At 41.9% G+C, this 142,460-nt stretch overlaps 9 protein-coding genes across 9 annotated transcripts; 5 read left to right on the forward strand and 4 right to left on the reverse strand.

Annotated features, from left to right (window-relative positions):
* Positions 1-647: 647 nt before the first annotated feature.
* LOC306969366 (uncharacterized protein) lies at positions 648-6,026 on the reverse strand. The gene is made up of 6 exons (XM_079564981.1): positions 5,875-6,026; positions 5,001-5,202; positions 3,119-3,178; positions 2,965-3,027; positions 1,954-2,187; positions 648-1,065 (listed from the first exon to the last, which is right to left on the reverse strand). The coding sequence occupies exons 1-6, from the start codon at positions 5,952-5,954 to the stop codon at positions 832-834; spliced, it is 873 nt and encodes a 290-aa protein (XP_079421107.1). The 5' UTR covers positions 5,955-6,026; the 3' UTR covers positions 648-831.
* Positions 6,027-6,058: 32 nt separating this feature from the next.
* Positions 6,059-19,893, forward strand: eef2kmt (eukaryotic elongation factor 2 lysine methyltransferase). Its single transcript, XM_079564982.1, has 9 exons — positions 6,059-6,216; positions 6,621-6,683; positions 6,770-6,850; positions 7,842-7,943; positions 8,221-8,354; positions 9,797-9,947; positions 10,032-10,116; positions 17,755-17,892; positions 19,761-19,893. The coding sequence occupies exons 1-9, from the start codon at positions 6,118-6,120 to the stop codon at positions 19,865-19,867; spliced, it is 960 nt and encodes a 319-aa protein (XP_079421108.1). The 5' UTR covers positions 6,059-6,117; the 3' UTR covers positions 19,868-19,893.
* A 120-nt stretch (positions 19,894-20,013) lies between these two features.
* On the reverse strand, positions 20,014-28,959 carry alg1 (ALG1 chitobiosyldiphosphodolichol beta-mannosyltransferase). Its single transcript, XM_079564489.1, has 13 exons — positions 28,610-28,959; positions 27,433-27,510; positions 25,718-25,821; positions 25,495-25,643; positions 25,339-25,428; positions 23,816-23,929; positions 23,625-23,746; positions 22,884-22,922; positions 22,748-22,807; positions 22,570-22,680; positions 22,390-22,504; positions 20,309-20,384; positions 20,014-20,213 (listed from the first exon to the last, which is right to left on the reverse strand). Exons 1-13 carry the CDS (start codon positions 28,890-28,892, stop codon positions 20,085-20,087), a joined length of 1,470 nt encoding a protein of 489 aa, XP_079420615.1. The 5' UTR covers positions 28,893-28,959; the 3' UTR covers positions 20,014-20,084.
* Positions 28,960-30,569: 1,610 nt separating this feature from the next.
* Positions 30,570-44,819, forward strand: cUnh16orf89 (chromosome Un C16orf89 homolog). The gene is made up of 8 exons (XM_079564559.1): positions 30,570-30,797; positions 34,152-34,304; positions 36,421-36,571; positions 40,134-40,251; positions 40,320-40,482; positions 41,887-41,991; positions 42,068-42,157; positions 44,658-44,819. Exons 1-8 carry the CDS (start codon positions 30,635-30,637, stop codon positions 44,759-44,761), a joined length of 1,047 nt encoding a protein of 348 aa, XP_079420685.1. The 5' UTR covers positions 30,570-30,634; the 3' UTR covers positions 44,762-44,819.
* A 1,757-nt stretch (positions 44,820-46,576) lies between these two features.
* ift70 (intraflagellar transport 70) lies at positions 46,577-66,143 on the reverse strand. The gene is made up of 19 exons (XM_079564436.1): positions 65,963-66,143; positions 65,579-65,644; positions 64,991-65,200; positions 63,257-63,313; positions 61,377-61,512; positions 61,119-61,223; positions 59,864-59,992; positions 59,723-59,772; positions 58,941-59,093; positions 55,955-56,020; positions 55,817-55,870; positions 55,585-55,650; positions 54,830-54,906; positions 54,545-54,752; positions 51,037-51,108; positions 50,857-50,960; positions 49,186-49,264; positions 46,987-47,116; positions 46,577-46,774 (listed from the first exon to the last, which is right to left on the reverse strand). Exons 1-19 carry the CDS (start codon positions 66,008-66,010, stop codon positions 46,638-46,640), a joined length of 1,947 nt encoding a protein of 648 aa, XP_079420562.1. The 5' UTR covers positions 66,011-66,143; the 3' UTR covers positions 46,577-46,637.
* Positions 66,144-77,302: 11,159 nt separating this feature from the next.
* LOC306969012 (uncharacterized protein) lies at positions 77,303-80,631 on the forward strand. The gene is made up of 3 exons (XM_079564621.1): positions 77,303-77,469; positions 78,085-78,214; positions 80,348-80,631. Exons 1-3 carry the CDS (start codon positions 77,325-77,327, stop codon positions 80,601-80,603), a joined length of 531 nt encoding a protein of 176 aa, XP_079420747.1. The 5' UTR covers positions 77,303-77,324; the 3' UTR covers positions 80,604-80,631.
* An 8,548-nt stretch (positions 80,632-89,179) lies between these two features.
* Positions 89,180-90,151, forward strand: LOC306968744 (mRNA turnover protein 4 homolog). The gene is given in 2 exon segments (XM_079564227.1): positions 89,180-89,510; positions 89,514-90,151. Coding segments are annotated over 2 exon segments (714 nt in total). The 5' UTR covers positions 89,180-89,222; the 3' UTR covers positions 89,940-90,151.
* Positions 90,152-100,220: 10,069 nt separating this feature from the next.
* gsg1l (gsg1-like) lies at positions 100,221-119,233 on the forward strand. Its single transcript, XM_079564574.1, has 5 exons — positions 100,221-100,703; positions 103,567-103,614; positions 108,129-108,281; positions 118,033-118,144; positions 118,702-119,233. The coding sequence occupies exons 1-5, from the start codon at positions 100,415-100,417 to the stop codon at positions 119,024-119,026; spliced, it is 927 nt and encodes a 308-aa protein (XP_079420700.1). The 5' UTR covers positions 100,221-100,414; the 3' UTR covers positions 119,027-119,233.
* An 8,496-nt stretch (positions 119,234-127,729) lies between these two features.
* elac2 (elaC ribonuclease Z 2) lies at positions 127,730-141,596 on the reverse strand. Its single transcript, XM_079565410.1, has 24 exons — positions 141,099-141,596; positions 139,945-139,995; positions 139,796-139,866; positions 139,628-139,692; positions 139,503-139,560; positions 137,888-137,956; positions 137,783-137,815; positions 137,652-137,710; positions 137,511-137,569; positions 137,375-137,447; positions 135,948-136,060; positions 135,575-135,670; positions 135,345-135,483; positions 134,726-134,811; positions 134,036-134,157; positions 133,821-133,917; positions 133,560-133,698; positions 132,023-132,061; positions 131,830-131,939; positions 130,475-130,574; positions 129,906-130,026; positions 129,758-129,836; positions 128,367-128,511; positions 127,730-128,063 (listed from the first exon to the last, which is right to left on the reverse strand). Exons 1-24 carry the CDS (start codon positions 141,464-141,466, stop codon positions 127,854-127,856), a joined length of 2,502 nt encoding a protein of 833 aa, XP_079421536.1. The 5' UTR covers positions 141,467-141,596; the 3' UTR covers positions 127,730-127,853.
* Between the last annotated feature and the right edge of the window lie 864 nt (positions 141,597-142,460).

A 142,460-nucleotide genomic window follows, 5' to 3' on the forward strand; every position in this document is an offset into this window, starting at 1 on the left:
AACTTCAAAATCTTGTTGAGCCCCAAGACAGGAAAGTTTGGAATCTGTATGAGCTACTAGAGTGGGATAGATACAGACGGCATCTCTGGAATCGCCCATATATGGTCATGTTTGAAAACAGTTAAGGGGGGAAAACTTCAAAATCTACCATAACAAAAGCTGAATTATAAATATAGTTTTCTGCTAAATAAAGATACAAAGACATGAAGAGGAACAAAGTGGTTCAACAGCCCATAAATACATAAAAAACAGAGCATCGTGCTAATGCTAACTGCCATTTTTTCGCTTCTACTGAACAATCTACTGTGAATAAACATCCATATGGACCCGGTTTAGATTTGACTTAATTTGCATGTGATAAATAAGTTTATATTTCCCCCCAAAATGGCTAAAAACAGTGAAATATTGTGTTTCCCAAAAGATTCTCTTTTCCCTCCTTGGCGAGGCCGTCTGTATCTATGTAAACCTCGGCTACAGTCTCCCACAAAGGAAATGACCATATTTGCATTACAGCGACATCTCGGTCAAAGTCTTTCATGCTGCACGTGGACACCAAACAGTATTTGTGAATGAATAAGTGCGGGAAAGTTGGACAAAACGTCATACAAAAGCATCGTAAAGGGCGCCCTGTCTTTCCCTTATTAAATGAATGACATGTTTTGGCCAGCTCGATCCAGGACATGACGACGGCAGGACTTCTAAACCCTGACTTTCGGATCCGTGCATGAATGATCTAACCACTGAGCCACTGTCTAACGTCTGAAAACAATGGATAAAGCTGAATGAACCCTTCATCCATCCAAAGGCGTGCTGGTCTTCCTCCTCGGCGCTTCAGTCCTTGCTGCTGCACTTGTCGCAGAGCACCCACAGTTCGCTGCCCTCCATGAGTTGCCCCATCAGGGCGTTTTGTTTCTCGATGCCCACCGTCAGAGTCCGCAGCTCCGCGTTCTTGCGCCGCAGTCGGTCCTTGTAGTTTCTCAGCTCTTTCTGGAGCTCCTCGATGCGGGCGTGGGCCTCGTCCAGCTTCTGCTTCACGTTGCACGGGTCGATGGCGTAGTGATGGTCCTGGGAATGAAAACAACAATATATATATTATTATTTGTAAAGTTCCTCCTTCCCGGGTCCTCTGCAACTTATCAGTCCAGTGTCCTCCTGCGTCGACCAATGAGACGAGCTTTTCCTGTGAACCAGCCTGTCAGGTCCAATCAGGAGGAGGGGGAGGAGCTTGATTGTTTACTTTTTCCTTTTCTACTCATTTTTCAAACTAAGAAGAGCTTTCTGGTTAAAGAGGGGAAGGAATTTAATTGTTTACTTAAATTTTAATTAAATTTCACTCTGTCTCTCCTCACTTTGCAAACTTACAGACTATCACTTTAAGTAAAAGTAATGTAAAATGTACTTTATAAGTAAAAAGTAAAAGTATTTAAGAGTTTATGTGTTTAATGTGCAGGATCATTTGAATCAAACCAGGTCTAAATGAGTAAACCTCTAACTCAGGTCAAAAACAGGAACTAAACCAGGTCTTAAACCGGTCTAATCTAGGTCTAAACTAGGTCTAAACCAGGTCTGAGCCAGGTCTAATGGAGTAAACCACTAAACCCAGTCTAAACTAGGACATAACCAGTTCAATGTAGAGAGGTCACTTTGAAAATAAAATACTTTTTACACAGTTTAAAAAGTACAGCTACAGGCTCTAAAATGTAGTGAAGTAAAAGTAAAAAGTATTCATCATAAAATGTACTTAAGTAAAGTAAAAGTACCTATAATTTGTACTTTTTACTTTGCTACTTTCCACCACTGCCTATAGCCGTTAGCATTTAGCCATAAAACTGGCCAAGATATTTCTGTTATTAGTCGTTATTACATTATCAGTTCCTACAGGGGGTATAGTATGGATCTCACTTTACTTTGTGCAGCCCCTTTAAGCTAAGATAATATTTCAGAGTCACTTACGTCCGCACAGAGGATGGGAGGAGCAGCAGCAGCAGCAGCAGCAGCAGGAGCAGCAGGAGCAGCAGGAGCAGCAGGAGCAGCAGCAGCAGCAGCAGCAGCACAGGGAGCAGCAGCAGGAGCAGCAGGAGCAGCAGGAGGCGCTGGTTCTGTGGCCGTCAACACGGACTCGTTAAGCTCCTCTTTCACCGAGCGCCGTTTTGAGGCATTGATCGACTTCCTGGCTTTTTGGACTCCCTGAAATATAGGAAATATAAAGTTCAAACGTATAGATGAGAACTCTTAGTAGTGGAGGTGTGCAATATGTTCTACTTTTTGGAGGATAATATGGATAACATCGAGCCAATGTTAAGAAGTGTGGAAAACTTGTAAAAGAAAAAGAAAAAAAGAAAGAAATGGGGGGGGGGATAAAGGTTAAAATTTTGAGAGAAAAACTAGGGAACTAATAAAAAAAATTTAAAAAAATGAGTGAAAAAAAAGGTAAAAAATTGGGGGGGAAAATTGGAATCAAGTGCAAATAATTATGAAATTGGGAGGAAACTATTTTTAAAAATTGTGGGAAAATGTGGAGCAAATACGGGAAGTGTTTTTTCTGTCCTTTTCAAGAAAAAAATGATCTTTTTGAGCGATAAGCCGATGTAAGTGAAGGTGTTTGCCAGCTTATCTTGGCATATTTCTGATGGTTTGCAAAAATATCGCTCTATCGTTAGCGAGAAAATCCTCAAAAATATCAAGATATTAATTTTTGTCAATATCGCTCACCCCTAATTAGTACATTTTCAAGCAACATGTTGAGGCTGTATTTGATATGATTCCTGATTGTGTCCATCAAAATGTCAGTCAATGGTCAATGTTTGCTTGTTGATTTAAAATGGCCGATTTCTATCATTTCTGTAAATTTATAACATTCAATCCTGAACTTCCAAAACCCAACAATGCACTGACTGAACAGCACAATCACTGTAAACAACAGTCCAAAAGGGACACAATTTATAGTTTGATTTAGCGACTCACCGTTTTTGGGGCGGCTGGTTCATCGGGCAAAAAGATTTTCCGAACAAACTTTTTCTTTTTGACCTAAAAGAAGAGAAATGTGTTACACTTGTAGTATCTGGCGTCAGCACTATCTCAGTCTGACTTTTCCGAATAAAAGTTGAAAGTTACTTACTGCTGATTTGTAGACCTCGCCTTTTTTAGTCTTTTTTTTGCTCCTCCTCGACCTCCTGGGCTGAGAACAGAGAATATGTTCAAAGGATAACCATGTGTAGTTTAGATGCTGAATAGTGTGAGCTTACTGTAAATGTAACATACACTGAAAAAATATAAAAACCTATTAAATTATACATTAGACAAAACTATAAGAGAGTAAATAGCTTTGTCTCATACCAAATTAAAAACAATAAACCTAAATCTAAATTTTGATTTGATAAACTTGGCTCCAGAGTGAGACCAAACATGACAAAGATGGTCGTGAATACTTTATTTTAACAATAGTAACACAGTAACAGATTTAACTGTTGTTGGACTAACAGATTTAATGCACGCCTGTTAGCCAATCAGAATTGAGACCATGGTATAAATCAGGGGGAGGCAAGTTTGCTTCGAGGAGGGCCGATTTTCATCATTGCCAAAACACCAAGGGCCAAACCTCACCATTACAGCTCAAAGTAAAGAACCACTTCCTGCAAATGCCAAGGTTTTACATTATATAGCACATATTGGGATGATCGGCCAGGAAACAGCTATTTGATCTCTTACTTCAAATCAAAATCACTTTATTGTTATTCATTAGGAACTTCATTTGCAGAGGAAGTGCCAGTACGGGCCCGTTAAAAAAACAGTATATCCACAGTCATACAACACAATCAACATGTGCAATAATAAATACATTAAAAACAATATAGTGGGTCTGTGATAGACCAAGGTCCACACAGGAAGATGGAGGTCGGGAGGAAAGTGGAGGTCGCCCTCTTTGCCCCCTGAGGGAAGGACCTGAACCTGCGCCCTGACGGCAACAATGAGAGTGCAGAGTGTGTGAGGGGTCTGTGGAGATCTGGGTTCCTTTCCTCAGAACTCTGGAGTCATAGATGCTACAAAGTGAGTCCTGCTCCTGACCAATGATTATATTGCAGATTTTGATAATTTTATTGAGCATACTTATATAATAATATTTCTCAAAATCACCTTGTGGGCCAGAGGTTCTGTGCTAGAGGGCCGGATTTGGCCCCCGGGCCTGACGTTGCCTACCCCGGTACAAAATTAAAATAAATAAATGAAATAATTATTTGATCGTATAATTCTTATGGTTGAAAGTCCTATCTACTGGCCAACATGTTTTTGAATATTGCCTCCACTTTTGGTGGCCTTTAAAGGGACTAGATGCAAGTTAGCCATTGTATACTCACTACTGCCACCTCAGGTCATACGTGTAACTGCAGCTTCTATATTAAGCTCGTGCATGACGGCGCTTCAGACCCGAATTACCACCTTTTTAAGTGACAGCGAAGGATTTTAGAGGCAGTTGTGGTGAACAGGTCTGGGCTCATTCTACACATTAGGACATGGATGAAACATGCAGGGGGAGGAAAATACATAATATTGACATTGTTAAACTCCGTAGAGTCCCTTTAAGAGGAAATAATTAGTCCATAGTTCATATCTACAGATGACTTTGAACTTTGTGACAACTTTTGTTTTCTGTGAATTGGCCCAGGAATTGCTGAGAAATTATCAATAAACTAAGACTAGAAATCTGTTAGTATGACATAGTATGACATTTTCAGCTGCACCGCCTCAATTTTAAACTTTGGCTCTTTATAAAGTTGTGACGTCATGATTCATCACCAATTGTTTGCATTGATATTATGGGGGGTTTGTGAGTAAAAAAGTTTGGAAACCCATGATCTTTTGGACTGTGTGAATCACTTCATTAACGGTGTTTCACACATCGTTTTTATTATTTCAAATGTCAATTGTCCAAATAAAGTTTTCTCCTATATGTTTTCTCACATTTATTATAGCACTATGATTAGACATCTCTTGTATTTCACCTGGTCTGGGTCGTCTTGATCTTGGTCGGGGAAGTTGAATATCGATGGGGTCACTCCGTCCCTCAGTCGGTTGGTTTGCCCGGTCCGGTCCAGGTCCTTCTCCTCAAAGTGATCGCTGCAGATGACCGTGTGTTTGCTGATGACAAAGTCCCTCCTCAGCGCTCTCTTCCAGGCCTCCCTCCGCTCCGGGTCTGACGGGACCCTTCAAAGGAGCATCCAAGTCACGCAAACCTACAATCGACTCACAATAACAACCTAGAGACTATTTTGGAGCACTTTTCTTATCAGTTTTAAGCAATATCCTATATCAGTACTGGTAAGTATTTACAATTGGTGGTGGTAAGCTACTTGTGGAGCCAAAGCTGCCCTGGGGTAGACTGGAAGTGTGGCTGTCAATCTGTGCATCTGTCTTTCCCACCTCCACAATCACTCACTCAGCACATTCACACACATAGGTTCAAGTGTCTTGCCCAAGAACACAACAACACCGGTCAGAGCTTTAATTTACAAGCTGCCATTAAATATTTATCTTGATTTCTTTCTTAGCTTAGTTAAGACCTTTAAATATAACTATAAGATGATGATGATAATGATGGAGAGAGCAATGTTTAGTGGTTCTGTCACAACTTGGCACTTCAACTATTGTGGCACCATATTCGTTTACTTTGTCATTCTGGCGCTATAACGTTGTGGCCTATAATATAAAACACTTGTATAAAACTTTATGCACGTGTAATAATGAATTTAAATGAGACATTTCGCATCCCTGGTGTTGTATTTGGCTGCCGACCGAGGCAATATGGCGCACTCAACGGCGACGCCAGGAAAGTCTCTACGTACGGACATGTACAAAAAACCACTTTTAGGAGCTTACTTGTGAAACGATATCCCACGCTTCTTGGCCTCGGGGTCGAAGCGATTTGAGCAGCCGATAGCGGAACATTGAGTCGGCATTTTGTTAAAACACTGCCTGTTGATAAAACTAAAATGCCGCTTTTAGTTCTGTAACGACGAACCGCTCCAAGATGGCGGCGGCGCATGCGCAGTGGGTTGTAAGTACGAAACGTGTGGACTTGCTGTCAGCTGAGCGTGTTTGAGGAGATTCCCCGCGGTGAAAATGTCAACAGAGGGACAAAATCAGGAAACGGAGGACATTTTTATGAACTTTAGAGACTATTTTTTCTCGATGACTCGTCTAACGTCATACCCCTGGGCCGTGAGTGTCTTTTAATCGGTTTGAACGACAGCCAAAACGGAACCCCCTTTGAAATCATGTATAATTTACGGATATCATTGATTAGTGAAGAATCTGCGGTATGGATTCAATGATCGTAGTGTATTTGGGGGATTTAACAATGATTTTGAGTAATTCGGTTGTAGGAAAAGAAGAGTTAATTTAGTCATTGGTGTGATTTTGTAGCAAATGTCACTCCAAACCCAACTACACATTCAAAGCTCAGCAACAGTGATGTTTTGATGATCAGGGAAACGGGCCGTGGAGATGAATAAAGTTCTAATTGTTTAGTTCTATGTTTGTTTTTGTAAAGTAAAATCAAAAGTGTAATTATATATGAAAGAGTTCCTTGCAGTCATGAAACAAAATGTCTTTTTTTGTTACAGTTTGTGGAGAAGGAACTTGAAAGCAGCAAATCCACACATGTGATTTCACAAATCTTGAATCAGGTAAGAATACAAACCAGCAGTGTTCTATTTGAAGTATTAAAATTATGTTTATGTGTGAATTTCGTTTTTTTTTTTTTTTTTTTCAGACGTGCTGCCATCATCTGTGCACAAAGTTTCCTCCGTCTGTCCGGTACAGACGACTGTTCATCTCGGAGCTCATCAAGCGGGTGAAGATTTAAGTTTTACCACATTTGTTAATTAATAGCACACACTGACATTTTAACCCTTGAACACTATCGCTCAAATTCAAACACCATCACTAACGCCCGGTGATTTTTACCTGAGATAATCCACCTGATAAAAAGTACTTCATCAAAATCTATCAAAACATGACAATGCATGACACATGTGAGTCATGTTCTTTTATATTAAACTGTGTCATGACTAGTAAAATAAAATAAAAGCATCATGAGAGGACCAGATGCTCCAAAATGGAAAAACAAAAAAATCCTAAAAAATAAAATAATGAAGATGGAAACTGTGAGACTTCCCTGGTGAAGCTCAGTGTCATCGGCACAAACAGCCACAGGGGAGAGAAACTAAATATGTCATGTTTTGAATGGGTATAAATGAGCAGCTAACCAAAACAACTCTGTGTTACTCACTTACTGTGAGGCCAGAGACCCCGAACTCTGTGACAGGAGCAAAGCTGGAGTTGAAGTTGCAAAATAAATGTGGCAGCCCTGAATGTCAACCTTGAAAGGGGCAAGAGCCTGATGAAATACACTAACCTTGCCCTCGCTTCTGTCACTATAACTGGGTGAAAATCACCCGGACATGTGCCGGTAGGAAAAAGTGTGTTTTGGAGGAAAACACCCAGGCCACCAAAGATGTCAAAGACAAATCTGAAGCTACACAGAGACCCAGGACACTCCCGGCAATAGTGTTCTTGGGTTAATCTAGTTTTATTTGACACAAAGTCATTGCAAAAAAATGGTGAAGTCTATTTAGTATAGTTATTGTTCTGTAATATACTACCAGGCCCTGAAAAAGTGAACCCCTGGATTTAACAAAGTAAATGAGCAAGAACCACTTATTGGATTGTATTCAGCAACATTGTGTGTGACTTATTGTTTTGGTAATGGGGGTGACCAGACGGTGGATGTACTTTTCTTCAGAAATGAAACCTTCCTGTGTTTGTGGGGGATTTGTCTGCAGGTCGAGGCCACAGACTGTGACCCTTTGGACGAACTGTACGACGCTTTGGGGGACGTCATCGGAGCCGAGGAGACGGCGGAGTGTTACAAGTCCTACTTCCTGGTACCAATCAAACTATTTACAGCTTTTTCTCCAAAAGGTTTAACACCCGCCTTCGATCTTCCTATCAGCTTAACCCAAATCTAAGGGTTTACTGCCTTAATGCCTCATTTGAAAGCTAAGACCTACAAAAGTCATCTAAATGGATCTCTTTCCTCGCGTTGTTGCCGAGTTGTCTCTATTTAACGAAATGTTTCTCATGGCGAAAGCACCAAACTGTGTAGAACCTTGTGTGTCTGAGAAAAAGCCTCTTGGTTTGATGTGTTATTGCTGCTTGCAGCCAGGCGGTGGCGCTGTGACGGTGCAGGAGAAAGTGGCGCTGATTTCTGAAGGCACCACGGGGCTGGTCACGTGGGAGGCAGCGCTGCACCTCGCGGAGTGGGCTCTGGACAACCAGCAGTATTTCAGAAACAGGTACAGACTGAGACATGTTCATGTAAAGTAACTTTAAAACTCACACAAAGTTTAGGATTTTATCTGTCAGCTCTTGCGAACCTCTGAGTAATTTATCTTTTTTTAAATACCTTTCAAAAAGTGTTATTGTCGTATATACTGTATAATTGTTATTATTTATTATTATAGCTTTGTTAGTTGATGAGCAAGAATGATTGGATTTATTTAAATATTTGTTTTGTCCTATAGAATATTTTTTCTAAAATAAAATATATTGCTTCACATCACCGGATTGTGGAATGCGGTAGTGATGGGCTAAATGAGCCATGTCTTTTCTTAGTCTGTGCTTTTATTCTCGGTAAAGCACCTTGTGCACCTTTTTGGATGGTGTAAAGGCGCTACATAAATAAATATTGATTGATTGATCGATGGTACTAACACATGTATCGAGCACAGAAAGCTTTTCTTCTCTTTCACGTCCAAGTGCGGCTCAGCAACAACATGGATATTAGAGGCTCTATTGTTTCCATCCACTCGTGTAGCTCTGTCAGGAGAGCGCCCGGTTTGTAACCAGCAGGTGGTGAGTTGGAGTCAGATGATGATTGATGAGGGTCTAGTTTTTTGACTTGACATCCACTGGTAAAAAGACATAAATGTGCTCTGCGTATTATACTGTAGAAGTGTTCTTTATTAAATCTTGGTCAGTGACTCATTTTAAAATGGTTGAATCACTGAAACTTCTCATTCATTTGTTTCTACTCTCTTTTTCCGGAGCAGTTTTCCTCTGACTGAATTATCACTCTCAGCTGTTAAACCGCTCACTCCTGACGATTTGGTTCTCATTTCTGATCAAAATCAGCTCAGTCAGTGTTGAGTTCGCGTTTTTCAGGCTCACTGCTGTAATGCTTTTTCACCACCAGAGGGCGGCAATGATACATAGCCCATCAACACTGTGTGATACAGTGATACAATAATGAAAGTGTTTGACACACTTAAAAGTATCATCTGTCCATCACTAGAATGTGGTAATGTCCCTCTGTCAGACACGAGACACTTTTCCCGTATCCATTGTATCAAATTTTATAGTATTTCCACATGAGACATTCAAGCAAAAAGTGAAGTTTTCCCTGATCCCTAATATTTCAGTGACGAGCTCCATTAAGATAAGATAAGATGGTACTTTATTGATCTCACAGATGGAGAAATTGCATTCGATGAGAGAGCATCCGGCAGCAGCACCCATTCAGTGCGCACCACTCTTTTTTTTCTTTGGTGAAAGATCGTTGTGTCATCATTATCTCCATTATCTAATATATTTACCCCAAAACACCACATAATCTGCAGACTAGCAGCAGACCTTTTATTCCTCATGCCAGTGTACCAGGACAGTAGGAGGATGTGCTGCACTTCTATTACGTAAACGCAGCTTCATGAAGTCACTCCCGTCCTCTCTCTCCGCTCAGATCGGTCCTGGAGCTGGGCAGTGGAGTGGGTCTCACCGGGATCACCGTCAGTGCTTCGTGTGGTCCGTCCCAGTTCACCTTCAGTGACTGTCACCCCTCGGTGCTCCTCAAACTGCGGGAGAACATCGGGCTGAACGGGCTCGACCAGAAGGTACAGCATCAGCTCCCCTTTACATCAGACTCATGGTCCATGACAGAACCTGCTGTCTCTGACTCGGTGACTCCTCTGCTCCAGGCGGTGCGTGTGGAGGAGCTGGACTGGGCGTCAGTGACGGAGGATCAGCTCCGAGCGACGGGAGCGGACACGGTCATCGCAGCAGGTTTGTTACTTACATCAACAAGCAACATTTATAACTTTAACCGGCCTCATACGTAAGTCAAATGTACCCAAATACTATCATTTTAATGCCACAAACGAAAATCAAGTCCCACCACTAGTTTTGTGATTAATTTGACTCATGTGACAAGAGTTATAAACCAAAAGATCTGATTTTCATTGAAGTGCTAAGCTGAAAGTTGAAAAGTGCATTAACGCGACAAAATGTTATTGTTGATCTCTTACCACCCGCGGCCCGCCTAGACCAAGCACATTTTCTCCAGTTAGGCTTTATCCAAATCTAAAAGCTTCTTGACTGGAGCCGTACTAAGCAGTACTAAGCAACTTGTTTACCTTAAAAAATCCTTTCCGTAGTCCCTCTGGGGGTAATACAAGTGTTTATGGGATGATTGGAGGGTCTTTCATCTCCCCCCTGGTGTCTCTGGCCAGAAAACCACAATTGCAACTTTGCTGCCACCGGGTTGAAGCCACCAATACACACTAATGGAATCACGAAGAAGCTAGCAGACTAGCGGGCAAAGCTAACTGCAGGCTAGCACCACTTAAACAGTATTTACAGCCAAGTTTGAGTGAAAAAACTGATCTCCATTGTGTAACTGGATGAACAATATCCCTCTGTCCCTTTGTCTTTTCTGTCAGCGTAGGATTTACTCTCACGGACAATTAATGAGAAAAAAACTGCAACATGCTACGACACCTGCAGTGGCGCTCATGGCCTGTAGGGGCACGGGGTACTTAGTACTGCTTTAAGACCTGCAAAACTGATCGTAACTTTGGGGGATTTTTGTGACTTTTTAAAAAATCTTTTTTTGTTTTGCGTTTTTGTCACTTTTTGTTACGTTTTTTGTCGCTCTTTTGTGGCTTTTCTGTCACTTTTTTGTTGCGTTCCAAGCTGGAGGAAATGTGCTTGGTTTAGGCGGGGGTTAAGGGGTTAAATTCTAAATAAAAGTAAATCTGTCTACAGCTTTTGAAACTTCCGTTGTGCGTGGTGCATTAATTAGTGATTTCCAGTCTTTTATAATTGTGTTTTTGGTAAAAGTATGAACAGACAGATTGTTGCAGAAGCGTGGGTTATAATCTGAAAAACCCCCAAAACGTTTTATTGATAAAAAATCAGTTTATTTTGTAGCTTGTTTTGACCTCAATTTAACCTTTAACCCCCGCCTTAACCTGAGCACATTGTGTCCAGTTTGACTTTACCCAAATCTAAAAGTTTCTTGAAAAACTGTCAAAATAGCACCAAAAAGGAGACCTAAACGAGGCTGAAAACGTGACAAAAAAAACAGACAAAACAGGCGAGAAAAAAGAAACAAAAACACAACAAAAAAGCAACTTAAACGTGACAAAAAAGTTGTGAAAATGCCGTAAAAAGAACAATGAACAAAAAGCAACAAAACGGTCATAGAATCAAGGTTATAGGTCAAGAAGCTTTTAGATTTGGGTAAAACTGAACTGGTGAAAGTGTGCTCGGTTAAGAGGTTAACCAGGAAAGTCCCACTGAAATTAAGAATCTCATTTTCAGGGGAGTCCCGGTCCCAGAGGGGAACCTATTGAACATGTTTTAGAAGTAGGGGAAACCGGAGTACCCGGAGGAAACCTACACAGTTAAAGTGGCGGTTCCAGGAGGGGAACACAGTGATGACAACAACAATACAAAGAACAATGTAATAATAGTGACAACAACAAGAAATTCTGGTGAAATCCTGTAGAGAAACTTGAAGCTGTCGGTCTTGATGATGATGAAGATGCTTCGTCTCACACTAGAGGCTCTCCCACAGTGGTTCAGTGAAGCCTCTGAGACCCCAAGATCACAACTAACTCCACACATGTTGATCTGACGTGGATATACTTTAGGTATATACGAGAGATCTGTGTGAAGTTTGGATACAAGAAGGAATCCAGGAAATGGAGTCACTTTGCCGAGGATCTTACAGCCTCTGTGTGAGACGATAAAGCTGGAAGAAAAATACAAAGGAGAGTTAAAATACAATGACATAATGCACACACAGATATACAATGAAATATAAATAAATGTAAAATGAAAATATACATCAGATATGGATTGAGAAGACATGAGATTACTTTTCTGTATAAATGTACTGTAGCGGCCAGCGGCCCTATACCACTGTCTGCTAGGCTGGCAAAGTAAAAGGGTGTTTAGCACGCGTGAAAGAGCCCAGTACTCATGTGTTAAGTGAAGAATCCTACTTTATTTACATATTTCAACAGCTTAACATCACGGTCAAAAACTGTTTGCCTTCACTCTGCAGCACTGAGGCCACTCCCTTCAGCCCTTAAATAGGCTCACCTGGACACGAACAGGAAGTGCAGTGCCACCTAGTGGCTGGTGGAACAAATACATACAAAAGGCCTCTAAAATGGCTCCTACATGTACCATAAAATGATGATGAATATGATAACACAACAAAAAATACAATGTAACAATAATAACAGCAACTAGAAATGGTGCACTGGCATCAAAGCCATTGGAAATAAACACATGAAACACAAAAACATGCATAGAAACAGAATAATACACAAAAGATAAAGCATAAACCTGCAATAAGAAAATGTGCTCCTGGTGAAATCCTGTAGATAAACTCGAAGCTGTCGGTCTTGATGATGAAGATGCTTCGTCTCACACTAGAGGCTCTCCCACAGTGGTTCAGTGAAGCCTCTGAGACCCCAAGATCACAACTAACTCCACACATGTTGATCTGACGTGGATATACTTTAGGTATATACGAGAGATCTGTGTGAAGTTTGGATACAAGAAGGAATCCAGGAAACGGAGTCACTTTACCGAGGATCTTACAGCCTCTGTGTGAGACGAGAAAGCTGGAAGAAAAATACAAAGGAGAGTTAAAATACAACGACATAATGGCAAATGGTCTCAACTTATATAGCGCTTTTCCACCTACATTAGGCACTCAAAGCGCTTTACAGCAAGGATCCACTCACCCATTCATACTCTCATTCATACACCAATGTACGCAGACACTGGGGGCAATGTGGGTGAAGTGTCTTGCCCAAGGACACAACGACAGTATGCACTTTCAGGAGGTGGAATTCGAACCCCCGACCTTCCGATCACGAGACAACCCACTCTACCATCTGCGCCGCTGTCGCCCCATAATCCACAAAAAGATATAATATGTAATAACAATACATTAAAAATTTAAATAAGCATCAGATATGGATTGAGAAGACATGAGATTACATTTGTATGAACATAACATGATGACGATGATGATGACGATACAAAAATAAAAAGGAAAAAGTGCCATAAGAAATGAATGATACAAACCTGTAATAAGGATATGTGCTCCTGGTGAAATCCTGTAGATAAACTTGAAGCTGTCGGTCTTGATGATGATGAAGATGCTTCGTCTCACACTAGACGCTCTCCCACAGTGGTTCAGTGAAGCCTCTGAGACCCCAAGATCACAGCTAACTCCACACATGTTGATCTAACGTGGATATACTTTAGGTATATACGAGAGATCTGTGTGAAGTTTGGATACAAGAAGGAATCCAGGAAACAGCGTCGCTTTGCCGAGGATCTTACAGCCTCTGTGTGAGACGAGAAAGCTGGAAGAAAAATACAAAGGAGAGTTCAAATACAACGACATACAATGAAATATAAATAAATGTAAAATGAAAATATACATCAGATATGGATTGAGAAGACATGAGATTACTTTTCTGTATAAATGTACCATAAAATGATGATGAATATGATAACACAACAAAAAACACAATGTAACAATAATAACAGCAACTAGAAATGGTGCACTGGCATCAAAGCCATTGAAAATAAACACATGAAACACAAAAACATGCATAGAAACAGAATAATACACAAAAGATAAAGCGTAAACCTGCAATAAGAAAATGTGCTCCTGGTGAAATCCTGTAGATAAACTTGAAGCTGTCGGTCTTGATGATGATGAAGATGCTTCGTCTCACACTAGAGGCTCTCCCACAGTGGTTCAGTGAAGCCTCTGAGACCCCAAGATCACAACTAACTCCACACATGTGGATCTGACGTGGATATACTTTAGGTATATACGAGAGATCTGTGTGAAGTTTGGATACAAGAAGGAATCCAGAAAATGGTGTCACTTTGCCGAGGATCTTACAGCCTCTGTGTGAGACGAGAAAGCTGGAAGAAAAATACAAAGGAGAGTTAAAATACAACGACATATTGGCAAATGGTCTCAACTTATATAGCGCTTTTCCACCTACATTAGGCACTCAAAGCGCTTTACAGCAAGGATCCACTCACCCATTCATACTCTCATTCACACTCTCATTCACACACCAATGTACGCAGACACTGGGGGCAATGTGGGTGAAGTGTCTTGCCCAAGGACACAACGACAGTGTGCACTTTCAGGAGGTGGGATTCGAACCCCCGACCTTCCGATCACGAGACGACCCAATGTACCATCTGTGCCACTGTCACCCCATAATGCACAAAAAGATATAATATGTAATAACAATACATTTAAAATTTAAATAAGCATCAGATATGGATTGATGGTCACAGTTGAGAAGACATGAGATTATTTTTGCATGAACATAACATGATGATGACGATGATGACGATACAAAAATAAAAAGGAAAAAGTGCCATAAGAAATGAATGATACAAACCTGCAATAAGAAAATGTGCTCCTGGTGAAATCCTGTAGATAAACTTGAAGCTGTCGGTCTTGATGATGAAGATGCTTCGTCTCACACTAGAGGCTCTCCCACAGTGGTTCAGTGAAGCCTCTGAGACCCCAAGATCACAACTAACTCCACACATGTTGATCTGACGTGGATATACTTTAGGTATATACGAGAGATCTGTGTGAAGTTTGGATACAAGAAGGAATCCAGGAAACAGCGTCACTTTGCCGAGGATCTTACAGCCACTGTGTGAGACGATAAAGCTGGAAGAAAAATACAAAGGAGAATTCAAATACAACGACATAATGCACCTTCAGATATACAATGCGAAAAATAAATCAATGAAAAATGAAAATATACATCAGATATGGATTGAGAAGACATGAGATTACTTTTCTGTATAAATGTACCATAAAATGATGATGAATATGATAACACAACAAAAAACACAATGTAACAATAATAACAGCAACTAGAAATGGTGCACTGGCATCAAAGCCATTGGAAATAAACACATGAAACACAGAAACATGCATAGAAACACAATAATACACAAAAGATAAAGCGTAAACCTGCAATAAGAAAATGTGCTCCTGGTGAAATCCTGTAGATAAACTTGAAGCTGTCGGTCTTGATGATGATGAAGATGCTTCGTCTCACACTAGAGGCTCTCCCACAGTGGTTCAGTGAAGCCTCTGAGACCCCAAGATCACAACAAACTCCACACATGTGGATCTGACGTGGATATACTTTAGGTATATACGAGAGATCTGTGTGAAGTTTGGATACAAGAAGGAATCCAGAAAATGGAGTCACTTTGCCGAGGATCTTACAGCCTCTGTGTGAGACGATAAAGCTGGAAGAAAAATACAAATGGTGAATACTTACAATAATTAAATGGTAAAAGTTATAACATAAAGAAACAAAGACAGAAAGAGCGGTGGCCACGTCTGACTGAAGAGGCTCTCCCACAGGGGTTCAGTGAAACCTTCTGACCCAAAGATGATCTGATCCTGACTCCTCTCTCAGCTCTGAGACACATTTCTTTCTTCACATTAGGACTTGCTTTGATGAGGACCAGGATGAAGATGGAGGATGGATTCTGGTCCTCAGTTCACGAAGACCATCGACCCTTCACTCAGACCTCTGCGCACTGGGCTGAAGTGAGAGACCTCGGGGAGAGACGCTGGGACTCCCAGGACTCTACAAACAAGCCTCGCCCCAAACAGTCTCTACACTGAGGAGCACGACCCAGGCCTCCTCTAAGATCTCCATCTGCCTCCTCCCACATGTCACAGCCCGGGCTGGGGGGGCTGCAGTGCAGAGCTGTGACGACCGCCCTGGCTCCCCGTTGTAATGAAGGCTGTACGACAATCCTCCAGATCCTCAAAGGGCTCAGAGCGCTGAGTGGACCTACATCCCTCCACCACGACCTGAGAAAGACTCACAATCAAGAGGCTTTGAAGAGACATCGATGGGAAGTCGTGGAGCTGCTTGTGTGAGCTCCAGGCTCTGCCACAGCGAGACCAGACTCCATATATACTATACCGGTCGTGTGGTTGTGGCTGGTCCTGGGTGTGGTGGGGGGTGGTGTGTGTTTGCTGGTGTGTCGTCGCTCGTGTTCGTCGCTCGTGTTCGTCGCTCGTGTTCGTCGCTCGTGTTCGTCGCTCGTGTTCGTCGCTCGTGTTCGTCGCTCGTGTTCGTCGCTCGTGTTCGTCGCTCGTGTTCGTCGCTCGTGTTCGTTGCTCGTGTGTCACACAAGCAGCTCCACGACTTCCCATCGATGTCTCTTCAAAGCCTCTTGATTGTGAGTCTTTCTCAGGCCGTGGTGGAGGGATGTAGGTCCACTCAGCGCTCTGAGCCCTTTGAGGATCTGGAGGATTGTCGTACAGCCTTCACTACAACGGGGAGCCAGGGCGGTCGCCACAGCTCTGCACTGCAGCCCCCCCAGCCCGGGCTGTGACATGTGGGAGGAGGCAGATGGAGATCTTAGACGAGGCCTGGGTCGTGCTCCTCAGTGTAGAGACTGTTTGGGGCGAGGTTTGTTTGCAGAGTCCTGGGAGTCCCAGCGTCTCTCCCCGAGGTCTCTCACTTCAGCCCAGTGCACAGAGGTCTGAGTGAAGGGTCGATGGTCTTTGTGAACTGAAGACCAGAATCCATCCTCCATCTTCATCCTGGTCCTCATCAAAGCAAGTCCTAATGTGAAGAAAGAAATGTGTCCCAGATCTGAGCGAGGAGTCGGTCACAAACCCTCTCAGGATTCAGAAAACGGCGTCACTTTGCCAGGGGAACTTTCCAGCCTTCAACATCAGACATGGCTTGAAGTAAAAGAGTAGAAACACGCTGTAGTTCATCGCAGTCGGTATCTGTGAAAGGTTATCAAGGAAAAACCGGAATAAAAACGTATTAAGCAAGAAATGTACGAGAGAAAATGTGGTCTGTGGCTCAAAGCGAAACCTCTGACCCAAATGAGCTGTGGGTCTCACAGACTTCCAAAGGTGAACCAGGGAATATATGATGTCATTCTAAATACCACGGCAACAGAACTGATGATGTCACTGCAACCGGCCAATCAGAGGTCACGCAGTACATGCATTTTGTTGGGATGGAATGTTCTGAAGTGAACGTTACCATAGAAACCCGCCATGTTAGGGTGAAATAGAAACCTTTATTTCCCCCACATTAGACAGTAAGTGGACCATTCAGCATTAGCAAATCAATGGGGAAATCCACAGGGACAACATGGGACAGAGGGTTCAAAACTGGGACTGTCTTGGGTAAACTGGGACGTCCGGTCAGCCTGAGTGATGGATAAAAGAGTTATTTTCTCTCTGACAGCTTCGAGTGTGACCTTTAGAGTGTTCAGATGTGAAGCAAACTTGTTCCCATTATAATTACTATTCACTTCATTTCACCATTTTTGTGTCTGTACGTCTGTGTCCAGATGTGGTGTATGACCCGGTCGTCGTGGAAACGCTGGTGTCTCTTTTGTCCCGAATCGTCACGGGTTCCAGTCCGGACGTGTTCATCTGCTCCACCGTCAGGAACGCAGACACCTACAGAGGCTTCACGCAGCGGCTCGGTGAGCAGGGAATCATGGGAAACGTAGTCAGAAGCAGAAGAGACTTGAAAGAGATTGTGATGGAGAAATTAAAAATTGTTTAATTATAGACACCGGAAACACTGTCTCAGAGTTTCCAGGGAGAACATTAACTTGTGACAAAATGAAGGCCTTAAATGTAATGGGGTCAGAGGTCAGAGGTGTACGTTCTGTGTCTTGGCTTTATGATCATCACGCACTGTGTATCTGCCATCAAATATTCCCACACTGAGGTCACTGTGAGAGTATAAGCGCTGCTGTTAAAGCAGTTGACAAAAAACAGCCGTATTTAATCAGAACGATGAGGAAGAGGAGTTAGTTTTCCCTCTCTAGTAATACGTTATCCCGTTACCCCTAGTTACCGTTCCATCTCCAGGAGGGAAAGGGAAGGAAAGTTTTTTATATTAGCCTATGGATATATTTTCTTTTTTTTCTTTTTTTACTTTTTGTTTATTGACAAGTTACAACAAAGGTCTTTAATTTTTTTTTTTTCCCTCCTCCCCATCAAAAAAACAACATTAACCCCCCGAAAAAAAGAAAGAAAAAAAGACAAATTAAAAGACATTAAAAAAATAAATAATAATACAAATAAAAATAAAAATAAAATAAAATGCGGTCCTATAAACAACATTATGAGAAGTTATCTCCACTATTTAACAATAGCCCTCCATCTGAAATGGGACCCAAAATCAGTCTGGTGTACAATGGCACTAGGGCTGCATAATATATCGCTTTTTTCTACTAAATAAAGATACAAAGACATGAAGAGGAGCGAAGTGGTTCAACAGCCCATAAATACATCAATAATGGAGAATACTAACCATAATCTAACGTTAGCTTCATGCTACATGCTAACGCTAGCTCAAGTGCCATTTTTTCCACTTCTACTGGACAATCTGCTGTGTCAAAACATCCACATGGACCTGATTTTGACTTGAGTTGATTTGTGTGTGATAAATGTTTATAGTCGTCCAGAAATCGGCTAAAAATAGTGAAAAATTTAAATTCCCATAAGAAGCTTCCGTTTTCGCCGTCTGTATCAATGGTATCAACTGTAAAGTCCAAACGTTTTCTCAAAGACATTTTCATTGATTCAACTGCAGAATGTGAGATTATTTTAAGTTAAGTTATTTCTTTGAAACGTCTCGTTGTTTAGCATCCTCTTCACTCATTCCCAGGGTTCAGTGGTTTGCATTCACTCCATCACTGTTCAATAAATACTGTATTGCTGGGTTGCAGGTTCTAGAATATGATGTCATCGGACCCAACGGGGGGAGGAGCCAGTTTTTCCTATTAACAGCACTACACTTTCACAAGTCGTAGCTAAAAAGAAAATATATGAATTAATTTTTGATACAAGACCAAATACTTCCTCAAAAACAAAATAATTTTTTCTCTATATAATAGTATAGGCCTTTAGAGCGCTGTGATGTCACCTGCAACCCAGCAATTGGTGGTGTTTAATAAATACAGAAACACTGTTTTAAATCAGGAAACAAATGTTATATTTGATATAAATAGAAGTGAATAATGGAATGGACAGATTTTCCTATGGCCATTTGATCACGGACAGAGGAAAATCCATGATCAAATGTAGCCTCCAAGAAAATCTGCAAAAAACATATTTTCTTGCCAGATATGACATAAGGTCAGTCACAATTATCAAATAAATAACTAAAAACAGATGAAAACAGTATCAAGGAAGTAAGTGTTTTCCATTTGTTTACATTGCACTGAGTCTAAAGGGCCAGTCACAAGATGGCCGTCAGAATTGTCATTCGTTCCAACGTATTACTATGACCATGTCCTATGAGTTTTATTAAAGTTGTTTTTTCCCTTTTTCCCCACAGAAAACGCTGGACTCGTTCACAAAGTCCTGTCTGGACCGGTCAGAAGAGTGTTTCCCTACAACAGAGGCTCCAATATCGAAATAATAAAACTGTACAAGAAACGGTAACAAATAAAGATTTTATATTTACACAAGTGCAGCTGTATCAAAGTCATTTCTACATAAAAATACCCTCAGTTTGGTCACAGTTATAGCTCTTTACAAAGTAACATGAAAATAGAACTTCAAAACCGACTCTAGTGTTGCATTTTCAGCCTTTTCTCCAAATTCTCCCGACGGTTTCAAGCATTTTTCAGGACGTTCAGCTCAGATTTCTCAGAGTTGATCAGAGTTGGATCAGCGGCAGCACGTTTTGGTCCCAGTTGTCGTCCCAGCTCAGGCCGCGGCTCCGTCTGAGGTTGGTCCTGAAAGAGGCCAGTTTCCCTTCGTCTGCGGGGAAGTTCGACAGCAAACTCTGAGGCAGGAAGGAGAAACATTTAGGCTCATTTTTACAGAAACACGGCTGCACCTTTTAGTGATTATGCAGCCGTGGAGAGAAGTGTTATTTACCTGCAGCTGTTCAGCGAGTTCGTGAGAGTCTTTGAATATCAGACCGTTTTCATCGTGTTTCACCAGTTCATGCAGACTGTGGAGAGAGAGGAAGAACACTAGACATCACATGACTTTAAGAACAAAAGGGGACACTTTATTCTAACTGCATTTGTATTTAAAATGAAGTAGATGGAGATATTAAAACCCACTTGACATCTTTTTAATACATTTTCAATCAATTTGCTTAAAGAAATATGTAATCAGGCTACCATTTTTGTTTTAAAACATCAGTAACCAGGGAAGGAGGAGAGCTTTGAATTCCACTCATGACCCATTCGTACAATAAGAGTGAGGCTATAGAAATTCTCTGTACGTCACAGCCTGTGTCCATGTCCAGTAAGAGGGAAATAATAAACATTTCTTCCTCTTTTCTGGACATTTCTGTTGACCGTTTTAAAGTGGATGCATCAGGAATAACTCTGGCTTCAGATCAAGCACCATGTCATGTCTGAGGAGCACCTGCCCCATTAAGTCAATATCTCATATCAACATCGATGATTTATTTTAAGAAGAGACTGGCTTAAATCACCCTGGAGTGTCCAGTACAGGCAACAGTGGGAATGACAAGTGATAAATCAGTAAATAAGCTTTTGTTTTTGTGCTGAAAGCAAATGAATGATGCTGTAATGTGAACTCAGAGTGCAGACCTGCTCAGATGATGCATTTATCAGGCCCAAAGCGCTTTACAGTAAGGAACCGATCACCCATTCACGCTCACATTCAAACACCAATGTACGCAGACACTGGAGCCAACTAGGGTGAAGTGTCTTGCCCAAGGACACAACAACAGTGTGCATTGGCGGGAGCTGGGATTTGAACCTACAACCTTCCAGTCACGAGACGACCAGCTCTACCAACTGCACCACCCTCGCCCCATTATGGATTATGGACTTTAAAAACCCTCGAGGACAGTTCGGATTCGATCTGCTACACCAGCCATTCTCAAAGACTTGTTGATCCGAAATTCTATCGGGGACCCCCAATAATAATGATTTACATTATTTAAAGGAATTGTCCTGTTATTTTACAACTAAATGAAATAAACAGCAACACCTAGCGACGACTGTAGGCTAAGACTGGTGCAAAGTAATCAATTTTAGCAAATAAATGTATGTATGTAGGTTATCCTTTTAAAGGGGGGGGGTATTATGCAAAATCGACTTTTTCAAGCTTTGTATCATGTTATTATGTCATTCCCTCATTAAAAACATGCCTGAAGTGTTGCCTTGGCACATTCACGTATTTTTGAGTAATCTGTAAAAACGCCATTTTAGGGATAGCTTTGCCTGAGTCCTCCTAGGAACGCCCCCACCTCCTGGAGACGCCTCCGAGCTTTCGTCACCAGCCGAGTAACCAACCACTGCTCCTCAGCAGAACCCCCTCCCCACTGATGCCACAGACAGCGTGTGGAGGGGGCGTGTTGGAAAGGGTCAGAGGTTCTTAAAGAGACAGAGGCCTATTTCAAGACATTCACTACAGCCATTTTGAGAGAGACATTTTATACAAGGCAGTTATTCTAATTTACTGCATTTACAGACCAGCAGAAGGTTTGGTCATCATTGTAGTGTGATATAGACTGGTGCTATGTGACTGAAAATAGCATAATACCCCCTCTTTAAAAAAAAATCGTATTATTTTGTATGCAAGCTTTGAGGGCCCCCTGTCGTGCCTCTTTCCGTTACTCAAACTTAAAGGGACTATACAGAGGTTAAAAATGTTAAAATTATGTACTTTCCTCCCCCTACATGTTCCTCCATGTCCTAATGTGTAGAATGAGCTCAGACCTGTTCACCACAACAGCCTCTAAAATCCTGCACTGTCACTCAAAAAGCCGTTAATTCGGGTCTGAAATGCCGTCATGCACGAGTTTAATATAGAAGGTGCAGTTACACATATGACCTAAGGGGGCAGTAGTGAGTATAAAATGGCTAACTTGCATCTAGCCCCTTTAAGATTAAGTGAAATACATCTCCAGGTTTGTTTTGACGATGGAACAAGGTCTTAGTTTTTAGAAAGTCGTTCATTATTGACGCACTGACCAGTTGAAGCGGATGGCGCAGACGGGGAGGCAGCAGCCGAACATGTCCACCACCTTCATGGGCAGATCGAGGCCGCTGGACGAGAGGTGCAGACACACGCCCAGGTCCGCGCAGCCTGGACGAGAAACGCACCAGCATTACCCTCTGCATTATGACACCACAGAGGACGTTACTTTGTACCCAATAGAACGGGGTAGTCCTCAGCCTCGAGCCACGGAGTGCAGATCTGAACGTGCTCCAAACGCAGCGAGTCGATCAGCGTCCGGTAAAACTCCTTCTGAGGACCTTTACCTGAGGGAGAGGCGGGACAATTCAGACTAACGTGATGCTAAAGTTACTCTGGTGCAGAGGATTTTACCTGTGATCACACAAACTAACGGCGGTAAAGACTCTCCTCCTTTCACCAGAGCTTCATATTCTGTGCAAACACGACAGCGTTACATTCAGTTCAAAGTGTTTTTAGATATTAGTTAATCTTATAATTAGCCAAATACCTTCAAGAGCCTTCAACAAAATGGAGAAGTCCTCGTCCTCTGTGGAGAAAATGGGGTTTTAGATGAACAGTAGTTGAGTAAATGAAATTAAAACAAATCATGAAGGTAACTGCAAGCCAAATTGAATGCGGTTGAATGCCATTTTAATTCTCAAATACTAAGTTTTTAATGGCAATGCAAAAAGTTACTCTGGATTTGCAAACGTTCCATCAAACAGAGGACTGAGAGGATATGTCAGTACTCAAAAGAAAACCGAGACAACAGGAAACTTTTGAGCAAAAAAATGTGTTCAGTGTCAAAAACTGCTGCTGTTGAGTTTTGGTTCATAATTTCAATTTTCTTGACAAACTTTTGCAGCAAACATAGACTAGCAATGTCCTCATCATCCAAGAAATGTAAGATTTGAAGCCAGTCGTAGTCTTAATACATGCATTTAAGGCCTTCATTTTGGTAAAAACAATTTAAACGAGACACTGCAGGTGATATTTTGCTGTGGATCAGGGGTTCGAAAACTTTCCCAAAAATCACACAAGGTTTATATGAGTGGTTTTATTTTGTTGCTATATCAGTTACAAGGATTTATTTCACATTTTGCCTTGTTTTATCTGCGGTGCGAGGCTCAATAAATCAAAAAGGAATTAGATTAGAAATGACTCAATGACCACTTCTTTCTGCAAATAAGTTCTGTGTAGCATTTTCAGGAACCAATTAAATATCTGTGACATCGTGGCGACCTCTGACCTGTCCAGCTGGTGCTGCTGATTAGGAGCGCCGGGCGTTTGGGCTTCAGCTCCACAGTGTCTTTATTCACATCCCGCACAGTAAACGCCGTCTGCTCCAGCTCTGGGCTCTCGTCTCCACACCTGAACACAGACAAGAGAAATGTTTAAAAGATCTTAGAGTCTTAAGGTTTACCAGAGTTTTTCTCTTACCCCGAGAGTTTGAAAGCCGGGTACGTCTCGCTCAGTTTGAGGAAGAGCTGGTGCTGTTGTTTCGCTGGAGTTTCCCTGAAGGCGGAGGCCGGACGGTCGTACAGCGTTGTGGATCTGGAAACACAGGCTCAGTTCCTTCACTTAAACATTAACTTTGTCTAGCCAGAACATCAGTGGTGATCAGCACTTGATTTCATTACTATAGTATAGATACTAGTCAAATATTACTCCAATAAAATCAAAACTTGCTCCGTTAAATTATGTAAAAGTACTGAAGTATTTACTGTGTTCAAAGTAGAAAGTAAGAAAGCAAAAAAAAAAAAAAAACAACTTTGCAGCTTCCAAAACATGACAATTGTGCCCTATTGCCCTGACAGTGACTTGAGATCACTTTTTGCAAGTTTTATGACAAATAAATGAAAAAATATATACATTTTCATAATGTAAGCAACTAAGTTACTGCCTGGCCCTCCATCTCCATGAACTTTTTTTATTTATGTTTCTGATGTGAAGTTAAAGGGGCTAGATGCAAGCTAGCCATTTTATACTCACTACTGCCACCTCAGGTCATACGTGTAACTGCACCTTCTATACTAAACTCATGCACGACGGCACTTCAGACCCGAAGTAACAACTTTTTGAGTGACAGCTGTGGTGAACAGGTCTGAGCTCATTATACACATAAGGACAGGGCTGGAACATGTAGGGGGAAGAAAATACATAACTTTTTACATTTTTAAACTCTGTATAGTCCCTTTAACGTAATCATATTTAAGATTTTGCTAAAATTTTACCCAGTTTTCTTTAGTTTGACCATTTTTATATTGTGTATAGTTTCACTTCCTTATTAGACACTGACAGGAAGTGACATAGATAAAGGCAAAGGATTTTATTTCAACTGTTGCCGTGCCGACCATGTTGTGTCAATGGGAAATGAGTCAAACTGCTCTGAACTTTACCTTTATCTATGTCACATCCGGTCAGCAGCTTAAAAATTTCATTTCATTTCATTTCATTTTATTTATTTATTTCATTCAAAAGTGATGTTCACAATCACAATAAAACCGCCAAGCCAACACAGTATGAATGAAACGGAGCAGAGGAGAAGAACAAGTCTTATAATATCTGCCCCTTTTGTTACTTCACACTTTACACTTCACATTGTTGTGGTATGTCTACATACATATATTTACAGTCTTATGTATATACATATGTATATTCACAGTATTAACAGATGTTTTATATTCTATATTCAGTTTTTCAATATATAAAATACAGAACCTTCGTATTCTTGAATGTTTACAAATGGTCAAAAAGAAACAAACCGTCATAACCGTCAAAAATTCAAATAGAAATAACTTTTCTGCCCAACCTTTCTTCACTAAAATGGCTGCTGAGTCATATTTTCAATAGCATTAAAACCTATGCATTTTAAGCAAGTCATAACTTACAAGATTAAAGTAGAAACACCCTAATCGCTTCCTAAACTGAATTTAAAGAAGTTAATTCAGACAGAGTTCTACCTGATTCCCCAGTTCTTGCGCAGATCTTCCTTCATGGCGTTGGTCACACAGAGATTATGAGACGCCAGAGGTCCAAACACGTGCTCATACCTAAAAGAAAAGCTCGAGTTCACTGCAGAAGGTGGTAAATGTGACTTAATTTGAGTGAGCGCTGACCACTTGGCGAGGCGAACGACCGGGCTCTTCTCCCCGTGGCTCAGGGCCATGATGCTGTAGCCGTAGTTGTGCCAGTCGATGATGAACCGAGTGCCGCGGATCCAGCACACGAGCCAGGCCACGGCGATCCCCGGCAAACCTGGGGGATTCTGGGTAAACGCGCAAAACACGGGAGTCACGATTTCACAGCTCGTAATCAGCCATGAAAAGCTCTGTTCTGTACCTGCATCAGGATAAAGGCCTGGAGGTCCAGAGAGAGCAGCACGAGCAGCAGCTGGAGGCACTGAGCCAGCACTTTGGTCACGTACGTCAGCAGTCTGGGTCCAGCTGGAAAACACAATCACGTTTAGGTCAATACATTGGGAATAAGTCAGGAGTCGTGGTGGTTTTGAGACAGAGAATAAGGTGGTGTCTTCTCTTTCTAATGGAGCAGGAGACAGTATTACACAAATGTTTCCCCTAATCATTTTTTAAACATCTGACCCATCTGAAACAAGACAGGAGAGTAGGATGTTAGAATGTTAAAGCTACAAAAAGCCATTCTTGATGTTTTTCATGTGTAGGTGTCAGTCTTGAACCCCCTCCACACCTGTAAGTCTTTAAATGAAACAAACGGATATTTCATGAGGATTTCAGCTGCATAAGAGCAGGTCGGTCAGATGTTTATCAGTTTACAATCTGTAAACAATCTGTAACAACTTTTGGACTTATTTCTATCAAAGGTTATTTATATAACATTTTACAACAACACCAGGAAGATCAAAGTGCTTCACAGAAAGATATAACAATTTAAAAAGACAAAATGACTGCATCTGAAACATAATTGACTAATATTGACATAATTGTGCATAACTTCAAACCATAACACGCCGCCCAAGAAGGGACTTCCTGTTTTGATCCAGCACGCCAAAATAAAAGCACACCTACTCAGTTCAGTAGATAGTTGCAACATTACAAGAATATAATTAAATACACACATTTTAAGTGTTTGGTCTGCTAATAGGCCGAAAGAAAGTTGAACTAATGAATAAGACGGTGCTTTTATTTTGGTTTGCTTCGAAACAGGAAGTCACTTCTTGGGCGGCGTCGTTATGATTTGAAGTTATGCACAGAGTCAATTCAGCGCCTTCTTTGTAGCCAATTTGAAGACTTGGGTCTTTCATCTAGACTGGTGACGCCTGCACGTGTCTGTGTTCATGTGTTTCAGGGGCAGGTGAGGGGAGTGAGGGAAGTATGGTATGGTATGTTTTTTATTTAGACAGGGACAGGGCACAATTTAACATTGACCAAAAGGAAAGAAAAAGACAAAAAAAATGCTAATTTCCACCTGTAGTCCCTGGGCAGGTTGATGTTGCAGTACAAAAACTGATTTTAAATGTAGATGAATACTTGACCATGGATTTATACATTTTGACGTCATTAATAACATACATTTAATATAAATACGTTGGGAACATTAGAACATTTTCTAACAGTCCTTTTTCTAGGTGAACGGTTGCTCGTTCATGGCTTCGTTACAGATCATGAGCAAGTTTGTTTTTCTAGAAGCCATTTTTTAGTCAAATGCACAAATCTTTTGAATGTCGTACTTGCAATAATCTCTGTTGGCCGTGAGTTCCACTGACCCGTTGCGATCACAGAGAAGGCAGATTTAGCGAAGGCAGTTTTACATTTTGGGACGCTGCATTCTCCTCTAGAAGTGGATCGAGTAGTCATTTTATCAGTACATAAAGTGCGACGCTCGTCTCTTCTTCTATGGTTTCGAAGGTGGCGCATCAAGCGAATCGCGATGCAATGTGGGAATTTCAACCATGCACTGCTGACGTATGGATAGTACCTTTAAAGAGATCTTGGCTAAAAGATTTAGAAAATTATACTCACAGAAAGCATGTATAGGATAAAATACATATTAAAACCTTTTCTTTTAGAACAGCTCACCTCTGATTCCTCTGAATTCAGAAATCGCTTTGAGCTTTATGTTTTCTTCTCGCAGCACGTCCGGGTGAGGCCTGGAGTCTGAAAATCAAACAATCAACATTATGTTATTAACATTTTAATGATCAATATAATTTTTGAGAGAAGCTAAATTCGTCACTGAAAGGTTTGGAAATGGTGTTCTAGAAAATACAAATGACATTTTTCACCAAAAACAGAACGTGTTCACATGATTCTATTGGTTTTCCCTGGTTTGCAGTTTTGTGTATTAATTGTTTAATGGCTTTATTTAATACTTTCACAGCTGCGGCATAAGAAGAAGAGGTGCTGCGTTAATGCTCTCGCCTCACAGACACAAGCACAGGTCGAGTTTAGCCTTTCTGTGTAGAGTTTCTCTAGCATAAAAATAATAATACATTTCCCCCAATCACAATAATCATGAAAAATAAGGTTCCATAGCAAGAAGTTATCATGAAACCATACTATTCCAGTTCTGCCAATGGAAGATGGATCTAGACAAACTTCACTGAGCCACAAAGACAACCCACATTGTCAAAGTAGCTCGACAATACATTACAGACTATTAACAGCAGTACCACTATTTAAAAGGAAATTAATGAAAAGAAAGAAAAAAATATGAGAAAATAAGCAGAGTAGGTCTTTACATGTACGTAATCTGAGAATAGGTATTCACATTTACAAGTATACTGTTGTTTTTGCACTGTTCCTCTTTAAAGGTGCATTATGCAACTTTATGTGTGAAAATTGTTGATATTTGTGTGTATTTTACATTGCAGTGACCTAGCAGCTGTATGAATGGTCAGCATGGCGCCTTAACTTTCGATCACGGAGGTCTCTAGGACGCTCAATTGTTTTGTAGAGAGAGGGTCCGTCAGCAGCCCTGGAGTGATGGAAAGTAAAAGCGCAAGGCTGACCACTCATACAGCCGCTGGGTCACTACAAGGTCAAACAAATAGGTACATACAAATATCACATAATAAAATGTACATACAAAGTTGCATAATGCACCTTTAAACTATCTCACTGTCACTTGCGTTGTGGAGCATATAGACTTTTTCAAACTTTTTCTAACTCCTTTACAAAACCAGCACTAAATTCAGTCAAATTCTGCCAGTCAACAAGTTACTCACTGATAAAACATTCCGACTTTAATAATTACCTAAAAACCCGACAAAAGTCACGTTATATCCGTGTTTGGCGAGGGAAAGAGCGTGGTACTGCATCCGAGGACTGCGGCCGATGTCCCCCAGCACCAGCACGCAGGCTCGGCGAGAGCTCCTGCTGTCGCCCCGCCGAAGCCAGAGCACCGAGAGCCCGCTCACTGCCGCCCCGCACACCGCTGTCCAGGCCACGGCCGCCGGAAGAGGCGAAAACCGCAGCAAAACGGCAGAAATGAGCAGAAAGAAGGAGCACAGGGCAGCGGTGGAGCAGCGCGCCGCCATGTTTGTTTGGGTTAGTGATGACGCGACACGAGCAGAGGGGCGGGGCTTAGCCTTAAAGAGACAGAGCGCTTTGTTTTGACAGAGCCACGTGATTGCAGAAATAACTACTTTACTCAACAAATGCAGCATTAATCAAGAGATACTTGTTTTTCAGAGTCTCATTAGATCTGAACCAGGTGTGATATTGGACCAAAGCATAATTGTTGTTGTTCTGAAACACTAAAGACCAAAAGTAGACCAAAAATTAATACAAAAAACATTAAAAGATGTTATTTGGCAATTTATTTCACAATGAGTCGAAAGAGTTCATTTACGTGCTCATTGCTCTAAACAATGAGTGGCGTGCGCGTATATTTTTCAATACATTTCCAATGCTGCTCACAGCGGCGGCGACGAGTCGGGCCAATCAGCAAGTGCTCTATAATGGCTCGTTTCCACCAGCCCTACCCTTCTCTACTCTACTTGGTTTGGTCCTACTCTACTTGGCCTGGTTGTGTTTCCACTATTCTGTAGAATCTGATACTGTATCCATGGTTACCAGGGTGTATCCATGGATATGGCTTTGCTTTTGACTGTATCCATTGGAAACAGTACCAGCTTGGCCTGGTTAGTACCAGGGCCAAGCAGGTACTAAAAAAAGTACCAGTTAACTGTAAAGTGGGCTGGTGGAAACATTTCAAATGCAGGCAAAGTAGAGCAGGGTAGAGTAGAGTAGGGTAGGTGGAACCGAGCCATTAGAGACTAGATACAAGTTGGTCATTTTAGACTCACTACTGCCACCTCAGGTCAAAGCAACAAGTGCAGGATTTTAGAGGCAGGGCTCATTCTACACAATAGGACATGGCTGGAACATGTAGGGGGAGGAAAATACTTACTTTTAAAAAATTAATTAAAAAAAATCTGTATAGTCCCTTTAAGGATCCAGGTTGAACATGTAAAGTGGGGGTATCCAAACGTTTTTAATTGAAATGTTCTTAGTGTGGAGAGACACAGATTGGTGGTCAATGCAGAAAAATAAATAAATACTGGATGCATTTACAGAGGTTTTCCTGTTCCCCAGACCTTTAAAGCTGCACTATGCAACTTTTTATGTACAAACTTTGTCTGAGGGCCACATTTGGTCCCCGGGTCACGCTTTGGGTTCCATTGACAGTTATGAGGAGATACAATGCGAGACGAACACCACGCTGGTCAACACGTGTTGGCATTCTGTTTGATTGTTTATTGAAAACCCCATTAGTGACTCGTCTTCCAGGGGTCCAGATTATAAAATCACATTTTCAGACAATGACATCAAATCACATTTTAAAATATGTGCAGTGTGCGGAATATTACATAAATCTAAAAAACATTCTGTGACGTCCCTGATGAGTGGCTCAGCTCGCCTCCTTCCTGTTTGTTTTGGTCTTTTTAAACAATAAAACAACAATGTAATGAAATAAATGCATGTTTAATTTATATGGTGACATGTATGCATCCATAAAAGCAGTGAGCTGTTGTTTCTTCAAAGCTACATTTCTAATCAATTTCTAATCAATTTCTAACAAACTTGGAAATAAGTGAATAAACTGCTGGCGCATATTTTAAGCGCAGTGTTGACAGACCTCAGTGTTTACATGTCGAGGCCCCGCCCCTGCGCCCCCACGTGCCGCCCGCGGCCCCTCCCTCGCGCTCCTCACTGCGGCGCCTCTGCGGATGCCTCCACATCCCGGAGCAGGACCACGGAGCACAGCCGCGGCAGGATGCGGGCCTCGTGGCTGCCTCTGACCGCTGTCCTCGCGCTGGTGGCACGAGCGGAGATGATCGATGACGTGCTGAGCAGCCTGTCGCGCGGGGCGGACTTCCTCGAGGGCCAGCACGAGCACATCAACCTGGACGGAGTGGTGGGATACCTCATGCTGCAGGGTGAGGACAAGGGCAGAGTCAGGCTGGTGGAAGCAGGAAACCGCAGCCAAGGGTCGGGAAAGTTTGGCCTAGATATTTATATTTCCTTTTTTTTTCTTTTTACTGTAAAAAGAAACCATTGTTCATTGTTCTATAAATGAAGTCATCACAGTCAAGGCCACATAGAGGAGAACGAGGAGAGCTCTTCTTGTGCTGTCACTTTCACAGGAGACAGACAAGATGTAGGCCCAGCAGGGGCGGACTGGGATTGAAAACCAGCCCTGGACTCTGGTCAGCCTGGCCCAAATTAGCGTAAATGTGACACTTCCACAAATACATATGTGAACCTCTTACCCCCCGCCTTAACCGAGAGCATTTTCTCCAGTTCGGCTTTGCCTAAATCTAAAAGCTTCTTGACTGGAGAGCAACACTGTAACGCCTCATTTGAAAGCTCAAATCTAGAAAAGTTTGGGTAACTTTTTGTCACGTTGTCGCTGCATTTTTTGTCATGTGTTTGTTGCTTTTTCATTACTTTTTTGTGGCTTTTTCGTTGTGTTTTCGTCTCTTGTTTTTCGTTGTTTTTTTTTTCATGTTATTGTTGTTTTTTCATCGCTTTTTTCATTGCTTTGTCGTCACGTTTTCGTCACATTTTGTTGTGTTTTTGTCACTTTTTTATCACTTTTTTGTCGCTTTTCCAGCACATTTTTGTTTCTGGATGCTCTGCTTTTAAGCTTTTAGATTTGGGTAAAGCTCGGTTTCGCCCGGGGGTGAGGGTAAGGTAAAGTGAGAGGCGGGACCGGTGGCCCCAGAGCCAGTGGCCCTTCTGTGCTCTTCCAGAATGGACATATGGCCAGTCCGCCCCTGAGGCCCAGGTTATGCTTATGCATTAGAATGAATAGTAGACAGTTCCTAAACAAATACTCTCATGCATTCATTTGTAAACTTAAAGACATTTGGTTTTTAAAGCAGAGTATAGTATAGACATTCGTAAAGAGACACTGGACTAGATCAGATTAACTTCTTTCCCCCCACCTTAAAGGGATAAAGGGATTTCTGGTGATATTTTTTTTCTTAAATTCATACAGTTGTTATATTTGAAGAGCTTAGTGGCGCTAGGCTAGTGCATTTCTATGGTATCAGCTAGCCTGCATTAAAAACAGTCTGACCCGCTCCACAGAGCACCTGAGGCAAATCACTTATAACACCAGACTAACCATATAAATGTCTGTGTTTTAATAATTATAACTGTTTTGCATTTATATTTGAGCAGCATCAGCTTCGTGGTTGTATAAGCTATGTAGCGGCGGAGTGATCTGCTAGAAAATAGTCCCTCAAAATGCGATCATTCATGTGATGCAGGTCAGTTATATTCCAAACATTACTCTATGGACACAGACATTTATACGGTTAGTCTGGCGTTATAAGTGATTTGCCTCAGGTGCTCTGTGGAGCGGGTCACACTGTTTTTAATGCAGGCTAGCTGATACCATAGACATGCACTAGCCTTGCATTAGCCTAGCACCACGTAACTCTTCAAATATAAGAACTGCTTGAATTACAAAGAAAAAAAAGAAATCTCCAGAAATCAGCAACACTCTGGATAACTAGGAAATGAGGCCCTATGTCAAAAATCCTGGAATATCCCTTTAGCCAAGTACATTTTCTCCAGTTTGGAATCTCCCAAAGCTTTTTTACTGGAGATTACAGCCAAAGGGCCAGTGTAATGCCTCATTTGAAAGCTAAGACCTACCACACTCATCTAAGATCCTTTTCCTTGCGTTGTTGCTGTGTTGTCGTCGCTTTTTTCACATTCTTTTTTTTTGCTTCTTTGGTCACTTTTTTGTTTCTTTTTCATCCTCATTTGCATTTTTTCTCAAGAAGCTTTTAGATTTGGGTACCGGCAAACTGGAGAAAATGTGCTCGGTTCAGCTGGTTTGGTTTATTTCACAATATCGCACATACAATCAGGAAATTCAACTTATAAACCATCAAGCAATGCTACATTGTGAAAATGGACACCCAAAAAGCTACAAGCTTATCAACAGGGTCCATAACCCACCGCCCTGGGCAAAGATAGCTGGGGCTTAAAAGGTTAAAACTGTGGGTAAAAACGACTTTAAAAGTGCACTGTGCCACTTTTTATGTAAAAGAAAAACAAAAAGTTAATATTAGTGAGTATTTGCTTTCCATCTCGGAGGCTCCTATGCTTCAGGATCTGTTTTATTTTATTTTATGTTTTTTTTTTTTAGGATTTCTGAATGGAATGCATTCTGTAACCATGGATACAGTTCGATCAGCAGTGGAAAAACCTTAAAAACAATTGATTCTGGGGCGTCCGACAAACGTGCAATAGATACAGACAGCATCTCTGGTATCGCCCATATATGGTCATGATTGAAAACAGTTAAGGGGGAAAACAATTTTGAAAAAATCTAAACTTTCTCTAATTATTCAAAAACTACTTTTACAAATGCTGATTTATGAATATAGTTTTCTACTAAATAAAGATACAAAGACATGGGGAGGAGCAAAGTGGTTCAACAGCCCATAAATACATAAAAAACGGAGAATGCTAACATAATGCTACATGTTAGCATCGGGCTAATGCTAACGGTTAGCTAGCGCTAGCTACAACTGCCGTTTTTTCACTTTTACTGAAAAATCTGCTGTGAGAAAATATCCATATGGGCCCGATTTACAATGGACTGTATTTGTATGTGATAAATAAGTTCATATTCCACCAGAAAATGGCTAAAAAGAGTGGAAAATTGAGTTTCACTAATGATTCTATTTCCCCCCTCGGCGAGGCCACGCCCCCTTCTATGACGAGATGCCGTCTGTATCTATAGCAAGTTTAACTCTAATGTCAAGAAATGTGGGGGAAATGTGGAAGAATAGGGGGAAAAAATGGGGGGAAAAGTGGAACATATGGGGAAATATTGGGGATATTGAGAAGAAAGAGGAAAGAAATTAGGAAAAGAAAATAGGGGAAAATGTAGAAAGCGTTTTGAGTCCCCAAAAATATCGAGATATTCAGTTTTGTCAAATGCATTTATCTAATACTGCAATACGGTATTTCTTGCGATATGCCCTGTTATATGCTGCTTTTAAAGGACTTGAAGCTGCTGCGTTCCCCAGTTTGAGAGAAACAAAACACGGCTGTTGGAAGTTTTTACTGAGTTATTTCCACTTGAGTGATAGACAGTGAATGGAAACCTAATCCCCGTGTTTTGGACCATGCAGTTGTTCCCACAGCTGCACAAACACAGCCCCGTGGGGAGACGGTCCGGCCTGAGAGTCTCTTACATAACGCTGATGTGAGAACAGTGGGTTCTGCACATTATGTCCCTCCTAAAGCCGCCCCGTGTGTTTTAGCGGAGCTGAAGGCGGCGGTGCAGACCTGGCCTCACTCGGACCCCGTGAGCTGGGGCCAGAGGAGCAGCGCCGTGGGGCTGATCCGCCGCCTGGACCAGAGCCTGGAGAGAGCCGTGAGCGCCCTGAGGCAGAGCGAGCCCAACTACTACAGAGGCAAGACTACCACTCCCAGCATGCACCTCGCACGCAACCCAAAGCCCAGAAACACACTCATATCATTCACGAGACGTCACAACATCGTTAACAGACTGTAGTTTAAAATGGAGTCGTTGCAGCTAAGATTTATGTTGTGGTAACTGTGGTAACGATCAAAACGCTGAATTTCTGACTTGGTTTATGGCTAATATCAATCAATCAATCAAACTGCTTTACAGATTACAACACAATACACCTGCCACACCCTCCCGTATATTTTATATATTAGGACTAAATACATAGATGTCAGTTAAAAGCTAAGCTAAAAAGGTGGGTCTTGAGCTGCTCTTAAAAACATTCTGGTTCTCTGCAGCCCTGAGCTCCTCCTCAGGTGGTTCCAGAGACGAGGGCAGTAATATTGAGTCTTTTTGTTGACTTTAGGAATAACTAGGAGACCCCTGCGAGGAGCGAAGGGGCCGTGAAGGTTCGTAAGGTAAAAGCAGTTCTGAAAGATAAGAAGGACCAAGACCATTAAGACATTTAAAAACCATTAGAAGAACTTTAAAATCGATCCTGAAACACACGGGGCCAATGCAGTGATTCTAAAACCGGAGTAATGTGGTCCCGCCTCCTTGTCTTCGTCAGGACACGAGCTGCTGTAAACCTGAGATCCTCTTTTTGGGAAGACCAGAAACCAGAGCATTACAGTAGTGGATACGACTGGTGATAAAAGCATGCATGAGCGTCTCCGTGTTGGCCCGAGAGAGAATGGGGCGGACTCTGGCTATGTTCTTTAGATGTAAAAACCTCTCTTTGTGATGTTCTTAATGTGTGGAATAAACGCCAGCTCAGAATCAAAGATCACACCCAGGTTCTTCACCTGTGAGGAAGGATTAATAGACGGTGACTGTAGTTTGGGTAAAAGTCTCTCTCTCTGGGCCTCAGGGCCGATGATTAACATTTCCTGGTTAAGCTGGAGAAAATTTGAAACATCTCTCAGTGCACATTAGGGCTGAAACAACTAATCGATTAATCGACAACTAATCGATTACTAAAAAAGTTGTCAACTATTTCAGTAATCGATTAATCGTTTTCTAGCAAACACAGACTAAAATAGAGCAAAAAGACATGACAATTATGTATTTTGGTTGAAAACCTACTTTATTTTTAAAGTTAGGGTCTGTAGTGTTTTGTACATTATAAATTTCATTAATATCTGTCTTTGTCTCGTCCAATCAGAAAGCAGAATTAGAACAAAGAGCCTCCAACAAACGTCTACTTTTAGTTTACTCCATCAACATGTCCTCAAGCGGCGCCACTTAAGCTTATGTGATAAAAAAAAAAGAAGAAATACAATTTCCATGCACCTTTCACAGCCAAGCGATTAATCGATTAATCGTAAAAATAATCGGTAGATTAATCGATTACCAAAATAATCGTTAGTTGCAGCCCTAGTGCACATGAACTAAGGTCAGAAGGTCAGCATTTATTAGTGGTAGTAAACACAAACATGTTTAATGTTAGCTGTGTTTTAGCGGTGCCCAGACGTCTGGATTTCTTCCAGACAGTCTCGTTTTTGAACCTTGAATCCATAGAAGGAAAGCCTGTCCTCCTTTTTGGGCATTTGTTGTTTATTTTTGGCTCAAACATCTGTTCATCAATGCGCAACTCTGCTTCTCGATCAGTGATCTATTCTCAGCGCTGTGTCTCGGTGACCTCACTTTTGACTCTTAACTGTGGAGACATAGTGACCTATGTTTCAGAGTCATGGAACTCGTCACCCTCTCCTTAAGCTACACAGAAACATCTGTCTGTTCTGTCAAAAAGATACAGACAGGATTCATGTTTACTGGCCCCACTTTCTCAGTCACACACCAGATGTGAGTGAATGAGCACATTTTGGGGCATTTTATTTTTGGGCTAAATTGAAAACAATGTTTGCCAATAATACCTTGGCCCATCTTAAATTCTTCTGCTCAGAGACGATGCCAGGATTATCTATAATACGTCTCCAACATGATCAGAGTTTGCTTAAAGTTTAATACAAGGTGACAATGTAGCTCAAAAGGAACTTGATTTAAAACTAAAGTTGTGAAACAGGACATGAAGAACAACGTGTTTGTTTTTGCTGCAGAGTTCGAGCCGCTGTTGACCTGGAGGTTCTGGTCGGTCCCGGGTTCGTGGATCACCACTGACTCCAGCCTGGTTTACTCCTCCACTCTGAGCTCCGAGTGCTACGACGAGCAGCTCAGCGACAAGTGCCTCACGCTGCTGCTCGGGACCTGGTGAGGGGAACGTCTGCTCCACTCTGCTTCACAGGGACTGGGCTTATACAGGGTTTAATGTCACTTTAATGCCTCAAAGTCTGTGCAGAATTAACTATTTAGGATTTAAATTTAAGGCTTTTTAATGACATTTAAGGCCATCATTTTGCATCAACTTATAGCTTTTCAGAAGGTCCCGTGTTTGGGTCTTTCTGTGGAGTTTACATGTTCTCCCCGTGTCTGCATAGGTTTTGTTTTGTATACTTTATTGTCCCTGTAAGGAAATTCATCCTCTGCATTTAACCCATCCTTCGATGCCGCTGGGGCAGCCCGTAAGGAGCAGTGGTCGACGGCAGTGCCCGGGGACCCATCTCCATGATGTGGAGCCAGGCTGATGGTCAGAATCACCTGGCTGGAGGATTCACCTATTGTTTAGTTTAGGTTAGTTTAGAACATTATTAGGATCCCCATTAGCTGTGCTTTGCAGCCAGCTAGTCTTCCTGGGGTCCTTGTTAAAAGCATCCATCTACAAAAATATTGTCAATATGACAGACAACAGACATGAAATACACTATGAAAGAAAATACAAAAAGTACAATGTGAACTTGACATCATTCTGCATCCTCAAAGATATTCAACACCAATATAGTTCTTCAATTGTTCTTTAAAAACAGAAAAAAAACAGAAAACTATTTGAATCAGGTTTAGTGGCAAGACTATTGTACATGTTTTTAGTGGTAGGGGAAACCGGAGTACCCGGAGGAAACCTACGCAGACACGGGGAGAACAAACTCCACACAGTCTCAGATGTGTGTCACAAACAGCAGGGTCCAAAAAACAGGATAAACGTCACCCTAGAGCAGGGGTATAGGCAAGTTTTCGTCGTGGACGGCCGATTTTCAGCATTGCCAAAACACCCAAGGGCCGAACCTCAACATTGTAGGCTTAAGTAGGAGAACTAAGAACTATTCTCTACAAATACCAATGTTTTACATCAGTGGTTACCAAGTGGCAGGGCACTGGGACCCAGTTTTTGTTGAACAAGCACTAGACATCCCTTTAAGAATGAAATTATGATCAAAACAACCCAATAACATTCATTTTAACAGACACAGTTAGTGTTTCGATGCAGTTTCAGATGGAAAATATTGAATAAAAGTTCCCTATAGACTCGCGACCCACTGAAAATGGTTCCGTGACCCACTTTTGGGTCCTGACCCAGTAGAGAATCATTGTTTAACATTATATATGCCCCTCCTGGAACCGCCACCTTAACGTGGTGGAGGGGTTTGAGCGCCCGAATGATCCTGAAGCTCTGTTGTCGGGGGCTTCGTGCCCCTGGTAGGGTCTCCAATGGCAAATAGGTCCTATAGGTGACGGGTCAGACAAAGAGCGGTTCAGAAGCCCCTTATGAGAGACCAACAGGCCTGAGAATTGTGAGGCTGACCTTCTGTGGACCCACCACCTGTAGAGGGCGCCATAAGGGGCCGGTGCAATGTGATTTGGGCAGCTCCAACAGCTGCCTCCACGACCCGGAAACGGAGAAGTGGGAGAAAATGGATGGATGGATGAACATTATACAGTATATGACCAAGTGGGATGGTCTGACAGGACATTTTTAAAAGGCTAACTATTTCTCGCATTTTTAGATACTTTAACAAGTATTTGATCTCTTATTTGCATAATAATATTTCTCAAAATCATCTTGGGGGCCAGAGGTTCTGTGCTGGAGGGCTGGATTTGGCCCCCAGGCCTGACGTTGTCTACCCCTGCCCTAGAGGAAATGGCAAGGAAACAAGACAGACTAAACATTACTCAAGGGCAGTGGGTTACCTCGAGCACCAGACATCAGCCAAAATATAAACTCTACTAAAATCAGAACCTTTTTCAAACACAGCTGAATCAGACAACATTTCATTACAATAACTGCAGATCCTTCAACTTAGTGGTGACGTTTTCCCCCACGGAGAGACGCAGTCCCCCGTCTCCAAAGTGCAAAGCTTGAGGCTGAAAGAATAAGTAGGCTTCCATGTGGCCAGCACTGCTCACTGCGCCAATTGTTATGGTAAACATTGAGACTATATTAAATGAAAACCGGAGAGAAGTCGTCATGAATCAAGCGTACAGGTTAATTTGACACATGCATATGGAGAGACATTCTGCACAGGTTGTACAAAGATGCTCTGTCAGTCCAGAGCCAGGACATGGTATTTATACAAACAGACTGTATAAGATCAGAGCAGACCAATGGTGTGATCAATGATGTAATGGTCAAAGTAGTCCTACATTGTTGAGATGCAAAGATGAAATGCTCAGATACAGCAGATACATACGGAGCCATGGACAAGGGCGTCTCTATAGATTAGATGACTGGTTATCCAGAACAAATGAAGTTATCTAGAGGGAACAAATGAGGTAACGCTTACTGATTATCGGTCACTGTAATGGTCAAATGTCTATAAAGCATATGTGACCTGATGAGAGGAATAAACAGTTACATGCTCGTCACCCACACTCATCACCCGCAGGTGCTGTATGGGTGCGGATGGGTACGGATGGGTACGGATGGGTGCGAGTCTCCAAAAACTCTGCAACAGTCACACACAGCCAGTATAAAAGTAGTCTCGCCAACCAGACTCCGCCTCTTTACAGAAGAGGGTCTGGCAACACTCCATTGCGCGCTTTCAAAGGAAGTGACGCAGCGATATGGAGCCTACCGACCAATCAGAGCAGCTCCCTGAACGTCACGTTGTTGCGCCTTTGTTTTGTAGTTTTTCAACACAAGCGACCACTTCACGTAATGCCCCGGTTTGCTTGTATTCTTAAGTTTTTCTGACATAAACGACGGAAGTCATTTACTGAGCTCCGTGTGGCAGGAGCGTCATTGTTAATGTCTGAATGACGACAACTTTCTTGTGGCTGTTTCTGTCGTCACATCCGCTTTGTTCTCATTGGCTGCTGCGCTTCGGTTGTGCCACATTAGTCCCGCCTCAAGCAGTAGCTTTTCTACGACAGGGTCGCCAGACTAGTCTCCTGTTTATTAATTAATAAACATCGGAGATTAGTCTGGATGCCAGGCTAGTATAAAAGGTCACATCATTTTAAAACATTACGCTTGGCACTCCCTCCCATCCCTCTGGATATATACAAACGTTACACACACCAAATAAATAAAATGCCCTGTGGAAACTCTGAGGGCAGAGGACTCGCAACAGTCACACACAGCCCGTATAACAGGTCACATCACATCAGTCTTACCACATGAAACAAAAACACAAGTTCACACAGTTTAATGTCTTCTTTCCCATATGAAGACTGGTCATATTACAGTCTCATAAAGACGTCCAAAAGTGGAGAATATATTAAAAAAGATGAAAGGACTTAAGCGTTGAGAGCGATGAGATGAATGTGTCTCTCAAAAAACAGAAATGACATTTTGGAATGTTTATGTGAACACAACCTCTGGACTCTGTGTATGTGATTCTTTAATGTTCTGATGTGTAATGTGTTAATATGTAAATGCTTCCCTGTGAACTGACTGAGTGACCGCGTGTTGTTTATTGTGTTTGTTTCCCCGCCTCAGGAAGCAGAACGGGACCCCCTGCATCGTGACGAAGCCGTGCAGAGACATGATGACGCGCTTCGGCTGCCCCTTCTACTCGCTCTCCCACCAGCTGCTCTACTTCATGATCGGAGGCATGGTAGGTCTGAGCCCTCATGAGTTCCCGGAGAACATGCCCCTCACGCTGCTCTGTGTGTGTCCCGTCAGAAAGGCTGCACGAACCTGCTGAAAGGCGACACTCGGGCGTCTCGCGTCAACATGACGGAGCGCAGCTACCAGACCATCTTCTGCTCCAACATGATGAAGACCAACCAGGACATCCTCAGGGACGGCCTGAGCGCCCTCAACGCAGACATCTTCATGGAGAACAGTAACTCTTCACACTGATTCAAAACAAAACATGTAGACTTTATGTGGTGGTTAATCTGGAGATTTCAGACCAAACTCTCCCTTTATGATGTTTCATTCATGATGTTTTGTCTGAACTCACTCCAAAATGGCTGCACTCTGTTGTGTTTGGGTTTCCATTCACAAATACTGACGTGTTTAATCTCCACATGATACACGGATTCCCCTGACAACGCTCTGTAATCCAAATATGTCAAATATATATTGCTGCCAAAGTTGACTTGGATAAACATGTCATTACAAAACTTTAGGGCCAGGGCCAATATGGTCTCTAGTTTCCGACACAAAAGACCGCAAGTCTCGATCACTTTCTGTTCCAAAAATTGGCGATTTACTCATAAGGAGGAGAAAACGGAGTGTAGGAGCCACTTTAGTAGCTACTACACTCCAAACTTTACACGCTTGGACTTGAAAAGATTTTCAGAGGGATTTTTTTAAAATTAAATTCAAATTCCTGCCTGATTCATAACTGCCGAATCTCACTTATTTGATCAAAATAAAAAATAATTCCACCTTCTCCAAACTGAACTCGTGAGAACTGCCCCCCTCCAGTGTCTTCAGTGTCACGAGGTTAAGTCTCCCACAGGACGACGCCGTCTTAAACTAATCCAAACTAACCCTAATCCTAACCTTAAAGAGACTAGATGCAAGTTGGTAATTTTTAAACTCACTACTGCCACCTCAGGTCATATGTGTAACTGCAGCTTCTATAATAAGCTCGTGCATGACGGCACTTCAGACCCGAAGTAATAACTTTTTGAGCGACAGTGCAGGATTTTAGAGGCAGTTGTGGTGAACAGGACATGGCTGGAACAAGAAGGGGGAGGAAAATATGTTGTTTTAACATTTTTAAACTCTGTATAGTCCCTTTAAGTCCCATTTCCTGTGGAGTTGTGGAGCTCCACTGATCATGTGACTCTCCACTGGCTGCGTTCAGACCCTTATGGTTTTAGCCAGGAAACTACCGTATTTCACCGCTTTTGGAGATTGGTACGTTATTTTCAAATCCCAAATTTTATAGGTACGATTTATTGATCTTTGAATCCCAACAAACAAGGCGAAAGGTTTCAGTTATGACCAGCTTATTCAAAAACAAGATTCAAATTGCCTCTGAACAAACTCTTTGAAACTATTATAACTAAAACCTTACATTTAAACCTGGCTTTATCCATTATTTTGATTTTATTTCAGCGAATGCGGCCATTTTTGCTCATAAACAACATTTTTTCCCCCTCATATTGCATGTTTTAATGATTCTTTCCCCTCTCTTCTCCTGTGTCTCGCCTTAAACGTGACAGTGACGGAGCTGCAGTCACATAATAAAGATAAATAATCCGCAGTTAGATAAAGGTGTGTGTGGTTTCAGTCCTGGTGTGCGGATTGGCCGGTTTCTCCGACTTCTACAAAGTGGACTGGCTGCAGCACATCTTCAGACTGCAGGACGTGGAAGTGGGCTGCTTCGGTCGAGACAGTACGGCTCTTAATGATACTCTGATAATAGTAAAGATGACTGGGCTTAGGACTGACCCGATTTGCTCCTGCCGCAGGGAACGTGGTGTCGGAGCGGATCGGCGAGGAGCTCCTGGAGCAGCTGCAGCCGCATCACCGAGTCAAGAGGAGGGAGAAGGTTCTGCACGGTGAGAATCCTGAATGTGCTTAAGAGCGATACTGAATATTGGAAATGGGACGTCTCTGCTTCCAAGAGATTCAGTTATGAAAAATACCAAACCTAGGTATTACTAAAGCACAAATTAAATAATCTCTAGTAGTAGTAAACCAATGTGAGAATCACTGCACAAGAACTTTGGTTTGTGCCGACGGTATTACACCACAGGGAACCGTCTTTTTTTTTTGATAGCAGTACTTTAACCCCTTACCTCCCACCTGAACCGAGCACATTTTCTCCAGTTTGGCTTTACCCCAGTCCAAAAGCTTCTGGGAAAAAGCTGTGAAAATAGCGACAGAACTGAGACGAAAACAGTGGTGGAAATGTGACAAAAAAGTGAGAAAACATTGACAAAAAAGTGACTGATGAAATTGATGAAAAAGTGGCAAAAATGTCACAAAAGTGTCACAAGAAATTGACAAAAAATTGAAGAAAAAATGACAAATGTGACAAAAAAAAGACAAAAATGTGAAAAAAAAGACAAAAAAATGACAAAAAATTGACGATAAAATGACAAAAATGTGAAAAAAGACAAAAATGTGAAAAATGACAAAAATGTGAAAAAAGACAAAAATGTGAAAAAATTACAAAAATGTGAAAAAAAAATTGATACAAATTTGACAAAAAAATGACAAAAATGTGAAAAAAAAAGAAAAAAAAAGGCAAAAATGTGAAAAAAGACAAAAAATTGATAAAAAATTGACAAAAAAATGACAAAAAATTGACAATAAAATGACAAAAAATGTGAGAAAAAAATGACAAAAAATGACAAAAAAATGACCAAAAAATGACAAAAAATTGACGATAAAATGACAAAAATGTGAAAAAAAATGACAAAAATGTGGAAAAAAATGACAAAAATGTGACAAAAAATGTGATAAAAAATTGACAAAAAAATGACAAAAAATTGACGATAAAATGACAAAAATGTGAAAAAAATGACAAAAATGTGAAAAAGAATGACAATGTTACAAAATGTGACAACAAAATGACAAAAATTTGATAAAAAATTTTTGATAAAATGACAATAATGTGACAAAAAAATGACAAAAATGTGATAAAAATTTGAAAAAAAAATTACAAAATGTTTTACGAAAAAATTACAAAATGTGACAAAAAATTACAAAAAAATGATGGAAAAAAAATCTGATGACGTGTGGAAAAAGATCCTCTCGGTTCAGGCGGGAGTTAAGAGGTTAAAGTGTCAGCCTGCTCCTCCGGTCCTCCACGCAGACCTCAGTGAGGACTCACACATCGACCAAAGGGTGAGGAAAGCCTCTTAGTGTCTTCATTTCCTGACTGTCTTGGTAAGACAGGGCCGGCCACAACAGGATCTATTTACCCCCCATAGTGAGAGTTTGGCAGGGTCATCATAGTGAGGCGCAACAACGGTCAGGCTAGATCTTCTCTAGACCTGAGTTACCCACAATGCAGAGCAGGAGAGAGAAGAGATGGGCCACAGTGAACACCCACTGCACCAAAGGCCACACCGCCTGTGCTCTGCCAGATCCCGTCAGATCTCCAAGCTCAGCAGGGAAGGGCCTGGTCGGTACTTGGATGGGAGACGGTTTGGGTGAATGTAGTGAGTGGTTGGTGGTGGTCAGTGTTCAAGGATGACATTAAATTGCTATTTATCATATTAGGTCAGGCTGTACAGTCGCACTATCTCTGTCATAGCCTTGACTGTGGTGCTCAGACTCTTGCGTATCAGTCTGACGCTCAGAGAGGGTTTTTTTCCCTCTTCTGTGGAAGCATAAACAGATTTGAATGGTAGGACGAGCGCAGTGTCTCGAGTTCATGTCTCTGGGTCCCGAACCAATGGTAAATAAACTTCTCCTGTATAAGACATCCAGACTGCTGCCTGTTCTTCATCTATCCTCTCGGACACCATTGTTTATTCTTCAGTCTACTCCAGACAATCTTTGCTGCCAGTGCCAACAGCTGAACAATCTGATCTTTATCTCGTCATGAATTATGTTTTCTTGATAAACTTTTATTGTTTGTCCTTGCTCATATTCAGTCTTTGTCTGCAAGCGTGAATTAATAAATATAATATAAACTTGAAGCTTTACTGATTTTGTTTACGATACCGATGCCTGAACGATACTCTTTGAGATACCTATATTAAAATACCCGTCATGTAGAACCATAAAACAGAACAATTTATTCCATTCTAAATTTGTATCATTTATTTGAGCTAAAATAACCACTGTCTTTAGTGCTTTTTTGTCGATACCTTTTTTTTCTTCTATACCAGCAGTACCTAAAGGTGCTTTCTGATACCATACAGCAAAGAGTTTGGTTGTTCTTGGGCAAGACACTTCTTCCTTCACTCACGCCACTTTGCTGCTTAGAAACAGCCTGAGAGGGATTTAAGCTTCTTTGAGTCATGTAGAAAACATTCAAAGAGCAGCAGGACGGGCTTGATCAGCTGCAGAAAGCGTTAACCCCGCTCTCTCGTGTCCCCGCAGACGGCTGCTCCAGTCACATGACCGGCGTGGCGGTGGGGGCTCTGGGGGGGTTCCTCAACTATTACCTCCAGGAGCAGGACATCACCAAGAGGCCGCTGTCCTGAGCAACAAGCCTCGTCTCTGGGGAGGAACAGCGTGGACCTGTCCCCAAACGGCAACTGACACTGAAACTAAAGCCTGGAGGGTCACCTGGAGCTGCACCTGCTTTGACTTTTATATATATTTGTACTGTGTTATGTTCATGTTTCACTCTTTCTTTTACATTTCAGTCTGTTTTGAGCTTGTGCTTATGAACTGTAATGGGATATATATTTGTGCGTTTATAAATTAAGTTAGTGAATAGTTTCCTTTGAGAAAATGTCTCTGTCACTCTGTATGTCGTGTTACTTAGTCAAAATCTCCATCATTTCCTGTATTTTCATTCTTTTTAAATATTCTTGCTGTTTCCTTTAAAAGTGATAGTGTAGGATAACTATACACAGCAGAAATCCTCCCCCTGCCTCCCCGTGGCCGCTGTAGGGAATATTTAGCTTAAACTGTGCTGCCTTTTCCTCTTTGACTCAAATATCACACATGTTTATGTTCAAAACTGTTTTTATTTTAAATAAATAAAGCTATTGTTTCACAAAATATTGTCCATGGAAGTACAAACACAAACATTCTTAAGGCAGATTTGTCGGGTTGTGTTGATAAAGACGATGGAGGTTTTACTGTTTGAATAAGGCCGATGTTTCCTGTTCTGTGGAGCAGGTTTGTGCAAAATGTACCACAGCCTTTCACAGTTCAGTTATTTTAAGGTGATGCTGCATTCAGTTGGTGACACAGGAGTGATATTTCAATTTGGAGAGCGAGTATTCTGCTTTTGGAAAGTATCGAATAATAATTTAAAACAGTGATTCTCAACTGGTTTGGCATCGGGACCAGGGGAAGAGTCGGGTAAGAGGAGCCACGTTTTGCTTTGGTGATTATTGTGTTAAAATATTATAATACACATACAAAATTTTACTATTTACACAATCTGTGTTTGCATCTTCAAAAATGGTCGGGAAAATGTTGTTTTAAAGATGTTGGTCTTCAAAAGTAGATCCCAGGAGTTGTTGAAATAAACACTAAAATCATAAAATCTTAATTTGAACATTTTAGTGTTTCCCATAAGCAATTTTATGCCAAAAAAAAAAGATCCTAATAAAATTAATAATTTTCATACGCTTCATCTGTAGATAATGACATTTTGTCTCTAAAAACCTCTGAATAACTTAATGCAATATTTAATTAATTTAATTTAAACCCAGAACCACTGATAAACTATGATAAACAGTGTAAATTAAAATGATCTGTAGTTTGTTATTCATTGTTTCTTTGAATTTGACCCCAACACCCGGGTCAAATTATCCAATTGTTCTTCTTTGAAGAAAACAAGATAGTTGTTTTTCTTTAAGAAGAAATCTGACTAAATTATTAATCTGTTTTTATACCGAACAAAATGACCAAACCAACATCAGAAAAACAAATGGACCTTCATGTGTTGTTTTTTCTGTAACATGCCTGGTCACCCCGGCAGTTGAGAACCACTGATCGAAAACACATCTTTATCACTATCTTGGGCTTTGTTGGTTAGAAAAAAACAATATTGATCTAAAACAGCCCTTCGCTGTGCAGCTGTTTAAATAAAGAGAACGGTGAGTGTTTTTACACCGTGATGAAAGGATTGAGTTTAGCTTAGATGGAAAAGGTGAGAAAAGCATTTCCTGGATACGTAGGACCTCAGGAGGAGCTTTCTCTGAGCTGCCGCCGGCTAAAAACAGACGCTGGAGAAGATTCAAAGATCACTCAATGATGCGCAAGTGGCTCAAAAGACAACTCCAGGTCTGTTTTAGATGAGAGAACATTGTAACATGGCACAAAGCTCATTATTGTTCATGTCTTTCAGTACATCCTTCATGTTTAGTCCATCATGGTCCATTAAAGTCCTAAGTTCCTTCATTTGTTCCAGCCCGTGACGTCGTAGAAAAGCGCCTTCAGCACTCGGGCCTCGTACGTGACCGTGTTCTTCCCGATGTGAACGTGACTCTCCTCCAGCGGCGCCTCGATGATCGCAGGGACCTCTTTACCGTAAACTACAGGACACATGAGACACACACTTTAAATATGCAACAAACACACACATTTCACATTTTTTTCTCACTTTCCATGCATTTTCCCCGACTACAAATTAGCAAGTCAATAGCGTAAAGCATTTCTCCTCATTTTAATACTAATGTGGCGTCAGAAGAAGCCGGCAGAGTCACAGTCGAGGTCACAGAAGCGAAGACGGCGCTCGGGGACTGACCTTCGCAGTGCTGGAGGAACTGCACACACTCCTGCACCACGGCGTCGCGCAGCATCACCATGTGTTTGGACATGTTCTCCAGCAGCGACAGGAAGCAGCGTTTCGCGTAGAACCAGGTGTCCGTGCCCAGCTGTGAGACACACACGAGGAAAGACAGTTTACAGCTTGTTATCGTGCTCCAATCAGGCTTTTACTGCGACTTTTGACCCATTAGCAATTGTATTTTTTGAGCTAGAACTTCAAGTAATGTACATGTTCATGAAATATGTTATTAAATGTAGATCTACAAAATGCCAGCAGAGGGTGCAATTCTTCCTCTGGTGCTGCAGCAATAAAGGATAATTAAAAAGCTAAGAGTTTGATGAAGATGTTTGGACTTTCATGGATTTCTCTGTGCATTTTTTGTGAAACGTGAGACAGACATGGGCTGGATTTCCTTCACATAACGTCCACAGCCTTCAAGACAAAAACTGAGATGATGCAGCTAATTATTTTACTGTGGCAACTATAGTTACAGTCAAAAGGTGCAGAATTTTCGGCCTGGTTAATACCTCTGTAAGGGCTGGACCAATCCACATGAAACAAAAACTGTCACAAAGTCCAGAGTCTTTTTCTCTCAGCATGTATGAACTAAGGTCACATGACGGTCTCATAAAGGCTCCCAAAAGTGGAGACTAGGGTTGCAACTAACAATCATTTTGGTAATTGATTAATGTACATGTGATTGTTTTAACGGTTAATTTCAAACTTTTTCCACCTAAAGCTAAAGTGTTGCCGTTTGAGGACGTATTGAAGGAGTAAACTTAAAGTGAATGTTTCTAGGAGACTCTGCATACCCTAACATTCAAAACGTTTTAATCAAAAAAACAGTTTTATGTCAGTACTAAAAAAGTACTTATTTAAATAATCAATTAGTTTATAGTTTATACAGGTAGCATTAGAGCTCCTCCATTATTGAAAAAAACAAAATTTGTTGCCTTTAAAAAAAGTCTCTTTATATTATTTATTTATTAATCAAAAAACTATGCTGAATATTTTCTGTTTTCTGAACAGTACAAGTACAAATGAGTCAAAGTTTGCCTCGATAAAGGAGGTCTCTGTTTCACACCTGCCCCCTGCTGGCCAGCCCTCACACCTACGCAAGCAAACTGAGCAGCGCGGCCTGATGACATCATCACACAGCGCCCTTGTTTAATTTGGCATCCGCACAGTAAAGTGAAGATTACTGCGCAGTAAAGTGAAGATTACTGTGCAGATGCCAAATTACTCCTGGTATTTTTACGCCTTACAATATAGTTCCCCCTTTTATCCGCTTAGAAAATCCACATTGTTTAATTTTGTGTAATTATACTTTGTAGTGGAACACTTCACGTAACCATATTTAAATAGGGAAAACGTGGAAGAGCTTGGTAGCTTCTATCTTGACCAGTTTTGGAGCTATAGTGGAGAGGGGGAGAGGCTAAATGCTAACGCCGTCTGCGCTGTGTTTACGTGACTGAAGGCACGGGTGAAGATCAGACAGGTCCTAAAGAACTCGTCAAAGCTAAGGTAAGAACATATCTCAGTATGTAAAAACGGTGGTTTATTCCTTTAAGATTTTTTAAATGAACATTAAAAAGAGGAATGATGGAAAATGTGGATATTGAAAACTAACTTGGACTCAATAGGAAACTTGAGAAACTGAGCAAATAATTGGTGTAAATCTCAACAATGTTTTGACTCATAATTTTAGTATTTGTGATGGACTTGAAGTAAAGTTGAGTACGGTCATTATTTTCAAAGAAATGTTAGACGTGATGCTTGTAAGAATCAAATACTGCCCCGGAACCCTGTGTGTGTGATGTTGGTCTGATACGGCAGGTTTGGGGACTTCATCTCTCTCATATAGTGCTCAGGCTGATGTAGTTCTGTTTCTCTCTCGGTTGTGTAACTGTCCTGTGTTTCCCAGTGCGCCTCTGTGTATTTATATTGCGGGACGTTGTTGTTGTTGTTGCAGCTGGAGGTGAGCGGGCGCAGCTGCAGCGGGAACAGACGAACCTCCAAACTCAGTTATATTTACAGCCCCATTTACAGCAGGCTGGAGGCGCACGGAGGAATCAATACAGTCATTTCTCCAGTTAGTGTCGAGACTGACGGATAAATCTGTTGAATTAAATCTGTACATTTACGCGGTGGTGTCAGAGCTGAGGAGGGACCGACCTTCTTGTTGTAGGGCTCCAGGCTCTTGATGACGCGGGAAATGCCAAAGTCATAGTTCCCTTTGGCGCAGTACAGCGTCCTGAGAGGAACAAGCGCAGAAACAGTGAGAAGAGGTCAACGTTAATGCAATTATCACTAATTACTGCTACTTAAGGGGAAACTTTTACTGCGACTTCTGGAAACTTTTCAGAAATTAGCCCAAAAATTGTGGGAATTTTGGTGATTTAAAAACTGTTAAAACGCTGAAATCAATATTATATTTTTGCATTTTTCATAGAATACATAAACTTTGTTAAAATTGCCCTCAGGAGTAGGTGGAGCATTGAACCATCTCCACAAAACTAAGAAATGGCAGACACTTAAAACAATGTATTACTATAAACTGTATTGCACACATTTGGTGAATATACACAAGATGGACACAAACATGGAATGTATTTGTTCCATTTCCAAAAGCTCCTTTTTATCGGCCACAAACTAAAACACCGTCCTCTTCCAACCCTAGTGTCAGACGGTGAAGATGATTTTCTTAAACACTTGTCCTCTCTATGTGATAGATATTTCAGTGGATAACTATCCAAATGGATTCTTATGCTGCAGTTCAACCTTAGTTGTGTTCCTTTAAATTCCAATTAATTCCCAAAAGATTACAAGCATTTTGCATCCCTACTACCACTATGAGACATGCTTTGTGATCACATTTATAAAGGAAACCACAATCTTCTAGATGTCGGCAGCTGCACTGAAAGAAAAGCTTCAGGGAGGAGACAGCGGAGTTAACGGGCCAGGTCCAGCCTCCTGAAGAACAGCCTCATCCAACAGGCTGTCAGGAGACTGAACTCTCCACCTTCCCTTAGTCACAAATCGTACTCCGCTCCAGCACCTCAATGATACTAATTTTGTAATTTCATTCAAGTTTTTGAGAGTAATATAATTTCAGTTCCTCTGTTTAAAGCAGAGCTAAGTAACTCTTGCCCCTAGAGGCCATAAGCGCAACTGCAGGTGTCGTAGCAAGTTGCGATTTTTTCACTCATTAATTGTCCTTGAGAGAAAATATTACGCTGACAGAAGAGACGAAGGGAGAGAGGGATCCAATTACACAATGGAGATCATTTTTTTCACTCAAACTTGGCTGTAAATACTGTTTAAAGTGGCGCTAGCCCACAGTTAGCTTTGCCCGTTACCCTCTTAGCTTCTTCGTGATTCTATAAGTGTGTATTGGTGGCAGCAAAGTTGCAATTGTGGTTTTCTGGCCAGAGACACCAGGGGGAGATGAAAGACCCCCAATCATCCCATTAACACTTGTATTACCCCAGAAGGACTACGGAGAGGATTTATTAAGTACTGCTTTAATATAGAGGAAATGACAGTATAATATTGAATCTTTCAATTCCTTATCAAAACATGACAGTGAATACAAGGGTAATGTTATAGTTTCTCATTTAAAAGCAAAGGACAGTTTCGAGGCATGTCCCAATTACAAAATATTCTCTGTTTCTGTGAACGTCGCTGCAGCAACGGTAAATAAAACATAATATAAATTAGATTTCAGAAACTCTGCAGTGTCCAAAGTTTTGAAGAGTGTGAGTGTTAACTGGAGTAAAACTATGATTAATACTAACCACACTGACAGAGTAATGATTATTAAAACATATCTGTGCCGTGACTCACCCGATGACCAGGTTGACGATGCACAGGTGGAAAACCTTCTTGTCGGGATCGTCGTACGAAATCTGCTCCTCCTCTTTCTCGATCTTCCTCATCAGCTCCTCCGCCTGAAACCAGAGCGAGGCGGCGTTCAGCCAAACAATACTTCAACACATAATCGAGAGAATGAAGGTCGGGCGTCACCTCTTCGTTTTGGCTCGTCATGATGTAGGACACGCACAGATTGGCCAGCACCACCGCGCTCACGTTCAGGATCTGGGACAAACAGCAGAGTTCATTTTGGAAAGCTTTCGGATCACTGACATTCAATCTGGAAAGAAATCTTCAAAATTGTGAGCATGCATGATTGACTTCGATACTGGAGTCTCCAATGAGCACAAGGAGGCGCGAGAGTTTAGACGCCCCAGATCAAAACTTCTTTTAATGTGACCGGAATGAGCAAAGGTGCATTTGGAGAAGAAAGAGCACAGGATTTCAGGAAAAGCACTCATGTCCAGCTGTTTTTTTTTTTTTTTAATGGCTGTGGATCATAGACAGTAGATCATGAAACAGTCAAAATGCTTTTCTTTTATTGAGCAATCTTGATTTTTGGTCAAATTTGAAATAATCAAAACAAATGAATAAAGCTTTGGCTCATGTGGTTTGTTCATAAATACCTACACATGATTTTTTTTGTTTTTTATCGACACATGAGTGAAAAAGTGGCTGTGCATCTCATTCTAAAGCCTTTTTACTGATCGTGAACTAGCAGCTTGTTGTTGTTCTTAACAATACATTACCTGAAAGCGTCATAAACTGTTGAAATATGTAAAGGTAAGTACAGACAGCATCTATGGACCTGCCCATGTATGGTCATGTTCGTAGCAACCAGAGGGAAAACAAACAAGGGTAAAAACTGACCTTTCTCCCATTTCTCCACCATTACAATAACAAATGCTGAATGCTGAATATATTTTTCTACTAAAGATATTAAACTAGATACTCTACTAAAGAGACATGGAGAGGAGTAAAGTGGTTCAACCGCCCATAAATACTACTGGGGTGAGCAGGACGTTAGAGACGCTCAACTTCCAAGGTGTTTACCCACAGGTGAGAGAAGCGGCGATTAGAGGCGAGGATCCGGGCCAAGCTCAACTCCTCCTTGTGGTCTTTATCTGGGCTGTGGGCTGAGCTGAACCTTAGGCCTCTTCCGAAACCAGTAAATTGGTAAGAGCTCTTATGCCAAACCGGATGAGTGTCAGCGTCCGTCATGAAAAGAAGCTTCCGAATTGGTCTGTCAGTTAGGAAGGAGTTAGGAAAAGGAGCCTCAATGCTAACTATCATAGCCACTTTAGCATAGGGACCTGCTAACTAACCGGTGATTAGGAGCTATGTGCCATCCCATAAGCCACAGCGCCGCCAAACACCCCTCCGCCCTCGGCCCCACCCTCGAGTGATTCATGCGCAACCACTGTTGGTTGACAGGCGCACATTTAATACAAAAATATATATAGGATAAGATTCTGCACAAGCCAAACACAGTCACATGTCAGTGAAGAGCCGCCTCGGCAAACGGCTTAAATGAAGGCCGTTTTGTGCTTTTGCTTTCATTTAGTAGAAACTTAATTCACATGGCTAATTTGCATACTATAGCTTTATGAAACAGCTGTTGAGATAAAATAACACTAAAAGGGGAAGAACAGCAGCTGTTGGTGATGTCACTTCCCCTGGGTAAGGACGGTCGAATTGGGCAAATGCTGCTGAAGCTCGAGTTAGCTAACTGCATAGAGATCTAACAGTCGACCTCATGAAAGGATAAGGATTAGTTGCTAGTGTTAGTGCTTAGAGGCTATAATTTGATGGTTTCGGACACAGCCGTAGTTCGCTGACGGAGCCTTTTGGATGAGAGGCGAAACGTTCGAGACTTCAACTACAGAGTCCAGAAGACGACTCAAGTACCTTCATTGAAGATGGATAACTCCTGTACGACTGAGAGCTTACAGATACAAATGCTAACGTTAGCAACAAGCCATTTTTTTCACTTCTACTAAACAGTTTGGCTTGGCTTTATTGGTGTGTGACAAATGTGTTATAATACACCTGAAAACGGCGAGGTGAAAATAGTGATTCCCCCTCGGTTAGGCCACGCCCCCTATGACGTGTTTCCATCTGTAGTTTGGAACGAGTTTAGTCTATCATATTTCCTCTTTTGTTTGTTAAATCAGGTGCAAGGCCTTTAGATACACTTCAGCTTGAACACACGCACACAAAGATTTCCTTGCAGCATAATATACCACAAAAAGTTTCATTTCACTCCTTCAAACTCCAAACCACATGCAGCTACAGCGACAAGAAGCTGTCGACCAAACGATTAAGTAAAACCATGCAGATCATGAAAGTTTCCTGTGGCGGAGATTGTGATTGTGAACAATAGTGATGATGGCACGTCACACACAGAGTCTCGCTGTTAGAAGGCGTTGGAAGAGTTAGTTCATGCAGAAGGAGCAGCACACGTCTCCTTTTGTTACCGAGGGTTTGCATTTGCACGGACACTCCTGAATGTTGCACTGCTCCACCTGCAACAACACGGTCAGAGCGACACAGACGGCTTTAGAGCAGGAGCAGGGGCAGCGGAGAGGCGGCCAGGAGTTAGTAATGACGAGGAAAAAGACTGAAGGACAAGCTTGGGTATGCTTTTTGTGCTTTTTGTCCATCCTATCAGATGTAAAGCAGAAAACATAATATCTATAGCTAAAAAAAGTCAGGAAGAACTAACTATTTCACTTAAAAGAGAATATTATGCTTTTTGTAGGTATTTGGTACTGTACAATCTTAGACATACACTTTTGAAAGATGCATATACATATCACCCCCATCCAGAGAGTCTCCTCATGAATAAGACTGAATGGATGACTGTGAAATGTCAGAGTTTCATGTCATTTCAAACACCTTGCTGACTATCCTACACTTTGTTGAGTGTTGAAAATACTATTTTGGTTTAAAAATTCTTTCTTCCTGGTTCATAAAGCGGTCTGTCCCTAAGTCCCTCCCCTTGCTCTCCTTCACAACGAACCAATGGGCGCTGGCTGCTCTGCTTTATGACCACGACACTAGAGGCTGCCATTACTCCGCCATTGCTGTAGTACCTCCATAGCGCCACTAGGCCCCCATTGAAAAGCATTGGAGTTTAGACACTTTCAAAACAACTTTAACGCCTGGTTTCAATTTTTTCAACCCTAGACTAGGCTAGATCTTCCTCCTGAAATAACGCTGGGTTAGTCACAATTCATGAAACCAGGCTGGTTTTCGTAAGAAGAATTTTAGAAATCTCGTACTTAATGAAGGTCGGACTGTTAGCATTGGAGCAGCGCGAACTACAGGTCATGCAAGGGCTGAGTCTACAGTGAAGATCCCGCCCCTATGTCCTTTTTAGGAACATGCTTCGTCAGAGTTGGGGAGGAGGAGTCTGTAAATCCTCCATGACTTCCCCCTCGACCGTGGTCATTATGGTAAACGGGGAGGAGTGAGCAGAAGACGTCAATTATTTTTTACAGTCTATGCAACAAACCTGTAGTTTTTTTTTGCCCGTCTGTGTCTTGCAAAGCTTTGTAAAAGAAGATGATAAGCTTTCTGGTTACTCAGGGCCTTGGAGTAAACCGGAGTCAGGGGAATATCACATAAACACTGTCCCCCCTGTGGATCTCTTACTCACGTTGTCGTAGTGCTTCTTGACGATGGGCTCGTAGAAGCCGATGGCCTCCTTGTACTTGTTCTGCATGAACAGCACGTGGGCCACGTTGAGTTTCCACGTGTCGTCGTCGTTGCACACCTCCACCGACTTATGGAAGATCTTCTCCACCATGTGGAAGTTCTCACGATTCCAGTAGATCTTGGCCTGTGCCATCAGCACCACGATGTACCTGGAGGAAGAACAAACGCCAATGAAGAATGCTCCATGAGGGAAATACTTGAGTTGAGTTTGTGCTTTTGCGCTCACTTCTCCAGCATCTGGTCGTACTCCTGCAGAGCCTTCTTCTGCCCCTCATCGTCCCGAGACAAACGAGCCTCCTGCAGCTTCACGTCAGGGACAAAAACTCTCATTAATGACAGGAACAGGAATAAACCAGGACCAGTGGGCAAGGATGTCATTACTTTGTGACCGTCATGGTGGGGGGATGACATTGCTGTGATAATACCTCCCAGGAGCTAGAGGTGCTACAGTAGCATGAAAGCCTTTTTTATGTTACTGTTTCTAAAGTTGGATTTTTCTCATGGTACAACACTGAGGGGGTGAATTATTTTGAACCATGTGTTTTTTGCACCATTGATAATTGAAGTTTCTGCATATTAACAAGGCTATTAGCTGCATTTTTTGCCTCATTTCAATTTCCACAAAGTCTCGCACCTGCAAAATACATTGGACTAAATGTAGCATTTTCAGATAGCTTTGTTGAATTCATATTTTAGTTTTACAAATGTTTAAGTTTAGGGATTAAGGCTAGGGTTAGGGACAGGGTCAGGGTTATGGTTATCGCTAGGGTTTGGACAAAGGAGGTGGCGGGATCATGGCATAACTGGGTTGGAAGGTTATGCCATTTCTGCAACGGCCCGAGTTCACAGCAAAGGAACCTCTCTGTGCTTTTTTGGAAGGTGCGCCACCTCGATTTCACTCACAAAAGGTGGATGTTTGACATGAACAGGGGTTCAATGTTGCCATTCAGTGGAGGAGATCCTTCTGCAGAGACCACGCACCTGTTTTCCCAGTTTGCGAAGCTGCTCGGTCAGTTTGCCGTTCATTTCGTCAAACTTCCTAAAAGCCTGAAGAGGAGGCAAAAAAATACATATTCAGAAGCAGAAAAATCTTCTCAAAAATATATTTATGTAGTGACTTTGAAGTGGTTGGATAAATACAGCAGGACAATGGACTGATATGAATGTTTCTATGATGTTGTGCCATAAAAAGGCAGCGTGGGCAGGGATGTACCTCCTCTGGTGCCGTCTGGCAGGTCAGCAGCGCATCCAAAAACTCATACATGTACTGCGGAAAGATATACACATGAAATTACGTGACAGAACATGAACTTATGAAGCTGAATGTTACAAAAACAGCCGTTTAACTCACGGGGGACAGGAACTTGTAGGTGAGATGAGCGTTTTCTGCCAAGACGTCGGCCGCCAAGTCAAAGTACTGAGTCAGAGAGAGGAGTCAGGGGCGCCTTCTTTGACATATGGTTTAATTAAAACAGACTGCGATTCCCACTGAGGCTGAAACCACAGGAAGTCACCGCAGAAGCAACTTCCTGTGGCTTCACAAGATGGTGGAAAACACTGACCTATAAAAACAGTACAAGGCAACCTGCTTTTTAAACTCAGTATTTCCCCATTAACCTCTTAACTCCCACCTGAACATGTTTTCTCCTGTTCTCCAAATCCTACAAATCTAAAAGCTTCTTCAAAATAGCGACAAAAAACGAGAAGAAAATGAGGATGTAAATTGAAAAAATGACAAAAATCCAGCAAAAAAGTGACAAAAATCCAGCAAAAAAAGACAAAAATCCAGCAAAAAAAGACAAAAATCCAGCAAAAAAGTGACAAAAATCCAGCAAAAAAAAGACAAAAATCCAGCAAAAAAAAAGACTAAAATTCAGCAAAAAAGTGACAAAAATCCAGCAAAAAAGTGACAAAAATCCAGCAAAAAAAAAGACAAAAATCCAGCAAAAAAAAGACAAAAATCCAGCAAAAAAAAAAGACTAAAATTCAGCAAAAAAGTGACAAAAATCCAGCAAAAAAGTGACAAAAATCCAGCAAAAAAAAAGACAAAAATCCAGCAAAAAAAAGACAAAAATCCAGCAAAAAAAAAAGACTAAAATTCAGCAAAAAAGTGACAAAAATCCAGCAAAAAAAGACTAAAATCCAGCAAAAAAGTGACAAAAATCCAGCAAAAAAGTGACAAAAATCCAGCAAAAAAGTGACAAAAATCCAGCAAAATAGCGACAAAAATCCAGCAAAAAAAGACAAAAATCCAGCAAAAAAAAAGACAAAAAATCTGCCAAAAATTGACAAAAGAGCAGCAAAAAATGTGACAAAAAACGAGAAGAAAATGAGGATGTAAATTGAAAAAATGACAAAAATCCAGCAAAAAAGCGACAAAAATTCAGCAAAAAAAGTGACAAAAATCCAGCAAAAAAAGACAAAAATCCAGCAAAAAAAAAGACAAAAAATCAGCCAAAAATTGACAAAAGAGCAGCAAAAAATGTGACAAAACAGCAACAAAAAAGTGAGAATAATCCAGCAAAAAAGTGACCAAAATCCAGCAAAAAAAACAAAATAAAAGTGCCATAAAGAAAGTGACAAAATAAAAACACAATGGCAAAGAGGAGAGAATGCATTTGGTTTTGGCGGGTGGTAAGAGGTTAACAGAGGAAAAATGAGGATGTAAATTGAAAAAATGACAAAAATCCAGCAAAAAAGTGACCTAAATCCAGCAAAAAAAGACAAAAATCCAGCAAAAAAAGACAAAAATCCAGCAAAAAAGTGACAAAAATCCAGCAAAAAAAAGACAAAAATCCAGCAAAAAAAAAGACTAAAATTCAGCAAAAAAGTGACAAAAATCCAGCAAAAAAGTGACAAAAATCCAGCAAAAAAAAGACAAAAATCCAGCAAAAAAAAGACAAAAATCCAGCAAAAAAAAGACAAAAATCCAGCAAAAAAAAAAGACTAAAATTCAGCAAAAAAGTGACAAAAATCCAGCAAAAAAAGACTAAAATCCAGCAAAAAAGTGACAAAAATCCAGCAAAATAGCGACAAAAATCCAGCAAAAAAAGACAAAAATCCAGCAAAAAAAAGACAAAAAATCTGCCAAAAATTGACAAAAGAGCAGCAAAAAATGTGACAAAAAACGAGAAGAAAATGAGGATGTAAATTGAAAAAATGACAAAAATCCAGCAAAAAAGCGACAAAAATTCAGCAAAAAAAGTGACCTAAATCCAGCAAAAAAAGACAAAAATCCAGCAAAAAAAGACAAAAATCCAGCAAAAAAGTGACAAAAATCCAGCAAAAAAAAGACAAAAATCCAGCAAAAAAAAAGACTAAAATTCAGCAAAAAAGTGACAAAAATCCAGCAAAAAAGTGACAAAAATCCAGCAAAAAAAAAGACAAAAATCCAGCAAAAAAAAGACAAAAATCCAGCAAAAAAAAAAGACTAAAATTCAGCAAAAAAGTGACAAAAATCCAGCAAAAAAAGACTAAAATCCAGCAAAAAAGTGACAAAAATCCAGCAAAATAGCGACAAAAATCCAGCAAAAAAAGACAAAAATCCAGCAAAAAAAAGACAAAAAATCTGCCAAAAATTGACAAAAGAGCAGCAAAAAATGTGACAAAAAACGAGAAGAAAATGAGGATGTAAATTGAAAAAATGACAAAAATCCAGCAAAAAAGCGACAAAAATTCAGCAAAAAAAGTGACAAAAATCCAGCAAAAAAAGACAAAAATCCAGCAAAAAAAAAGACAAAAAATCAGCCAAAAATTGACAAAAGAGCAGCAAAAAATGTGACAAAACAGCAACAAAAAAGTGAGAATAATCCAGCAAAAAAGTGACCAAAATCCAGCAAAAAAAACAAAATAAAAGTGCCATAAAAAAAGTGACAAAATAAAAACACAATGGCAAAGAGGAGAGAATGCATTTGGTTTTGGCGGGTGGTAAGAGGTTAACAGAGGAGCATGTCGGCCCCATAGTCTAATAGTCTAGTTTACTTCTTTGATAGAAAAACAGTACTTTTCATTACTCGAGTAAATGCACTGGTCAAATATGACTCCTATAAAAGTTGCTCAGGCAGATTTGTACTTAATGGAAAGTACTAAAGTTTATGCTGTATATGTGTGTAACGGTAACCTTTTTTGAATCAAAGTACACCCCAAGTACATTATGTAACTTTTTATGTGGAAAAAGCTTGATTCTGGTGCGTATTTGACCTTTCAGTTGTATGAGTGGTTGGCATAGCACCTTCACTTCCCATCCCCATTCCCGTCCTTTAACTGTTTACTTTTAATGGAGTAATATTTGACCAGTAGCACTGTTACTCAAGTACTTTGACCGGTTAATGTGGTACCTCGTGTTTGCAGTAGAGCAGCAGCAGGTTGCCGAAGGTGACCGGAGGGAAGGACGGCTGCTGCAGGAGGAAGGCCAGTTTCTCGAAGCCTTCGCTGGGTTTGGAGTCCATGTTCAGCAGCGCCAGGTTATGGAGCGTCACCGGGTCCAGCTCCTTCAAACACACGGAGACACCGTTTAGTAACTATCGCACTAAAACACCTACAATGTTCCGCAGTGTGCCTTTAATACCTCACTTTCTAAGGATGTGCCAATTTAACTCATTTAGTCAAGATAAAGGCATCTTATTTTGTATCTATTTTTTTCCCCAGCCAAAACCGACAGGCAGTGAATTTAAATGATGAGAGGCTGTTTCAAACTGTGTCACTGAAAGTTGAGATGTTTTTAGTCCCGTTTCTGCTTTTATGAGTTGATGAAAATATCAGGAGATTTTCGCCACAGTTCTAGTCTCATGAACTGTTTGTGATTTTAATTTTAGTCAGCAAAAATCATACTTTGTACTTGAATATATCCAAACTCGAAACGTGATTGTCCACTAGAGGGCAGGACTGACCCTTCACTCCTGTAGATAAAAAGATGAATAGTGTTTTTGACCTCTGAGTGACAGTTACACAACAAGGATGAGCTTTATTGGAATAAATGGAAGCGCGAGAATCAATAAAGCAATCTACGCCCTCACGCAGCATCCGTTCCTCTTTCTCCCATCGCCTCTGTCAGAATATATTCGATCATCTGAAGGAGGCCCGTTGTGAATGAGTTTTTATATGAGACAGCGGTGTTTACCTCCTCAGACCTGGGGGGCATGTCCGTCAGCGCCTCCTGGGCTCCTTTCACTGCGCACAGGGAAAAACAATATTATTACTAAATAAAAATGGGTGTTTCGATCATTTTTGGAGAAAGCAAAGAGATGGGGCCGCGTCTCACCGTTCTTGAGCTGGTACTCGATGGCCGCCTTCAGGTTAAAGGCCTCGATCAGAGCCGTCTGGTGCAGCACCAGAGTGTTGCCCACGCTGTGGTAGTCGATGCCCTCGGTGGTCATGCCCACGCTCAGCTCTGCACCGCAAACAAAGCATATGAATATATGGTGCATAGGAGGAGTAAAAAACCTACTACAATTGTTTCCGTTTTAAAGCAGGACTGTCTGGAACTTTGCAAACAGCCTATCAAATCTGGAAAAGCTTGATATCGATCCAATCACAGCACGTTGTCAGGACTGGAATTGAAATAACCACAAGAGAAGTGTTTTTTAAAAATGTTCCAGACAGGAATGTACCTGCGAAGATGTTGATGTCTTTTCTATAGAGTAAAATTATAAAAACTTAAGTCAGGCAAACGGATTAGAATGGCTTATACGCGTTATACCCCTATATATTTGGTAGTATAGTATAGTTTTCAAGAAAAAAAATACAAAAAAGTGTGCAGCTCGTGTGGCTGTGGTGAAGCGAGTTTTTTTCTTCTTCACGGTGAAAGGATTAAAGTGGATGTAATAGGTTTTAATCTTTTTGTAATTATGACTTGACTCGATGGATAACATCTGTTGTAAGTCATAATCATGATTTATTTCAGCGAAGCAGCAATTTAATGAGGAAAAGGTTGGAGAAAAGTTATTTTCTATTTAAATCTAGTTCGTGACATATAGGGAATTCATAATTTTTTTATTAATACAACATGGTTGGCATGGCAACAGTCTAAATTTTTTTTACCTCTACGTATGTCACTTACTGTCAGTGTCCAATGAGGAGGTGACAAAAAAATATCACAAAAAAGGTTAAACTAATTTTAGTTAAGGTTTTTGCAAAATCTTAAGTATAATTGTGTTAACTGTTGACAATGTTTTTCACTTTAAGCTTTGCAAGAGATAAAGAGGTGATGAAAGCATTTCCTTGATCCGAGGACCTCAAGAGGAGCTTTCTGAGCTTTGACTGGGAAACACAACTCCAGGTCTGTTTTTGACGAGTGAACAGCATTGTAACATGATAAAAGCTCTCAAAAGTTGATTTTGCATAAAACCCCTCCTTGAAAATCAAACAATGGTTACTGAACGAACGAGCCAGGTGTTGTTTGGCTTATGTAATGCCCTTTTCAAACCACCAGATGTTGCCCTTAAGTACAGTACCATTGTCACAGTGTATGACATCCGCCCGTCGCTGACATGTGCTTTCAGAGTGGGCGCCTGTACCTGGGTGCTCCCTGATTCCTCTCTCGATGATCTCACTGATGTACTTCAGAGCCTGAGCGTAGTTCTTCAGGCTGTAGTAGCACAGGGCGATGTTGTAGGACAGAGCTGTCAGAGAAAAAGCAATATAGACTTTATTTATCTTAAACTACAAACATTCACCACACATTTATACATACAAATTCTGACAATGTCTAACTTATTTCCTGGCAGCTGCAAGTGTTCAGTCAGTTTTTATATCAGTAGATCATGGACACCGACCTGGCACGTATCCCAGCACCTGCATGGCGGAGGTGAACTTCTTACAGGCCTCGTCGTATTTCCCGTCGTTGTGAAGCAAACAGCCCGAGTTGAAGATGTAGTCGGGGTCGTCCTGAGGCAACTGCTCCAGTAAAGACTAAACACACAAAGATACAATCTAGAAGAACTCATGACACGCAAAGATGGGGAGATCAACCTGTCGTATGCACGTTCAGACGAATCTGTTGCCTTTTCAACACAATCAACTCATCTATTCTGGCTGGGGTTTTGCACGGTGTAGTAAATTATTATATAACTCTCCTTTTCCCTCTGTTTTAAAGTGGGTGCATTATGCCTTTTTGCAGGTATTTGGTAATAATGACCGGAGCTTTGCTGTGATGGTCGACGATTATTCCTCCTCTTCTGCCCCGCTGTCATCTGGGGTGCCACAGGGTTCCATCCTTGGCCCGGTCCTATTCTCACTGTACATGCTTCCGCTCGGGTCCATCATTTCTAAACATAATTTGTCCTTCCACTTTTATGCTGATGATGTCCAGATCTATTTACCGGTACTCCCCAACACTGCCTCTGCTCTCATCTCTTCTCTCACATCTCTTCAAACTAGCTTTTAAGACTTAGATCGCACTTATTTGATTGGTTGATTTTTTAATATTGTTTTATCTGTCTGTGAAGCACTTTGGTCTTCCTTGTATTGTTGTAAGGTGCTATACAAATAAACTTTGATTGATTGATTATGTCAGACACATCTTTATCACAATCTTTCACTTTGTTGGAATGTATTATTGTTCTAAAAAAGCTGAAACAAAATATCCAGAAGTCTCTGATTTTCACGCGATCTCACCGTAAACTCTGCCTGTGTGACTGTAGTTTTTAATCTGTGAGGAAAAGGTTCCCGCTACATGTTCCAGCCATGTCCTAATTTGTAGAATGAGCCCAGACCTGCCTCTAAAATCCTGCACTGTCACTCAAAAAGGTGTCACTTCGGCCCGCATTGCCGTCATGCACGAGCTTAATATAGAAGGTGCAGTTACACATATGGCCTGAGGTGGCAGTAGTGAGCATAAAATGTCCAACTTGCATCCAGCCCCTTTAAGCTTAGCAAAAGATTGAGAGGCGAGTACAACAATTCCATTTCAGCTGTGCTAAAAACAGCAACAGGGGAATATTCAAAGATCACTCAAAGGTGCGCGAGTGGGTTGAAACACAACTCTTATCGGTGAGAGAACGACACTTTAACAAAGGAAAAAGCTCTAAAAACTTGAAAATAATGAATTGTGTCTTCATGCTGTGGAATGAGCCAGAGCCTTTCCTAATTATCAGCCAAAATGGTGTCATGTAAAATCATGTAAAACTACCGTATTTTTCCAAACAATAACTTTGACTTTTTTCATAGTTTGGCTTGGTGTGCGAGTTAAACTAAGCTGTGACTTATATATCAAAATGTATAATTTCACATGTTTGTTATTTTCATACTGACACCCGCTAGAGGGCAGTCTAGGCTTGTGTACCAGTATGTGCTACTCCGGTACCACTGAAGATGTAAAAAAAAAATCGAGCAGCAGACCAAAAGTGTGGCGTGAGCGAGAAACTTGTGGAGGACTGGGGAAAAGCGGTCACTATTACTGCAATGAAGAAAACAAAAAACGCTAATCACAGACTAAAAGCTACATGGCCACAGCTAGAGGAACGAGTTTGCAAATGGGTGCTTGAACAACGTGCTGCCGGGAGAGACTTGTCAATGATGCAGTTACACCTCCATGACCAGGTAGTTGCCAAGGCTGGTGTGACTTATACTCCAGAGCGACTTATATATACTCGTATGCTCCATAATGAACATGTGTTGTCATCTTATCAATTGTACATGTTTTGGAGCTTGTTACCTTGGCGGCAGAGAAGTCCTCTTCGCAGTATTTGATGCAGGCCTGTAGCTTGACCATCTGTGCCAAAAGGGAGAACAGAAAACTTCACAATTCAGAGTGAACTGAGGACATGCTGAAACCAAGATCCTCCACCTCCTCCGTCAATACAACATTCATGAGTTCCAGCACGTTTTGATCTGACAGAGCGGCGCATCTGAGCACAGGCGGCGGCTCTTGGCTCGACGCGCGTCGCTCTGGACACGTTTGCTTGTGTGGAGCTGTTTGATTTACATTTAGGCGCCGTGTGCTCCGTGTTTATGAAGACGCTTGAGTTGGAAGCAGCAGATGGTGGAACAGAGGGAAAAGCTTAATGGATCATGTCCCTGTTTCACTGCTTTGCTGTTCTTCATCTTATTTCGTTCTGCAACATTTTGGTAAACTAAATAAAACATATGGTATGCATTCACCTCAGAGCATTTTTTTACTTGTATGATTAGTTTCTTAATTTTAGTAAACACAGCACTGTGCTCAGCAAATACTAAGACCACTTTTGTTCAGTTGTTCAGAGACGTATCATAAGTTATGTTGTCCAATTACTTTCCATAACTTTTCAGCTGAAAAGAAACATTTTAAGAAATATAACTGTTTGTAAGCTTCTGACCACAGTAACTGAAATATCAAATCTGCAACTATACGATGGTATTTTTTTGTGTGATTGCAAGGTAACTCATGAAAGCATGTACAATGTTTTTGTTTTTGTGTACCTGCTTGTTTTTGCGTTGAGCACAATGACAATTAAATTGTCTAACACCAGCACTTGTTTTTTTGTTTGTTTGTTTGTTTTTTTGTTTGTTTGTATACTTTATTGTCCCCGTAGGGAAATTTGTCCTCTGCATTTAACCCATGCTTCGATGCCGCTGGGGCAGCCCGTAAGGAGCAGTGGTCGACGGCAGTGCAGTGCCTGGGGACTCTATGATGTGGAGCCAGGCTGGTGGTCAGAATCACCTGGCTGGAGGATTCACCTATTGTACATGTTTTAGTGGTAGAGGAAACCGGAATACCCGGAGGAAATCTACGCAGACATGGGGAGAACATGTAAGCTCCACACAGAAAGGCCCCGTCCTGGTGGGAATCGATCCCAGGACCTTCTAGCTGTGAAGCGGAGGCGCTAACCGCTGCGCTTTCAAATTAGTCTTCTAGTTGTGCAAATAATATTAATTGTGTTTACAATAAATTAAAAAAAGATACTAGTAATTTTTTCCTTCAATTCATGTTCCATATTCAACGGAATTGTTTTGAAGGGGAGGGGATTTTCTCAAATACTTGAACATAGTAGCAAAAATTTACATTTGGGATTTAATCTCTTCCTCTATCCCCGCCGTAACCAAGCATATTCCGTCATACGTTTTTGTCGCTTTTGTCATGAAGCTTTTAGATTTGGGTAAAGCCAAACTGGAGAACATGTGCTCAGTTCAAGTGGGGGTTAAGAGGTTAATTCACCTGCACGTGGCTCCAAATTAACCCTTTAATGATTTATAACTCTGTTTCTGACTCTTGGACAGACCTTTCTAACCCCTTCCCCTGTGCATTAGCCCCTCTGTGTTGTGTATCAGCCCCTCTGTGTTGTGCATTAGCCCCTCTGTGTTGTGCATTAGCCCCTCTGTGTTGTGCATTATCCCCTCTGTGTTGTGCATTAGCCCCTCTGTGTTGTGTATTAGCCCCACTGTGTTGTGTATTAGCCCCTCTGTGTTGTACCTTGGTGTGGGCGCTGGGTGTGTCCAGGGCAAACGAGGCTTTGGTGGCTTCAGGATAGGCCCCGGCTTTATACAGAGACTGGGCGTAGTACAGTTTGTAATCGTCGACCTCCGGGTGGAGATGAGTGAGCTGCTCGTAGCACTCGGCGGCGCTGGAGAAGTCCTGGAGGTGGTAGTAACAGTAGCCCAGCAGAGACAGGGCCGCGCGGGACTGAAACCATTCAAAACATTGAGTTACACAGACAGCACAAAGGTCCATCGTACTCATTTGTTTAGTCCTGTTTCTGACCTGACATTTCTAAATAAACATCATGACTGCTTTCAACTATAGCACTGTTTAACTGTCAAACTCTAAAAAAGATCTGTCATTACCACAGGAGGCACCAGGCGAACACTTGCGAATTATCAGTCATAAATTATTACAAAGCTCTCACTGATTTCTCTTTAAGTCTTTATTCAAATAATGACTCAGGTTGTTTAGTAATGACATGGAATCTTGATCTTTTTTATGTTCATAATGGTATGATGCGTAAAGTTGCTGTTTGGAGACATTCACTGCAATAATTCAATATAACAAATCAATGCATACCTTGGTGTGTTTTTGTAGTTGTCCGTTCAGGATATGAATGGCATCCACATACTGGCTTTCTTTGATCTAAAAACAAGCAAGCGTTGTTATAATGAGCAATATAATTTAGCCTGCCACAGTGATATAGTTTCTGGCTTTAGGTAAAAATAAATAATATATTCAATTACACACATATTGTTTATTTACCCTGTTAATACATAATGTCACATATGCATTCACACGGTAGAAGGTGAGTGCAGAAACGCCAATCCCTGTAGCAATGTTGTTTTGTTTGTGTTTACCTTTAGCCAGATTTTAGACGAGCAGGTTACTTCGCGTTAGCTTTTAGCCGCTTAGCTCGGGGCTCAGTGGCTAATGCTAAGCTAAAACGGAGACAATTCTCACCAGTTTGTAGACCGTGGCCGTGTACTCCCCGTCCTTTATGGCCGTCATGGCTTCGAACGATGTGATTTAATCCTCAAACGTGAGATTGACCACTTTTATACCCCCGACGTCCCTAAAGACATAACGGTGTGTGTTGTTAGCATCGCTTCGGTGAGGGTTAGGCGTTACCAGGCAACGGGAGCGGAAGTGTGACTTGAGTGACGGCGGTGACAGCCAATTTTTATTTTGTGTTTTTTTTAATAAAAAATATTTAACAGATACTCTAAATAAATATATAAACGTAAACAAATATACGCATAGTAAAATGCCAGGGTAGGAAAAAAATAAAACAATTTAAAAAATGAAAACATACAAAACAGAAAGAGAGAGAAAAGGGGAACATTTGCATCAAGATATTAGAGTGCAGAATGAAATAAAAATACAATAAATACAACACCTTCAATGTGGTGTGACAGCCAATCAACAGAGAGAAAAGTTGTAGAAGGGGCGGGCTGTTTTTTGCAGTCAGGAAGTGTTCCTTGTTGGCGCGGTTCGTAGCCTGCTGTTTTTGAGGAAGTTGTATTCGCCACTTTTAGAAAAATCTACGCGATGGAGGACGTTGACGTTTTTATCGTTGATTCTTTGGAGAGTGAAACCTCCAAAGCCGAAATATTGAGAGGGATAATCGCCGAAAAGTTGACAACGGCGACGCGGGAGATATTTGCGGTGGTGGAGAGGACCATTGTTGGCTACGACAAGGAGGTGTTGATGTTGAAGAGTGAGTTGGAGTATTACAAAAAGCAACTGGACACGACCCTGCAACCCCACGTCAGTCCGCCAGCAATCGAAGTGAATATTGTTGACGGTAATGACGAAGATAATGATGGAAATCCCATGTCAAAGGGAGAAGATGAAGCTGCCTGCCGAGAAACAAAAGAAGACGACGGTGCACGCGAAGAAACTAAAGAAGACAACGGTGCACACCAAGATACTGAAGAAAACGACAGTGCCCACCAAGAAACTGAAGAAGACAAAGGTGCCCATCCAGAAACTGAAAAAGACGACACTGCCCGCCAAGAAACTGAAGAAGACAAAGGTGCCCATCTAGAAACTGAAAAAGACGACACTGCCCGCCAAGAAACTGAAGAAGATATAGGTGTCCGTCCAGAAGCTGAAAAAGACAAAGGTGCCCGTCCAGAAGCTGAAGAAGACGACGGTGCCCATCCAGAAATTGAAAAAGACGACGGCGCCCGCCAAGAAACTGAAGAAGACAAAGGTGAAACTGAAGAAGACAAAGGTGCCCATCCAGAAACTGAAGAAGATAAAAGTGCCCGTCCAGAAACTGAAGAAGATAAAGATGCCCGTCCAGAAACTGAAGACAAAGGTTCCCGTCCAGAAACTGAAAAAGACAAAGGTGCCCGTCCAGAAACTGAAAAAGACAAAGGTGCCCGTCCAGAAACTGAAGAAGACAAAGGTGCCAGTCCAGAAACTGAAAAAGACAAAGATGCCCGTCCAGAAACTGAAAAAGACAAAGATGCCCGTCCAGAAACTGAAAAAGACAAAGGTGTCTCCCCAGAAAGTGAAGATGACGAAGTTGTGATAGTGGGAGACGTATTCGTCAATACATCATCGTCTAGGCAGAAACCATTAAACATGGCCACCTCCAGACATGATACAATAAACAATGCCCAGACGGTTAACAGAAATAAGAGAAGGCGCCACACGCACCACGCCGGCGCTGGTCCATCAAAAAGGTCAAATGTTCCAGCATCTCAACTAAACCCGGACTTCTTTGACAAACTGTGGAGTGCCATACCTGAGCTCTCAGTAAACCCTGCGTTCGAGGCGTTTTTGTCTGATAACCAAAGCTCAGACAACCTTCCTGCTCCAAGTGGAATGGAAGTAACAGCACCTGAACCAATGTATGAGCGAAACGGCCCGTGTTTCTCTGGGGAAACGCCTTATGCTGAATTTAGCGATGACCTGCTGAAAGGATATGTAGAAAAACACATGATGGTCCACACTGGAGTGAATCCTCTCAGCAGTACAGGAGCCTTTAGGTCACAACAAGGTCGTACTCGTGTTGTGGAACCTTTCAGCTGTCCACACTGTGATTACAAGTCTTTGCGTAAAGATAACCTGAAAGTTCACATGAGGACCCACACTGGGGAAAAACCCTTCATTTGTTCAATGTGTGACAAGGCCTTTACCCAAAGTACCAGTCTAAAAAGTCACATGAAGGTCCATTTTCCACAGTTGAAGTACAAATAATAACCTAATTTGTGAAGAACTGATTTTTTTTTTTTTTTTTACTTTTTTGATGCATTACCAAGTTAAAGAATCCATGGAACGAAGTGGTATTTTTGTTGTTTTGTTTTGACTATTACAGTACAGCAGAGTCAACGTCCGGCACTGGGGCAAAATCCAACGTAGAACCTCTGGTAACTATCCGTTAAAAGTACTGATTTTTGTTGTATATATCCTTCCTAAACCCCTCTGTTAAGTCACACATGATGAGCATCACTGGGGTTGAAGAAAGTGACGTTTGAGAGGTTTTGCCCCTGGATTTTATTTTCGGCGTGGAAGAAAATACATTTCCCATGGACTGTTCTCATAAATCATACAGGACAATTGAATGGAGAATCCCATGCCTCATTTCCTGGGTTTGGATCTTAATTTCTGTTATAGCAAGGGGTCTGTTTTAAGATTTTACTTTAAAGCTAGTGAGAAGTTTCCTAATTTACCATTGAGACAGTAATTCCATGTAACTGTTGTAAAGTTTGCAAAGAAGATTTTGTTAAGATGATTTTTTTATTTTTGAACAAATAAATGGTTTGATCTTTGAAAGCAGAAACAAACTCCTGTAATGTTATATTACCGCATTCTTCATCATGAAGACAAGATTATTTTATACCAGATTTCATTGGACAGTATGTGACAACAGCATACATATTTACGGACTGACAACATTATGTCTGACGCTTGGCCCCAAAAAGTGCGTTAAAGGAATGGGCCACCGCTTTTACATATTGAGATGTTCTTGCCTTAGCTTATACGAGCCGATGTATAACTAACTGGTCTTTGTCAGTCAAATGTTGTTAGCATTTAGCCTCTCCCAGCAAAGGTATAGCTCCAAACTGGGGTGAGTTAGAAGCTACCAAGCTGTTCCACGTTTTCCCTATTTAAATACAGTTATGTGAGCCTTTACACACCTGGAGCGACATCCGCGCTGTAATATCATCAAAGTACTCCAGGTGTTATTACGCCTCACAATATAGTGCCCCTTTTTATCTGCTTTTGGGTAACTACAATTGGATCCTGTAAAGGCTCATGTAACCAGGGGCGGACTGGCCATAGGTCCATTCTGGAGGAGCACAGAAGGGCTGCTGGCTTGAGGGCCATCAGCCTGTAAGGGGGTGCTGCTCCCCGGCCTTGCAATTGCACAACGAAGCAGCAAAAAAAAAAATCATTCTCTATTCTATTTGTTTAACAGCTCTGTGGTTAATTTGTGACACAGCAATTGCGCAATAAAAATTAGGTCAGAGTCAGAGTCCAGGGCCATTTTTTAGTCCCAGTCCGCCCCTGCATGTAACTGTATTTGAATGGATAACGTGGAGCAGCTTGGTAGCTTCTAACTCACCCTAGTTTTGAGCTATACCTTTGCTGGGAGCGGAAAAATGCGACAGAGCGCACACACAAGACCAAACAGGTACACATCAACTCGTATAAGCTGAGGTACGAACATATCTCAAGATATAAAAACGGTGGCCTAATACAAAAGGTATGATTGCTGCCTTCATTTGCTCTCGTAATTATGATAAATACCACTTGCCGAGTTGAAAATTGCACACGAACGCAACCTCATCTCGTATTTTCCACTGGGGAACTGGGTGATCATTTTGATGCCAGAGTTCTTGATGAGATAACCCTTTGACCTTTCAACAAAACAAAGCAGCAATAATATGTTTTTATGTGTATTAGCTGATTATTTTTCCACACTTGTCGTCTTATAAAAAAAAAAGGCCAAAGTTTATGTTTTTTTTTTTCAATCAAAGCAGATACAAAGCAGTAGTTCAGCGGTTCGTAGACGACTTCGGTGAGGATTTTTGTGGTTCACATTGCTATGACACAAAAGCGCTTTACCAGAGCACGTGAAGGCAGCATTACTCGTAACAGCCTGAGCTTTAATCTAATGAACAATAATAGTTACAAAAAGGTAGGAAAGTTATGAGACGGTCTGGCTCCTGGACTGTAAAGGCCCGATTTGGACTTGACTTTACTGGTGTGCGTTAAAAATGCCGATCAACCAGAAAACGTCCACAAAGAGTAAAACAATGATTTCTATAATAAACCTCACCCCCTCTGCTAAGCTGTGCCCACTACCATGACTCGTTATGCACTATTCTGCGCTCAAAGTGGATTCATCAGGCCATGGTTTTGTTAACTTTCTGTGAGCTTCCTACAGATGTTTCTACTCATGTCTTTTACAATTTCAAACGTGATAAAAAATAAATGAGAATGTTTTTTTTTTGCCTCAGTTATACCATTCCTCTGCTGTTTTTAAAGCCTTGGAAAACCCTCTGGTTTTAGCAGGACTCGGGACATTGCAGTGGTCAGACCAGAGGAAACTTGTCCTGAATCCGGATCTTGGCCCCGGGCCCTTAACCACGGAGCGCGGGGCCCGCTCGGCTGACGGGGGAGAGGCTGGAGGAGGCTGCTCTGAGCCGACAGACTTTTTCTTCACTTGTTTGTGTTCGGGGCTTTAGGAGGAAACAGCAGAGGAGCTCCACTCACAGGTACGAGCTGCTTTTTTAAGTGTTTGCAGTTTTCTGGACAAAGTTTGTCACTTAAAATGTCTTGTTGGGAGAAGTGCATTCAAATTTGCATTCACATTTTACAAGTTAGTTAAAATACTACATTTACTGTATGCATGAGTCAATTTTAATGTTTAGTCCTGGAGTAGATCTGCTTTGGGTTTAAACTTGGGCTAATCTGTTCAATCAGAGAAGTTTAAATGAGGCTCTAGTGGTTTCTGACTTTCCTGTTTAATCCAGTTTAAAAATGTAGTGAGTCGAAAATACAAAACCCTGTTGTAAAATGTAGTAAAGTAAATAGTATTCTTTACATTTGTTTCAGTAATATACTCACAATTGACACTTTAAGTATACTTTTACTTTATTTCCACCTCCGTTAAAATGTGCCTTTTTAAATGACAGAACTTTACATTGTTTTTGAAGTATTTTTCTCAGCATTGGTTCAGCTGCATGTGCAGGGTTTCTGCAGGGCATTAAAAACATTCCAAGTCATTAATATGGAAAATGAAGGCCTTAAATGTCACTAAAGCATTAACTTGGATTCAAATTGATATTTAATGTAACAATGGTGAGTTATTGGTACTGCAAAAGTTTGTTTAATGAAAACATTCTGGTCTAAATCACATTCAGCAGGAGTCTTGCACAAAAGTCCCCTGTTGTGTCCAGTTTTCTTTTGAATATTGAAACTTGCTCTGTTTGATGGAATGTTTGCGAAACTGAAGAAATGAAAAATGCTAATTCTTGCATTTGTTTCATTAAAAATCCATCAGAATCTGTCTGGATACACTTGTACTAGTGTTGTCACGGGGGTGAGCCCGGAAACAAACACCACAAGACGATACCAGAGATGAGATTGGGTTGATGAGAACGATGCAAGGCGAGATTTTCACATCATTTGTAACAGTTTAACAAAATGAAAACAGCATCTTTAAGCAGTCGATAGAAAGTATGTTAGATAAATCCTGGTAAAAACAACAACAATATCGACAATATTACTCTAAACAGACCAAGAATGTGATGGAATCTTAATGGAAGTCTGGGTCTTTCGATCTAGCCCCTAAATTTAAGCCTAGAAACTTTCATTGTGTCCACTTGTGTTGCCAGTAAAACTTTCAGTGTTCATTTAGGATAAGAGTTGAAATCGTTTTACCTTTTGACCTTTCTGAGGACGGCCTGCAGATGGAAGCTAAGACATGTAAAGCTAGAAAGATTTCAACATCTCTAATCCTAGTGTCTGATGAACATTGAAACCTATATTTAAGTTTAAGGTGAACTTTATTGTCCCCATGGGGAAATGTGTCCTCTGCATTTTGTTATCGGGTTGTTTTTAATCCACATTTCAGCTTTTCTTGATTATTTAATGCTTATTCAACATCAAGACAATATTTTACATCACATTGTACAATTCTAAGCCATATTTGGGTGATTGTGGGTCCAGGTTATGGCCACACCCAGCCCTACTGCATCTTGATTTCATAACATAGATCACATAACCTTCACATTTGTGCGGGCTTGTTATGTAACCTTTTCCCCCTCTTTACAAATATTTCTGCGCATTATGTCCGTGTTCTGTCAGCGGGGGCCTGCGGCTGTGTTCAGGCCTGTTTCGTCGTGATCATGTTGAACCGCGCTCCTGTATCTGCCACGCCTCGGGACACATCCGCTCACACGTCGTTAATCAGAACAAAACCTCCGCAGACGCCGTTTCACCTCAGACTGACAGCTCAGATCTGGGAGCCTCAAGGCTGTTCGTAATAGGCTGTTCGGATTTATTAATTTTTGCTGGAGATCAAAGGTGGAGACTCGAGTTGCCGCTGGTCATGGGGACGTCCCCTTGAGATAAGGCGAGTCTCCAGGTAGTCTCAGTGAAAACGAATAATTTCAGAGTCTCCAAAGCCCCCTTTCTATAGGACCGGACCAGTTCAGTTCACTTGAGGCCGGCTCATTTAGGGAGTATCAAGTGTCTTTATGGTAAAGTGAGCTGGGTCCTTATGGGAGTGGCCAAGGTCATTTACATGCATGTAAAAGGCAATAATAATAATAATAATAATAATAATAATACATAGGTCTTATATAGCGCTTTTCAGGAGACACAAAGACGCTTTACAAGTGAGACAGACAAACAAAGATGGCAGAGCTATTGTTGGTTGTAAGTGAGCTGAAACAGGTGGGTTTTGAGCAGTTTTTTGTAAGTGGCCAGTGAGTCTGAGTTTCTGATGTGGAGGGGGAGTGAGTTCCAGAGGGTGGGGACGGCAATGGCGAAGGCTCGGTCCCCCAGGGTTGGGTGCTTTGATTTGGTGATGGGTTTGAGGAGGTTTAAGTCGGCAGAGCGGAGGCGACGGGATGGGCGGTGGCGTTGTAGGAGGTCTGTGAGGTGTGAAGGGGCCAGGTTGTTGAGGGCTTTGTAGGTGATGAGCAGAACTTTGTAGTGGATGCGCTGTTGTACGGGGAGCCAGTAAAGCTGTTGGAGGACGGGGGTGCTGTGGTCTCTGGAGCAGGTGTGGGTGAGGAGGCGGGCGGGCGGCAGAGTTTTGGACATATTGTAGCTTTTGTAAATCAGAGGAGGGGAGACCGTACAGGAGGCTATTGCAGTAGTCGAGTCTTGATGTAATAAATGCGTGGATCAAAGTTTCAGCAGCAGATGTGGAGAGGGTGGGGCGGAGGCGAGCAATGTTACGGAGGTGGAAAAAGGCAGTTTTGGTGATCTGACGGATGTGGGGCTTGAAAGTGAGTGTGGGGTCGAAAATGAAACCAAGATTTCGGATCTGGGGAGAGGTGGTTACTGTGTGGCCATCGACGGAGAGGTTGAAGTTTTGGGAGGAGTTTGTGATGGTGGATACTGTGGCAGGAGTGATGGATCTGGTGCTGAGGTAGAGTTGTGTGTCGTCTGCGTAACTGTGGAAGTGTAGTCCATGATTGTGAATGAGAAGTCCAAGGGGAAGCATGTACAGGATAAACAGAAGGGGACCAAGCACCGAGCCCTGAGGGACTCCATGGTTGACAGGTATGGAGTGAGACGTGCAGTTGTTGATGGATATGAATTGAGATCTGTTGGTGAGGTAGGAGGTAACAACCACAGCCTATCACTGTGCTTTAGTCCTGCTTCAAATCAACTTTGTATCTGCAAATATGGCCATTAGGTGAGGCAGAGCATTTATCTACCAAAAAGAAAATGTAATTAGTCTATAATATGTCTTTCACATTTGTCAACAGCAAAACAAAATAAATATGCGCAAATGTTTTCTAAAACTAATTCATAAAGTAGACTCTAATAGAACCTGCCTTCATTTGTTTCTTCTAAGCCTATACCAGCACTGGCAAGTCTTTATTTAAGCAGTCCTTTTTTAAAGCAAGCCAGGATAACAATTATTGAGAAGAAAGAAAAGAAAATACAATAATGCCCAAAACGAGTAGGCTTATTATGTCTTATTATTAGGCATTTAGGCTATCTCCAGAGATGGACAAACTTGTGATGAGAAGCTAACTTGAATGGATGCAGACTAGTGGTTCACTTTTGGCTACGGAAACACCCGTAAACCGTTCCGGTCTGGTCCTGTCGAAAAGCCGCTCAGAGAAGAAGTCTGTGGTCTCGAGCAGCTGTGACAATATTCAAACACTATTGAATGTCCGTAAATCCGCGACCATCGCACCATCAAAGCTGTGGAACTCATTACCCCCCGAACTTAAAACCAGATCTGAGTTTAAAAGGTTCACTTCTGGGGTTAAGTCTTGGCTGAAAACAAACCAAAGCTGTACCGTTTGTAAACAGCCCTGAGTCTGTGTGAGTGTCGGTGTGAGCGTAAACAGTATAAATGTCTGCGACAAAGTTTATACAAATGTTGTACTCATGTATTTTATTATTGTAAATTGTGTAGAAAGACCCAAACAGGGACGTGAGCTGTGAATTAGCACGAGCTCAAAGCTCTTCATGCATCGCATCAGCTGCAAACATGAATTGTAACTATGTTGATTGTGTCGTCCCTGATAAATAAATGAATAAATCCAGGGGACGTCTCGGAGGCATATCCTTGACCAGCGGCATCTCGAGTCTCCTACTGGTCTCCAGGCCGGTGAGACAGGCCTTTATGTTTCACATTTAAACTGAACAGAATATAGACAAGAGACGGCTGTAAAAAAACATCTCTTGAAAAAAGTAATGTTGTTTGTCTTTGACTTGATAAACCAATTTAAAATCTGTGCGTGAGGCAAGTTCGTACACTTAAATTAAGAAAAAAACTTTATTTCAAGGAAATTAAGATTTTTTTTTATTTTGCAATGAGATCTTTTTTCTTAATTTAAGTGGAAAAACTTGCCTCATGACAGATTTCTTAAAATGAGTTGCTCAAATCAGGGATGGCCGATACCACGTTGTTTGGAATATTGATGCTTTTAGGGTCATTTTTCTCGATGCCGATACTGGTCATTTTACATGGGTGAATGTATTTCAATCAATATGCATTACTAAAACTGGTTATTTTATACAATAAATAGGCAAATTAAAATGATATTACTTCAACTTGTTAATTAAACAATGTTAATGTATAATTAAATAAATGAATACTTTAATGACAAACAGAATTTTTGACTGTTTTGGCTCAGAACAAAGATGTAAATCGTCCTTTTATGTTTAAAATTGCTGCCACGCCTTCTTTTTACATATGCAAATGAGTATCGATACTTTTTGCCCAATTTTGATACTTAAAAAGTAGCCGTTTGGTATCGATATATATTGATACTGCAGTATCGATCTGCCCATCCCCAGTTCAAATGTACTTATTTCCAGAACATTTCAGTAAAATATCGGAATAATATTGTTTCGAATATATAACGAATATTGCACACACCCGTATCGCATATTGCATATTTTCAATTTTGTACAGCCCTGGTTTGCAGCATGAAAAGGGCCGCAGTCACTCCATGGATGTCACCAGTTTATCACGTTTGAAGAAAATCATTATTTCCCATCTGTCTGTGGGGGAAGTGACACATGACTTCGATTGAAATGGTGTAAATGTCTTCACTGTCCCAACAAAAACAAAGAAATACACATTGAGACTTGTCAGAAACATCTTCTGTGTAAGAGAATGTTTTCAGAGCGTGCATAAAAACGCACCTTCAGGGCAGTTTGACTCCTCTCATTATGTGACGCTGAGGCTGGTTTCGCTGCACGAGCCAAAGCGTAATTTACGGCGTGTTTGGCCGAACTTGACGACGTGTCGATGCCTGTATTGATTTTTTTTTTCTTCTGGGATAATCAAAGCGGGCGAACGAGGGCTAACCAATCCGTCAAAATTTCAATAAAAGGTGTTTGTATCAACAGCAGACGGGAGTGAGGCCAAAGAGGAGATTTATGAAGGCGGGGAAGGAGGACGTGAAGTGGCTGAACAATATGAAGGAAACGGAGAAATATTAGATACATGTCTTGAAGTGCACATATATTATACTTAAAGGGACTATACAGAGTTTAAAAATGTCAAAATTATATTCCTCCCCCTACATGTTCCAGCTTTGTCCTAATGTGTAGAATGAGCTCTGACCTGTTCACCACAACTGCCTCTAAAATCCTACAAAAAGTTGTTACTGTGGGTCCGAAGTGCCGTCATGCACGAGCTTAATATAGAAGCTGCAGTTACACATATGACCTGAGGTGGCAGTAGTGAGTATAAAATGGCCAACTTGCATCCATAGTTTGGCCGGTTTTGTGATGTTTTTGGCTTCACTTCCTTATTGGACACCATTTAGCTCAGAGGACACTTTTATACGCTAATTTGTGTCTAAACTAAAACCCCAGAAGGTCTGTATTTTCATTACGGATTTCGAATGAAGCTTTGACCTAAATGTGGTCGAGGGTTTACAACAGCTGAAAAACATCTGGATTGTTAATAATTTGTTATGTTGATGTTTGAGGCTAATGCTAATACACTGAGCCGGCTAATGGACTCTCAAAAGTCTCCTGGACTAGCCTATTCGCTAAATGTCTGCATACCTAAGGATTGAACTCCTTTTTTATTTCTATGGGTTATGGGCCTTCATTGAAATCCATTCTTTGATCACCCGCTGCCAAAAAAGCATTTTCTGTGTCGAGCTGGTCATTCGGAGCATGTTTTGTATTGCAAGTGACAATATAATTGACTCTGTGCATAACTTCAAAATCATAACAATGCAGCCCAAGAAGTGACTTCCTGTTTCGATCCAGCACACCAAAAAAAAAGCACCATCTTATGCATTAGTTCAGCAGTTCATGAGTAGAGTCTTCCCTGCCAAACTATGAACACACAAAACACTTCAAATGTGTGTATTTAACTATATTCTTGCAATGTTGCAAGTACCTGCTGAACTAATCAATGAGACGAGCTGTGTGCTTTTATTTTGGCGTGCTGGATTGAAACAGGAAGTCACTTCTGTTACACAACTGAACATACGTTACACAAAAACATGTTTTGTGTTTTTCCTCCATCACTACAGCCTTTAGTGCCGATTTGCTGATGTGGATTTGTGACATCAGAACATTCTCCGACACCGACTGAAAACACCGCCTTCTCTCCTCGCTCTCAGGTTTGGGGTTAAAGATGGCGTCCAGACTGACCCTTGGGCTGATGCTGCTGCTGGTTGCCGTGGTGACGGCTCAGAGGCGTGGCAACGGAGGAACCAGGACCAGGACCTCCGCTTCCACCTCCACCTCCAACACGGACGAGTGGAACTACAGAGACGGCTGTGAGTGTCACACAACTAAACCGGGCAGATTCTCAGTCGTCCAGGCAGTTCATTCTGTCGTCTTGGTTTAAAAACAAGGGGCGACACACAGTTTCATAATTCTATGGGAGGTTTATAAAGTAGAGTATAAGGACAAATTAAAGTCACTTTTGTTGAATAGCATCATTAAACCTCTTTGATGCATTAGTAGCCGCTCTCTGTCGCTTTTGTGCTATAAAAGTACCTCATCATGTACAGTACAAAGATTGGAGACCCCGGTTTACAATGTGTAGTTAATACAAGAGCTTTGATACAGGAGAGTGTTTGGTCAAAACATATGCAATGCAATTGATTAATAATTAATAATAATGATAATGGCTGGCTCTTGTATTGCGCTTTTCAAGCCTGTGTTACCGAATTCATTTTTTATTTTTTGTCCTAAAATAAATCTAACTTCTACCTATATGTTTAGTTGACATGTGTGAGGCAGACCTTTAAAACCTCTCCTAAAAACAAATGCAAAGGAATTTCTTACACCGCACTAATCTGCCAAAACATCTGCAACAGATCAACCCAGTACAGATGACTGCTTAAGAACGTGCTGTAGTTATATGTGAGACTGAAATGTCTCCACAGCTGATAAGGTGAATATTCGGGGCGTGGCCAACCTGACCGAGGTCCTGGACAACTGGAAGTTCGACATCATGAGTCAGATGAAGAGTCTGCTGCTGAACGACCACCAGAGCCTCCTGCCCGACTACGCCAGGTCAGGTCATCGAGTCTGGACTGGGTTTAGACTTGGTTTGGTCCCACTTTAGTCCGACTTTAGTCCTGTGGTGATTAGTGACAAGGAAAAGACCCAGCTTTTATCCAAAGTTGTGCCCAGAGTAAAACCCTGGTGTTGTCGTTTTACAGCTTGGACTGGAAATAACTGCGGGTTCACAGCGCGGTGTTTTCACAGACTTCATTTTCCGAGTTTAAATAGAAACAGTCTCCACAGAAACACATTAAGAGCGAAGTCAAATAAACTGCAGCTCTGAGACACACCCTGCTCTTCAGTCCCGTATGGTTCCCGATGGAGGTAAATATTTAGACTTTTATGATACAGTGTTTAGCAGCTTCCTCACAGCCAGACGGTCACAGGTTTATTTTAATATATTTATTAGAGCAGGGACAATGCACATTATTCAACATGCTGTAAATGTGGAAGTTTTAGCTCAAAGCTGGTTTTTAACCGTAGTCTTTGGGGCAGATGTGAGTGCCAGCTACAAACTTGTTTACTATAGGTTTGATTCCTATAGTAAACATAGGAATCAAACCTATGTTTACTATAGGTTTGACGGGAAGTTCACATGGTAACGGCTCTGGTCCAATCAAACACTTACAAAATAAGGACTCATAATCTCAAGGGGATCTCCTTTTTTAATGACTGGCTTTTGTATGAGACGTAAATCATAGAGCTGGAACAAAATGTATGCAAATTGCCTTGGAAACTATGTTGCAATACTTTGATACACAACTCAGTTATTGCTGGGCTGCAGGTGACATCACAGCGTTCTAAAGGCCTATACTATTATATAGAGGAAAAATTATTTGTTTTTTGAGGAAATTTTTGGTCTTGTATAGAGAGATCATGGACCCACACTGCAAAATGTGAATATCAAGCATTGGCTTAAATGACTTGAATTGCGGAAATGTTTCTTGTTTTGAGCGCTTTTCACTCATTTAGACACTTTTCCTGATCGGACCAAGTTTACTTTGCTTGTTTGAGGACATTTCAGACCAGTTCTAATGTAAATCTCGCTTGAAATAAAAAAGTAAAATTGCCAATGAGATAAGACCAATTTTCTTACCCCATTGGCAAAGAAAATGACCTGAAATAAGGACGAAATGTATTGAAACGAGTCAGAAACATCTCAGAACAAGTGAAATAATCTCGGACAAATGCCCAAGAACTTCTTAACTAGTTGGATTATTATGCTCAAATTGAGATGTTTATCTGATCTAGTTAATGACTTTTTGCAGTGCAGTGACTGATATTAATGATATTTTTTTAATTCATGTATTTTCTTTTTAGCTACGACTTGTGAAAGTGTAATGCTGTTAATAGGCAAAACTGGCTCCCACCTCCTGTTAGGTCCGATGAAATCATCATATTCTAGCGCCTGCAACCCAGCAATAGAGCAAAGTAGCTCAAAGTGCCACATTAGACACCATTTTTACTAAAACATAGTAACACAATTGACTTCAAATCATAACAACGCCGCCCAAGACGTGACTTCCTGTTTCGATCCAGCACGCCAAAATAAAAGCACACAGCTCGTCTCATTGATTAGTTCAGCAGGCACTTACAAAAAATACATGAATATATAGTTAAATACACACATTTTAAGTGTTTTGTCTGATAATAGGCAGAAAGAAAGTTGAATTGATGAACTGCTGAACTAATGAATAAGATGGTGCTTTTATTTTGGTGTGCTGGATCGAAACAGGAAGTCACTACTTGGGCAGCATTGTTATGATTTGAAGTTGTGCGCAATTAATTAATCAATTATATTTAAGATTATACACACACAAAAAAGCCCAATGTTGCCGTGTTATGTCAATGGGAAATAAGTGAGTCAAACTGCTATGGAACCTCACCTGTATCTATGTCACTTCCTGTCAGTAGCTTAACGATTCAGTTTCCAGAGGCAGAAGTCTTGGTGCAGAGCTGCCCAGACACAGCCCCTGTTGACCTCAATCCCAGAGCATCTCCTCAGGGAGGGCCTCAGCCTTTCCAGCCAGACTATAGGCTTTTCCTGTTCTTTACAAACAAGTGTTATCTCTGCTCATATGTGGGATCTTGTCCGTTCGGCTTGACCGCGCAGTTATGCTAAATGTTCTTTTTCTCATCCAGGATCCAGCCGCTGTCCGAGGCTCTGGACGACCTGTACAAAGAGTTCAACGCTCTGAAGGCTCATCTGGGCGACCTGACGGAGAAGTTCACCGCCGCGGAGACCTTCATCGACGAGATCAAGGTGCAGCAGAGCCAGCAGAGCCAGGCCAACGCCAGCCCCGCTAACCCGGCGGCTAACCCGGCGGCTAACCCTGTGGCTAACCCCCGACCAAACAGGAGGATCGTCAGGAAGAAGCCCCCGACCCCTTCCGCCTAAACAACCAATCACAAACAAGCTTGTTAAAGGAGACATATTATGCAAATGACACATAAGTACATCTTAATAGGAATTTGTTAATACATATAGAAAAACACTTAGCTATAGTTTTCAAAAAATGTGTCAGTCTAGGTCAAATGGACATTAGTGATTTTGCACGATACGATATTTTTAAGCAATATATTGTGCATCCCTATGTTAGGTTATACTGCAAAAAATACCAAAGCTAAAATATGTAACGTAGTTGAATAAAGCGTCATATGTCTCCTTTAACCCTCTTTGCTTTGCTATTGCTCTCTCTCACGATCAGAGCAGTATATAAAAGTAACCTTGGTCACAAGAGCAAAATGCAATATTATGCAGTATATTACTTCATGATGGTGCTAAGTATAAAAGTTTTTTTTCATTTTTCTTTCACTGTGCAGGTCACTATCAGAGTTGTTGCATTTGGTGGCTTCTTTTTCCAAGTATCAGCAAGTCAGATTTAAAGATGCACTGTGCAACTTTTTTGTTAAAAAAAAAATACAGACGGCATCTCGTCATATAAGGGGGCGTGGCTTTGCCGAGGGGGAAAATAGAATCTTTTGGGAAACACAATTTTTCCATTTTCCATTTTCTGGCTAAATATAAACATATTTATCACATACAAATAAAGTCAAGTGTAAATCGGGTCCATATGGATGTTATTTCACAGCAGATTGTTCAGTAGAAACGGCAGTTGTAGCTAACGTTAGCATTAGCATGTAGCGTCATGTTAGCATTCTCCGTTATTTATGTATTTATGGGCTGTTGAACCACCTCTCCATGTCTTAAAGTAGTTTTTGAATAATTTAAGAAAGTTTTGATTTTTCTCCAAATTGTTTTCCCCCTTATATATGGGCAATTCCAGAGATGCCGTCTGTATCTGTCCCGGTGGCCTTTAAGAAGCTCCAGGGTCAATTGTTTTTTGGGTTTTCACTGTTGATTGAACCGTATCCAACTTACCAGAAATCATAAAGAACCTGAAATAAAATTGATCCTGAAGCATCACAGGTGCCTCTGGGATGGAATGTAAAGGCGCTCACCACCCATACAGCCCTAATATGAACTGTTGTTTTAACACAAAAAGTTGCACAGTGCACCTTTAAGGATTTTAATGCTACTTTGCCTAAAATTCTATATTTTTATGCAACAAACACAGAAACAAGTGTGCTTATTTCATTTTTTAACATACAATCAAAGAGGAATAACGGGGGGAATTTCAATATTCAACAGCAAAGGGGCAATCCAGGAATCAATGCAAGTAGGAATCAATTTATGCGGCACAATTAATTCATTTTATATTTTAATGCTCAATAGAAAGTTGTAGTTAACATAAGAAAAGTGCTGAAAGCCCTATTATTTGCATCGTAATCGTTTGTTAAATGACAGAGCTCTTTTTTGTTTGTGTGAGAGAGAAGGTGAGGGAGCAGGTCTCGGTCAATAGATCGAGGAAAGGATCGAGGATAAAAGCGCGGATTCCGGGCAACCCCGGTTACTATTGCATTAGCTGTTATTGTAGTTTATTTTGCTTTATACGTGTTTTTGACTAATGTGAATCTACAGTACATGACCAGAACAAAGACTAAGCTTAAAAACGCTGATATTATTTACAAAACTGTTTAAAAGTCAAAACATTTAGTGTAAAATCCTGCCTGAATAAACCATAACAGATGAACAATTGAGAGCTAAAATATATAAAAGCAAACAGACCAAAGTAAACCCAACATTTCTTATTTCCGAGATGCCGTTTCCCTCTGTCCAGCCTTGTTTAAATGTGTTTATCTTTCTGTATGAGCTTCCATTAAAGTCTATTACAGCATTAACCTCCACCCTGCCTGTTTCTTCCTCAGGTTTCTGCACTCATTTGAAAGCTAAGGATCCCCAGAGTCTTGACTTGCACAGGTTTTATGCAGTAGTGAACAGTTTTTAGTGCCCCCTGGTGGTTAAATTGCTCATTCTTGGACATAAACAAACGTCTTCATACTTTTCGTTCAACTCGTCTTTTTCTCTGTGCTGAATAAATCTTTCCCGTCATCTCACCAGCGATTGGCTCATTTATCTTCTGCTCAGTGTGTGACGCTTCTGTCCAGGATCGACGTCGAAAAGCTGAAGATGAGGTCGTGTTTATGAGGAGGAGAAGCACTGAGGTGATTCGGTCCGGTTTATGGAGTCGACGGGAGCGGGATGAGAACTCACATCTGTCAGACATTTTTAATGATTCAGTTTACGGCAACAGTGGCAGAGTGGTTTACAATCTCTAATGCATTCAACTTTTCACATTGAGTTTTGTATATAGTAGATTTTTATTGTACTTTTTACAGAATTCATGAGGAATGGGGATGATGCACCTTCCCCAAACCACAAGCCCACAACAAGATCAAAGATGAAGCAGAATCTGAAAATGAACCAATACACAGACCTAAGTTAGATCCAAATGGAGCTAAGAGTCCAGGAGGACTCATGGACAAAGAACACACAAGTTAGATATAAAAGCATTTTGCTGTATTCTTAAGATTTTGGTATTTTCTTTCTTATAAAAATATCTGCGTCTGGTCAACCCGCTAAAGGAACAGACCATTTTAAAATACTGAGATATGTTCTTACCTTAGCATAGACGAGTTGATGCGTACCTGTCTGGTCTTTACGTGTGTTCTCAGCAAGGCTGGATTTAAGTAAAATGGGCCCTGAGGCTCAAGTTTTTTCAGGGCCCCCCATAATCAATCAATATTTATTTATATAGTGCCTTAAAGGGACTATACGGAGTTTAAAAACGTTGAAATTAAGTATTTTCCTCCCCCTACATGTTCCAGACATGTCCTAATGTGTAGAATGAGCTCAGACCTGTTCACCACAACTGGCTATAAAATCCTGCACTTTCACTGAAAAAGGTGTTACTTGGGTCTGAAGTGCTGTCATGCACGAGCTTAATATAGAAGGTGCAGTTACACGTATGACCTGAGGTGGCAGTAGTGAGTATAAAATGGCTAACTTGCATCTAGCCCCTTTAACAACATCTGTACATATACTGTATGTTTGTCTGTCGGATTTTCCTCTCTCTACAATGAAAGGATAAATGAATGATTTTTTTTTTTAAATTTGAACATGCAGAAGAAACTTCTTAAACGTAGTTTTAGTTTTAAAAAATGACAAATTTGTGATAAATTTGAGCTCCATGGCCCTTGCGGAAGAACCTTTGCTTTTGCCAGACTGGTGGTGGGGGGGTCTCATTAAGAGTCCTCCCACAGAGATCTTCTTTAGTGTCAACTCCATCAAAATGGCTCAGACCTTGTTTAGAACTGGTTTAGACCTGGTTTAGTCCTGCTTTAGTCTTGGTTTAGTCCTGGCTTAGTCCTGGTTTATTCTCGGGGAAAAAAAAACATCTGATAAATGTGATGGAGTCTGCAAAGAAAGAGGGAACTATAGTTTACAGCCCACACTGAGCACACATTTTTCTCTGTATGTCCAGGGGCCCTTCAACCTGCTGGGCCCCTGGGCTTAGCCCCGGAAAGCCCCTTCATAAATCCAGCCTTGGTGCTCAGTCATGTAAACAGAGCACAGACGGCGCTAGCATTTAGCCTCTCCTCTTCTCATCTATGGATCCAAACAGGAGTGAAGTTAGAAGCGACCAAGCTCTTCAACGTTTTCCCTATTTAAGTACAGTTACATAAGCCTGTACACGATCCAAGTATAGTCACACAAAATTAAACATGTCGATTTTCTAAGCTGATAAAAAGGGGATTGAATATTATTATTATTACTATTAAACGTGGAAGGGCTCGGTTGCTCTAACTTCACTCCAGTTTTGATCGGACATTCAAATGATCTCAAATTAAAATGAACAATGGCTAAAGTTTCGGAAGACCTGAAAAAAAAACCCAGCACCACCAGATGTATATGCACCACAGTTTGAGAACCACAAACGCACCTCTTCTAATTTGCTTATTCACAATCTTTCACATTACACAGTCAGCCTTTTTTCCAGCTTCTCATAGAGAGGATGGATGGTGAAAATCCCTCTCCCGGGGCCAAGAGAAGAGTCTTCAGAGGCTGATCGTTCTGCTGCTGCGGTGGACAGATGGTTACAGTAGGTAAGGGCGTGTACGAGGGGAGAGGGAGGGCATTTATATGAAACGCAGCGCTCCTGCTAAAGCCTCGGTGCGTCCTCTGTTCTCACGCTTCATTATTGATCAAGAGTCGGTTTGAAGTCACATCTGAAGACGTTGTTCAGCCGCGACACTTGAAAGACAATGTTCAAAGGGCGGCTCTATAAAAGCGTGAAGCGCCAGGCCGCGGTTTGGTACAAGGCTCTTCTGACATGGATTAGCCTTTGATTTAACTTTTATTATTACATTCCCGCCCATTTTTCGAGCTTTTGACCACGTTATAGTGTTGTCTCTGCATCAAAAACACCTGGGACTGGAGTAGCATTTGTTTAATTCATGTTGAAGCTGTTCTCTGGAGCTGCACAACGTGAAAATCCAACACAATTACTATTCTTGGGGGACAATTTCAAACAAGACAGGACAGGTTAACCAATCAAAGAGGTAAAGCTCAAACCCACAGCCTGAAGTAAAGTCGCCTCAGGAGGAACACTGCTGTGGGAAGTACGGTCCACTGAGCGCTATCCTCTTGTTCTTACTGCAGACTTTGTCTTATTATGATACAATATTTATTTTATCTGTAGTCTGTTACTATTCCCATGGTGTCTCCTGTCCCGCTCCCCCTCGGGAGTGCCTGGGCCCCCTCGAAGGGAGGAACCCGGCAGAATGGAGGAACCATGCCTAGTGGAATTGGACACCAAGGACTGGACGGTCTGCGATCTCTTGGCCCGTCTGCTCAGGGACTCCCATCGGCCCTGGGTCTCCTGGCCGTCCATGGGACTGGATCTCTCCTTCTGTGGTTCTCCCTGAGGTTTCTCTTTTCTCCCCCTGGGTTTTTGGGTTTTTCCTTACCGTGCTGGAGAGTCTAAGGACAGGGGACACTCGCGCCACTCATCACCAGGCTCCACACCATGGAGACGGGTCCCCGAGCGCCGGCCCAGCTCACTGCTCCCACAGGTATAGGCGGCATTGAGGACGGGTCAAATGCAGAGAAAAAAATTCTCTACAAGGATTAACAAAGTAAACCTTAACCGTAGCCACCTGCTGCTGACACTCATTTGGATGTTTGCCTGGATACTTAATTCGCTTGAACTTTACATTGTCATATTTACTGTTTACTTGCCTTAAAAAGACTATATGGAGTTTAAAAATGTTAAAATGTTGTATTTTCCTCCCCCTACATGTTCCAACAATGACCTAATGTGTAGAATGAGCTCAGACTTGTTCACAACTGCCTCTAAAATCCTGCACTGTCACTCAGAAAGGTGTTACTTCGGGTCTGAAGTGCCGTCATGCATCTTTATGGGTGGTTTGCATAGCGCCTTTAGTTCCTCTACAACGCTCCAGGATCAATTGTTTTATAGGTTTTCTGGTGAGAGGATCCATCAGCAGTGAAAACTTACCAGAAACCTTAAAAATAATTGATGCATCATAGAGGGAACCGGGATATAAAGTAAAGGCTCCAGGCTCAGGCTGAACAGTCAATTATGCACCAATGTGGGGTTTTTTCTCACATAAAAAGTTCCATAAGACTGTTTAAGCAGAGCTCCATAGTAGCTCCATAGTAAACAGTACTATATAAATCCTGTCTTTGTATCTAAAGTGTCAACAAAATAAAGGCTTTAACAATGTCAGGTTCTGTGATTCAGATTAACACATTAACGAGGCTGAAGTGGAAAAAGGAAACTAATGACAGTGGTTTGTCGCTGAATATTCATCTGCGATAATGAAACACCTCCTCAGTCTGTCCCCTTCAGCCTGCGCTGGGGGGGATGCCGCTGGTCTCCGCGGCGACAGCACCTGGTTCCCGTGGCGACGGCATCTGGCCTCGGCGCCGGCCCCTGACGCGCCGGTCCGGAGGAGGCCCCGTAATGAAACGCCTTTGTCATGTGCAAAACAAATCCGATCGTCTCACCCTGATGAAGTCGGATACATCGTTATTCACTGTGAAACAACACGAGTCTCAGTCATCCGGTCAGTGCTCGTGCTGCACTGCTAGAAGGTCCCAGGTTCAATTCCCACCTGGACGGGGCCTTTCTGTGTGGAGTTTGCATGTTCTCCCTGTGTCTGGGTAGGTTTGCTCTGGGTACTCCGGTTTCTCCTACCACTAAAAACATGTACAACAGGTCCCCCCACTACCCTGAAAAAGAGATTTCTAATCTCATTGGGACTTTCCCGATTAAATAAAAGTCAAACAAAAATAAAATACCTAAAATTGAATCTTGGTTAAGTTATATCCAATGAGCGAGGACTGTGCTTCTCTTTGGTCCTCATGGCGGGGAGCTGACATTGCTGTAGTGCCCCCCCTGGTGGGCAGGGATGACTCCAAAGACACTTGGTAAACAGGATTCTAATGGGACTTCAGATCTCCTCAGAACGGCCTGGCTCCAAAGAGTTTTATTTTTTATAAAAATCGCTATGACTCGTGTGACAACGCTGGGCTGGGTGAAATATTTTTAACCACGCTGGTTTTTGTATATTAGCACCAAAACATGGAAGCCTTTTGACAATCAAGCTCTGGAGCTTTGTGCAGGCTCCTCCCACCCCACAAGTCTTCCCGCCTTTTTGCCCTTTTAAGGAACATGCTTCGTATAGGAGGAGATTGAGCAGCCATGTACATTCGGGGACCATTACTATGAATGGGGCTGAATGGAACACCTGCTGTCTGTATTTTCTCATCTGCCTAAAGGGACCATGCATGTAAATGAGCTCCAGATTCATGTGATTCATTCATGAGCATTGTCCCGATCAAACAAACAAATAAATATTGTCAAGGTCAAGAGACCTTCAGAGCCATGTGGTGGACGGTGTTTGGTGCAGTCCACAGTTTGTGACGGATCCCCACATTCACAATTGACAGGACAGGACAAGGTGGGAAACTTCACTGAGCAGCGACAAGTTCTCCAGGGTCTGTCAACCAAAGCCCAAAGCTAAAACTTTAAAAATGCATACCACATTGTTAAAAAATAATCCACTCTGGAAACTGTATTTTTTCAAATAATAAAAAGTCATTGGATCCAGGCTTTTAAGTAGTTTTGGACACGTGTAAAGTCTCCATTGGTTTCCATGTTATTGTACAACTTTTGGACTCGCCTCAAGCCACTAGGGGGTGGTGTCACAGCAATGTCAGTCCCCACTGTACTTACCCATTGCTCAAAAATTCCAGCGATTCTGAGCGTTCTCCTAATGATCATCGAGACACACAAAGATAAGAACAAAAAAAGGAAAACCTAATTTGTTCAAGTTTCACACTGACGCCTGTAACTGATGCAAAGGATGAAACGTATGATGCAAATGCTTGAATTGGATTTGATTTGTGGGGTGAAATGTTACAGGCATGTCTTTGAATAGGCAGTAGAACAATAGAAATGATCTAAGGGTTCCGAGGACATATTCTGGAGGCCGGCTTTGGCACCTGGGCCTGACGTTTGGTCCCGTCTAAACCGAGGCTAAAACATGGACGTTGTCAGTCGTACCGAGGGCTGTCTGGCTGTCACTTTTCCACTTCATTCTAATTTACTGTAGCGCCTCGTCTCACATTCACAGCCCTGATTTGTCCACGCAGATCTCCGCTCCTCAATCAGGCGGCAGCGTGGCACTTCCATTTCCCTCGCCGCAGTCGTTTGATTAGAAACCCTCAGATAAATAACGCGGAGCGAGGCGGGAAATACCTCCGGTCTGTTACGGTCACACAGCTCTGGGTCTGGATACATTACACCTGTCGGGCCCGTCACAAATCACTGCCTCGTGTTGTTTTAACTTGAACCTTTCTGCCAATCCAGCCAGTCAAGTTAACGTCAGTTAATCTGCTCAATGTCTTCACCTCGTTTTCACCCCGTGTGCGAAACCAGAAAAACAAAATCAGCTCCAAATCGAGGCTAAAATGGAACCAAATTTGAACATTGGAACTTAACTTTTGCAGATTTCTAAGTTCCACCCAATTTTAGTTTTAGGCTGAGTTTGCTGCCATAAAGATGAGATAAAAATGTATGTGTCATTTTACGTTTTCCAATGAAGAATCAGAATTGTTTTATTGGTTCATGACTAGGTTTTGTTTTCGGGTTCAATCGTGCAACATGAAACATAAAACATATAACACATAACTTAGATAAATAATAAGCTATAAAAACTAAACTATGAGACTATAACAGAACAACAGCGTGAGGGTGTACACTACCGCTCAAAGATTTGGAGTCACTTAAAGGTCCAATATCCTGCTAAATCTTTTAACCATGTTGTTGCTATTTCCTTATCAAACACACCAGAGTGGTTTTTGGCTTCATTCATGCGGTTCTCAGCAAACCTCCTGAATCCTCCTGAATCCTCCTGAATCCTGCTCTCTGAGCAGCTGCTCCGCCCTCTGCTGGAGAACAACTGCGTTGTGACACTCTGACGTTTTTTACGTCATATTCAACCTTCCTATAGAAAAAACAGAAACATTCTTGGGTCCTTCAGTTTCACGTGTGTAGGTGCTGCTCGGGCATCGTGAGGGGAAACCATGCCGAAATCAAAGAGAGACAAGAAAATTTCTTTAACAAAAACAGCCAAGAAAGGGCTCGAGCTAAAACAGAAGTTAATAGAAGAGTTAAGAAAATGTGCGGACACTTACAGGAATCTCTTCATATTTTCTGTGGCTAATATGAGAAATAACAAACTAAAAGACGTAAGAACAGCATGGAAGCACAGCAGATTCTTCTTTGGCAAAAACAAAGTCATGATAGTTGCTTTGGGTAAAGGGGAAACAGATGAATATAAAGATAATTTGCATAAAGTGACAAAGCAGCTTTGAGGAGAAGTGGGTGTGCTCTTCACGAACAAAACCAAAGATGAAGTACAGGAGTATTTCAGCCATTTCAAAGATACAGATTATGCGCGGGCAGGAAACCAGGCTCAGATGGATGTAACTCTGGATGAGGGACCTTTGGAACAGTTCACTCACTCAATGGAGCCGCAGTTCAGACAGCTGGGACTCCCTACAGCTCTCAAAAAAGGGGTGGTAACATTATTGAAAGACTATGAAGTTTGTAAAGAAGATGATGTACTAACACCAGAACAAGCCCGGATTCTGAAATTGTTTGGCATTGAGATGGCGGAGTTTAAGGTGCAGATCAAATGGATGTGGAACTCTGAGACGGGTGACTTCAAGAGCATCGGCACAGAGGAGCCTGCTCAGGAGAATGAAGAGGAGGAGGACGACGATGAAGATGCAGACTGAGATAGATCTGCAGAGACTGTTGACAATGTCCAGTTTTATTATTTCTCAGTCTGGTCACTGCCTTTGGACATTGATTCTGAAAACATCCAGACTAGCCTCCCTCATTAGACTGTCACCAGTCTATGTAAAGTTTAGATTAACTGTTTATCACACATTTTATATCTATACTGAAATGAGGATCAGTATAGTATAACTGAACATCTGAACTTTAATTGGAGAACTTTTTTTTAAAATGTTTTTGGTGAATCTATGGCTTTGTGTTGTCCATTGTTCCCCATCATCACATGTCTAACACCCAGTACAGTTTTTAATAAAAAGCTGTGGATTTAATGTAAATTTTAAAGTAAAATTAAACATGAGTTTCCAGAAAACAAAAAAACCCAGAAAAAAATAAAAATAAAAATACAATTCCTACAGAAGAGGCCACTCGCCAGAAGTTGGAATTTCTTTCCGGGATTTGGCGACTATCACAAAAACAGTGTTTTTCTGTGACCGTCACTTCACTGATGGATGTTTGTGAACCTTCGCCAGAATCAAAGTGGATTAACTTTTATAACCAACGCGAGTCCCATCATGTAAACACACGATGGACCAGAGCAAAACGCGTGTTAGCACGTGTGTGTTAGCTTGTGTGTGTTAGCTTGTGTGTGTTAGCGTGTGTGCTAGCATGTGTGTTAGCATGTGTGTGTTAGCATGTGTGTTAGCTTGTGTGTGTTAGCGTGTGTGTTAGCTTGTGTGTGTTAGCGTGTGTGCTACCATGTGTGTGAGCCATTTATCATGCTGTGTTGCAGATGTCAACTCCTTATAACTGCATCGTGAAGTAACTTATTGCTGTGATATTCATATTTCTACTACTGTTTAAGTTGCATGAGCAGAGAGAGGGGGCGGAGTTAACTGAATCCAAGCGTCTTGTCTTCCGTGTTTGAAAAATACCCCCAGAAAATACTTAAAGGGGGGGGGGGTATTATGCAAAATGGGCTTTTTCAAGCTTTACATCATGTTATTATGTCATTCCCTCATTAAAAACATGCCTGAAGTGTTGCCTTGGCACATTCACGTATTTTTGAGTAATCTGTAAAAACTCCTCAGGTTTGCCTGAGTCCTCCTAGGAACGCCCCCACCTCCTGGAGACGCCTCCGAGCTTTCGTCACCAGCCGAGTGACCAACCACTGCCCCTCAGCATCAGCAGAACCCCCTCCCCACTGATGCCACAGACAGCGTGTGGAGGGGGCGTGTCTGAAAGGGTCAGAGGTTCTTAAAGAGACAGAGGCCTATTTCAAGACATTCACTACAGCCATTTTGAGAGAGCAATTTTATACAAGGCAGTTATTCTAATTTACTGCATTTACAGACCAACAGAAGGTTTGGTCATCATTGTAGTGTGATATAGACTGGTGCTATGTGATTGAAAATAGCATAATACCCCCTCTTTAATAAAGTAAAGATCCTCAAAACCTGTGAGTACAGCTCACTTATAGTAAAATAAATGGATCTCTTTTCTGTCTGCTTGTGTCCGGTCGCAGCGATGGCGGTGTCAGGTCTGGTGATTTGTGGCTCTGTTTGTGTCGGGGTAAAACACACCTGCTCCGACGTTCAGCTGACAGACAGACGAGGCGTTCGCTGGGCAGGGGGATGGTGGGGATTTCCATTACTGCGACGCGAATACGAACGAGATACAGAGTGGAACATTTACACTTGTGACTGGGGTCAATGTTCACAGTTCTTCTGTTGATACTGTTGGTATTTCAACTTGTTGAGTACACATTGAAGTAACTTTTTGGAGTACTCCTTCCACAGGGAGTAAATGTAGGGGGCAAGTTAATGTTGAAATACAAATACAAAGATGTTGATTCATTCTTTGTAAATATCTGACTGAAACAGGCTCTCAGTACAAATGTAATTCCGTATATTCACCAAGATGTGTTTTAGTTTAACTTGAGTCGTTGCTCTTTTAATTCTCTTGAGTAATAATTTGGCTTCTCCACTTCTGCCCCTGCACTAATCTGCATTTCCTGGATTTTGTAGCATCATAGGAGAAACACCAACCTGTTCTCTATTACAGTTTGGTGTGGGACGCCTCTTAGCGCTCGTAGCTGTTCCTATCCCAAATCCCAGCGCAGCAGACGCGGAGAAACCAAACTTCTGTCTCCCGCGGCTTCGCTATCACAGCTCCTCATGAGGAAGAGACGCCAAACATTGCCTTGCTCTGAGATTTCACAAGAGGAATAATTGTTTTTCCGGTTTGGAACATCTTGCCCATGTGTGGAAACATTAGCGGTTTTCCAAGGCGAGGAAAACAAAGGTGTAACTGCTGCGACTGGCCCTAAGGAGGAGCAGCCACCAATGGGTGAGGAAAAGCTCTTCTCTTTGGTTTTTATGATGTGCGTTCCTATGAAGACTTTGCACCTCCCTATAGCATTGCTTAAAAGCCTTGCTCCAAAGAATTGATTTTCTTTTTTCCTCATAAAATGCTGTGACCCATGTTACAGCATTGAGCTGGGTATCATATATTTGCATCAGAAATAAAAAATTGAAGCCTAAGTCTTTGACTGAGAGGCCCTGGAGCGCTGTAGAGCCTCGCAGCTGCTCCGCCCGCCCCACAAGGGCTTCCCACCTTTTTGCCCTTTTAAGGAGTCTGAGCAACCATCCATCCATCCATCCATCCATCCATCCATCCATCCATCCATCCATTTTCTTCAGCTTTTCCGGGACGGGTCGCGGGGGCAGCAGTCTCAGCAGAGATGCCCAGACTTCTCAATCCACACACACCTCCTCCAGCTGTTCTGGAGGGACCCGAGGCGACACCAGGCCAGCTCGGAGACATAGTCCCACCAGCGGGTCCGGGGTCTTCCACAAGGCCTTGTCCCACTAGGACATGCCTGGAACACCTTTCGAGGGAGGCGACCAGGAGGCATCCGGAACAGATGCCCGAGCCACCTCAGCTGCTCCTTTCGACAGGAAGGAGCAGCGACTCTACTCCGAGCTCCTCCCGGGTAACTGAGCTCCTCACCCAATCTCGGAGGGTGCGCCCAGCCACCCTGCGAAGGAAACTCATTTCGGCTGCTTGTATTCGCGATCTTGTCCTTTCGGTCATTACCCAATTCTCATGACCGTGAGGGTGGGAACGTAGATCGATCGGTAAATCAAGAGCTTTGCTCCGACTCAGCTCCCTCTTCACCACGACAGACCGATACAGCGACCGCATCACTGCTGACGCCGCACCGATCCGTCTGTCGATCTCACGCTCCATCCGTCCCCCACCCACTCATTTGATTGTCTTGAAGTAGCAGGACAGTGGCTACTTCAAAATAACTTTTGGAAGTAAAAATGCAATGTGATATAACTAAGACAAAGTAGACTCTCCGACTGCCACATCCGCTCCTGAAACCAAAGCAGTAAATATTCAGAATATAAAATTAACAGCAAACTCGTCAAAACGAATAAACCGTTTTTTTGTCTCTGCGAATTCCTTATTTCTGCCTCGAGTCGTGAACAAAGCAGAATTCGAAGCCTCTGGTCGTAGAGTTTAATTAACTCCTCCCTCAAAGGACCATTTCCGCCAGATCCTCACTCGTTGTTATTGCCCACAGAAGAAGAAACGCAGGAAGTCCTCCAGGAGTTAGCTGCTTGGTTAGCCGCCGCATCGCTAATGGCAGCCGACTTCATTAAAACCGATGAACCGAGAAATGACCAAAGTGTCAATAATGTTCTGTCAATAACATTTGTATAATTTTCTGGAAAGCTCTCTCGTCTCGCGCTCGAAGGTGAACGGGCTTGGTACTTTCACTAGAGTAACAGAAAGTACTTCGACCACTGTCTCTAATGTGAATGCGTGTATTGATGCCAGGGCTCTCGGACCAACCACCAGAGCGTTTTATCCAAAGCGCTTTACATCAAGAAATCACTCACCCATTCACGCTCCATTCATACTCAAATGCACACAGACTGGAGGCAAAGTGGGTGAAGTGTCTTGCCCAAGGACACAACAACCGTGTGCACCTGCAGGAGCCAGGATACGAACCTCTGACTTTCCCATCAGGAGGGTCATGAGGCTCTACCATCTGCACCTGTGCATGAATTTTTTATGCACCCTCATTTTGTGCACTGCAAAAAGTCATCTTGAAATACATTTGTCTTTGAGTTGAGAGTCGAATTTCAAGAAATCTGTGGCTCTGTGGATCTTTTGGCCCAAACTTGTTTCTAGCTCTCACTATCCCTCCTGTACATCCGAAAGGTTCAAGCACATTAATTATATGCACGTCTCATGTCCATGTTTAGCTTTTGACTTGGGCTGGGTACCGTTAAACGGTATCGACTTGGTACCAACCGAAAAGCTCCAGTAGGGGGCGGTATCGAAAAAGCCTGAACTCATGTGCAGATGTTTTCTTTAGCCATTATTAGAGATGGCAGAGCTGCGGTCTGAGCCAGGACTAAACCAGGACTTTACAAGAAACAAGAGAAAAACAGTGACAACAAGAAACACATGGGCTTTACCTTTAGCAAAAGACCTGCAGAGTCTGATGAAATTGTGGATAAAGTGAGCGCTCACTCTGCATTAGCCATTTTTGGCTAACGGTACCCAGCCCTACTTTTGAGTGGTGTCAAAGTGAAGCCGGGGTCCACCCCCTAAATAAATTGCACTAATGTCGATTCTACTTCTATCTTCCATCGCTCAATAAACATTTAGGTCAAGACAATGCAAAAATATCTGTTTTTTGCTGTGTTTATAACACAGCAATAAAGCAAATAAAGGCTCTTAAATGAAGGACATAAACACTTATTTCAAGAAAATGAGACTTTTTGCAGTACACGGTATAGGAGATTTAGTTTTACACAGTTTTGGAAAGAATATCTTTTAAATGTCAGCCTCCATTGTCGATACACTGATTCAGACAATTTTGAAAGTTTTGGTCCACTCTTTCAAGTATTGTATCGTATTTTCAAGTATTGTGTCGTATAGTATTGTTCAAGTAGAAGACAACAACGTGATAAACAGTTTGATTACAGAATAGAATAGAACCAGTGATGGATCAAAAAGGTTGAGGACACTTCCTGGTTCTTTCTATTATGCAACAAAATCTAGGAATCACAGATTGGAGCGGTAGAAGAGTAGTAAACAGGAAGTAAACAGGATTACTCTGACAAGTCTGCATGAATGAAACAAATTACTACGACTTTGACGAGGGAACAACGCTATTGTAGCCTCTTTTCATTATTGTCGCATAATACATTTCAAAGGGTAGAAGGTAGTCCTAAGTTTGGATCATTTTAATCAAAAGTAGAACTCTCAGCAATAGGAACTATTTTAAAATGACTCTTTTGAATCCCGAAGATTGAACTTCCAGAAAGGAGCCCTGAATCCCGTCACTACAGTCCGCCTCTTGTCTTAAATCCTGTTTGACAGCTTGTTTTAACCGCGTCTGAGAGTTTTTAAGTGATTATCGTTTTCCTTTATCTGTCCTCGCGCCCGGAGCAGATAAGGCTGAGCAGTTTCCTTGGACAGGTTTGGTGCAGGAGCGGGATTAGGCCTGGATTAGCCGCCCGCTGCTCCCCCCCTCGTCACAGCGCCGGGTGGAAAGTGACTCAGTGAACAGAAAACAGACAGGAAAGATTTTTAAAGGGAGGATATTATGAAAAGGCTGCGCATGGCGAGTGTCGAGTAAGTGCTTTTGTCACCTCTCCAGCTCTGGCTAAACTTAATCCTTTCATTGCAGTGTAAAAACACTCGCCAAAGCTTCACTACAGCCACACTGACCACTCGGTCTGTTTGAAATTTCGGTTCCCTCTTTAGTAAAACAGCTGTGCAGCAAAGGGGAGCAAGATGAGGACGGTGGGAGGAGCTATTCCCTCGATATAATACTTGAGACGCTGCAGGTAAATAAGGGGGAAAATAAACAAATAAACATATTTTAGAGAAATCAGCTTCACACTTTTTCTGTAGATTACTGACATCAATATAAGTCTTGTTTTATTAATGTTTTCATGTCAAAATTAGGCATTTTGTACGTAAAAAGGTGTCCAGAACTGCCCATATTTGTTGCCATCCAAATATTAAAGTAGTACTAAGTAACTCATGCCCCTAGAGGCCATAAGCGCCACTGCAGGTGTCGTCGCATGTTGCAGTATTTCACTCATTAATCGTCCGTGAGAGTAAATACTACGCTGACAGAAAAGACAGAGGGATATTGTACATCTAGTTACACAATGGAGATAAGAACATATCTCAGTATTTAAAAACGGTGGCCTGTTCCTTTAAAGTATACGTTGTAATAAACAATATTCTGGATGTTTTCAGTGCTGAAAGAAATGATAATAAATATTTTTTTATTGTGTGGGTGACGGTACAGTTTGGAATTCCAACTTTAATGTTGTGTGTTCTGTAAAATTAATAGTGAAATTCAAGGATGTCTCTTAATGTCTGTCCTAATTAGCAAATGCAACTTAAAAATGTATGTGAGCACTGAGTTTGGAGGATGCCATACTGGTGCCCATATGGATATTTTCTCACAGCAGATTGTTCAGTAGAAGTGAAAAAACGGCAGTTGTAGCTAGAGCTAGCTAACCGTTAGCATTAGTCTCCGTTATTGACGTATGTGTGATTTATGGGCTGTTGAACCTCTTTGCTCCTCTCCATGTCTTTGTATCATTATTTAGTAGAAAACTATATTCATAATTCAGCATTTGTTAAATCGTTTTTGAATAATTAGAGAAAGTTTACATTTTTCTCCAAATTGTTTTCCCCCTTAACTGTTTTCAAACATGACCATATATGGGCGAATCCGTCTGTGTGTGGGGAATGTGAGGGGAAAACATATTCTGACCCTGCCTTGGCTTGGACTTCGGTCAGTATGCTAACTCAACTTTGCGGCCCTGTCCCAAAAATATGGCTGTATAAATGGCTTTGAAAGATCCCCGAACAGACGTTGGCAGCGGTTTGGGTTCTAAAAATAGCCGGTTATTGAGAGAGATTGGGCTGGATCAGCGCCGTGAGTGAGCGCGCAGTCATTTTCTCCTCTGATGATTCTGAATGAGATTTCTCTGAACTGAAGTGACTCCTGATAACACCGGCGTCTGCTCTGTCGCCTTTTCTTGCATTTCATTTTGGACTTGCGGATTTGTTATGTATCGTGTAAACCTCCAACATTTCCCCCCGGAGAGACACTTTTACCAGGGCCCTCTATATGTCAGTTTCATATTCATCACAATAAGACAGAAGAGATCAAAACCACCAGGGCAGGCATTTGAAAAAACAATGTGAAAGTATTCAAAGTGTTCACAATACAATACTATGATTGGACAAAGTGACGGAATATGCTACAAAATACACTTCAAGGCAAGTATTCTGTATACTGTAACTAAATACAACTTCAAAGTCCTCTCCCCAACACTGGATATATGCATTTCAAAGCAGTAAAACATTACAAATTCCTTTTAAAGATCTGTATCATGCTATTCTAGCCATCCCAAAGTAAAGTCTGGGCCTTTATATGATATATTGTTCCTCTACCACTATGGAGTACATTTTTGTTTACATTGTGGGACCCGCGTTGGTTATAAAAGTGAATCCACTTTGATTCAGGCGAAGGTTCACCAAACATCCAGTAAGAGACAGAAAAACACTATTTTGGTGAAAGTCGCCGAATCCCGGAGAGAAATTCCAACTTCTTTAGGAAGGTTGAATAAAGTCCTGTCCTGTAAAATCCTTTTCTCTGTAACATTATCGTTAGGCAAGAAAAAAGAACAGGCGTGTCCAGAGTAGGTTAGAAAGAGCTCCTTCTCCACAACTTTGGGTGCAAACATGACATCTGTTCAGAGGGTGCGTTTGTTTTCTCCACAGGGGCAGTGCGGATGCTTCGGGCACTGAAAAAGATGTTTTATAAATTAAAATCAGGCCGTAAGGCACTACGTTACAGACGTCGGGCTCTTCCTGTTTGACACTATGATGTAAAAAACATCACAGTGTCACAACTCCTTTTCCAGGAGAGAGCGAATAATTCAATTTTGCATGATATAGGTCCTTTAAAAGGTTGATTTATTATCTTTCATTATCACATTCAACCTAATCACATTTCATATTTGGCTGCCTTTAGTTCTCCATAGAGACGAGCTGGAGACGTCCCGCTCCCTGTGTATGATAGTTAGGTCTGAGGAGAGTTGAGTCGCTCAGACACGTGTTTGAAAACATGTAAGAATCTGTGAGGTCAAAATGTCGGTGTAAAAATACAGACAAAAAAACCCAAGACACTCTGTCCGTTATGAAAATATCAAAAAGCCTTTATTGTAACTCGGCCTTCAATTAAAATGTGTCCCAGTGCGTTTCAGCCAACATGGCTTTCTTCAGGTGAAGAGACAAATGCAGGAAGAGTGGAGTGAACAACCTGGAATGGTGAGGGGCAATATTATGCAACAATATTTTAGGAAAAATAGCTTTAAAATATATATATATATATATATATAATGAATATGACAAACAACAAAGTGGGCAGCAAATGTAAAATGGTCACCAACACATACACCACGACAGAGCACAACCACATACAAATATCCACAAGAGACTTTGGCTATCTTATCGTTCAATCCAAGGATACTAGGGTTGCTATCCAGAAAGTTTTATGCTGGAAGTGAAAGAGCAAACATGTTACAGAATTTCTACAGTGTTTTTCAACAATAAACTTAAAATAAATGCTTGTATTTTATTCTGTTTCTTGTCCAAAATGTTACGCGACAGCTTTAAACAGCTACAATTATTCAAAATCAAGAATATAATAATAATCATAACAATAATAATCCCACAAGGTTCCATCTTTGGTCCGGTCTTGTTCTCACTTTACAGCCGCCCGGGTCCATTATTGCCAAACATAACTTGTCCCTCCACCTTTACGCTGCCTCTGCTCTTGACTTCCTCCATCGCTGCCTTTCGGACAATAAACAATGGCTGGCCCAGAATTTTCTCCACCTGAATGAAAATCTGAGTTTGTTCTCTTTGGCTCCGTGGATGTCCCTCGAGAACTGAATTTCAAACAACAAATAAATGCTGTTTTCAAAGCCAGCTTTCTCCAGCTGCACCTTTTGACCAAAGTAAACACCTCGGGAAGGCGGCTCACGCGTTCATCACTACTCGGTTGGACTATTGCAACACTCTCTACTCTGGCCTCCCACACTCGTCACTCCACCGGTTCATCCAGACTCAGCCACATCACACCCGTCCTCTCCTCCACTGTGGACTTCCTTGTGTTGTTGTAAAGTGGAATACAAATAAACTTTGATTGATTGATTGATCATAATAATGATAATACATAGGTTTTATACAGTGCTTTTCAGGACACTCAAAGAAGCATTGCATTATTCATTCACTCCATACTTAAATATCAACAGCTTTTTACATCTAAATACTTTTCCAAAATCAAAAAGTAAACCAGACTTAATTGTTTGTCTCCAGCAATTGCAGTACATCCAGAACGCTGCAGCTGGAGTCCTGAAAATGGGACCATATTAGTCCAGTGCTCAGGTCTTTTTGATGTAGCCTATATTCTGCTTCTAAGGACAAACTCTTCTTGTTTTGTAAAGTGAGTTGTGCATCTTTCCTTGTCTAAACTGTTCATAGTGACAGTACAAACATGTCTGACACTTTAGATCAGCCTCTTTTCGGTGGATTTGCTCTGAATGATCGGTGTGTGCGCATGTCTGTGTGTGCCTGCGTGTGTGCGTGTATTCTGCATCGATCCGGGGCCTTTGCTTTGATGGATTGACTGACAGCGGCTCAGGGCTGGCCTTGTCACTGCTCTTTCCTCCGATCGATGCCGACTCTCAACTTCAACGATCTCGTCCAGGCTGCGAAACACCTCACATGCCAAGCACGCACTGATTTAAGTCATTTATCTGAAATGACAAAACCCTTGAGCACAGTTCATGGTTTGCAAACAGATTCCAAAACCTTTTCTCTCTTTGTCGAACATGGCACCGTCTCGCTCTGTTGAACACATTTATCACAGCCACAAGATAAAACAAAGTTATTGTACTTCCACAGTGCTGTCTTTATGAAGTTGGCCCTTAGTAAGTGTCTAAAGATACTCACGCCTGCAGATCAGTGTCAGAGCTTAGAGCAGGTTAGAGACTATTTGACCATAAACATGTGACTGTGTTTGATATCCGGCTCTTTCTGCGGCCGGAACCAGTGCAGTAACTTTGAGGGATGAGGCTGTTGTCTTATTTACTATGAGGATCGAGGAGGACGTCTGTTACGGCGGTGACGCACGAGGAGAGAGAGGGCGCGCGGGTTTATCCTCTCCCCGCGCTGCTGTGGCTTTGAGACAGAGGCGGGAGAGGAGCGCGTGGACATGTCCCATCACTGTTTTCTCCTTTGACTCGGATCTACCTCTACCGCCGCGCGCTCTGAGACCGGAGCCCGGGCTCGTGCCATGCGCCTCCGCCACAGCTCCGCGCGCAGCCTCTGACCGCTGTCCGCGCGCTCGGACATGAAGACCACGCGCAGGTGCCGCGCGCTGCTGTCCGTGGGTCTGAACCTCGCGGCGCTGCTGTTCTCCACCACGGCGTTCATCAGCACGTACTGGTGCGTGGGCACGCAGCGCGTCCCCAAACCCACGTGCAGCAAAACGCGGCGGTTCAACTGCATCGACTACGGGGTGAACGAGACGGACCCGAGCAAAGTGCACTACAGCTGGGAGACCGGAGACGACAGGTTCCTCTTCAGATACTTCCACACCGGCATCTGGTACTCGTGCGAGGAGAACGTGCTGGAGGGAGGTGCGTCACGGCGCGAGCGCACGACACATGGAAACACTTATTCCAACAGCATTGTTTTAAGTAATCAACAGCTATAGCGGATCAGTGAAGTCCAAAGTGTCGAGACACGTCTTCAGACAAACAGCTCTTCTAGATTTCTAACTCTATTATGTTGTAGGAGAGCTTTGAGTAGAGCTGCTGCTCCCAGGCAGGGACTTAAGTTTACACTTCACCCAGCTCTCTTTTCAACATGTGTTTACTGTGACTTGAACAGGGACTTAGAGCTCGGGTTAGGTTTAGGGTCAGGGGTGAGGGACAGCGAATGTGATGTAAGTTGTGTTTCACTCACACAAATCTTATATATAGTTTTAGAAACGTGAAGATCTTGGCTTTCAAATGAAGTATCACACTGGCATATAGGCTGTAAGCTCTGCAGTCAATGCGCTTTGAGATTTGAATATGCATAATTGCTAACGCTAACCCTAAAACTAACCCCATAAGACGGCAGATAACAGGTTACAAAGCTGCAGCGCATGAAAAAAAAGATGAAAATGAAAGGCTCTTCCATAGATATTGACTTATATGAAAAGCAGTTTGTAAGTTGAACATAGTCCAAACGGAGTTATTCACAGATTCTTGTTCCTGTTCTGGCCATTTAATCCAAGCTGGGCAGATTTTGATGCATTTGGACATTTTTATGAGTAAAAACACATCATCCACTTCCATTTCGTTCAATGACTGGTCAAAACTTTAAACCTAAATATCTCGGATCTGCCCAGAACAGAAATAGAAACGTGTCTGAGCCCGGTCTGCAGCTGACCGCTCTTCCCTCTCAGCTTTTAGAAACTTGTTCATTTATTTATTTATTTATTTGAGCCTTTAGCCTCTTACGCCGCGACCCTGCCAAACAAATGATGTCATGCGTAAGCCTCACACACATCGCCATGGCGACGCTGACCGCCCCATTTGGCCCGTCCAGGTGCAGCATCATTAGCATCATGGACGAGCAGCGGGACAGTGAGATCAATGAGGAGCAAATTACTGAATGAACCTTCCTCCATAGATTTGCAATTGTAATGTTGTTTTTTTACTCAGTCTATAAATTTAGGCCTAGACGTGGCTCGTTCCACTACATCTCCATGATCTTGAGCCTCATAGGTAATTTTTGGTCATTTTAAAGCATAAAAAACTGCCTTATTTCCAAATTAAAGGACATTTTCTTCTTACATTTATATCCCTAAGTGTAAAACTTTAACCAGTTTCCTGCCATCCACCACCTGCAAATCTATTTCCAGAAACTACAAGGTCTTAGCTTTGAAATGAGGCATTGCACTGGCCTATAGGCTGTAATCAGAAATCAACAAAAATGTGACAAAAAAGCAACATAAAAGTGACAAAAACACATAAAAAATCAGCAAAATTGCTCTTTCTAGTGAGGTGCTACACAGGCCTGTAGGCTGTAAACAAAAACAAACACACGACATAATCGCAACAAAAAAGCAGAACGAACATGACAAGAAAGTGTCAAAAAAGTAGAGGCCAACTGGTATATCGGCCGGCTGATAATCGGGCAGATATTTGGGGATTTTATAATATCGGCTATCAGTCGATCTAGCGACGAATAAAGCAGATACTTCTGGGACCGAAAATGGATATATATATATATATATATATATATATATATATATATATATATATATATAGAGAGAGAGAGAGAGAGAGAGAGAGAGAGAGAGAGAGAGAGAGAGAGAGAGAGAGAGAGAGAGAGAGAGAGAGAGAGAGAGAGAGAGAGAGATAGTTCAGGTTTTTTGGAGAAACATCACAATGAAAATCGGTTAGCTTCAAGTTTGTTTAAAAAAGGTTTCACTAAACCTCCGTCAATATGGACAGGCTGCATGACATTTTGAAGTGCGAATCTGGAGAATTCAATCACTGAGTTAGTTTTAACCTCCACTAATGTATTTTTGATCATTGTGCAAAATGCCACGGCTAGCAACAACATGCTAATGCTAGCGACAACTGATCAAAGCTGGGACAGAAACTAGGATTGAAGTAATAAAATAAAATCGGCCAGTGCTGGAGCTGCCGAGTATTTGTTTTTACAGGATTATAGACCAGACATTTGGACAAATCGGACGAAAATATCGGTCAAAATATCGGCCGAGCATATCGGCATCGGCCAATTAACATCCCAAAATATCAGCATCGGCCTTAGAAAAACTCATATCAGTCGGCCTCTACAAAAAAGTGTAAAAAATGCAAAAATATCGTCACAAACGCAACAAAACATGACAAAAAAGCCACAATAAGTGACGAAACAACACAAAAATGTGTCAAAAATGTGACAAAAATATGACAACAAAAAAGTTTAGATCAGTTTTGTAGGTCTTAGCTTTCAAATGAGGCGTTACACTTGCCTATAGGCTGTGTGCTCTCCGGTGAAGAAGCTTTTAGATTTGGGCAATGCCGAACAGGGTTAAGGCGGGGGATGATTCTTGATGAGTCTTGTTTATATTCGCCTGCAGAGTCTCCACTTAAATGTCTCTAAATAAGGTTGTTTGGCCGTGTATCAATGATTTCAGTGGGCTTTAAATTGGAAACAAATTGGTCTTAGCAGCTGCCACCTCTAAATCTACCTTGTTACATAAGAAAGAGTCACCGCTGATTTAAGACTAATTCTTTGGTCTGATGTAATAGAAGCTTTAATTATTATTGTGGTGCAGAAGGTCAGAATTTGGACCTTGTGTGTTAATTGTCACAATGCAGATGTTTGGAGCAGGTTTATGGGTAATGACTGTGACCATGCATCTGCGTCCCAGTTCTCTCTTTGGGATATGTCCCTCTTATTTGTCCCATGTGCTAATCGGCCTGTTTTGTTCCTCAGGAGAGAAGTGCCGCAGCTTCATAGACCTGGCCCCGGCGTCTGAGAGAGGTGAGTCTGAGCCGGTGCCAGAGCCGGTTCCTATTATGCAGACATGAGAGACAGATATGATAAAAAAACATAGATATGACATACAAGAGATGGATGATTAGCCATTCAGCCCCATCCCGTGTGGCCTGTGAAAGTAACATGGCAGCTCAGTCCCATGTTAATGACTGCTCTGGCATTAACATGGGAGCTCAGTCTCTGTCTCGGCTGAGCTGCCATTAACATGGGGCGGGCGGACCGGCTCCGAGCCTCCACAGAGCTCCACCTGTCAATCATAGAGTCAGGCTTCCACCTTTAATTACTGGTATACAAAAAACAGCGTGGTTAAAAATATGATACATACCCCAGCGTTGTCACATGGGTCATAGCAATAAAAAAAACACTCTTTGGAGGCTTTAAAGCAGTGCTGTTTACAAAGTGTCTTTTGGAGCTGCCCCGGCCACCAGGGGGTGTTATTAAAGCAATGCCAGCTCCCACCATGAGGACCAAAGGGAAGCGCTGTCCTCACCCATTGGATGAAAACAACCACCAGGTGCATGTTTCAGTTGGTTTTGAATGAGTGGTTCCCAAACTGTGGGTCAGGGTCAATGGGCGAGGAAAGCACCTCTCACCTCTCATCCAAAAGGCTTCGAGAGGCGAAACATTCTACACTTGAACTACACAGTACAGAAGATGACTGAAGAACCTTCATCGACGATAGACAACCCCTGTACGACTGAGAGCCTACACAGACACTTCTCTTCAGTTCTCATGTGCTGACATTGCTGCGACACCACCCCCTAGTGGCGAAAGGGGACTCCAGAAATCTTACTATAATATGGAAAGCAATGGGGACTTTACACGTGTCAAAAACAGCTTAAAAGCCAATAAAATACTTTTATTGTTTCTAAAAATACAGTTGATTCCCGAAGAGAAGAATACAGGCTGGTTTTATGTTATATTTATTTTTAAAGTCTTAGCTGTGAGCTTTGATTGTCCTGGAGCACAGTGGAGGCTTGTTGCTGCTCAGCCTGCTTCATAGGGGCGGAGTTTATGGCATTTGGTCATACCGCCTTTGCGATGCCCAATCCCGTCAGACCTTGGAAGCTAAGCAGGGAAGGGCCTGGTTGGTACTTGGATGGGAGACCGTTTGGGAACACCAGGAAGCCTAGCGAATGTAGTGAGTGAGTGAGTGGTTGGTGGTGGTCGGAGGGGCCGATGGCGCAGACTGGTTGCCTCGCTTCCGTCAGTCTACCCCAGGGAAGCTTTGGCTACAATAGTAGCTTACCACCACTGAGTATGGAGTGAATGAATAGTGCAATGTAAAGCGTCTTTGAGTGTCCAGAAAAAGCGCTATATAAAACCGATGCATTATTATTATTATTATTATTTGGCCCTTTTGTTGGAGGAGACTGAGCTGCATCATGGATTCTCTCTTGACTGGAGTAATTCATGTAAATGGGGAGGAGTGAGCAATGACAGACTATAAATATAATCTATGGTCAGGGATCAGAGGCTGGACATCGAGCGTTGGCCTTTGAGGCGGTTCATTCCCCTATAGCTACAAAATTAGAAATAATGAGGTCCTCGTCCTTATGGAGAAGACCAGACTGTGGAGAGTGACAGGACATGGTTCTCAAACTGTGACGCTGGGACCAGAAGGGGCACATTTACCTTTGGTGTTTGAGGCTGTTCATTCGCCTGTAACTAAAGAAATGCTACAAACTACAAAAATGGAGAAAAATAAACATGGGTCAGAGCCCAAATTGAAGCTCCACTTCTGACCTGCTCTGGTTATTGTGTAATTGTTTTTGACTGTAAATGGGTGCACCCTCAGCAGATTAGTATACGTATAGGACTCATTAGCATCATTTGGGGTTCTTGGGCCTGTGTTGCTTCCTGAAAGTTGGTTAAAGTGCTTATGAACTCTTCCCTGTCAAGGATTGGGATGTTGGAAATGCATTAGGAAAGGACACAACTAACACTATAAAAACTATGAGCAGAGCCACTATTGATGTCGAAACTATTGATGTCTAAACTATTGATGTTTGCACTACTGATGTCCAAAAGCTGCATTTCTGACATTTGAAATCTGAAAGTCCGGTGCAGTCTGACATTATAAGCTCTTCAGTGCCTGGGCGTCTCCTGCGTCTCTGCTGTGAGGCACCATTTAATCATGAAACCTGCAGACGCTTCAGGTGTGAGGGCCATCTGGAGCTGTGCACGAGGAGAGTGCACGGGGAGAGTGCACGAGGGGTGTGTACAAGGAGTTCTGAAAGAGGGCAGGGCGATATGAACATGAATATCTCACTCTGTATTAGTTGTAAAGTTGGACACACATCAAAAAACCTTTACAAAGAGATTTAACCGTCAAATGAGCCACAGAAACGTTGACGTGTGACCTTTGACCTTGGTTGGAAGGATTTACACTGTTGTTTTTTCGTTTTCTCCGTGACGTGACATTTCCTTTTCATGCTTGAAACTGCTCTGTCATAGTGGTGTGCATGTGGAGTGTGCACGTGCCCTTGGTGGCCTGGGAGGGTGACAGGACCAGGACCAGGAGGAGGCTATGACAGTGGTTTATGAGCTACAGCTGCTCCTCTCCACAGGTCCCGCTCACACACAGATATTACACCGAGAGAGGAATTAAACACGGAGCAAAGACGTGTGACTAAACACTGGTCTGGAGTGTGTTTTTGTTGAGAACTTATTACTTTTACTCCACTACATTTGTAAGCTCCAAGGTAAAATCTAGCGGCATGTTATAAGTCTTATGATGGACACTCCGGAACAGTAGGTGGCGCTGTGAGCAGATGTACTGACACGGCCACAGTCTCATAACACAGAAGAAGGTTTGTCCCTGTCGTGTTGCCGTACAGGTGATCTAAAGGTGATCTACAGGGGATTTTTCAAACAGATTTGTACTTTCTACTTATACTTAAAGGCCATATACCTGATTTTGTGATTACAAACAATGAAAGAGGAAGCCACTAAATTAAAATGTTAGTTGTGTCCGAACTCATTCCAAGCTTTTCCTTCCAATTCTTCACAGGGACGAGTTTATCGACAACTTCAGGGTCAATTTCACCGAAATGCTAGAAAACGAACCTGAAACTTCATGGAATTGATGTTTCGTAATTAGATGCACAGCATTTTTCCCACAAATGTGTGAGTTTACAATACACAATAGGAGAACAGATTTCTTTCCAGTTCTTGAAATATACCAGGTGTGGTGCGTTGAAGTATTTCCTCTAAAAAAAAAAACATCTTCATTAATTTCATTGAAATGCCCTAAACCTGATTTTGTTTTTGTTTCCAGTAATATAAATACGAGGGAGCAAAAGTTTAAACCAGTGATGTCCAAAGGGCCAAATGAAGACTCATTTTTGCTGGCCCTGAAGTTTCTTGTTGAATTGGCACCATAGATATAATGTAATAAAGATGAGTGGGTCTCATTCAGCCCCATTCATTGAAAAGTGAGTCCTGAGTCGTGTGTGAAACTTAATGGCCGCCCCGTCTCCTCCTACGCAGCCTGTACCTTAAAAGGGCAAAAAGGCGGGAAGCTCTGCACTCGCAGGGCGGGTGGAGGTCTGTGGAAGCTCCAATGTACTGCAAATGCTTAAAATTTTCAGGCTGTTAACCAAAACCAATGTGGTTAAAAATATTTCACCTCCCCCAGCGTTGTCACCTGGGTCATAGCGATTTTTAGGAAAAGAAAAAGTCTTTGGAGCCAGGCTTTTGAGACCTTCTTGGGACATTTGAAGTCCCATTAGAATCTATCCAAGTGTCTCTTGGAGTCGCCTCTGGCCACCAGGGGGTGGTATTACAGCAATGTCAGCTCCCCGCCATGAGGACCAAAGAGAAGCGCGTTCCTCACCCATTGATTGGCACACATTGCCACATGGGACTTTTTTCCCCACTAAAAAACTAAAATTTTTCGGTGAGACAGAGCTGCTTTGGCCGATGGCGCAGCAGTCAGTACTCGTGCTTCACAGCTAAAAGGTCTCGTGTTCAATTCCCACCTCGACGGGGCCTTTCTGTGTGGGGTTTGCGTGTTCTCCCTGTGTCTGTGTAGGTTTCCTCCGGGTACTCCGGGTTCCCCTACCACTAAAAACATGTACAATAGGTGAATCCTCCAGCCAGGTGATTCTGAGCATTAGCCTGACTTCACATCCGGAGATGAATCCGGCCCTGAGTGCCGGCCCATGCTGGCAGCTCACAACTCCTACAGGTCGCTCCAGCGGCATTGAGGATGGATCTAATGCAGAGAATGAATTTCTCTGTGGGCATTAACAAAGTACAACTCATTAAGCGTCCAAGTCTAAATAAAGGCGTGAGACACAGTTAAAACCTCTCTTAAATGCACCGAGCTGAATGTTTCACTGCGTTGACCACCGTATATGGCCCTCAATGCTGCATAAACTTCAATATGCGTCAGTGTCACAGTAATGCAAACAAAAAAACAACCTCCTCTGCTCGTAGAAGAACATGTTGTCCTGTGCCTTCAGGTAATAACCTCTCACCCCTCCCTCCGCCAGGCGTCCTGTGGCTGTCTGTCGTCTCCGAGGTGCTGTACATCCTGCTGCTGGTGGTGGGCTTCAGCCTGATGTGTCTGGAGCTGCTCCACTCCACCAACGTCATCGATGGACTCAAGCTCAACGCCTTCGCCGCCGTCTTCACCGTCCTCTCAGGTACCACACTGCGGCGCCACAGGGGGTAGCCCCACAGCGAGACGTATTATTACATAAGTCATGATATCGGCTGCTCATTTCATAATAATTACCATCAATGTCGCGCTTCAACCACACGGTCAGTCTGAACTGTCATTGAGATCATTTGTTTATTTAATTTGGGGATTTTGATCAGAGCTGTTCGCATCAGCAGCGTTTAGGGATTTCCTCGACTGTCGGGGGTTTTAGTGTGACATCTGCTGAGGCCCCCTGTGGAGTTTGGTCTGAGGCCCAAGAGACGGTTTCAGCGCCACTGAGCGCGACTTCCCAACATTACAACTTCCTATATCTGCCTAGCCAGCCGTCCACTCCTGCTGTTTCTGCACGAAAAAGCACGAGTGGACAGACAAAAGCTCCAAACGTTTTATATCGATCCAATCACAGACCACAGGTGAAATGTTTTCTTGAATTTATGTCTATAGCTAGTGCCCCGATGCACCTTTAAAGTGGGCATATCATGAACATCAATGATCAATGAGCTTTAAACCATGTTATAATGATGTTCCCTCATCAAAAACAGATCTGGAGTTGTATTTGTCAAAACCTCCACATTTTTAAAGGCAAGACAAGTTCATTTGCAGACCACAATACATACACAAGGTAATTCAAAGTGCTTCACAGTTGCATAAAATGACAAGAAAACTGATAAATTAAAAATAACGTCAACATAAAATTAATCAATTACAGTAAAAGGCAAGAGTGCAGATAAAATACTTTCAGTCATATGCATGGGCAAAAAGAACTGTTTTCAGCCTGGATTTGAACATCGTCAGGGTTGAGGCCTGTCTCACATCCTCGTGAAGACTGCTCCAGATTTTAGCTGCATGAAACTGAAACTTGTTTCATTGTTTACTCTTGGCTATTACTTGGATGGAAGACCAGTTGTCTGTTTGCCCTGCCATTGTGCTATTTTTCTAATTGCATAACAAAAACGATGAAAAAAAAGAAAAAAAGAAACTGAAACGCAGCCTCACCATGTTTAGTCCTGACTCTGGGAACCACCAGGAGACCCCTCCCTGAAGTTCTCAGGGCCCGAGATGGTTCGTACGGCTATAACATGTCAGAGATGGACTTCGGTGCTAAACCATGAAAAGACTTGTAGACAAGCAGAGCTGTTTTAAATTCTATTCTCTGAGTGACAGGAAGCCAGTGCAGAGACCGGAGCACTGGACTAATATGGTCGTATATATCCTGGTTCTGGATGTTCTGCCGCTCTGACAGTGAGCAGCCGTTACAGTCGTCTAACCTGCTGGAGACAAACACACGGACAAGTCTCTCTAAGTCTGGTTTTGACACTATTCCTCTGATCTAAGCCATGTTTTTCAGATGGTAAAAAGCTGTTGATGTTATTGCTTTGATGTGGCTGTTTAAGTTCAGGTCTGAGTCCATGATTACTCCTAGATTTCTAACCTGATTTTTTGGTTTTAGAGAGAGAGACTCAAGGTGACTGATAACACTTTGTCCATAATCCGACATCGTACAGGTTCTGAGCCGTTCTTCTCAAAGTGTGTTAATCACGCTGTAAATCGAAACTGAAAGTCAGTTATTCCAACAGCTGCCAGCCGGAGGAGCCGCAGTCAAAGTCTAAAGCAGCTCTTTTGCCTGTATTTCATTGTTGCCCCCGTCATTGTATTTTGAAGTGTATTTTTAAGCCCCATCTGCAGGATATGTCCACTTCTGTCCAGTCTCAGATGCCATTGTTTCCGTTGTTTACTGTAAACAGATGTCGCTGTGTTAATCCCTGAATCTTCCGCTGCATCACAACTGCCACTACTTTGAGCTGCTCCCGCTGCATCCGTAACATAACACCGCTCCGTCCTCTCGCTCCAACCCGCTTCCTGTTTGTTTTGGTTGAGATTCTGCCTCTTATGTAACCACAGATCACCGAGGGTTATCCCTAAATCTGCTCCGTCTGCTATTACTCTTACCACCGCCGCGGCTCCTGCCAGAGTTAATTCAAACATAATCGAATTTAGCTTTAGTCTAATTTTAGTCAGTGAAGTATTACTTTGACCGAAATGATGATAAATATTTCAGTCGATGAAATTAACGCCGGCTCCTGCTGCAAAGTGGGAACAGAGGTTAAAATTTCATGAGAGTGTTTGAATATTTTTTTATTTTGGTGGATCTTTGTCACAACGTCCATGAAAATGAACATTCAGATGAGTTCAAATTGACCATAATATTATAAATGTGAGTTGTTTTGACAAGTTAAGATTTAGTCTGGCATTTGACCCAGATCATTTCACTTGTTCTGAGATGTTTCTGACTCTATTCGATACATTTTGTCTTTATTTCCGGCTGTTTAATTTGCCAATGGAGTAAGAAAACTGCACTTGTCCCATTGGCAGTTTTACTTTTTCATTTCCAGAGAGATTAGAAGTAATCTTGGTTGAAACAGGAAAAAAAGTGAGAGAAAAACGCTCAAAACAGGATGAATATTCTCTATTCAAGTCTAAACCCATTCTTGATATTTACTTTTTGTAGTGGAGGAAAAAGACTCTCAACAGCTGCACTAGATACTGGAACTACTGTCAGTGTTGAGGAGTAACTAAATTATTTAGAATACTCATTTTGAGTAACTGTTTTCTGGTAAAGTTACTCTTTCATTTGAGAGTTTTAGAATACAAAGACTTTCCACATATCAAGGGATTACATTATCAATCATTAGATGTTAGCTCCATAAGGCACAACATTATTAAGAAATAACTTTCAAAGATAAAAATGTTAAAACTAAGTATTTTCCTCCCCCTACATGTTTCATGTCCTAATGTGTAGAATGAGCTCAGACCTGTTCACCACAACTGCCTCTAAAATCCTGCACTGTCACTCAGAAAGAAAGGTGTTACTTCGGGTCCAAAGTGCCGTCATGCACGAGCTTAATATAGAAGGTGCAGTTACACGTAAGACCTGAGGTGGCAGTAGTGAGCATAAAATGACCAACATGCATCTAGTCTCTTTAATGTTGACCTGTTTTTCCTCCTAAAATAAAATAAATCTGTAAAACTCCTTATGCCACAGTTCATACCAGCTCTGCACATGTGTCACATGATGCTGTATCTGCTGCTCCATTGGCCAAGAGAGTTAAAGAGTTCCTTTTTAATGGTAAGTGAGTTTAAAACAGGTGTTCCAACAATGGTAGTCTTCATTTTTGAAGACTATAGACTCATTTTCACAAATATGACAATCGATGTAAAAGTATTCTAAAAGTATTCAGAATACAGTACTCTGATTAGACAAAGTAACAGAATATGTTACAAAATACATTTTAATGCAAGTATTCAACATTCAGTTACTAAATACAGTTTCAAAGTATTCTCCCCAACACTGACTATTGTTGTGAGGCATTTAGAGCAAAAGCACCATCTGAAAATGTCAACGACTGCATCGAAAAGAGCACGAATCCACAAAATGATCCAGTTTTTAAACACATTCTTCTTCATGCATTAATCCTAATAATGCATTTGTTGGAATGTCTTTTATGTATCTATAACCTTCTGAGTCTGGCTAAAATAAAAAGTTAACTATCAAATGTATTATTATAAAAGATTAACTGATAAAACAAGCAGCAGATGGAAGTCTTTGCAGTGAAGCCTGTTTTATGATGTTTTCAGGACGTTTTGAGATTTGAAAGCCTAAATTATGTTCCCCTGCATTAAAAATGTGCGCCCCAAATGCAACCAACCCAATAGTGATGGGATTTTCTGTACGTCTCTTAAAGGGGAGGCTGACTTATGGTTATTTTTATATAGATCTTCTTTTAAATAGTCAGCTGGAAAACTCTTATTGTCCGAGAACTGATTAGCTCAGAGGTTTGGCTCTGATGTAATGACTAATGCGGACGCCAGGACTCATTCCAACCTTTGAAATGTGAGTCATGTAATTGCAACAACAACATGGTCCTTCTGCCAGTCCTCCTCCTCCTCCTCCTTCTCCTCCTCCTCCTCGTCTTCAGTGTCCTCGACCTCTCGCCTGTAGTTGCAGCACTTTTTCTGACCCCTGATCGCAGTGTTTGTTTTCATTGCGTTTGTCTCAGATTAAACAGAAGTCGCGGAGGTTATCCCCAAATCTCCCGCTCCTGATGTTGTGCAAACATAAACCTCTTACACCAAATCTGGCACTGCCTCCGACGCTGCCTTCACTGCCCCCGGCCGCCTGGGATGTCTCGGCATATGGCTCAAGGAGGGGAGGGGCTTATTTTAAAGTGTTTCAGGCAACTGGACCACACGAAAATCACACTACATAGGTCAGTAAGGCTGAAGTATAGATGCCCAAAGCTTTGTGTTACTTTACACAGTCGACCCGCAGCTGCCCCGGGGCAGACTGCAGGACACCACGCCCTGAAACGGGACAAACCAGGAGGCGCCGTTTCAGAGGAGACTGAAGGCAGCACTCCCTTCCCTTACCTCCAAAAACATGCGGGTCACGTTGGCCCACAGCGGCTCAGGAATAACCAACATCTGATCTACACAATTCCGATCTACATCTATCTTACTTAAAGGGATGTTTCAGGATTTTTGACATAGGGCCTCATTTCCTAGTTATCCAGAGTGTTGCTGATTTCTGAAGATATTTTTTTTGTATTTCATGCAGTTGAAGAGTTTCGTGGTGCTAGGCTAGTGCAAGGCTAGCGCATTTCTACGATATCAGCTAGCCTGCATTAAAAACAGTCTGATCCGCTCCACAGAGCACCTGAGGCAAATCACTTATAACACCAGACTAACCATATAAATGTCTGTGTCCATAGAGTAATTTTAACCATTTTGGATTTAAAATACCTTATATTTGAGCAGCATCAGCTTCGTGGTTGTACAAGCTACAGAGCGGCGGAGTGATCTGCTAGAAAATAGTCCCTCCTAGCTCCTAGCCATAGAAATGCGCTAGCCTTGCACTAGCCTAGCGCCAAGAAGCTAAGAAATGCATGAATTACAAAAAAAAATATCTACAGAAATCAGCAACACTCTGGATAACTAGGAAATGAGGCTCTATGTCAAAAATCCTGAAATATCCCTTCAACCGAGTGCAATTTGCCCAGTTGAGCTTTACCCAAATCTAAAAGCTCACAGCCTAAAGGCCAGCAACAAAACTGAAAAAAAAATGGATCTTTTTCCTTGCGTTGTTGTCGTGTTGTCATTGGATTTTTGCCACTTTTTCATTGCTTTTTTGTCACTTTTTTGTCGTTTGTGAAGGCTCTCATTCATCCAGGGAGTATCCATCGCGGAAAAAGCTTAAATCATCGACTGGACTGGGTTTTGGTAAAGTTGAGGAAGTTTCTGTGACAAGAAGCGAAACGTTGAGGACTTTTATTTTCCTTTCGTTCATGTCACCATTTTGACGCTTTGTTTAAAAGCTTTTAGATTTGGGAAATTGTGCTCAGTTCAGGTGGGAGTTAAGAGGTTAAATCTTTGCTGAAAACTTGCTCAAGTTGAACATTTATGTTTCTTTTCAAATATATTTGTATAGATTTTGTGTACAGCACTTTGGTCGACTTTGTTTGGATTGAATTTAAAGTGACATTGAGGAGAGATAGAGGGATTTTTTTTTTAAAGTAAACAATCAAATTCTTCCCCTCTTTAACCAGAAAGCCCTTCTTAGTTTGCAAAATGGGGAGAGTAGGAACAGAACATTCAGAAGTAAGAGATCAAGCTCCTCCCCCTCCTCCTGATTGGACCTGACAGGCTGGTTCACAGGAAAAGCTCATCTCATTGGTCGACCCGGGAGGATACGAGACTTTGATTAGTTGCGATCCAGGAAGGAGGGATTTTACAAAGAATATATAATTTCTTACTTTACATCTAAATGCAAGACCAGGTGGGCAATTTTGCACATTTTATAACATGTGTGAAACATTTAGACTTTCAGACTTTAATCGCTTTAAGAGAATCATTTTGGCTCAGTTCATTGAATGACTTTTAATGCTTTTTTAACGGAAGCCCTGAAAACGGAGCATAAACTTTCTATTTTAGGAAACAGTTGCTTTTTGATTTGATGTTTATTTACACATTAATTCTGTTAGATCTCAGACTGTACTTTATCTTCTTCTTTGAATGAAAAGAGTTACATTTCGTCTGTGCCGCTGTGTCTGGGGCTCTGGATTCGGCTGAGATCATTCGTTATTCCTTTTCTTCTCCAAAAGCTGGATCGGGGAAACCCACACAGACAAATGTATCAAACTGACTGTGTGAAGGAGTTAATTAAAATGGGATTGTTTTTCACGGCAAACTCTGACAATCCCTGGAGGAGAACGCACTGGCTGACAATTGCGTCGCCGAATATTGCGATAACCATGATTTTGTGCAATATGGTGCAGCTCCATTGTGTAAATGTTTAATTAATCGGTATCTGCGCGCGGTGTGGTATAGATTACATCATGTGTGACTGATGCCCCGAGTGTGTTATTGAACAAACTCAACACATTACACGGCTCTGATTAATTACAATCCAAATCATTTATTCATAGACGTGTGTTTGGTTTCTAATTAACACAGCGCTCTGTTCTTGTATTTACGACTGCTACTGCTGGAAGTTTTCTGACGAGATTAGATTTGCAATTGTTTTTCCAAGTTCAGTGAATTTTAAACGTGTCCAGGGGCAAGAAAATGTGAATAAGAACTCCTGAGTGAACACAAGAATCCCATGTTTTTCAGAACATGCTCTAAACCAGGGGTTCTCAACCTGGGGGTCGGGAGGCAAATCGCGAGACAAATTTAGGGGGTCGCCAGAGCATATATATAAAAATGTATATTTTAATATTATTACTATAGTGTTGTAGCATACATGCTATTTTACCAGGGTGCTATTATTTGTTCTAAATTTTATTAATTTTATTTTAACCATTGTTTTTTTCTTTGCTTTATAACCTCTTAACTCCCACCTGAACAGATCCCATTTTCTCCAGTTTGGCTTTACCCTAATCAAAAAGCTTCTTGGGAATAAACACCAAAATAGCCACAAAAAATGAGAAGAAAACAAGGATGTAAATGCAACAAAAATGTGACAAAAATTCAACAAAAACTAAAAAAAAAGAGACAAAAATTTAACAAAAATGTGACAAAGATGAAAAAAAAAAAAGAAGAATAAAAAAAAACGAAAAGGTGACACAACACAGCAACAACGCAAGGAAAAAGGTCAGTTTTGTGGGTCTTAGCTTTCAAATGAGGTGTTACACAGGCCTGTATAACAGCCAAAGAGGACAGAATGCATTTGGTTTAGGCGGGTGGTAAGAGGTTAAGAATTATATAGGTTGAAGTCCCTGTTTTTCCCATGGTCTGACCCAGGCGGGGGTCATGATCCTAATGAACTGTTATAATAGGGGTCGCGGCTCCAAAAGGTTGAGGACCACTGCTCTAAACTACAGCAGCTTTAATACAAAATAAAACTCCACGTTAAGATATTTATTTATTTATATTCTTTTCACATTGTTTTGACTCTCAAGTCAAGGCATTATTATCCAGGTGTGGTCATTATTATCCAGGTGTGGTCATTATTATCCAGGTGTGGTCATTATTATCCGGGTGTGGTCATTATTATCCGGGTGTGGTCATTATTATCCAGGTGTGGTCATTATCATCCAGGTGTGGTCATTATCATCCAGGTGTGGTCATTATTATCCAGGTGTGGTCATTATTATCCAGGTGTGGTCATTATTATCCAGGTGTGGTCATTATTATCCAGGTGTGGTCATTATTATCCAGGTGTGGTCATTATTATCCAGGTGTGGTCATTATTATCCAGGTGTGGTCATTATTATCCAGGTGTGGTCATTATTATCCAGGTGTGGTCATTATCATCCAGGTGTGGTCATTATTATCCAGGTGTGGTCATTATCATCCAGGTGTGGTCATTATCATCCAGGTGTGGTCATTATCATCCAGGTGTGGTCATTATTATCCAGGTGTGGTCATTATCATCCAGGTGTGGTCATTATTATCCAGGTGTGGTCATTATTATCCAGGTGTGGTCATTATTATCCAGGTGTGGTCATTATTATCCAGGTGTGGTCATTATTATCCAGGTGTTGTCATTATCATCCAGGTGTGGTCATTATCATCCAGGTGTGGTCATTATCATCCAGGTGTGGTCATTATTATCCAGGTGTGGTCATTATTATCCAGGTGTGGTCATTATCATCCAGGTGTTGTCATTATCATCCAGGTGTGGTCATTATCATCCAGGTGTGGTCATTATTATCCAGGTGTGGTCATTATTATCCAGGTGTGGTCATTATTATCCAGGTGTGGTCATTATTATCCAGGTGTGGTCATTATCATCCAGGTGTGGTCATTATTATCCAGGTGTGGTCATTATCATCCAGGTGTGGTCATTATCATCCAGGTGTGGTCATTATTATCCAGGTGTGGTCATTATCATCCAGGTGTGGTCATTATTATCCAGGTGTGGTCATTATCATCCAGGTGTGGTCATTATTATCCAGGTGTGGTCATTATTATCCAGGTGTGGTCATTATCATCCAGGTGTGGTCATTATCATCCAGGTGTGGTCATTATTATCCAGGTGTGGTCATTATCATCCAGGTGTGGTCATTATTATCCAGGTGTGGTCATTATTATCCAGGTGTGGTCATTATCATCCAGGTGTGGTCATTATCATCCAGGTGTGGTCATTATTATCCAGGTGTGGTCATTATTATCCAGGTGTGGTCATTATCATCCAGGTGTTGTCATTATCATCCAGGTGTGGTCATTATTATCCAGGTGTGGTCATTATCATCCAGGTGTGGTCATTATTATCCAGGTGTGGTCATTATTATCCAGGTGTGAGAATCATCATCCAGGTGTGGTCATTATCATCCAGGTGTGGTCATTATCATCCAGGTGTGGTCATTATTATCCAGGTGTGGTCATTATCATCCAGGTGTGGTCATTATTATCCAGGTGTGGTCATTATCATCCAGGTGTGGTCATTATCATCCAGGTGTGGTCATTATTATCCAGGTGTGAGAATCATCATCCAGGTGTGGTCATTATTATCCAGGTGTGGTCATTATCATCCAGGTGTGGTCATTATCATCCAGGTGTGGTCATTATTATCCAGGTGTGGTCATTATCATCCAGGTGTGGTCATTATTATCCAGGTGTGGTCATTATCATCCAGGTGTGGTCATTATCATCCAGGTGTGGTCATTATTATCCAGGTGTGGTCATTATCATCCAGGTGTGGTCATTATTATCCAGGTGTGGTCATTATTATCCAGGTGTGAGAATCATCATCCAGGTGTGGTCATTATCATCCAGGTGTGGTCATTATCATCCAGGTGTGGTCATTATTATCCAGGTGTGGTCATTATCATCCAGGTGTGGTCATTATTATCCAGGTGTGGTCATTATCATCCAGGTGTGGTCATTATCATCCAGGTGTGGTCATTATTATCCAGGTGTGAGAATCATCATCCAGGTGTGGTCATTATCATCCAGGTGTGGTCGTACACTGCCTTAACAAAATAAAAGTGTTTACCTGGATTCATTAACTGTTCTGATCAGGAGCAGAGGTGGTTAGTGTAGCCAAAATATTTACGGGTAACTTATTTTTACTAAAGTACTGATGATGATACTTCATTATTACAATAATGCTCAAGTAGAAAAAAGTACTGAATGTTTAACTACTATAATAGGTACAGTTTCTTCAAAATGAAAGGTCCATAGAGCATAAATCCGGACCCTGCACTCACTTCTTCTCCTTGTGTTGCGTTCAGGGCTGCTGGGAATGGTGGCTCACATGATGTACACGCAGGTGTTCCAGATCACCGTGAGCCTGGGCCCCGAGGACTGGAGACCCCACAGCTGGGATTACGGATGGTCCTTCTGGTCAGTGAACGCACCACACTCGTCCATGGAACTCTGAACTGGAAAATACTGAATAAAACCCAAAGTGTGTGGTTAGATTCATAATCTACTAAAAAATGTTGGAGAGAGCCATCAGCCCGCAGTGGACGTTAGCAACATTAGCATCGCAAAGTCCAATATATTTTATAACTGTTTGACTCAACTCCAGTGCAGGAAACAGCAGAGGGCAGTAGAGGACACTTAAAGAGTTAAGAACACAATAAATGTTAAAATATTATAAGTTTCCTCCAACTCAGGGCTTCTGAGGATCGTCTCACTTTCTTAGTGGGAAATCCGACATCGTGGGCGTTCCAGTTTAAATTTCTGGGAGGTTGGAAATTCCTACTTCCGAGTACAAATGGAACGCACCATTAGTCCAGGGCTGTTTGTTAGCCCCAGTCCGCCTCTGATAATAAACATCTAGCATGTGTGACTGATGCAGTTATGTTCACAAGGTGGTGAAGTGTTACTTTAGGAAGTAAGTGTACATGTTTGTACGTGTGAAGCTGCAGCTAACCCCGGCTCCTCCGTGTCCGCAGCATGGCCTGGGCCTCCTTCACCTGCTGCATGGCGGCGTCCGTCACTACGTTAAACTCCTACACCAAGACGGTCATCGAGTTCCGCCACAAACGCAAACTGTTCGAGCTGGGCCTGAGGGAGGAGCAGACCTACCTGGACCAACAGGCCTTCCACTACTTCAGACAGCGCCCCCTGCAGTCCATATCCGGAGCTGTGGAGGTCTACCCCAACCACAGCCCCCCGGTGGTGCCCGCCGACAGCGTGCCGAGCCGGGGCAAAACCAGAGCCCTGCGGCCGCCTCCGGACATGGACTGCACGGACTCACTGGGCGAGGAGCAGTGCTGAGAGACCGGGGCCACAGACTTAAGGGACTGTGTGTTATTTAGGCACATTTATCAACAGCAGAGGCTTCACCACGGACGTATTAAACAACCGGAGTCGTCGATTTGATTAGTAGCTGCTCTAGGCTAATGCTAATGTGACCAGACGACCATTTTCCTCATATTCAGAGATATCTGTAACTCATTTTCACTCGTCTTTCAAACAGCTAGAGATGTCTGTAATTCAAGATGTCTAAACAAAATTCCGATATCCAGACAGACGTCACTGACACGTCACTTCTATACATATATATCTCTTACGTCCTTTTCACCCTGTCAGAATTCCAATTGTGGATATCCATAACTCAGTTTTCCCAAGTCAAAACTACAGTTAGAGATATCAGTAATTCAGTTTTGTGCAGAGAAAACACGTTTTGAAGATATCTTCAATTCATAATTAAAATAATCAAAATGAATAACAGATATCTTTAACTTAATTAAAGATATCTGAAAATACATTTGGACTAGTCATAATTGTAATTAGAGATATCTGTAATTTAGTTTTGACTTGTCACAAAGCCAAATTAAGATCTATAATTGTTTGAGTCTCGTCAACACTCAAAACATTTTTAAGATATATTAAATAAAGTTGTATTTTAGATATCTCCAACTGAAATAGTCAAGTCAAATTTGGTTGTAGTTATATCTAGAACTAGATGTGTTGCTCGTCACAATGACATCTCAAATATACGTAATGACATCACCCATAGAAATGAATGAGAAATTTGAAGTAATTTTGATCTGAAATGACAGTTTTTTCTTGTGAAAACTGATATCTGTACCACATGTCCAATTTTTTATAATAGATCGTATTGCCAATAAGAGACAAAGATTTGGAAAGAAATCTTTAGAAAATCTCAAAAATAATGTTTTCCCTGATTGATATTTGATTGGATTCACAAACCTGCCACAATCGTCTTACGGCTGAAAGTCCTTTTATCTGACCAACGTTAACCACATCATTTTGAAGATTGTCTCCATTTTGGACGCCTTTATGAGACAGTCATGTGACCTTAGTTCATATGCGCTCATAGAGAAGACGCTGCACTTCAGGACAGTTTTTGTTTCATGTGTATATGTCCAGACGTTACAGCAATATTAACCATAAACCAAGTCCAAAATTCAGCACCATAGTTACCACAATAGCATTTTATCCACACCAACTCCATTTACAGAATATTCAGTTATTCTGATTGGTCATTATAACGAGCTGCAATACTTTATCCTGAATAACAACACACACGTTGGGTTTCCAGAAGTTCTGAATTAAACATAAATCAGATACTAGTAAAGCATTTTTAAATGGTACAAATGGAAGAGGCATTCTAAAAGTTGATTTTTTTCTATAACAGATATATATATATCACAACAAAGACATGTCAAGTTACTTTGTCCCAGCCCGACCCATATATATCAGCAGCTGAACGTTTTACACTCGGTCAATAATGTGTGTGACGATATCATGATGTGTATTTATATAAGACACATATATATCAAAGACTGTTACTCTGTTGACTGACTGGTCGTTTAAACGTTCGCTCCAAATTGTCTCGTTCTTTCTAAAGTCCAAAAGTGTGTATGTCTCCGTCTCTGGGGCCGGTCCTGTTGACGCTGAATGTTGTTGAAATATTAAAAGTGTATCTCATTGTTGGAACAGAGTTTTGTAATTGCTTGGATTCAGACGGTCAGAAAATCCTCTAGTCATGCAGCGTTTGACAGAGACGGATTAGCAGTGAAAACCTTCCAAACAAGTGATCCCGGAGCATCCTAGAGACCACTGTGATGGAAGGTCAAATATGCACCAACATCAACTTTTTTTTCCCCCGCACAAAACGTTGCATAATGCACCTTTAATGTTTAATGGGCGAAACAGTGGGCGAAAAGGCAGTTCTCATGTGCGTCTTTGAAGCCTGCACTACACGTGTCCTTTCCGTGTCCTCATACCTCCGCCCACGACGCCTCCTTCTCTCTCCACCCTCTGTTCTTCTCAGTTTAACCTCTTACCACCCGCCTAAACCAAATGCATTCTGTCCTCTTTGGCTGTGTAACACCTCATTTGAAAGCTAAGACCCACAAAACTGATCTTTTTCCTCGCGCATTTTTGTCACATTTTTGTTAAGTTTTTGTCACTTTTTGGTTGAGTTTTTTGTCACTTTTTGTTGAATTTTTGTCCCATTTTTGTTGAATTTTTGATGAATTTTTGTCCCATTTTTGTCACTCTTTGGTTGATTTTTTTGTCACATTTATGTTGCGTTTACATCCTTGCTTTCTTCTTATTTTTTGTGGCTGTTTTTGTGTTTTTTCCCCAAGAAGCTTTTTGATTAGGGTAAAGCCAAACTGGAGAAAATGGGATCCGTTCAGGTGGGAGTTAAGAGGTTAATCCAAGTCCATGGAGGCTGTGTTGCCGTGCGAAATTCAAAGCGAAATCATGCGGCATTAGTGATGTAGAAGAGAGCCCAGAGGCCGCACTCAGAGGCAAAGCAGTGCTGCGTTTGGACTTTCATTATCCGTCAAAGCTAAAAAATATTCAGCAAATGACAGAGAATCTTTAGTTAATGTAATGGTTGCTACCTAGCATGAATGATGTGTTTGACATTGCTACCAAAATACCTGCAAAAAGCATAACACCCGCTCTTTAAAGGGCCAGGAGGCACCAGCAATGGACAGTTCCCCACAAGTCTTCCCCAGTACAGGATGCTGCCATATTTGAAGCCCAGCCATTTAAAAGCCCATCTTTATAGAATTCAATTGTTCACCTGTCGCTTTGATCTACAGTTTAAAACCGGACATAACTCACTCCGGAGCCTCATAAACCCGTGCTGCCCCTTCTATCTGCTCCTGCCTGTGTGTGTCCTGCGCTGAGGTGCTGAGGTGACGCGTGATGGACAGTCCTGTCAGTCTGAGGTCGCCGCCCCCGTCGGCGTGAAAAAGGAGCAGGAGATTTAGCAGCAAGCTCTGTCCTTGCACCGCGACCGGTCGACCCCTGACCCCGACAGGATTAACGAGAAAACGAATAGACCCACACTTTGAATCCTAACCGGAGGAACCGAGGAGAAATCGTACAGAACAGGAATGTACAAATAGTTTAGTGACAGTCTTTGTTTTGGTCCTGAAGTTAATCCCATCAGAAGATCATTGAGTTAGTTAAAACTGTAGCAGTAAAATCCCATAAGAATCTTTCTACCATCTGCATCTGCCCCCAGTCAAGTTCTGATGTCAAAGCAGAAACTCCTTTTGGTTCTAAGCTTCTAAATCAGGAAAGGAACCCCCACATCTGCTGACAGAGATAGGAAAGCTTGTGACTGTAAACCGTCAAAAGTGCTACAGACCTAATCCTAATATAAATGTCCTGACAATGTCCAGCGAAGTTACAATTTCAATAAGAAATGTGTGCTGTACAAGTTTGGAAATGCTTTTTATGTATCGGCTTTTCTTTATTTTAAAATTTGAGCACTACATGATTCTCAATGAAGGCTTCAAACTATGAATGAACATGTTTTTTTTCTTCAATTCTTCAATATTGCCACACATTATTCTTGGCATTTTCTTAATGAGCTTCAAAACGAAGTGAAAACCCTTTCTGGTGATGACATTGTGTAGCTCATTGAGAAAATGAAAGTGCAAAGCAGAAATCAAAGCCAATACGTTTTTGAGAGTATTTTTAAGAGTCTTATGTGGGAATCTATGGTAAACAGTCTTGGGCTGCGTCCGAACCCATCAAATTATAGCCTCTAAGCACTAACACTAGCAACTGATCCTTAACCTTTCATGGGGTCGACTGTTAGATCTCTATGCAGTTAGTAAACGCTATGCTTCAGCAGCATTTGCCCAATTCGACCGTCCTTACCCAGGGGAAGGGGAAGTGACATCACCAACAGCAGCTGTTCTTCTTCTTTAAGGTTATTGGCAGACGGCGGGGAAACAAAAACGCATGCTGCCCCCTACTGTATTGCATATGCAACAACATAGTGTCCAAATAAAGGAGAAAAAAAACATCCAGATGATCCGTCACGTTTTCCTTTAGCCTTATTTTATCTCAACAGCTGTTTCATAAAGCTACAGTAGCAAATTATCCAGGCAGCTTAAGTTACTACTGAATGAAAGCAAAAGCACAAACTGCCTTCATTTAATCCGTTTACTGAGGCGGCTCTTTAACACTGACATGTGACTGAGCCGTGATGACGACAACATGGATTTTTTCACTTTTATAAAGTTTGGCGTGTGCAGATTCTTATTCCATATTTTTTTAATTAAATGTGCGCCTGTCAATCAACAGTGCGCATGAATCACTCGAGGGTGCGGCCGAGGGGGGATTGGCGGCGCAGTGGCTTATGGGATGGCACATAGCTCCTGTTCACCGGTTAGTATCAGAGGTCCCTATGCTAAAGTGGCTATGATAGTTAGCATTGAGGCTCCTTTTCCTAACTGACAGCCCAATTCGGAGGCTTCTTATCACGGCGGACGCTGATGCACCTCCGGTTTGGCATTAGACCTCTTACCAATCTGTTTTTTTTTTTTTGGAAGGAGCCTTGAAAGATAACCTTTGTGACAAAGGCTGCATAGTATGAGGAAAATGTGCAATATTTGATAACCATCTTCACCACTACCATATGTGATCATTTACTTCAACAATTTCATTCCAACACTATTAACAAAAATGGTATGTTTTTTTTTTTATCTCATGAAATTGTGACAAATAAGACTAAATCACAACTAAATTGAGTCTGAGATGAGATTTGAAGTTCCTTTTTGTTTTATTTTAGGCTCTGTTTGCAAAAAAATGAACTGGGACTCTTCATAGGCTAAATGCTACAGTATTGTTGTATACTGACAGGTATTGAATGTCTAACTTGTCGTATCCACCTCAGGCATTGAAATTTGAGCTTTTCGGAACAAACTGTGTGTGTGTCTCCTATGGGACCACAGGCAGAGGGATAATGCCTTGGTCCTTGAAGAATACATTACGTGCCTCGCCGGTTTAATGGAGCTGAGACAACGGCCGTTCATCTCAAGGTAAAAAGAGTGATGAGGGTGAAGCGCTGTGACCTCCGGCTGCGTACGAGCCGTAAAAAACATGTTCAAAATGAGAGCTTTGGAAACACCACAGGGGGACGGGTCGGTGGGTCTACGCAAACCACGCACCGCTGTCAGAGACCAGCGATGTTTAAAATCATTATTAACTTTAGAAAGTCTGTAGGAGGTCAGTCTTCCTCTTGTGTGCTATAAATGGGTTTCAGAGCCGTTATGAGCGCCGTCTGACTCGTCCAATCATAATGAATCTTGAAAATGTATGCAAGTAGATCTGCATAAATGTGGCCCACCCTCGTCATATGGAGATATTGCTGAATCACAGGGAGATACAACAAAACAAGGACTGGATTGTAGAATATTTGACCTTAATTTGAGTATTAAGGACTTGCAGAGAAAAAAAAATTATCTAATAGCGTTGGTACAATGAAGTGTATTTCCTAATTTCAAGTGCAATAAAATGTTCAATCTAATTAAGTATTTTCTTATTCCATTGGCAGATCGTTCAATTTACCTGCTTCAATCAAGGTCAAATTATCTTAAAGAAAATCCAATTTATTTTTAGATTCACATGATCTTTCGAACAGAACTACACTTCTTTTCCCCGCTACAATAGCACCATCTGCTGCATTAGTGTCTGCTGAAAAACCCAATGTCTCTGTGCAAAACAACGCTACGCATTCAAATCTTGACCAAATGGGTGAGGAAATACCGCAGCGTCAGAGCCACAGCAGCATCTGAACGTTTTATTCTGGGAAATCTATGAGCTTATGACAACGTCACCCACTTTTGATTACATTTACAAGAACAGAACTTCAGCCACATTCTGACATTTGTGCAGTTGCTCAGATTATATTTGTCTGATTGGTAATTGTCGTTGAATTCCTTGCAGGAGAATGTGGAGCTGATATTGTACAACGTATCTTCCTGGTTGTTCCCTTTCAGATTGTCCTGACGGCTGAACGAGCAGCTGATCCTCCTGTTCTTAACTGGAAAAGGTTCCTAATGACATCGGCCTCAAAAGGTTAAAGGGGCTAGATGCAAGTTGGTTCTTTTATGCTCACTACTGCCACCTCAGGTCTTACGCGTAACTGCAGTCTCTATATTAAGCTCGTGCATGACGGCACTTCGGTCCCGAAGTAACAACTTGTTACAGTGCAGGATTTTAGAGGCAGTTGTGGTGAACAGGTCTGAGCTCATTCTACACATTAGGACATGGCTGGAACATGTAGGGGGAGGAAAATACTTTGTTTTAATTAAACTCCATGTAGTCCCTTTGAAGGAATAGTTCAGTTTTTCCACACTGAGATATGTTCTTGCCTGAGCTTAGACGAGTTGATGCGTACCTGTCTTTGTGCGTGCCCTCAGTCACGCAAAAAGACCAAAGATGTTGTTAGCATTTGGCCTCTCCCAATGTATTCCTATAGCTCCAAACGGGGTGAAGTTAGAAGAGACCAAGCTCTTCCACGGGCACAAAGACCAGACAGGTACACATCCACTCGTCTAAGCTCAGAGAAGAAGATATCTCAGCATGGAAAAACTGAACTATACCTTCAAGGAACAAGAAAATGGAGCCATCTTGCCACTTTTTAGATGCAGCCAAGCTGTGCTGTCCGCTCTCCTTTTCATATTCTATACCGACAGCTGCAGAAGCCCTAATGAACAAACATCATTTGTAAAAGTCTCTGATGATACTGTTGTCTTGTCGCTTCTTCAAGGGGAAGATCAAGGACCTGGTCCAGCTCTTTATGTCTTTGTTACCTGGTGCAACGATAATTTCCTGGACCTAAATGTCTCAAAAACAAAAGAAATATTGTAGACTTTAGGCAGAGTAATTGTGAGCATAAAGCCAACAACAAACACGGTGTGTTCCAAAATCATCGGTGTCCGTCTGAGAGATCTGACCTCGCTCTGGAAAAGTCAGGTCACTAAAATGGCTGGTCAGATCAGAGGCACATTCTATCGTCATGTTTTAGATTAATGCCCACAGGCCGGCGCTTTGATTTGCCTGTGAGCCGAACAAATCGTTATTCAAACTCATTTATCCCGTCTGTGATATGCTTTTTATGTTTGTGTCTTTACTTTGTCTTGCTGAACCTTTGTGAACTGGTTTTCACACATACTTCCATGTTGGCAGGAGACTGGCCAAATAGGGAAGAGAGAGGAATGACGGTTTTTGCTCCATACGATCTCTTTACTGTGGATGGTTCACTGTGGAGATCCTGAAAGAAAAGAGAGCCCTCCGTACCTGAATATTGAGTAAAAAGTTTGAAAGTCACGGAGAGATGTTGGTGATACTTTTGTTTTTTACTGTGTGCCGTGTTCCTCCCGAGCCATAAAGCGGTGTCTGGGACTTTTACTGTGAAACGTCTGCATGTTTTATTGTGAAATGGCGAGGAGTTTCATTGTGAAAGGCGAAAGGCGGAGCTGGCGTAAACTCAGGGACAGATGTCAGTGAGATTTGTTTACAGCTGTTTCTCAAAGTCACTGCAGGTTCAGCTAGAAATAACACTCCTTTGGCAATACGTTTGACTGGTGCTGTGTCAAACTGTGTCACTGGAGTTCACGTGTTTTCTTGAGTTGGCAAAAGTATCTGCAGAGTTTAGTCACAAAACACTTTTAAGCTAGTGTTGGTCTTATTTTAGTCAACAAAAATATTGCTTTGACTTAATTATGATGACATATCTTCAGCCAGTGTGTTTTGTTCGTGAGCTAATCCAGGGAGCGCTGAACTAAAGTGTGATTTCTCCAGAGACGGAGACAAATGTCATTGAAATATCATCCTCCAGTCCACAGTGAGGGGAGACACTTTTCATGAGAGTCAGTGTTTTAAATTTAGTTTAGGGTTTCTGTTCTGGTGACATGTGTCCACAGAATGTTTACTTTATCCATTATGATGCTTTTGTCTGTGGTCGCAGTGATGTCGACAGGCTTTGGCAGCTCCTTACCGCAAAGTCACGGTTTTGGGCGACTAAAATAAACCAAAGCTCATTGATCCCACATCATCTTTTGTTTTTAACTCTCAAAATGTAATCCTGTTTTGTGTGTGTTTGTAGATTGTGGCTTTTAAACCTCATAACCAGGCGACACGCTGCAGGTGAATAGAAAAAAAAAAAATCACATTTAGAGATCGTAATTTGAAACCTTTCCCGTAGATCACCGATATATGTGATATATGATAAATGTGAGGAAAAGGTGAATTGCATTTTTCTTTAATTTCATGTTTTTAAATGAAAATATTATAGAGACTTTGAGAGCCAAACAAGTTTAATTGTACTTGTGTATAATGTAAGTATTTAATTCTCTTCTGACCAAAAAGGCGACAACATGTAAATAATAAAGACAGGTTTAGATGTATGTTATTCTATTGATGTATAGATACAATGATTATTCCAGACTGGATTTTTGTTGTGTTTGTCTTGTTTTTTTGAGGTTCAAAGCTCAATAAATCAGGCAGGAATAAGATATTGAGAAACTTTCAAAATGTTAAACACAAGACAGGAAAGTTTGGAGTCTGTAGGTTGGAGATTTAAAATGACGCACAAAGTTTAAACCTTATTGTGAGGATTATGTAATTAATTTGCCCCAAAGTTTTGCTCCAGCGTCTCCCCTTAAAATATCACACACTCATCCCCTCAGTGCACATGTGATCATTTTATTTTGAAAGTAAATTTCTGTACACTACATTTCCTCCTCAGATCCACACACTGCATTCAAACGAAACTCTCATTAAATAAACTAAAATAACTTATCGCTGACAGGCCTCAGCTGGTCTTCAGCCTCTTGCTCGGTGCGTCTGCGGTTTCTGCCTCCCGTTTAGCGCCCCCTGTCTGCGGCTCCGGTGCTGCTGCTGTTTTGTGGTTCCTGAGCTCGCGTCTCTCCCGCTCCTCCTCCATCTCGCTGAGGTCTTCGGCGAACAGAGCCTTGAGCGCCGGCGTGAGGGACGGCAGCAGCTTCAAGTCTCTGAAGCGGACCTGAGGAGACACCACACAACACTGCTTTGAACAACAGAGACGAGGTTAAGAAGGAAATCTACCACCACAGCCAGACAAAACTAACTTATAAAACAAAAATAAAAACCAAGGGACTCCTCCCACATCATAATTATCTATTTACATTTAAAAAGCCTTTATTATGCTGGGCTGATGAGTGTTAAAATCTTTAAAACATAATGCTGGCCATCTTCTGTCTCTAGTCAAATCCTTTTCAGAGCAATGAATTCTGGAGGTTCTGAGGTTAGGAGTTTGGAACAGCGAGTCCTCGGTGAACGGCCTTACCCTCATGTGATCGAAGGAGATGCCCACGCGGTCGCTGAAGTCGGCGCTGAACAGCGGGATCTTGGCGTATCTCTGGCTGAAGTGGTTAAGCATAATAAAGTCGGCGTTCATCTTCATCCCGATGCCGATGGCCTGAGACGTGGTGCTGCGGGACAGACGAGCGTCAACTTGTGGTTTAGAGGTCAGACAAAACATCAAGGAAATAATGCAACAATCTTAAGTCTGACTCGCCGCCTGCTCACGTTTTACATTACAGGTCTGTGATATCATTTCAAGGGTCGGCAGATCATACGGGACACATCATTTTCTATGTAGTGTGAATGGAAAACGTGCCCTGTGGGTGTCGCAACCCACAGCTTTTCCAATAATGGGAGTTGAAGCTAAAAAGGTTGAGAACCATCGCTATACAGTAGGAATCTGAGTGTTTCTCAATTGCCAGGATCCTTTCTCCCTAGTCCACTTCGTCAACTTCCTCAGGAGCACATTTGGAATGGCTTCTTTTAAGACGATTTCTGTCCCTGGACAGAAATTGGTTTATACATTGGTTTTGGTTGGGTGCCTTACTGTTTGAACATTTTGGCCTGAACAAAAAGTAACAAAAGATTTGCAAGGAATTTAATTTAAACGTCAGCAGGTCCAGTTCATCTCTAAGAAAACGGAAGACTTATTAGGAATGGGACGATAAACAATAATATCGTTAATCGTGCTAAAAACTGTGGCAATAAATTGATCGCCAAATTTTTTGATTATCGTGAGAATCATGCTAGAAGATGAACGCTAAATCCATCAGACACCAGTGCCGGTAACTTTACCGGGAGTCGGTACGTCAGCAGTATTTAAGATTTCAATAGGTTAGTTCCTCATCCAAATCCATTCTTTGATAACCCACTGCAGAAAGAGCATTTTCTGTGTATAGTCCAAAATGTTACACAGCGTACCTTTAAATACTCAATATGACAATGAAGAGGAATATTTAATAACTCAATCCCCATCATGTCTGCAGTTTTAGTGATTTTTTTAAAAACCATAGGCAAATATCGTGATAATATCGTTAATCGCAATTATTTTGGCCAAGATAATCGTGACCCCAAATTTCATTATCGTCCCATCCCTAAGACTTAACAGCCAAACACAGGCCTAATTTATCAATCTTTTCCGGTCCTTACATTAAGATTAACTTAAAGTAAACCTAATTTTCTACATTTATACAGATGTTCTTTCTTTTCTTTGAGTATGAACAGATACATCACAGTCAGCTGGTTTCATTGCTAAATAAAGGTAAAATGGAGCAGAGAATCCACAGGCTCCATACACGTGACTCCAGGGTGAACTCTTCGGAGAATACTTAACAATATCAAAAGACAAAGCAAAGACGTCTTTCTTCTTTTCACCTGTGCCTCTTCTCCACGGCCTCCTCCTCCAGCGCGTCCTCCAGAGTCGCCTCATGGATCAGCAACGTGGCGTCTGTCCCTAAAAAACAGAAACACCAGCATTATTCAGGAGGCTTTAATTCACCTTTCACCCCCGTGCGTCACTGACCGATGCGGACGAGCTCGTCACAGGGCATGGTGTCTCCGCTGAACGCCAGCCTCCAGCCGCTGCCGTGGGTCAGCGAGCAGGCGAAGGCGTTCTTACAGTGGCGCACGAAACACGTCTCCACCTGAAACAAAAACACACAGACGATACAGGGTGAAATCTGACATATCGTGCAAAAAAAAAAGGTTATGGAGATGAATCATGGGAGGAAAAGGGTTTGAGCTTCATTAGTGACGCAATAGAGTCTAGGAAATAAAGACTGGAGCTTCAGCAGTAGAAGAAGAAACGACATCTGTGTGAGTCTGGTCTGTTATGAGGAGGGAACAATGTCATAACAGCACAAAAACTGTTATTTTGCATAATATTCCTATAAAATGCACACAAGAGTCGAGTGTGACTCCGGGCTGCCTGCCAAACATCTTCTCTGTTAGCACAAATGAACTACGGTGGAAATATTCTTTCATCTAACTTAAAGAGCAGCAGAACTATGGAAGAAGATAGTAGGAACATAAGCCGCCGTCATGAATGATCACATGAATGATTTGTGTCAGATTTGTGGCCGTAATCCAGACCTTGTCCAGGTCGTTCTTCTTCAGCAGAGACTGGATGAAGGCGAGAGTCTTCGGCCATGTTCCTTCAGCGTCGGGACAAAGGCTTCTGTTTGAAATGAAGCTACAGAAACAAAAAGAAAAAAACATCAGTCGAGTCAATAGTGTCTGTGAACATTGGTGTATGAATGAGAGAGTGAATGGGTGACTGGTTCCTTCCCCAGGCAGAAAAGCGCTGCATAAATTGAGACCATTTAATAGATATTAGAGACATCTGTGTCCAAATGTAGAGACGGAGAGCACAAAGACTCCTTTCAAGGCTGTGCCAAATGAGCTGGGGCTTAAATTAAAGTATATCCAGAACGCTGCTGCTGCTGTCTTTTCTGGTTTTGGTTGTTCACTCCATCATGAGCTAAACAATGTTTATGTCTCAAGAGAGAGAGCTACAGTGTCTGCTGTGACGCTTGGCGTGAATGCGAAACAAAACAAATGCACATGTTCACCCCCCCCACTCCCCCACAACCCTCTCCAGGCCACAGAGTCGATCTGGTTGGAGGAAAAAAAGTGTCTCCACCTCAGTATTTCCCCTTAAATGCACCAAGTCTGGAGTGGCAAGATCACAAAATGTTACACTGTTGTCTGCGTTTTGAGACACAAGATCGGGCCCTGGTTGTTTTAAAGGAACAGGCCACCGTTTTTCGATTCTGAAATATGTTCTTACCTGAGCTTAGACAAGTTGATGTGTACCTGTCTGGTCTTTGTGCCTGTGGAGGAGCGTGGTAGCTTCCAACTTCACCCCCGTTTGGAGCTATAGGAATATACTGAGAGAGGCCAAATGCTGACAACATCTTTGGTCGTTGTGCGTGACTGAGCGCACGTGTAAAGACCAGGCAGGTACGCATCAACTCGTCTAAGCTCAGGTAAGAACATATCTCAGTATGTAAAAACGGTGGCCTGTTCCTTTAAGCTGAGGTCAATTCAAAAAGTATGTACTGTATATAAAGCAGGGGAACCAAAAGCCAGGCCCGTAGCTAGATGAAGCCCTTAAATGGCTTTGATTCAGCCTGTGTGATGGTTCTCTGATTTGTAAAGATTGTATCCTTTGTTTATCTTGAGCACTGACCATACTGTCAATAGAGGGTATGCAGATGATGTCACAGGGTAGTAACAGAGCCAAGTAAACGTCAACCTTGAGTCATGAAATTCCTGGAGCACCAAAGCAGTACGTCTTCCTAGAGCAGCTAAACGATAATATTTCATAATTAATTCTTTTTGACCCTGCAAGGCTTCCCTGATCTTGTGTATGTTATTATGTTACCATAATAGTAATAAAAGTGCAAAACAAGACTGAAGAATGTGAAACACTGTTAGGGACTGACTTGACGTGTCGAAGGATCTCCTCACAGGCCTGGTGGTACTGGTTCAGCCAAGACATGATGTGGGTCGGGCCCAGCAGGAAGACGGGAGAGAAAGGTTTGCCTAAAGTGGACTGTGCCAAAAACAACATGGTCAGACACAACGAGGCAGAGGAGAGGGTCAGATGGAGAAGAGGAGGAGGAGGAGGAGGCTCACCAGCGCTCGTTCCCTCTGATACAGCAGCTTCAGGAGCCCCTAAAGCACAGACACGGCTCAGAATCAGCAGGTGTTCCAAAACATGTCTGCAAGCGTCTTAAATACAGAGTCAGCTGCTTTTACACATCTTAAGTTGTTTTCAGAGGATATTATAGAACTTTAATATTGCAGTTTTGTGATTTGCTAATTCAGGTTTTTTTTTCTTTTTTTTTACTTCTTAACCCCCGCCATAACCAAGCACTTTTTTCTCCAGTTTAACCCAAATCTAAAAGGTTTTCATCCTTGTTTTTGACGCTAATTCGATATTTGGATAATGCCAAACTTGGTTCTGGTTCTAAGTGGTTAAATAACATTTTTAAATCCAAAAATCTATATTTTCAAAGCCACAAACTCATGTCTGGACATTTTTTAGTTCAGCAATATCATTGTTTTCCAAGAAATTCACATGAGTTGGCAGTTGGAATCCAAAATCGGAATGGTTGCATTCCCATATTGTAAGCTGTACCATCTTCGAAACAGCGTGGTAACTTTGTCACAGAGAAGCAGATCAGCGCTGCACCTCCCTCACCTCACACTAGGGCTGCTCACAATTATTTTAGTCATAATTTAAATCCCGATCATTCAAACGATTATTTGTTGCCTTTAAAAAAAAGTCCATCTTTATTTTATTTATTTATTAATCATAAAGCTATGCTGAATGTTTTCTGTTTTCTGAACAGTCATAAAAGTACAAATGATTTCAAGTTTGCCTCGATTAAGGAGAGGTCTCTGTTTCACACCTGCCCCCTGCTGGCCAGCCCTCACACCTGCGCAAGTAAACTGAGCAGTGCGGCCTGATGACATCATCACACAGCGCTGTTTGTTTTTTCGATTAGGCTAATTTTATGCTAATTAATTTTGTAATCGTTTAGTGTAATAATCGAAATGGTAATCCAATTTTGGTTAATTGCACAGCCCTACCTCACACCACACCCCCAACACACCCCTCACCATGTAAACACAAACACATGGAAGAGTCGCAAATGTTTGAAGCAGCAGAAGCACAACAGTTAGCAGCTAACAGTGTAGCATTATGACAGAAGTTTACAAAAGATTGTGAACTGACAAACATCTGACTGACCTGCTCTGATGCATCTGAAATCCTTATGAAATGTCCGTTTGTCAAATAATCCAACATCTGCAGGGAGCAGCCTGGTCTTTTTTTTTTAATAAAGCACACACGGAGAAGTGTATGAACATTCCAGGGTTGCTCTGCAGCTACATTTTGTTCTAAATGGAACTTTAATGTTCCAAATGCCACAAAACACAGACTTATATTTATTTGCTGAGCTGCAACTTTCATATAATTTTCAAATTATATAAATAACATTTCCCTTCTGTCTCTAAAGTATCACAAGGGCAGCGTGTGGAGGGAAGTGAGGGGTGAGGGGCAGAGCAGGGTTCACGACTGATATTAATTCCAGGAGAGGAGCTTTAGTAAAATTAGTAAAGTAAAATAATAATTTGATTTGAGTAATCTTTATTTGTTTTCCTTTACCGTGTGATGGTCCGCGTGCATGTGCGAGATGAAGATCGTGTTGATTTTGCTCATAGCCTGGTCCACCTCGTCGCCATAGTGACGGCAGAGCTGCCCGAACGTGCCCTCGCCGCAGTCCAGCAGCACGGACTGACTCGCGCTGCAGCACAAGACAAAGGTTAGACGATTAAACAACTTCATTACAACCGGACTTTAACTCATTCTCATGGCTCTGGGGGAACGGCGAGGACGATCTGTGAGGAGGAACACCTGGACACACACCTGATGTTGAGCAAAGTGCCGCTGACGTTCCTGGTCTTCATTGGCAGAGCTGATCCCGTCCCCAAAAACACCACCTCAGGAAACTGCTCGGCCGCATCTGCAAGAAGGAAACTTGAAACACTGATGGATTGGACATTTCTTTGCCATGAACCTGCTTCCCTTTAATCTCTTTTCCTTAAGTTAAGGCAGGGTGTGTGTGAGGAGACTGGACTGACCCTGCTTCTGCGGTTCCTGTTCGTTCCAGAGCTTCCTGCTTTTCTCCACCTCCTCCAGAAACAGCGGCAGCTCCGACGCCTCCGCCACAAACTGCTGCTCATCGCACACGGGAATGGCCTCTCTGTGGAAGGTAAACACCGGCCCATTTACCCAAAGTTTCCATGAAAAGTTGTGCTTTAAACACTATATTTTTAAATGGATGGACATAAATATAATGGGAAATAAAAGGTCGTTTTACTTAAGAGGCCAGGGCGTTTTTAAATAAATGTAGCCTCTATAAAAAGGAGTTGTGCACTTCCCCTGTCCACCTCTGAGCTGTGGACAGTGGGCGGAGCAAACACCTGTGCACACCTTTCAATTCCCTCATTGAAAAAAGAAGTAATCTCGCGACGTTTTAGAAGCTTCATCTTCAATCTTCCGGGTGTTCTCCCCCACTTTGAGACCCCTGGGTTAGAAAACAGCAACGCCTCCTTGCCGACTCCTCCGTGTCACAAGCACCAATGCACTATACAAACATGCAGTAAATCACACAGCATTAATCTGCCAGTAGTGGAGAACTGAGACCGAGAGAGCATGAGGGAACGTCAGGCCGAGGCAGCAGATCTAACTGAAGACAGTCATTTTGGTTGCAAGGAAGTTTTATGACTATTATTATTGAATCCTGCAGGGCCTGGTAAACCTGCACTGACCTGTCCCAGCCCAGCGTCGGCCGCAGGTGGAACTTGAGCAGACACTCGGCTCTGACGTTGGGGATGTGAAGCGCCGCCTGCGGCTCCTGCAACACAAACAAACAAGTCAAGTCTGGACCTGGGATGAAATGGTATATAAATGTTGGACCAAAAAGTGATATCTTGATAAGTTAAAATGAGTGGAATTAAGAATATTTAACCTTAATAGGACTAATTCTTCCCTTTTTTGTGAAAAATCTATGAAATGCATTTATTTACAATTTTACATATTTGTGATTACTTTTCGCAGTAGAGGCCATTGGAAGGGGATCAGACTCCAAAAAAGCAGAACACGTAACTGAATTTGATTTAGCGTTTAGCTCAGAGGCCACTTTTACACTGCAATTCTTAACTGAAGTGAAATCTCCAAAGGTCTGTACATTTATTAATGCGGTCGATGGTTGAAAACATCTGGATTGTTCATAATTTGCGATGTTTGGAGGCTAATGCTAACGGCAAAAGGGAAAATCCTTCGAAAAGGCAATTACCAATAACGACCTCCAGTTTGACCAGTTTTGCCTGATGTTTTTCGGTCTCTTCCTCACAGATAAGTTGATTTTGGCTCAATGTCTGGACTCACCCTGGTCCTGTAGTCCCGTAGTGGGGGGAAGACCTCTGGGTGGACCATGTGGAGCTGCGTCTGCAGTTTGTAGCTGCGGATGTTGTGGACCGTACAGGCGTGTTCGTTCAGGATCAGGTGCTCGGTGCTGGAGGCAAAGCTGTGGGAAAAAAGTTGTGGATGTTTTTAACTGAGTCTTGGAAACAAAGTTGATCCTGCTACGATTTCCTTTTGAAAAGAGAAGGCCGCACCTCTCCATCCAGCGCTGGTACCGCTCTGAGCTCAGCACGGACTCAGGGGTGAGGTGGACCACGAGGGCAGCCGGGTCTTCAGTCCCCGACACGTGTCTGAGGGGAGAAAACACCGGCCTGTTACCGCAGGTTAAACTTAGGGGAGACAACCTGAATGCAGTTTTGTAAGCGATTTGCCCCTGTGTTACATAATGCAGCCTGGTTTCCTCCTTAGCTTATATTGAGGTGGATAGGAATTGGCCACTAGAAAAAATGTTTTAGCGCTTTAGAGCTGCGTGCGTGTGTGTTGCTACAGAGAGGAGTCTGACTGTTGTTGAAATGTGTTACATAAATAAAGCCGATCTGGGCAGATTAAAAGAGCTCGAAGCGTCACCTCAGCAGCTGTTGGTTAGTGCAGACACTCTGGATGAACTCCTCTGAAGGACACTCCACCACCAGGAACACGAGGCCGGGGTCTGTGGGGGTGCACACCTGCTCTGGACGAATCTGAGGAGAGACGGGGTCATGACACAAGTCCCCCAAAGGGTCAGTTCCAATTCGGCTGAAGAACAGTTTCATACACAAGGCCATCGGGAAGCTGAACTGCCTGACCACCCTCCCACTTGGGTTGAAATTATGTTTTTGTCATCCTTGATTATGGAGCGGGGTGAGGGGGGTCAGGCAGTCAGACAGACACGGGGAGAACATGCAAACTCCTCACAGTCTAATCGAAGCCGGGACTTTCTTGGGCTGCGTCTGAAACCTCAAACAAGTAGCTTCTATGTCCTAATCCTCGCTCCTGATCCTTAACCTCTCATGGGGTCAACAGTCAGATCTCTATGCTGTTAGTGAACTCGAGCTTCTGCAGCATTTCCCAATTCGACCGTCCTTACCCAGGGCGGAAAACAAAAGTGACATCACAAACAGCTGTTTAATGAAAAACTAAATCCCCCATATAGTATTGGACTACAAAAACAATCCTACTGCAGCCGCTGACTTTAATAACTCAAACATGAACCACAATAATGATATGAAGCCACAGAGAAACACAGTAACAGCAACAGCTTCATCAAATGTTCCACCAAATCCTGTCCTTTGGTTCATCCTCAGAGAAAGATGCCGCATTAACCCGCCTAAATTAAAGCAAAAGCACAAACTGCCTTCACTGAGGTCATTCACTGAGGCGTTTCTTTAAAACAGTGACATGTGACTGTACTGTGGTGACTCCAACACGTATTTTGACACTTTAATAAAGTGTGCATTTTGCAGAATCTTTATGTAATGTGCGCCTGTCAATCAACAGTGGTTGCGCATGAATCACTTGAGGGTGGGGGGATTGGCGGCACCATGGCTTATGGGATGGCACAAAGCTCCTTATCGCCCTTCGGAACCACCAGAGGTCCCTATGCTGAAGAAGCTATTATAGTTAGCATTGAGGCTCCTTCTCCTACCTCATTCCTCACTGACAGCCCTATTCAGATGCTTCTTATCATGGCGGACGCTGATGCACATCCGGTTTGCCGTTAGAGCTCTTACCAATTTTGGCGTTTCGGATGGGGCTCAGTTCTGAAGCACAAGCGCTAAACGCTGCACTACGGTACGGTGGTGATGTGCAACTGTTTTTGAACTATTTTAATTTCATTATACTGTGAATAAAGCCATTAGTTTTTCTTATTTAGCTCCTTATTATGCTTTTAGTTCTAGTTGACTACATTTATTTACATTTTTGTCGACTAAAATTAGACTAAAACTGAATCTTGCCTTAAACTAAATTACACTTTATTCAAAAGCCAAAGGCAAAGACTAAATTCTAATACATACCTCTCTGCCCTCGTACTCTATGCTGCGTCCGTCCTTCAGAGCGCTGATGATGGGCCCGATCGCTGCTGTGCCTCTGAAACACATTTCCATTTAATTCATTCATTCCAGGCACTTTTTTAAGTCTGAATAAACTTACACAGGCAGACCGAGCGCTTTGGCCTCAGACACAAGGAAGTTCCCCTTCTTCGGATGAAGCTGGATAAGAGAAAATGTGTCGAGATGTACGCTGTATTTCAAATATATTAATACGATGAACTTTCAATTAGCAAATCCCCACCTTACAGATGAAAGCGACCACCAGGGAGGGATCTCTGATAGGTTTGGGTTTATCCTTGTCTAAAAGAACAAAAAAGTGTAAATATCAGACATAAAACCTAACACTGAGGCGTCTCTTGCACCTGCTCATACCTGTTTTGCTGTTTTCGGGACAGATCGATGGAGCTGACACAAATGAGACAATAAAACATTACCAAGTGCATAACCAGGACGTAATCCGTGACTTTAAGCGCTTACCGAACACGGGCACCTGCGTCACCGTCATGGTCTCGTCGCTGTAGGTGTCGTCTGTGTACGGACGCACCGCTGCAGAAACAGAACAATCAGGACAAACGGCTAAAGGCGTTTTCACGCAGGCTCTAATATTAAACAATGTGGATTTTCTAAGCGGATAAAAGGGGGAACTATATTGTAAGGCGTAATAATACCAGGAGTAGTTCGAAATCCACGCAGCAATATCTTCACTTTACTGTGCGGATGCCAAACTACTCCTGGTATTATTACGCCTTACAATATAGTTCCCCCTTTTATCCGCTTAGAAAATCCACATTGTTTAATTTTGTATAATTATATTTTGTAGTGTAACACTTCACGTAACCATATTTAAATAGGGAAAACGTGGAAGAGCTTGGTAGCTTCTATCTTGACCAGTTTTGGAGCTATAGAGGAGAGGGGGAGAGGCTAAATGCTAACGCCGTCTGCGCTGGGTTTACGTGACTGAGGACACGTGTGAAGATCAGACAGGTCCTAAAGAACTCGTTAAAGCTAAGGTAAGAACATATCTCAGTATGTAAAAACGGTGGCCTATTCCTTTAAAGGGGCTCTTGCTCTGAGAAAGGCCCTTTTGGGTCAGTTCAACCGCACTTTAGGTCAGTCTAAAGAGCTGCTCCGAGAACTCACTTTCATTGGGTTTTTTTCATTCTTCTTATTCTTAATGAATACGCGCTGCATGACAGATGTTTGGATGACTGCTCTGACGAGGCAAAATGGATCAACTTCTCTCTTCTGCCCCTCGTTCCCTTCCTGATGCTCAATAAAGCTTTCCTCTCCGATTAAAGTGCATTTCTCCACGCCTCGCGCATCAGTCTCAACATGTGTGAAAACAATCTATGTCTTCTGTAGTAAAACCTTGTAGCTTTGGAGTTTGGATGAGTTCAATGGGAAGGTCTTTGTGTGTGTTACATCAGGGATTCCCCAACTTTTTACTTGTCTACGACCCCCAAAAGCTGCCACACAAACAACCTGGAAGTTACTTTCTCAAAAACAAACAAAAAAAGTTGATTATATTTATTTGAAAAGTTAACTTTGATGGTTGACTGGATGTCGCCAATTATATGCCATTTAACACTAAAACTACTACTTTTCATCTCATCTTAAAGGGGCTAGATGCAAGTTAGCCATTGTATACTCACTACTGCCACCTCAGGTCTTAGGCTTAACTGCATATTAAGCTCGTGCATGAAGTAACACCTTTTTCAGTGACAGTGCAGGATTTTAGAGGCAGTTATGGTGAACAGGTCTGAGCTCATTCTACACATTATTTAATTGCTGGAACATGTAGGGGGAGGAAAATACATAATTTTAACATTTTTAAACTCCGTATAGTCCCTTTAAAATTATCTTTTGACCCCCGCAACCCTCATGAGTGGAAAGAATGTGTTTTATCTGAGTAACGGTTGATACACAAGGTCTGTCTTGTCTATGTTCATGAATCAGCTGAATTGCATTTGCTTCAACTAAAGAATAAAATAGAATCGAGAAAAGAGATTGATCAACATGAGGAGGCAAATGCAATTCAAGGCAACAGTGCTAACCCCTCCGCCACAGTCCGGCCATTTAGGGATGTACTCACAGAGCTTGATTTCGTCCAGGGGCCCAGAGAAGGACTTTATGGCGCTCAGATAGTTCTCCTGCACAAACACAATGAGCAGATTATGGACTGAACATGTGACAAAGAACGTAATGCAATTTCCTGACCAGTTGTGGAGGTCCGGAGAGAACACACTCAGGAACCCCAGTGTCTTTCAGCGTCAGTATCATCCCTGCCACAAAAAAACAGTGATATTACAAGGGCTTCCTGTGCCTTGGTTAATAACAAAAGAGAAAATGTACACAGATGCAGATGCGTGGTTTTGTGAGCCTAACCTGAGAGGCCTCCCACGTTCTCCCAGCTCAGCCGAGTCAGGAAGACTTTGTCCAGACGAGCCGCCTTTAATCTGAAACACAAACCTCCACTTACACCGAGATGGGGGACGATTCTGTAAAGAGGGAGCAGGAAACGTCACAACACTCACTTGTGCTCCTGCATCAGCCGCTGTGTGCCCTCCCCACAGTTGAACAGGTATCTGAAAACACAAAGTACAATCCAAGCTTTATGATCTATGGAATCAGATGTGTCCACAAATACATGTAGTTAGGTAAACTTTGTGAAGTAGCTGTACTTTTTTGCTTCTTCTTGAGTAATGTCCTTTTGAAGTAACAGTACTCTTTGTACTTGAGCAGAACTTTTGGTTGATGAAAGTAAATTTGCGAGGGATAAAAGTAAATACGACCATATTAGTCCAGTGCTCCGGTCTCTGCAATGGCCTTCTGTCACTCAGAGAATAGACTTTAAAACAGCTCTGCTTGTGTACAAGTCTTTTCATGGTTTAGCACCAAAGTACATCTCTGACATGTTACAGCCGTATGAACCATCTCGGGCCCTGAGAACTTCAGGGAGGGGCCTCCTGGTGGTTCCCAGAGTCAATAATAAACACGGTGAGGCTGCGTTTCAGTTTCATGCAGCTAAAATCTGGAACAGTCTTCACGAGGATGTGAGACAGGCCTCGACTCTGACAATGTTCAAATCCAGGCTGAAAACAGTTCTTTTTACCAATGCATATGACTGAAAGTATTTTATCTACACTCTTGCCTTTTACTGTAATTGATTAATTTTATGTTGATGTCCAGAGGAGAAAGAGCGACAAAACAGAGGTTAGGTAACTTTGTGTGAACGAGCAAGAAAAATAGTGCTCAAGACAGAAATAGTGCTCAAGACAGAGCAAAATAGTGCTCAAGACAGAGCAAAATAGTGCTCAAGACAGAGCGAGTCAAAACAAGACCTAAAAGAGTTCTCAAGACAGAGCGAATCTAAACAAGACTTAAAAATGCAAATAACTGAAAGTATTTTATCTATACTCTTGCCTCTTACTGTAATTGATTAGTTTTATGTTGATGTTTTTATTGATTCTTTCTTGTATTTATGCAACTGTGAAGCACTTTGATTTACCTTGTGTGTGAATTGTGCTCTACAAATAAACTTGCCTTGCCTCTCAGAGGACAAATAGTCCAACAAGTTGATTGTGGCCTAAACCTGCATCATCTATGAGCTGTAGGCTGCAGGTGATGCTCACACTTACTCCTAGTGCTATTCTACCCCTCACAGAGTAAAATGGGAGTTTATAGGCACCTGTTGTACTCGGAGAAGACGTAGAGAGAGGCGGAGTTGTCCCTGCTTCCTGCGCCCACCACCTGCACGTACACCGTTGCCGGGCCGTGCACGTCCCCTCTCTTCAGCCGAGTCTCTTTGGTTTTGGTTCTGCGCAGCGGATCTTTCTGCTTGGCTTTCTTCTTCTGCCTCCCCTCCATATTACTATTACTACTGTTACTCACATCACTATTCGTCGCCATAGCTCGGGGGAGAAGCTGGGAAAAGGTGCGGGGAAGAAAACGAGGAGCTGAGATTGATTTGGAAGCAACGGGAGCCTTCGGTATAACAGTCCCTCCGTTTAGGAACAGCAAATAAACGGACTTAAATGTGCTACGAGAAGCATTCATAGTACACAGGGCGCACGGTGAACGCTCGCCTCGCTTTGAATAATCGACTTAAATCTTATCGGCGAATTAAAGCACATTTCCAGCCTCAACGGGTCGTTTTCGAGGTTGTTTTGTCACATGGAGCGCTCTTCCGGCATTAAATGATGCCGTAACAGAGTCTCGGCGCTTGATTGGGTGTTACAGCTACGACTGACCAATCAGAGCAAAGCTTGGTAAAAGCGAGCTAGTTCGGCAACATTTTTGCTTTTTTGTTTCGTAAAACTTTTTTTTTATTGTCTTTTCCCCCACCTTCTCTTATGTTTCTCTATGTTTTTATAATAAAACGGAAATTAAATTCATTAATCTTTTAACGTCTTAAACCCAACTGAACCGAGCACATTTTCTCCAACTGGTCATTACCCAAAAAAGTTTCTTGAAAAAAAAGGCGTCAAAAAAGCGAAATAAAAAGAAACGAGGAAGAAAGTGCAACCAAAAAATATCAATATAGTAATAAAAAAGAAACAAAACAAATTAACAACAAAAAGTCACAAAAGGGCAACAAAAAAGTGATGACAAAAAAGACAAAAAAATTATGGAAAAAATGGGGGAAAAAAGAAGGAATAAACAGTGGCAAAAAGTGATGAAAAAACAACAACATTCAAAACAGTGGCAACACAGCAACAACACAAGGAAAAGGATGTGTTTAGATCAGTTTTGTTGGCCAGAGTAACGCCTCATTTGAAAGCTAAGACCCTTAAAAACTAATCTAATCTTTTTCCTCGTGTTATTGTCAATTTGATGTTTTTTTCATTGCTTTTTGTCACTTTTTAGTCAGATTTGTGTCACTTTTCTGTAACTCTCCTGTGTTGCATTTTCATCAGTTTTGTCACCTTTTTGTTGTGTTTTTGATGGCTTATTTGTTGCGTTTTCATCACGTTTTTGTCACTATTTTGGTACTTTTTTCAAGAAGCTTTTAGATTTGGGTAAAGCCAAACAGGGTTAAGAGGTTAAACTA

This window comes from Gobius niger, assembly GCF_951799975.1.
Source record: "Gobius niger genome assembly, chromosome: 10".
NCBI lineage: Eukaryota > Metazoa > Chordata > Actinopteri > Gobiiformes > Gobiidae > Gobius > Gobius niger.

Bases quoted from the DNA above. Each gene is read 5' to 3' on its own strand.
- cUnh16orf89 (XM_079564559.1), top strand. From the start codon at position 30,635: ATGCGGGCCTCGTGGCTGCCTCTGACCGCTGTCCTCGCGCTGGTGGCA. The intron at 34,305-36,420 runs GCAAGACTACCA...TTTTTGCTGCAG, and splicing joins CGAGCCCAACTACTACAGAG to AGTTCGAGCCGCTGTTGACC. The intron at 41,992-42,067 runs GTACGGCTCTTA...CTCCTGCCGCAG, and splicing joins GGGCTGCTTCGGTCGAGACA to GGAACGTGGTGTCGGAGCGG.
- LOC306969366 (XM_079564981.1), bottom strand. From the start codon at position 5,954: ATGCCGACTCAATGTTCCGCTATCGGCTGCTCAAATCGCTTCGACCCC. The intron at 5,203-5,874 runs GTAAGCTCCTAA...GCTCCTTTGAAG, and splicing joins CGTGGGATATCGTTTCACAA to GGTCCCGTCAGACCCGGAGC. The intron at 3,179-5,000 runs GTGAAATACAAG...CTCTGTTCTCAG, and splicing joins ATCAAGACGACCCAGACCAG to CCCAGGAGGTCGAGGAGGAG.
- alg1 (XM_079564489.1), bottom strand. From the start codon at position 28,892: ATGGCGGCGCGCTGCTCCACCGCTGCCCTGTGCTCCTTCTTTCTGCTC. The intron at 25,429-25,494 runs GTCAGCGCTCAC...CTTTTCTTTTAG, and splicing joins GTCGTTCGCCTCGCCAAGTG to GTATGAGCACGTGTTTGGAC. The intron at 22,505-22,569 runs GTACAAAGTAAC...TTTCTCGTCCAG, and splicing joins GGACTACCCCGTTCTATTGG to GCTGCGCGGACCTGGGCGTG.
- gsg1l (XM_079564574.1), top strand. From the start codon at position 100,415: ATGAAGACCACGCGCAGGTGCCGCGCGCTGCTGTCCGTGGGTCTGAAC. The intron at 100,704-103,566 runs GTGCGTCACGGC...TTTGTTCCTCAG, and splicing joins GGAGAACGTGCTGGAGGGAG to GAGAGAAGTGCCGCAGCTTC. The intron at 118,145-118,701 runs GTCAGTGAACGC...CCGTGTCCGCAG, and splicing joins GATTACGGATGGTCCTTCTG to CATGGCCTGGGCCTCCTTCA.
- eef2kmt (XM_079564982.1), top strand. From the start codon at position 6,118: ATGTCAACAGAGGGACAAAATCAGGAAACGGAGGACATTTTTATGAAC. The intron at 6,851-7,841 runs GTGAAGATTTAA...ATTTGTCTGCAG, and splicing joins TCTCGGAGCTCATCAAGCGG to GTCGAGGCCACAGACTGTGA. The intron at 8,355-9,796 runs GTACAGACTGAG...CTCTCCGCTCAG, and splicing joins CAGCAGTATTTCAGAAACAG to ATCGGTCCTGGAGCTGGGCA.
- LOC306969012 (XM_079564621.1), top strand. From the start codon at position 77,325: ATGGCGTCCAGACTGACCCTTGGGCTGATGCTGCTGCTGGTTGCCGTG. The intron at 77,470-78,084 runs GTGAGTGTCACA...ATGTCTCCACAG, and splicing joins GTGGAACTACAGAGACGGCT to CTGATAAGGTGAATATTCGG. The intron at 78,215-80,347 runs GTCAGGTCATCG...TTTCTCATCCAG, and splicing joins CTCCTGCCCGACTACGCCAG to GATCCAGCCGCTGTCCGAGG.
- elac2 (XM_079565410.1), bottom strand. From the start codon at position 141,466: ATGAATGCTTCTCGTAGCACATTTAAGTCCGTTTATTTGCTGTTCCTA. The intron at 135,671-135,947 runs GTGACGCTTCGA...TTCTCCCCTCAG, and splicing joins ACTAACCAACAGCTGCTGAG to ACACGTGTCGGGGACTGAAG. The intron at 132,062-133,559 runs GTAAAGGAAAAC...TCTGTGCTTTAG, and splicing joins TGCACGCGGACCATCACACG to GGGCTCCTGAAGCTGCTGTA.
- ift70 (XM_079564436.1), bottom strand. From the start codon at position 66,010: ATGACGGCCATAAAGGACGGGGAGTACACGGCCACGGTCTACAAACTG. The intron at 61,224-61,376 runs GTCGGTGTCCAT...TTTCTCTGACAG, and splicing joins GGTGCTGGGATACGTGCCAG to CTCTGTCCTACAACATCGCC. The intron at 49,265-50,856 runs GTGAGTCACGGC...TGTTCCTCTCAG, and splicing joins ATCGTCAACCTGGTCATCGG to GACGCTGTACTGCGCCAAAG.